General features: G+C 40.8%; 1 protein-coding gene across 1 annotated transcript; it reads left to right on the forward strand.

Annotated features, from left to right (window-relative positions):
- The first annotated feature begins 13,771 nt into the window (after nucleotides 1–13,771).
- LOC103535325 (contactin-6) lies at nucleotides 13,772–115,689 on the forward strand. The gene is made up of 22 exons (XM_008501372.2): nucleotides 13,772–13,826; nucleotides 33,802–33,928; nucleotides 40,202–40,377; nucleotides 56,479–56,574; nucleotides 62,893–63,096; nucleotides 65,320–65,422; nucleotides 72,526–72,710; nucleotides 75,278–75,414; nucleotides 78,792–78,921; nucleotides 79,817–79,967; nucleotides 94,742–94,869; nucleotides 100,541–100,716; nucleotides 101,059–101,176; nucleotides 102,013–102,171; nucleotides 102,257–102,406; nucleotides 105,818–105,888; nucleotides 109,055–109,289; nucleotides 109,627–109,742; nucleotides 111,058–111,244; nucleotides 113,788–113,900; nucleotides 114,812–114,980; nucleotides 115,589–115,689. Exons 1-22 carry the CDS (start codon nucleotides 13,772–13,774, stop codon nucleotides 115,687–115,689), a joined length of 3,087 nt encoding a protein of 1,028 aa, XP_008499594.2.
- Nucleotides 115,690–144,179: the final 28,490 nt, after the last annotated feature.

Below are 144,179 nucleotides of genomic sequence, written 5' to 3' on the forward strand. Positions count from 1 at the left end.
TCAGGGATAAAACCAGCCACACCAGTCACTGCAGATGTTCCAGCAACTTCACTGTGGTGGACTAGAAATGATCTGCAAGCTGACTTGGGGAAGGCCACAGAGTGTGTCCACCTGAAATCCTCAGGAATTCAGGCAGCATGAGGGCATTTTTCAGTCTCATGCCTGGAGAACAACCACAGCCTTAACTGTATTTTTAAGTTTATTTCTGCTTATTTTTATACATATTCTAGTGATTTTTATTTTTTTTAAGTAAGCTCCATGTCTGTATACACTGCTACAAACACCTTGTTACCTGTCACACCACTTAGACCATCTCATTTATTTGAAACAATACTGCAGCCCAGGCTATGAATTCATCAGCATCAGACTCTGATTATTGAGTGGGTAATTGCACAGGCTGAGGCCTGGAGATCAACTCTGGGCAAGGCACAGGCCAGCAGAGAGGATAAAATACAATGAGTGTGATTGCAGGGGAGGTGTTGGCTGTGGAGAGGTTGCATCCTGTGTAAATCACTGGGATAGGGCTCAGAAAGTACTGGTGCCATTGTTTCATCTGCCAAGGGGTGTGTAAAATACTACTAGGTGCAACTGTACAGCTACTATTGCCTTCTTCTGGGTAGAAAAATACAAATTAATACCAGTAGTAAGAGAGCTGTGTGTACCTCACCTCCCTGGTTTAGGGATCAGTAGTTTTTACTGCATGTTTCTGGGACAAACATGTATCTGCAGTGCTACTATAGACATATGTGTGTGTGTATCTCTAATTTCAGCCAAGCACAAAACATTACTATGAATCCTCTCAATAGCCCTTCTTTGGATGAACCAAAAAAACCTGGATGAACAAAAAAAGAGAAAGGAATTAAACCCCAAAACCCCACAGTCCTGGTGCATAGGCTGGAATTTCTATACAGCATGGGGAAGCACAGAAAAAAGCCAGACCTTGAATGGGAATATGTTATGAAACTGGTATGACTTTGGAGAGATGGATAGAATTCCTAGATTTGAGGGTTTACACAGGGGGGAATCACCAGGTAACACCTCAGCATCCCTGCCAGTTGTATTTCTGATGCTGCTTGCATTTTTTCCCATGTAATTACATGTGTCTGTCTAATTGCTGCCCCCGCCCAGCATGTCAGTTGTTGGCCACCCTTGGAAATAACATTTGGCCTTGGTGAAACACACTCTGTACCCATAAAAAAAATACCTGTGGTGCCACAAGTCCATGCAGTAAAAATCCTTGCCTCTTCCCTCCTTCTTGCTCTCCATCAAGCACTGACATCTCTCTGGTTTGAAGTGCTGCCTCATTGCTAACTCCCTGGGGAATCTGGAGCACAAAAGGTGAAGAGGAGATGGTTCAGCAGCCTCACCAGGGCATTGCCTTTCTCTCCCACAAAACTCTGCATTCCAGAAAGGAGATGATTCAGCAAAATGAAGAGCATGAGCTCTTGATTTCTCACCCACAGTTCCCCTGGTGCAGTGGGAACGTGGGAGCAGAGCTCTGGAGAAGTGCCCTGCAGCCACAGCCTGGTGGCAGGGGATGTCCCCTGGCTCTGGGTGACCCTCAGTGCCAAACCTCTGCCCAGAGCTGGTTTGACAAATTTTCTCCCTCATGTTCTGGGAAAAACAAGGGAAACTCTAGGCTGCTTCCAGGGATCCGACTGCATAGTCCAGAGGCAATGGTGGTTCTGCTTTCAAAGGAAGCTGTAATGGAGATTTCTGTTTCTCTTTTATTTCAGTGTTTTGGAGAAACAGTAATGTTTTGCTTTTGGGTAAAATTCAAATCAATGCAAACCTCATAGGCCAATAAAATTTTATAGATTGTTATCCAATATGTAATTTGTTACACAATATCTATGTGGCTTCTGTTTACTGAGTCATAAAGACTTGACTTTTTTTTAAGCTAGATTTTATGTGAGAAGGGCAAAAGGAGGAAGAACCTTTCATACCTATAGTGCCATAAACTAAATTACCCTTAACCTCAATCATTTATCACCCAGTGGCAGCCTAATGAGACCAAAATAAACAGAAACAAAGTGCCTGAAATTTTCTTTAAGGGACAACCTTAATTTACATCAGCACAGCCTTTTGCTTGTAGCTTCACAGGTTGGCCACAGGGATTTTACAGCGGATGCCATCAGGTGCTCTGAGTAATAACTGAAGAAAACTTATGAGGCCATAAAAGAGCCTTTTTCACCCCGGAATCACATATCACAAGGTGTGAGGGGAGATGTTATGGGATAGTTGCATACTTTATGTTTATTTTCTGGTAGTAACTTTCTGCTGGAGGTGACCAATCCAAGGGAGGGAAGGAGCTTTCATCTCTCCAGCAGATCTAGACAGGAGCCCGAGGGGGATTCAGGTACAGAGCAGCAGGGCTTCTGTGATTTGGAGCTAGAGGGATTCTTCATTCTCAGGAAGAACGATAGTTCCCATACTTGTGAAATACACTGTCATGCATTGTGCTTGCTACAAAGATGTTCTTTTTTTTCTAATGTAACATTTCTCTTCGCAATAGACATTGGCCTGGACACAACATTATTTTTGCCAGTGTAGTTTCAAAGAGAAGGAGCAGTACTTGAAAGTAATTTATTTTTTTTCTAATTTTTGAACCAGACACACAACTGTAAAAGAAGCTTTTACTCAGTAGCTACTGCTTGAACTATGAGTGCACTGACCTACAGATAGACACAGAGAGTATAAGCCTGTTTGCTGCAACACGTGATGGTATCATAAGCTAAGTGAAGATCCCAATCATTAGAAAGTCAATCCAAACAGCACTGAAGTCAGGAGGATGTTTCAGAATCAGACCTTGCATCCTGCTTCTTGTCTACATTAATTACTGTGTGATTTACCCTCCACACAGTGTAATTGTGGTTGATGTATTCTGATGTGCACAGAAACTCAACTATGTGCTGATGATCTTACAGACTGCTGAGGACTGATTCCCTTATTAAGGAAATAAAAGCCAAAGGTAGTGGATCCCTTCAGAACTAGTACTTGCTATTCCCCATAGCAAGGATGATGGATTTTTCTAAGAGGAGCAGACTAAGAGAGGAATATAATCAATCTATTTGTTGCTCTTAACCTCCAAGTGGTGAAAAATTTGATTTGTGTGACTGTGTAGTAACAACATTGTTTTATCCGTCAAGAAAAAAAAACAAATGGCCCATTATTTAGATCATCACCAGGAAATGGATGTTTTCAAGAATGAAATGCAGGTCCATCATCTGCTTCCCATCATCTAAACTCTTGCTGAACCTGTAACATATGGTGGTAGAGAAAACCCTGGCCTGGGAGAGAGGCTGAGTCAATGATCAGAGTGACATGAAGGGTAGCATTAGCAAAAGTTATTAGAGCCCCCAGGTGATTTATGAATGCAATCAAACATGGGGATGACAAGAAGTTGGGGAAGAGCTGCAGCATCCCAGGAAACAATTTGCATTATTAAGAGTGTAACTCCAGTGGAAGTATGATTAGCATACAGAACTGCAGACACTTCACTCCATGATCCCTCTCAATGGCTCTCCTGCAAAACAGGAAGCACATTTAAGCCCATTAGAGGCTGAACTCTATTTTGAGGCTTTACAAATGCAGCTTCAAGGAAATGCCTAGAAACTTATTGACAGAGCAGCTTTGGAGGTATGGGAGACTGGAAATGATACACGGTCATTTTTCTGCAATCATTGGGGTGGGGTTTGAGGTCCTGGAAAACATCAGATTGGGGTCATTCTGGCTTGCAGCTCCATAAATCTGTCCATGGATCCAAATGGCAAAGATACAACAAGCTCCAAGGCTGTCACTGGTTTATATGTTGGTATGAAAACTGAACTGGTCAGAACCTTCTCAGAACCTTCCCTCAAATTGGTACCATCTTTACAGTCTCCTGAGCCTTAGGAAAAGGATACAGAAAGGCTTCAAGTGGCAACATCCCTCTTTGTAAGGTTTGGATCTCAGTCCCATGGAAACACCAGAGAAGGAGGGATACAAACCTGGGCTTCTGACTGTTCAGCTTTCCCAGCCAAACTGCTCTTTCAAAAGAAAGAATCTTCAACTATTTAGTCCAAATCCAGCCAAACACCTAAATATGTATTTTAATGAGAGTGATCCTACACCTACAGCAGAGAATACACAGGAGCAAACACACTAATTAGTAACTTCAACTAAGGACCAACTGTTCTGCAAACCTGGCATTAACAGACCCTGAAGCAGAGAGCTTACAGTATTAAGAGCATTTACATTCAGTGTTTTCCTTGAGCAAATCCTTATGTTCCCCTTGATGTCCTCTGGCTAGAAACATCAGCAGTGTTAAATAGCCAGCAGCCACTTTTGAAGATAATTTGCCTCAGGCACCTTTACAAAATGTAGGGAAAATTCTGGTTGTTGACTTGTGTTATTTTTATTGATGTGGAAAATGTAAGCATGATTTCTTGTTAAGAAATGCACTCAAGAACTTATTGTGACAGACATTTTTTCATGTTCTAAATGTATTTGCAGTTGTTTTGGCTTCAAACAAAGGACAACAAGCTTTTGATAAAGGATAAGTGAATGATAAGGGGATAAGGAAATATCCCCTTTGTTACTGAAAGATGATTTTGATATTCTTAAGGTGTTGGAGTAGTTTACAACAAATAGTTTGATGGAGTTATGAAACCAGAGGAAGCATCTCCCTTTTATAGAATTATCAAAGTGCTTTTTGATTTGAGATCCTATAGAACCACATATGGTTGTGAGGGCTTAAAGAATTGCACGAGGATTATTATGTGCAGGTTGGATCATTCAGGCACTCAGGAGAGAATCTGAGAGCATTTTAAGTTGTTCCACCACTCTGCTACTATAGGTTTAGTTTATACTACAGAAAGTGCTTCCCCATAGAGCTGAGGACTGAAATGTGTTTATGTGTGCAGACATCACTATTAGGGTTCTGCTTAGCAGGGGATGTGCTCTCACCAGGTAGTGAGAGTTATTCAGAGATGCTGCAAGTTGGGATATTTGTATATTCAGGTAGAAAACAAAGCTGTGGAGCTGAGACCAGCCATGTAAATCTTGGGAGAAAATGTGGCCTTGGACTTTTCCCTTATTCCATCACTACAGCACTACAGATGTGTGGGGACTCAGAACACAGCAACTGTTTAAGCAGCACACAGAAATGCTTAGAATAGAAAATACAAGAGGATGAAAATGGAATGAGCAGCAGCAAACCATGCAGATGAATTCTCACCACCTTCCTTTAACTGACCAGACAGTCATACTCCAGACTTCAGGATTTTTCATTCTGGTAATTTCTCTTGTAGATTTGGGAATGCAATGCCTTGCTGCTCAGGAGTTCTGTTATGCTGAGGGATGTGCACAGTTCCCCAGCTCCTACTTATATTTTGGGGTACTTAATCAGCAGCAGCATTTGTGTAAGTGCTTTGCAAAGTAAGTGCTCCTCAAAATAGCCCTGAGTAAGATAGCAGTGTGTTTAATTCACTGCTATTTCTTTTTCCATATTACAACAGATCATTTAGCATTGTGCAATTTCCTCTCGATTATTCTCTGCAATTCCAACAACATTTTTTGGTGCATAAAGAGAGCCTAAATGAAGGTGCTGAGCAGCAGGGTATAAAAGAGGCTTCTTGGAGCATTGATGTTACAAGAAAACAGGTTAAAGTCCTATTAGCTTTCAATGTAGAGTCTAATAGACAAGAAAAAACAGAAATGAAAAGAGATTTCTGTCTCTAGGAAAAAAAAAAGCAATGCCAGTAATTTTTCTATCCAAAAACTCATGGCCCAGGTCCAATTCATGTATCCAAAGTCATGGCCAGGTTAGATGCAAACAATTTTCATGGACCTACACATTTTTTAATTGATATATTTTCAATAAGTACAGAAGTGCATCCTAAATATTATCTGACCCTGTATTAGAAACACCTAAATAAAGTCATAATTATCTTAAACCAGATAAACGTACAGGCTTTTCCATCCAAATATCTTTGGCCCTGATACCCAGCTGGTGTAAATTAGCATTTACACCATGAATCCAACCCATTCTATGTGTTGAAACCCAAGAACACCTCCAGAACAGTAAGTTCAAGTATTCTTTTCAGTGTATTAAGAAAAACATTCATAAATACTGATTACTATTCAAGATAACATTGTGCTTTCTCTAACATGCCCTGAATCTCTATAAATTGTCTGCTGCATATCCAGCAGATGGAAATGTACTGAGAGCTGCATGCATGGCTTGTTTGCAGTGCAAGAAAATTATCAGTTTTTAGCAAATCCTCTGCCATGTGCAAAGCAGGAGTCCAATAGCAATCCATGGAATAAAATGTATTCATGTTTCTCTCCATCTCTTCCTCCTACCCACTTGGTGAGACTTGATCAGCTCTACCTTCTGAATGAGTAAACAGCTCATCCATGAGTCGTAGAAAAGAGGCTGAATTGCAGAAATTCATTAATAAACAAAGGAAAATCAATTCATCTTAGACCTAGAATGACATCTTCATTTTCAAGCAACATGACCCAGTTGGGATATGTTGTGTGAGCTGACTCTGAAGTGACTTTGAAGGAACTTACAGGTTTCTCTGGAGTTCTTGGCAAAAAGACACACTTAACCATAGTTAGGAAAACAGATCAGTCTTGCTTTAAATGTATCAAATTGTTCTCTGAAATAAAAGTAACCTCTAGCTTTGTGCTTATATTTAGATCACATTAACCTGTGCTACTTCAGATATATTCAAATCCACAGCTCACGGCCACCTTTTCAAATTACCAACTTAAACAGAAAAAAGAAGTTGCACTGTGCTTTGAAGCATGATCATTTTCTAAAAATCAAAGCAGTGTAAAGGGACAAAATGGGGCTTTAATGAGAGACCTTCATTTGAGGTGTCACCCCAACACCTCCCACACAGACTCACATCCTTGCTCCATGAGTCCCAGAACCCTTACACCAGCCAGGGTTTATCATGAGTACAAAAGACTCCTCAAATTAAACCACCTTCTGTGCCTCTTAGAGCCCAGTGCACCACAATGAGGTTTTTTATCTTTTTTTTTAGCATACCTATCACTGCAAAGAGGAGAAATAGTACCTGACTTTATATGTAAAAATAAATAAATGTAAAGAGATAACAATTGAGATAATTTAATCACTATCTCTGTCTTCACTAGGTACATACACACAAAAACCAGTCTCTCTACACCTCCTAAGTTACAGGGAAACATTACCAGCCCTGTTGGTAGCTGAGCAATGGGAGTATGTGAAGCAAAATTTAGTATTTCCAATGAGACAGCCCTTTCAGAATGATTCCTGGCATTGCATAGTGTGTTTCAAATAAAAAAAAAAGCATCTCAAAGCACAAGTAAATGGTTCAAACGACAGGGTTCACATGAGATAACTGCACCTTCACTGTGCTTTCCCAAGGCTTGGTTAAACACCAGGGCTGTGACTGCATCACAACACTTATATTCATTACTACTTAAGTAGTTTACTGCTGAAAGACATTTTTATGCTGATTTGTCAACACCACACCACACTGGGGTTTATACCTTTCAGCCTTTATGTTTGGGTTAAATACAGCAAATTTTCTCGTTGCCTTTTTTCCCACTGGGACACAGTTACTGAAAGCTGTGAATGCCCAGACAAAGGTTTGGGCTGTTGCATTGGATCACTGGTGGGTTCAGACTGTTCTGGTGACAGTGTGGCACTCCCTGGCACTACCTCAGGGCACTGACTGCACACCCGGCACATGGGCCCTGTACTGATGGGGAAGGAGTCTTTCTGTCCCACCTTCAGTGCTGCTGTCCATGAAGCCAAAGCCATGGGGAAAAAAAAAAAGTGATTTTTAAGATAAGGAAATCCTTTTGTGCCTTGTTAGATGAAGGTGTCAGTCCTCAGGAGGACTCCTCAGCATGGGAAGATCAGCAAGTTCACCTGATGTAGGGATGGTGGAGTCTCTTTGCTTGGCAGCTTGCTCAACCCAAGCCTTTTGGCTTGCCCCAAGATGTCACAGGAGCACCAGAGTGACATTATTATTATTATTATTATTATTATTATTATTATTATTATTTATTATATTAAATAATTAATTATATTAAATTATTATTATTATTATTATTATTATTATTATTATTATTATTATTATTATTATTATATTAGAAGCCAGCTAGAGCTCTGATATCTGCTTATTTCAGTACTGCTCAGTCACCTTGGGGGGTGGTTTGGGTGAGGCCCCACCACAGACACCAGGATCCAGCTCCTTACTCCTCCCATGCCAGAAAGGTGCCTTAACGTGGGGAGTTTAGGAAACAAAAGCATCTCTAGTGTCACACCATCTCTGAGCCCCAGTGCCACCTGAAACACAAGGAACTCATAGGATTTAGGAAAATAGCTTGAAAATACAAGATTTAAACCCTCCCCAAAGGCTTCATGTATTCAGTTTGAATTGCAAATCAGCTACAATATTTCCTGTTTCTCTAGGAAAAGTAAGCAATAGCAACCATGAGTGACAAGCAAATGAAAATCCAAGCCCTTTTGTGAAGAAAAAAGGAAAAATGGGAGTAATCAGTATCAGAAACTTTAGTTAAATAACATGAGGTTCCTTCCTTCCTTGAAATATGGTTCAGTAATTTTGAATAAGCAGTAAGCACTACAACAGCATGGGTAAATATTGCTGGAGACTGTAAAACTGGTCACTTCTGCTTCAACTCTGGTAGTTACAAGTATTTTCTATTCATTCTGTTATGGATATCTGGAAAATAGTTTGAGAGCAGAAAGCACCTCAGGGATAAAAAAGTTTGAAAAGAAAAATGTAGCTGTATATCATTGGCATTCATGAGAAAATTCACATTAGATGCCTTCAAATCAGGTGCTCAGGAGACAATACAGAGATCAGGAGCAAGGGTGTGCCAAGAATGCAAGCTTAGCTGGGACAGACTCAGCTCCTTTCCTGGCAGATGAAGAATATGAAAGCATGTAAGGCCAAATTCAAAAGATAATATAGACATGTGGAAGGTGGTGGGAGGAAAGCTGAAGCTGCAGAATAACTAAAAAGGCTGTGCATGCACTCCCTGCATTGCAGCCTCTTATCTTCACATTTTAATTCCTGTTCTCCTCTGTGCATTCAACAGATCTCTTCCGAGAGATAGCTGCACCACTATATCAGCGCTGGAGTGAAGCTCCTCTGCCAGCACCACTGTGGAATTTAGCCCCAAATCCCTGTTGTTAAACACTGTTTCTTTCACTAGGTCAGAAAGTTGATATTTCTGCAAACAGAGCTACATTTTGCCATGGGTAAAAATGTCAATTTGCTTGAATTTAGCTAAGAGCAAAAATCTCATCATTTCTAGTGCCTGACAACTCTTACCTCTGAAAGATGTCACTTTGCCACCTGAAGTGACCCTTTCTTGCTTTTACAAAACTAACAGACAATTGTGGCAGAAATGCCATATTTTCATGAGACTCAGAAGTGCATTTTCTCCTCTGTCACAGTCCTGATCTTCTAAGTGTTTAATTACTCAAAAAATCAGCAGTTGAGGAAAGAACAGATCTTGTAAACGAAAGCCTAGGCACCAGGTTGAGCCTCAGCTGAATAAAGAACAAAATATTGGCAATTATGTAAATGCACTAAACATGTCAGACCATTTTAATTAATAAATGAATCTATAATGTATCTCCTTTTAAATTTCTTTGCAAAGGGAAAACAGCAAGACAACACCAAGCTTCAGACACAACAAAAAAACCCTTTCTCTCTACATGCCAAGTGCAAAGTCACCAAGTCAATACCTCTGCTCATATCCCACGTTCAAGCTGAGATTTTCAACATTCCAGCTACCCAGAAAGAAACAGACCCTATGAGGAGAGGCTGAGAGAGCTGGGGGTGTTGAGGCTGGAGAAGAGGAGGCTCAGGGGAGACCTCATCACTCTCTACAACTCCCTGAAAGGAGGTTGGAGCCATGGGGCGGTTGGGCTCTTTTGCCAGATGACTTTCAACAAGACAAGAGGGCAGGGTCTCAAGTTGTGCCAGGGGAGGTTTAGGTTGGATATTAGAAAGAATTTCTTTACGAAGAGGGTGATCAGGCATTGGAATGGGCTGCCCAGGGAAGTAGTGGATTCTCTGTGTCTGGAGATATTTCAAAAGAGACTGGATGTGGCACTCAGTGCCATGGTCTAGCAACCGCAATGGTGGTTCAAGAGTTGGACTCGATGATCTCTGAGGTCCCTTCCAACCCAGCCCATTCTATGATTCTATGAAACATTTCAAAAAAAGCAATACTTTTGTTCACTTCATTCCCCATGATATTCCCCAGAGTGTTTGCAAGGAGAAGTGGAGGCTGCACAGCCCATCTAGGCAGCAGCCAGAGCTCACCAGGATATTTCACCCACCTGTTTTCCACCCCAGTATTTCCAGATGTTTTCCCCATATATACCCCATATATATATATATATATATGGATATAAATATGTCACATTTGGATGCCTCAGGAATAGATATATTTCCTTCCCCCACTGATAAGAAGAAAAAATGACAGCTAGAAAATATCTGAGGATTGAGTCCTTTCCTATGGACTTGAATTCTCTAATGGGAAAATAACAAAAAATGATGCTGCCTACTTCTGTAACAAACAGATTTTCCTTTTTCATCTATCTATCTAGAGCGAGTGTTCAAACTGTGGCATAACAATTAGAATAAGTGATAGTGTTACATACAGAAAACAAAGACTATGATGGCACAATTTGTCTTGTTACATTTTGTGATTTAATGCCAGGCTGGGATTTCTAGTCTGAACCAGATTTTTTTCTTGCACTATAAATATTTCTGTTTTTTCATTTTTTCTTGATTTAGTTTGACAGTAAATAATCCCATGGAAGCTGCTGTTGGAAAGACATTGTAAAAATTATTAAGTGCCTGCTTGCCAGTTAGGACCTTGTGTTTGTCAGAGTAAAATAAGTAAAACAGTTGGGTTACTTAAAGGAAATATGTGTGTATATATTTACAATAATGCCACATCATCTGCAGTCTCAGAGCATCAGAACTGATGGATCAATACCTTCTCTGAAGAGAAAGAGTTTTGGGTCTATATTCTGGAGACTGGCAGCAGCAGGTACTTGTTTTTTGGTTTCAAAGGACTCAACAAGAGGAGAATAGAAATCAGGGAGTTTTGCAGACAGATCTGTGCTTGTAGGAATGGACAAGTGTTTTGGATAAGGATCTGGTCAGTTCATTGACTTTTGTTGGTGGTTTTTGTTGCTTGTAATATTCCTCTTGGAAAGGCATGTTAGAGGTTTTAGGTCCTTTTTCTTTTGTGGTATAATTGCATATTGCAACACTTCCACCTTTAAAAGAGCTCTCAGGTGATCTGCACAAAATAACTCAGATGCTGAAAGTGTGATGACCGGAAAAGGGGCAGGTTTGAGATGTTCTCTGTCTGTGTCAAGTGAAATAACTAGAGAAAAATTCACAGCAAATAAATGCAAACAGAAACACCAAGGAAAGACAGCTCGTGGGAATGTGCTGATTTCATTTTCATTACAGTAACTTCACCAGAAGAAGATAAACCACAGATACTGGTTGGTACCTACTGACACGTTCAGAGATGAACACTGGCTCCCTGCCAGCTCCTTGGCCACTCCATGGGCAGCTTGAGCCTCCCCCTCCGAGGTCTCACTGGACACAGGGGCCATTGTTGCCCAGGGAATGTTTCTGTAACCAACAGATCCCTCCTACTAACCCAGAGTTAGAAAAAAAGGTAAAACTGGGACAGAGAGGAAGACAGAGAGTCAAAGTCACAAAATGAATATAGGAGGAATTACCACGTGGTCTTAGTAAATAATTAAAATGTTATCTTACTTTTTGATCTAGAAAGATATATTCTGTTAATGACAAGGAAAAAATGTGAAGGCTTTTTATTTTTTCCCTTTTTCTTAAGTATCAGAGATGTGTACATCAGCTTCAAGAGAAATATTGACAAACAAGAGAAAGGGTGTGAAATAAATACGGTGCAATGCAATAAGGAAAAGTACAAGATCTATTTCTACATTTAAGGAGAAATAATCACTGCACACCTTCAGCATAGGCAAGCAGTTTCTAGAAGAGGTTACGAGTGGAACCTGAGCTGAATGGAAGCATGAAAAAAGCAGCTGTCCTCCTTTGGGAACGTGTAAATAGCAAATGGCTGTTGGTCATTGTTCTGCCTCAGCTGGAGACTGTGCCCAGCTCTGGGCAATGTGCTTGTAGAAAAATGTCAGCTGTGCTGAAATAACCCAGAAGAGACAAAAATGACAAGAGATGATCAAACACTGACTTAGGAAAAAGAAAATAGGAATCCTATAATATAAAATAGTTATATTCTTCACACATGCTAAAGGTATAGAGAGAAATGTCCGTGTCCCACTGGTAGTAGACAAATAAAAGCATTGATAGAGAAGAAATAATGTTGGTTAGACAAGATAGACAAGAATAAATGTTGGTTTTAAACCAACAATGTTGTCAAGGTTTCCTGGGGAAAGACTTACAGCCCCACAGGGCTTTGAAGCATGATAGGCAAATATTTACTGAGGATATTTCAGGTGCAGTTACTGCTGCTTGGGGCAGGACTGATGTATAAAGGTACCACCCAGCTCCTTTTTCTGTTTTGACAGAATTATCCAAACTCAGATTTCCTCTTTTTTAAATAGCTCAAGCCATTTATACTTTTAAATGATGGAGAAGTGCTTCAGTAGATCCCCAGATGTGTGTGAAGTGGGACCTCACAAAAAGTTAAAAGAAACTCTGCTTTTTCCACCCTTTATTTCCAAAACTTAGGAGTTTGTCAGGGTTTGATCATTCCCCACCTGAAATGGCAGCTGGCAGTGGTGCAGCAGGTTTATGTGTGTCCCCTGAGACCACCTCCAACTTTTAGGTGCATTTATGAAAACCTATGAAGAGAATTAAGTCCCTTCTAGAAACAGGATGATTTCTTACTTCTCAAAAAACCCCATCTCTCTGACTCCTATCAGCACTATGTTTCAGGGCAAGCCTGTATGATAACTTCTCACACAGGTATGAAAAACGAGAGAAGTGAGAAGAGAATACAGATCTGTAAATTGCATCATAAATGTAATTTCTCAGTGGAAAATTTTCAGCACTTAAAAGGTTTCAAATGACTTTATGATTTCGTAAACCCATTTTATTAAGTGATTTCTGGTTTCAGCTGTTTTATGAGCTGATTCCCAACAGTAAATTACCAATTTTCCCTTGGGAGAACAGGGCAAACAGATACTTTTTTTTCCTGCTTTAATTCGTTGTATGTTGACTGAGATGTCAAAGGAAATGAAAGCAAATTGTCATGTAGATCCTTACGGGTGAATATTTCACTTCTGAAGAATAAACCTTAATAGAATAAAGTTTGTTCAGAAGGGTCCATCTTTGAAAACTGACTTCCTTCCAACCCAACAACAGAAGGGCCAGGGGCAGATTTTGCTTTCTCACTCTTGTGCCACACAGAGTGGACAGATGAGTTTCAAACATCACAAATGTTTTTTCATTTCTCTCCTTTCCATCTTTGTGTCATCTGGGAATGATTTTTATGCTGGGATGATCCCATCCAGACCATTTGTTGCATTTTCTGAGTCTCCAAATGGTGCAGTAGAAGGTGATTTTACGTGGGGAAAATTGGGGTGCTTACTCTGAATCTGCACTTTAATTGCCCAATCTCTCTTCCTGTTTTTACAGCATATCAAGGTAGTCACAGGAAGAGACACTTTACTTTCCACTGATTGGATGGGAGGAATTTTTGACCTTGGAAAGTGGAGATGCTGTTGCTATGGAAACTAATAAGTCTGCTGCCATTCATGAGCTGCAGCACAGGTAAAATGTTCCACTATTAGTGTTTGTGATTGATAAATCCATATCAGTATCATAATTCTTCTAGAAAGGAGAAGCAATTACCAAAACTAACAGTACTTTTTCACATGAACAAGCAACTGTGGAGCTTTTCAGGAGGATGTGCTTTCATTTTAAGCAACACAAGGTGCTGCCTTTGAACCAGGAAAACAGGTTTCAAGATTGTAAGAAAGTAATCCAGGCTTTAAAAAATATTCTAAACTGCAATGTTGAGAAAAAAAAAAAGTACAATTGTTACTTGGCTAACAACATGCACATAAAAGCCATTTTTTAGCCACAGCATAACAAGCTCCCAAGCCAGCAAATGGAGCTGGATTGAAAACCAGAGCAGTTTAGTGAGTGCAATACCCATTGGTATAATGGGAGTGATGCATGGAAAGTTGAGGTTCTACACTTAATATCATGCCCTTCATATACCTCCATACTAGTAATGTGTATTTAAATCACATTTAAGTTAAAGACAAATAAAATAATTCATTTATGGAATCAAAAATTTCTCAGAGGAGAAATTGTGGCTGGAGGAAGCAGGAGTGCTTTCCTCTGTTCTATTTCTTGAGTATTCCTTGTGCTGGATTAAAATATCAACAGGTTGCTAACATATTGTAAGATAAAGTGTCTGGCAGGGCAGTGTTCAGAGTGAGGGTTTGGTATTCTCAGCTCATTCCTTTTTTGAACCTTTCTTCTAATTCAAAGCCTAGAACTCGACAATCCTGCTTCATAAAACCATATAAATGGGATTAACTCCTGTGATTCATTATGGACTCATCTGGAAAGAGACATAAAATAGTAACTGAACTCTTTGAGGTTATAATGAATTTGGGGATGAACTGACCCTTCACACTTGTCTGTGATAGAAACCATGACAACTGACTTTTGTCCCTAATTACTGTATTGAACTCTAAATAGCTGGGATGTTATTCATGTACTTAGGAGGAAATTGTATTAAAGTAACCTCAAATGATACTTAAATTAATTATGCAGTGCATGAGTCAGCAGCTGTTTGAGATGAAGAAACAGAGTGCAGACTTCAGTAGTGATAAAATGTGATTTAAATTCAACTGGACAATATTTTATCCAATAGATGCCAGCTAAAAATGTAAATCTGAGGATCAGACTCTCTGTAACACCAATACTATTCAGTTACAACCAACCAGCATGTTCAGAACTTCATATTGAAACATTTGAAGAGATTTCCAGGAAGCAGTCACTCCTTGAGCCCCAGCCATGCTGAACTCAACATCACAACCACCTTGCAGGACCCTCATTTTCCCTTTAATTGCCCCCCCTGCTGCCACAGCATCCATCAGCCCCCTTGGGAACTTCTCCCAGATCACTTCCTCCTCTACTCCCCTAAGAAATTGCACCAACCTTTTAGAGCAGATGATTCCCCTGTAATTCCTTGCTAGCTTGTTGTAGTTGTGAACTAGATGGTGATCCTGGAATATGAATCACCAGAGGAGCAATACAGCTTGGTGGCAGACAAGATATTTTTAAACCCATGTTTTGTATTTCCAAATCCAACCTTTTGCTTCACTTCTTCCCACAAAGCTTTCATTTTTTAGAACCTTTTTGTCATCTTTACCTTCCTTGCTAGTGGATCATCTTTTAATGAGACCTGTATCCTGGGCCAGCTGAGTTCAAAGCTACTAGGAGCTCACTTTTAAGTTAACATGTTCAGTTTTTTTCAAGGCTTAACAATAGATAAAAATTTAAATGTTCTGTATTCCCAGGCACCAAGAGTAGATCACAAGGGCACCTTTGTCCTGATCCTGCCATCAATTAAAAGAACAGCAAAAGCTCCCCCTGACTTCACTGAGATAACTTAATTTATACCTGGGTATAAATTAACTCCCCTGGTTTCAGTGGGGCTACAATCATTTTCCCTACGTGGCATTCTGAAATATGCTTGATGGTGACAGTCAAACCTGCAGTTAGGGGCAAAACTTCTTTGATTTATTATATGGATAGTTCCCATCAATTTAGGAGTAACAGAACTGAGTGGGAAAATTAGGAAGTAGTCACGATGCTGAGCAGAGCAGTCCTGGGGGCTGGGGCTTGAAAGGTAATTCAGGTTGTTAGATGACACTGGGCAATCGTTTCTTCCTTGTTCTATCAGATGTGTAGAGTGGAAATTATATTGACCTATAAATAAAATCTAAATCTAAGGATTAAATGTGCTGTAGAGCAAAGGTAGATTTTATTACCCTCCCTCCAAAAAAATGGTAATTCAATTACTCAAAAATCAAACTACCCTCTATATTGGAAAGATCATGGAAAGAGTAATATTCCCTTCAACTCTTATTTTACAGCAGTTTTTTTCTTGACTGAACAAGGGTCTGTGGGGTTTCGTTGCAAACATCTTAGGGAATAAAATAAAATAAAATAATGTATGCATGGGCAGTGACAGAAAGGGAATGGATTAGGGTTGTTTTTTTTCATAACCCATTGCTATTTAAATGAGATAATCTGATCTAAGCAGAGCACCAGAGGCAAAAAGGGTGATCAAGATAAACTCAGAGATCATGACTTTAAATTCTGTGTACTTGTTCTGAGCATAAATGACAACTATCTCCTAACACTGTTGTTGAGATTTAAACATTGCTTGATATTAATAATGTAGAGAAAGAGGACTCACTTTCTGGATTAAAGATCTAGACAGAATTTTGAGAAGCTGATATGAACAGTGAAGTGTCCAAATGACTAAAAAATGAAATAATTGTTTCTTCACACTAAAACTGTCTCAAGTTTTCCTCCTATGGCTACTCCTAGCTCGTTGCTCTTTCCTCTGGAGCTGTTGTTGCCAGCAATATGTATGGAGAGAGGAAGGGGTCTTAAGCACCCACCAGAGGCACCTCAGACTGCTGCTGGAACTGGGTGCCAGGCCAGGTTCTGTCTCATCCATCCATCTCACTGCTCTCTTCATTCTCTGTCAATAAGGATTTATGGTTTCTGTCCAATGCTGCAATGCAAACATGCTGATCACAAACAAACTGCAAAGGCCATGCTCTCACCCTTTTCTATCACTCAGTTGAGGAACACAGGATAAATACGAGTTGCAGATCTCAGGTGAGAAAAGAAACAGGCAGAGTTTGATTTTCCCAATGGCTGACAGAAGCACATGAAACTGGAGGGACCAATTTTACTGCAAATATTTGAGTTTCCCTGCTTCTTTCAATCCTCCAAGGCTCCTTACAGTTCAGGAGAAGGAGGAGAGTATTCTTCTCATTAATTCTGAAGTCTCTGTCTTCCTTTTGGACAGCTTACCCATATTTTCTGTGGCCTTCCCATTCCTAAAGGCATAATTCCTCTTTTATCTGATTCTTGGTGGCTTCTGCCCTTCAAATAAATACATGCAGCCTGCCAGAGAGAGATGGCCTTTGCAAATGTTCTTTGCTTTGCTGATGGTCTTGACCCCATCATGGGAGAAAATAGGTTTCCCAGGGTTAAAGATGAGGAAAAAGGAAAATGTCAGTTAAAACTATCAGTCTTGAAATTAGCTATAAACAATGTAAATACTAAAAGCCACACCAGCCAGTCTGGACCTTCATTTTGGAAACAAGGCAGTTGCTGTATTTTTATACAGTCCTTGGTTTATTGGCTTCAATCAAACTGAAGATGCAACTGCAACCTCCTGGGCTGTATTTTTGCCCATCATTTTGAAACTGCTAAATTACAGAGAGAACTTTCATGATGTAGAAGTGTCCTGACACTCCTTTGGGTCACAGCGTGATGAATATTGAATACATCACATCCCACACTCTGCCTGCAGTCTCTTGCAGATTTATTGTTAGCATAACAGCACCTTTAGGAATGGAACAAGCAGACCATATATTTTAAGACAAGTGACATCTTTGCTATTTCTAACAGCAAATTGTAGAGAGGAACTGGAAATGCTAAGGCTTCTCTGCACAAGCAGAGGCATTTGGAGACCCACTGATGAGTCAGAGAATGATAATAATTGGGTCTCCTTTGAACAACATGGAGTTCTCATGACTTTGGCAAAGAGTGACCCTGAAAGTTGGATTTCTGTAAATGACTTGCAATGATCTGGCAGGAGAGGATGGCTGGTAACACAAAGACCTTCTCAGGAGAGTGGAGACATTTAAAGGAAAACCTTTATACTCATTTTATGGTGTGCCATGTGCTTCAGCTCATTTCCCAACACCAGGGAACAACAAACCTAATTCAGTACAACTAAGGCAGCAAAAGAGAGCACTTAATGCCTTAAAGATGCAGATGTAGGAGAAAGAGCAGGGGCAGGCAGCCCTTCCCCTGCCATTTTAAAGGAAACTCAGTTTTTGTCTGTTGGCAAGATGCAGAAAGAGGGACTCAGAGTGCAGGTAGGGAGGATGGGCTAGGAAATCTTTCAGTTACTTTGATTTGCTGTTCTTAGAAAGACTTTCTAGCTATTTTGCTAACTGTACCACAGCTTTGCTCTCCTTCAAAGGCTGGTGGGATGCTCTAGGGGATACTGCACTGACTGCCTCTGGTGCTGGAGGAAAACACTGGCTTAGGGAATTATTTTCCTAATGGAACAAGCTGCTTCCCCAGCACCTGGAAGACTCTGGCAGTGGATGGTATGGGCAGAGAGAGTTGGGAGAGAAGGTGTCACCTGCACTCTCATCTTCCCTTGGTACCTCTTTTGCCTTCCCCTTACATGCAGTGGATCAATTGTCTGGGTCTGGCATGGGCCAGCAACAGCCCAGCTAAAAGGTTGTACTCCAGGAACTGCCACACACATCCTCAGATAAGAACCTGGGAGCTAAAACTCTTTGTAGTAGCAGGGAAAATATTATTTTCAAAAAAGATGTCAGAACATGTGCAAGAGTGAGGAAAAAAGCTTCACAAATAGGAAGGGAAAATAAGATGTTTTTCTAATCCACCACCCAGTTTTGCAGACATCACATTTAAAACATTTTATCCCATAATAGCCTTAAGTTGGAGATTGGTTGAGTAGCAGCCAGTGAGCTGCTCTGCCCCTGGTTGTTTCTGGGAGGGCTTACACAGGACTGGTTGCTCAGTATTTAATTTTAGGAACAATGAGCACTTTTTCTATTTCCTGTCTCTTATCAGAACCACAAACTGCTTCTACCTCAAGGGCAAGAAGCAGACAAAATAAGCCATTATGTGAGAAATGGGAATCTGTCCTCAGACCCAGGCAGCCTAAAGGACAGATCCTCTTGTGACAGAGAGGGCAGGTGCTCAGGAAGCCTTTCAGCAATTTCTGGCTCTACCACTTGCAGGTCACTTGAACAGGAGGATGTTCCAAAGCTCCATGGAGTTCAAGATAACTGTGTCCTTACTACTCAATTCAAAGAGGGATAAATTCACACCAGTTTGTGGTTTCAGCTGCTGTGATAATGAAGCATGAGAAGAAAGAAATGACAATGCAGCAGTGATATTAACTTCAATGAAGAACTAGCAACCTACCTCAGCAGTAATTAGCTGGTGTGACAGTGAGAAGGGCTCCACGTGGGTGCTTTTTGTCTCCTCAGATTGCCATGGCAGCCTCATCACATGCCTGGGAAAGGGAAGGACAAGGACAAAGCTCAGGACAAACCCACCTTGAAGCAGTTTTTAGTCTGGGTGGGCAACAAGAGTGAAACATTGCCACTGTCCCAGGTGTACCAGACCTGCTGGGTACAGGGAGTGATGATCATTTAAGGTTTCATTACATGGGCTAAGCTCACATTATAGAAAGTCTTCCTTATCATAATTAATTTCCAAGGAAAATGTCATTTTTGAGCTCACTGGAGTGCACTGACATGCAGTGAAAAAGAGGTTAGAGCTCAGATGTTTCTTTGAGGGTGCCCTTACAAATTTTAGGTTGCATTGATTTCCCTGTCAGAAAGATGTTATTTACACTTCCTGAAGTCAAGTGGAGCATGCTAAAATTCACAAAGTCATCACTGGTTTTATGTTTTGTGTGTCTCTTTTACAGTCAGAAAGGCCTAACACATTTCATACTGGTTTAAATAATTACTACTCTCTAATCTCTTCAGTTAACATCAATTTCTTTTCTATACTTTGAATTTTACATGGGCTTTTTTCTGTTTCATATCAAGTAATTTCATCTCTCTGTATGGAAGGCTTATTAACTTTATAAAATAGCATCCTGGTATTTTAGAAGTAATTCAATTTTTTTTTCTTCACTTTTTGTTTACAACAGCTTCAAAGATAATTCAATATTATTTCACTATCACTGCCAAGAAGTTGAAATGAGCAGGTGATGAAGCATTTAAAATATTTTGAGCAGTTTCTTTAGCCAGCAAGAGGATTGAAGTATTAAAAAGTTAAACTTAAGTTGGTACAATAATATATTAAAGAAATACTCTAATTAAAAAAAAAATTAAATCTGCTTTACTTAGAGGTGAAAACCCAGCTCCAATTTTCCAGTTTCCATGCTTTTTAATACTCCCATCCAGCAGAGCTGCACAGAGTGATGTGAAGAACCTCACCCACTAACTTTTAAGAGCTGAAACAATATCTGCTACTTCCACGTAATCACAGACTGATCATCCCTTCCATTGTTTGCAGAAGCTTGAAAATAAAATGTCTCTGGATATCGATTTGCTACTTCTTTTTCATTTAGCAACTATTGATCCCTGGTTATGTGTCTGTGTTTCTTGTTGAGCAGAAATTAACATTGAAAACTTCTTGGAATTCAATGCATTCATACCTACTTGACATTCCTGAGGAAAGCTTGCTACCATAATCACTGGAACTGGGGCTTTCAAAAAAAATCTGTTTCCCTTTTTCCTCCAGTCTCTTGGCAGAAAAAAAAAATAATAAAAAAAAAAATAGAGAAAATCTTTTGATTATGATGATTATTGTTGGCACTTGTCTGAGACAGAAAATGTGGTTGTCACAGAGTTTGAGCTCAGAGTCATTTCAAACCACACAGTATTATTTAGGCTGTGGTTGTGGTGCCCACATTACAAAAATAAACCTCTTAGGGATGTGAGGCATTTTTTCATGACTATCTGGAAGAGAAACTCTTGTGATTACCTCTAAAATTGCTTACTGGTGTGTGCATGGGAAGCCATCCCTGAGAGACATGCTGATCTGTAATTTGAGAGAAATATGGATGGATCACTCTACTGGGACTGTGTGTAGGGGTTGGGTGAATGAAAATGTCTGAGATAGAGATGAACTGAAGATATTACTTCTGTACCATCTGTAAAATTGTCTTCTCATTGGCCTTATTACACCTGATTCCTATACTTTTCCTAGTTTTGGTTCTATCTGCTCCAAATATAGTCTGAATCACAGACCAAGTACACATTTCCCAAGATGGTTCAGTCCTGAACCATCAAATAATAATGCAAATAGATTCTTTATCCTTACCCCATATTTGTTTTTTCATTAAATTTTAGAACTCCCCTTTTCCATTTTTTTTTCATTAAACTTTAGGGTTAGATTCTAAAAAAGAACCAAAATTCAAAGCTGTGTTTAACTCTCATGGAATTACAGTTCCAGGAGCTGGAGAAACAAACCCCTCACACCAACCATTCCAGGATTTATGTTAATAATTGCTCTAGCTGATGGCACAGTTATCACAATTAGCATCCAGAGATAAGACTTTCTGCTGCTGCTTCTGCAGGAGTTAAGAGGGGAATGAGGAAGAGGGCAACTTCTGAGTGTGGAGGTGAACTTCAGACACTCAGGAGATCTCCAGTCCCCTCCTCTGGGTCTCTGCTTCCCTCTATTTGTCCAAGGTCCAGCTGGAGGTGATAATCCTTGTCCTAGAAGGGCAACTTAAGGAGAAAGCTGTCTGAATTCCAACCATCTTTGCAGCAAGAGGTAAATTTACAGCTTTTAATCCCATTCTTTATGCCTTTATTTTTATGTTTGATTTTCTGGCTTTTAAAATTTTGACAGGAAGGTGTTTGGGGTTTTTTCCCCCTCCTGTGTAGCACAGTGCCATACAGGTATTTCATCTTTTGTTCAATATTAATATGTGCTTTATTGTCCTATTCTAATTACAATCTCATTATTAAAGGGCCACTCTGTTTTCCTCTGACAGATATTGCATCTCACTGTTAGTGGGTCTTGCTTATTGTTATTAATAATTTGTAGCAATCGAATTGGTATTAGAATATTACCCTGCTAAATCACTTTTGCTGCTAATTAAGGCCCTATCTGTGACATTGTTTAGCTGCAAACATCATGCTCTTGCTTTTCAGCTTGCTATAATTACCTGTAAGTCATTCATTTCTACTTAGGGAAGTCAGGTCTTTTAATCAAGCCTCCTGTGAGCTTTGCTGTGGTGGGAGCTGCCATTGGTAGGAATGAAAAGTTCTCAGTGGCAAACATATTTTTGTCCTGACAAATGCACCTTTCACTGCAGCCCAGGAAGTCCTTAGGAACAGAATAATTGTGCTTGATGGTTCCAAAGTAGGCACAAAAGGAGGGTTTTGATCAAAAAGTGAAAGATGACTGAAGCAAGGGAAGCCACTGAAGCTTTGAAATGTCTGCACTTCACAAAACATTTGTCCAGAAGATCAGATCTTGTCATGCTGTTTCTTGGGAGGATATTTTCTCTGAAAAAGCAACATCTCTCCATTCTTTACCTGGGAACATTACCCACTTTTGCTCCCCAGAAAACAGAAGATACAAAAAGGTCATTCTTGAGTCACTGATGTTGAAATTCAACATCAATGGCTGGGGGGCTCATTGGTGTAGTCTGAAGGGAGTATAACTCTCTTCAGGGACAGGACATCTGACTTATGCTTGCAAGTAACTTAGTTGTGGCTAAAAACTTAACAGGATCTGAAAAATAAACTGAAATTCATAGATTTTAAGGAAATGAAACCTAATTCAAGATTTTATGTCACAATTTGATATATGTAAAAGACTGCACTGTGCACATACACACCTAATTTATGGGGAAAAGTTGAGAAAAGGGCACTTTTGTCAGCTTGAAGTTGGACATTCAGTGGAAGTCAAAATAATAAAACAAGAATAAGTTATATTGCAGTGACATTTCACTAAAATGTCCCTATGCTTTTCAAGATAATAGAGAACTGAAAATAGTAGCACACAGAAAATGAGTGCATTATAACAAGACATGTTGTAAATACAGTTGGGCACAATTATGGGGGAGAGGAAACATGTGATACCCTACTTTCTTACCTTTAAAACTCTGCAGTCTAAACCTACCTAAATTAGAGCAGAATCTATCATTGATTATGTCATTCCCCAGAAATATGGCCTTCAGAGGGCTTGTCATAACTCTGCTGCTGAGACTACACAGCAGGCACAGGAAGTATCAGTCAAGATGATACAATTTTCCACCTACTACAAGTCAAGCAAATATGTTCTCAGCCTTTCCTGGAGATGGATGACACCAGCCTGTGATGTATGGACTCAAACAAAGCACTTCCTCATGGACCTTTAGTCTGCCTGGCCCCTGGTTTTGATCCAGGGCTTAACCCTTTGGAGAAGGACAGGTATTTAAATACCTCAATCCCACTGAAATCAGGGGATCAAGAGCCTGAATTCAAGTGACACCTGGCTTGTTGTCTTTACACCCTGAAATTCTTCTCCACCTCCATCACTTTTGATTATTATCTTGTAAATAATATCATCTTTACTTTATTTAATGGTTTGGGGGGGTTGCCTCTGCATTTTACTTTCTTTTGCCTTTGCACTTCTTAGATTTTCCTGCTTCCATTATCCCCATGATGAAAATCCTCTTTCCCAGCTGAAGTTCCCTGTGATGTGAAGCAGCTCCCACACCAACTGCACTCCTTGCTCTGGCACAGGATAGCATCAAGCCACTTCCCTCATTTCAAATCTGCTTCAGTTTGAATTTCACCACTGGCACAGATCAGGTGCCTAATCCAATTTCCCTCTATGCAGAGTCCTCTTGCAGCTCTTTCTGCACTTCTACTTTTCCCCTGAATAGTTGTCATTTAATGCCCTGTTATCTTAGATGGCACTCATTTAGTGGTTTATTAAGCAGTAATTTAACAGCCTGTTATTGGTTTCTAGTGTAGCTGGGGAAAATATGCACTCCCAAGTATGCAAGATTTCTGCAGAATTACAGCATTTTTGTGAGCTTTGGATTAGAGAAAAATTACCAAAAAGTAATACAGAGGAAATGTTTTCCCTGCATTTCATTATTGTCCCTGCACTAAAGCTCCCAGCAGGCTATTCAGAATGTAGATTATCTGATCTCTATTTCTGTTGCCAGCCCAAGCACTGAAATTGTACAAAATTGCTGAGAACTCCACTGACTGAGACAAACATAAGGAGGTCCTAAGCCTGGACTGAGTCCTTCTGCCTGCACTTGTGCTGTCTCTTTGAGGTTTCCAGGTGGGGAGAAGGCATAAGGCTTAGATTAGGGCTTCTTAACTTCTTAAAACCCATGGAGTTTAAATAAAATACTGGGCAAGGGTAGGGATCAAAGTATGCCCTAAGCATTAACTACAGTAGCATGAAGGGACCTGTGTAAATTTTGTCTGGAAAAAGTTTTGCAGAACAATTTGGATGATCACAAAGGCAAAGACTTGAGTTAAAATCCCAGCTTTTAAGATCTGGATGAAAATAGAGTTTTATTTTATGTATTAATAAAGTATTCCTGTTTCTTCAAATTGCCAGATAACAAATAACAGAAGCAGAGACAGAAGAAGCAGCTGAGAGGGTAATGGGATGCCAGCCAGCTACACTGGCACTGGGGATGGAGCAGGTACCAGAGCTGTGGGATTTTTGCTATCTGCTTCCCAAAAGAATTTCTCTTCCTGGGCTCCCTGTGGAAATGTATGCACAGGACACAAAGCTTACAAAACCTCCCCAGGAGGCACATCATCCCAGACTTTACAGGCTCTTCTCTGGAGTGAGTGCCTCAGGAAGAATTAACCAGAAGGAAAACTGTGTCTTAGATTCCTGTTTGTTAAAGCATAATATTGACATTATGTGAAACACTGACAGCAGAAGGGGGAAGGGGCTGCCTCAAAGCTAGAAGGGTCTCTCCCCCAGCCTGCTGACAGGGCCAGCAGCATTTCCACTTGATGTTCACCTGGCTCCCAGCACTGCCTGATGAACCTCCCCTTCCTCTCCCTGCTCCAAAGCAGAATTTCTCTGCAGTCCTAGCAGCCTGCTTTTCTTTTTTATTTATTTTTTTTTTTTCAGTTGGGTTTTGTTTTGCTATTTATGCTGTCATTTTTTTGAGAATAGACTGGATAAAGGTCATTTTTTACTTGAATGGAAAAGAACAGTAATTTGACAGGGAGACATTCCCAGCTTGCCATACACCAGAAATGTAGATATTAGTGCCTTTAAAACTGAGACTAGAGACAAAAATTGCCCAAGCAACTCAATTGCTAGCAGTTAACTTTCCTGAACATAAGCATTTACAGAGTTATGTTTGTGGCTTCTGCTAAATTTTAGGATGCCATTACTGAAAAGACTTCAACTTCGTTTATGTTTACTCAGAAAAAAAGATAATCAAGAAGATATTAAGTAGTCACAAAAGATATTGGCTTCAAACAGTGTCATTTGGCTGATCTATAGCTGCTTGCTTTGGCAATTTTATCCCAGAACATTAGCACTGATCATTTTTGCTGTGTTCCTAATTATTTCTGAAATATTGTACTGCTGCTCATGCTGAAATGCATAAGAGGCAACGTGGTGGGTTAGCTGGAAATACAAGGTTCTAACTGGTTTTTAATCAATGAGTGATAATGATAGCTTCTGGTTTGACTTTCACTGTTTAATTGCCACTAATAAAGCAAATCTTAGCTGATGACATTTAAGAGTTCAGTTTCATTTACCTCTGTTTATTCTATTTATTTTAAAAGTGCCTGGGAGCTCTCAGGGCTTGACACATCCCAGGATGTCAAAATAATATTAAGCAGATATTCTGAGGATGACACAGATGTGCAGGTGATGCTACACAAGAAAGTGCCTCCCACCCAAATTGCCAGACTGGTTTAAATTAAATGTACATCCAACTGACTACACAACATTTAGACAAAAGGAACAGAGATGGCATACAGCTTGCATATTATCTTGCAAATTCCTCTGCTTTATCCTACATGCAATGTCCAAAGCAGAGATGATTTTTCTGGTCAGGATGACACTATGAAGCAAAATCCTTTGGTCTAGAGTTGATAGTGCAATAAAATGTTCCTGATTTTTGGTCAAGAAAGACCATCTTTGAAGTTCCAAATATAGTTTCAACCTACTAAATGAAACTCAATACCATGATGACAAGCAGATGTAAATCAGTCAGTCAATACAATAAATATTTCAGTAATATCCTGCTTGATTAATCTAATTTAAATCAGGATCTGCCTTGGGTTTAAAACAGCATAAATATCTCTTGCATTCCTCTTCAGTTATATGTAAGAAAATAAAAACCCTTTTAATCTTGCCTGGTATGACATTGCCTTAATTGCTTAAGATGATTTATTTTCCAGGATTTTATTCCCAAGTTATTGATCACTTGAAAGCAAGAAGCAGGTGACAGCCTGAAATTTCTAGATTGGACCTTCCTGTGGATATTTGCCACAGCAGTAATCTGCTCTACAAAAAGAAATCCTCTCTCCATGTTTTTCCTATTATGTTCAAGATCATTGGTATTTCTAAGTGCTATTCCAGAATATAAACCTTTCTATCTACACACAAAATCATTTCTGATGTCATGTTCTTACAGCTACTTTCTGACTCCCTTTATTCTTGCCAGTTATTTAAGCTCTGGTGGGAAAAGCAAGCAGCTCTGAAACTGCCATTACGTTCCAGTAATTTCACGTAAATAAGCAACATTTAAATAACATGTAGAGAGAGCTTAAACATCCACCTGCAATTTAAGTCTCCTATAATGGTGATTGTATCTTGCTTTCTACAAGGTCTGGGACTCATAATACTCCAAAAAAAAACCCCAAATACTACTTCATGTTACAACACGTTTCCGATTGCACATAAATTGGAATTACAAAGTGCACCCTCTGGAAACAACAGAGGAATAGTTGTTTGCTTTAGTGTATTCAAATTATTTGCAAACTAGTCTTTTCCATCATTTCTTTTTCATTCCAGTGTGGCTGGATTTTTGCTGCTAGGTATCTGCCTGGAAATGAGGCAGCTGTCATCAATATCCAGTAGCTGTTGTACACTAAACTGGTGCAGCTTTCAAACACCAAATATTTAGTAAACCAATTATCATTTATTACAGAGCATGCAGCTGATAAAAATAGAAAGGCAGAGAGACTTTCTTAGCAGATCTTTTCTGTCTTTCCCTACAGTGTGTGTGTGCTGGCTTGTAAGGATGCACATATACCATCCACTTATGTAGACAGATAAGTGTTTGATAAATGTTACATAGCAGAGTGTTTCAGTCAGAAAGACAAGAAACTGGAGTATCAGTCACTTACACTTGGGTCCTTAGAGCTGATCCATTGTCACTGAAGTTTATGAAAGGCTCTCTCTGGCTTTAAAGCACTCTGCCTCATACTCTACATAAAAAAAAGAAAACAATTGATGAAGCATGAAACTGTATGTCCTGCCAGCTAGAAAAATGCTCTCCAAACTTTGCATTCATCATCACTGCATATTTTCTATATTGAAATCAAAGTCATGCTGGGGAAAAAAAAAAAAGAAAAAAAAAAAAAGAAAAAAAAAAAAAAAAAAGAAAAAAAAAAAAAAAGAAAACAAGTGTCCTAATAAATTTGGTTGTGTTTGATCAGTATTTTCCAGCAGATTCCTGAAGTCTTTCTGTCATGGGGCAGTAGGAGGGGTACAATGAAACAAGGTAAAGATTTGGGTCAAACTAAAGGGCTTGGTTGTCCCTGATACCCCTGCATGGAGGAGTAACACATCTGAGTCTGCCTTGAACCACTCAGTTCCTCCTAACATAGAAAAAGGGATAAAAGGGACAAAGCCATCTCTAAGATTCCTCCTGGAGGAAGGAGGTGATGGGGTGGCACAGAAGCAAGATGCCTCATGAACAGACTGAAATTAGTCCAAAATGGAGCTTAAAGGCTAGAAGAAATTTTCAAAAATGTCTTTTTTTTTTCCTATTTTGAGTATAAGCAGAACTGTGGCTTGCCATGTTGTTACAGGTTTATCCAAGTTACTTTTTCACTCTCTCCCTCTTTTTAGAGAGGATCTATCAATAGTTGCAATGGAGTTTTGGAGTCACCAAACAAAAACTGAGACCTGATCCACACTACGAGTGTGAAAAATTATCTGAGCTTAATTATTCAATCCCCACCCCCCTAAGAGAGCAAATCCCAGTTACACTTTGCCCAAAATAAAGTTAGAGAGAAACAAAGTGCTGAATTTATTTAACTGGCAGGATATTAAACGATAGAGCTGTTATCTTTTCCTGTATTGTAAATTATTGAATTAAGCTTTCAGTCAGTTTGGCAACAGTGCCAAATGAATATTACAACAGTACAATGCAGCAAACAGTATCTGTCATCAAGTCAGGGTCTCACTTATAACTGAAATTACAGTGAACAAAATGCAGTAGATTGGAAAAGGTTCATTATTATTTATTCCTCTTGCCTAGTAACAAAAAAAAAAAAACCCTAATGAAATTTCCCTGAGCAGAGGGCAGGTCAGAATTACTATAGATCAGAGAGACACATCCCTCTAACATCACTGGGATATTTGTCTCAGTAATTAGATGCCTGTTCCACAATAATTCTGGCTCTGAAGGACACAACCAAGCTCATGACACACAAGCAATCACCTGCACAAATGAAAAGCCTTTCTTTACCTTGTCTACATCTTGCACAGCAGCACAAGAGTCTTCAGAAAATCTCTCCATGAAGCCATTGAAGTCATGTGCAGTCAGTAATTCTAGCTAGCCACAGGTTTTTAATTTTTTTAAATAAAATATGTTATTAATAGAGCTCACACGTTGGTGTATTTATAGCCCCTGTAGCTATTCAGGCTATTGTAACTTTACACATGGCTCCACAATGAATTGTTCACAAATCTGAGCTCATCTGTGGCCAAAAGTGTAAATCATTTGATTTATGTAAATCATGAAGTGAAGCTCCACTGACTGCTACCCAGAACACACCAATGATGAGCAGTTTTCTTTCAATGCAGCTTGAACTTCTGGTCTGGAATCTTTAGGGAATGTCTTGGGTTTGTATCAAATGCAGTTAGCACCATGTAAATCTGAAGTAAGAGTTTGATTGCTATACTCAGTATGATATAATGAGAAATATCACACTTTGGCAATCTATCATTAATTATTTTACCATTAGACTCTTTGTATCTTTTAGACCAAAATGCAAATGGGTAATAAATTCACTGATCCTCAATTATATTCACAAAAAGTTAGCTCACACTGTGTGGAAGCAACACTGGTTCCCATAAAAGAACAGTTAAAAAATATCTGAAACATCAGCATATATATTGAACTGGAAAAGGCTCATCATGGAAGATCTAGGTCTTTTTTTGCATAAAGTTTCCTTAATTATTACACCTGTGATGTATTACACCATAATTTTAGGTGTCAGATTCTGGCAATCCCAATAGATTTTCATATTTGTAATTAAAGTAGTATTTTATACCTTTATTGCTTGTTTTCACACCCAAATACTTGAGGAAAATGTGCAGTTATTGTATAAACTGAGTGTGTTGCTTGCAACGTTAGCCTCAGATCACCCTCCTCACACAACCATGCAGGTTATGTTTAAATACTAGTGGAAAAATGGAATATTTCAGTCATTTTTCAACTATTAATATGTAAGGAAATGTCTTCATTGAAGATATTTAACCTTTTTGTGCTATTCACAAGGGCTGGAGGAGCCCTGACTATTCCAGCCTTGAAAGTTATATCTCCAAACTGAAATTCAGGTTCTGCAGGTGAGCCAGAGGTGGCTTCCAGGCATGGGAGGAAGGGACAGAGCAAGGCTTTAGCCCAGCTGCTGGGCACTGACAGCCTCACAGCTCTGCCTCCCTTCATCTGCTCACTCTTTTTCCCACCTGCAAGGAAGGGATGTTGCTGTCTGGCTGCATCCCAGCTGGAAGAGATGGACCCCTGAGTGTCATTCTTATAGGCAGCTTCACACACAAAACCTGGGCTTGAGCACCAAGATTGAACTCCTTGCTGAGAGCTTCTCTGACTTCAGCAGGGCCAGGACCTCTCCCTGAGTGCCTCCTTGTCTCCTGCCTTTCCCCCAGCATCAGAGTTCACCAAGTGTCTTTCTGAGTTTGGTGTCTGGTAACAAAGAAAATGTGGAATTTCACCACTACACCCCATTTGACATTTCCAATAGAAGCTGAAAGGAGCCCTGTGCCTCTGGACCTCTGTTTTGCAGTGTCTGAAGGGAGAAAACACATGAAAGCTGAAGGCCCTTTAGGAATATCTTCAGGGTTTCAAGTTGCTTCTGCCTGCTCCAACCTAGAACATTCCTTCCTGTCTCCCTCTCTCTGTGTGCAGCTCCTGCTTCACCCTGACTGAGAACTGAGTGTCAGAGAGAGGGAGAGGAGGGAAGCCTTCCTCCCTTTGGCCCTAGCACTGACAAGCTGAGCTCTTCATGCCTGCATGGCCCCTTTGCTGCTGCTTTTCCCACCTTCACTTTCAGTGTTAATATCTCCTTCCTCACCTGATGTGGGTTTCCACTTCCCTGTTTTACTTTACAGTCTCCTGTTAACAAGCAGTGTCTCATCCATTACCTCTTGTTCTGCATCTCTCATGCTCCTTTTAAAGTCCTTGAGCTACCTGATTCAGGCTTTTGATGAGGAAAATAATCATTTCGTTCTGCTTCTGATAAGATTCAATTGAAAGCCCCAACATTATTTGCAGGGAAAGACTTCACTGCATCTAAAAACCTGTGGGGCCAATAAGCTCCCCCTCTGCCAATTAAACTTTAACAACATCTTCAGCTGTGAAGAAAATAAAACAGATTGTGAAGTCATTGGGATTTGTCATACTTTTTCCTACTCATGCTGTCACTACAAGGAGGAAGTCTCTAACTCACCTGTCCCATTCTTTTTGCTAGAACTGACAGGTGTTTTACTATCAAGCTGATTTAAAAGAAGCCTCTTAATCAGGTGTCAGTTTTGGCCCATAAAGTCATATTAATGTTTTGGATCAGATATGAGGCTCTATCTAAGGCACATTAAGAAAGATTCATTAGAAACTCACTACCTCTGGAATTTACAGCCTTTCTGGAACTTAATAGCCTGGATAAATTCCTCCTTATCTGGTTTGCTTATGTGAATTATAGCAGTTTTGCATTTAGAAGCTTTTTAGAGTGGAGGTTTTCCCATCATTCTGGCCTCTTCATTCTTACTGCCTCCAGCAGGGAAACTGATTCACTCTGCACACATAGGTCCTGCCCCCTGCATGAGTCCAAGGGAGGCAACAGCAGCCTCTGGCACATCCATATCTCTGGAGAAATCATGGTGACTGGGATTGAATCTGGAGAAGGGAGGAGAAACCTATGGCCATTCTCTATGTGAAACCCAAAAGAATGCATTAGGAAATTAGAAATGACCAGCCTGACCTTTTCTGTAAATGAGAGATGGAGCCACAGCACCCCATTGGCTCTCAAAATGCACATTATTTCTGACAAATTGGGTGTTACTCTCTGTTGCAGATCAGGCAGGAAGAAAAGGATATTAAAGAGAAACCAGAATGATAGCAGGAAGCCACCTGCACTAAGATTCAGGGACAATGTTTGTGGTAGGGCCTGTGATGTGCCTACTGTAAAGGAGGTTTTTAGGGTACATGTGAACTCCTGTCCTTATTTGCCTCAGTAAGTGTTGTACTAAAGACACTGAAAGGGGACAAAAGAACTCGGATGTGTAAAAGTCTGCAAATGATAAATGAGTCTAAATTCCATTTAAAACTCATCACGAGAGTTTAATTCCAGATTTACCAAAATATTTGCATGCTTATCAGCTAAGCCAGACATTCCTACCAGAGTCAAAGGAACCCTTGTAGAAACATACAGTGAAAAAGGAAGTCTTCAAATTAATCAAGGGGCTAAAAATAGAGGAGTTGCAGAAAAAGAAACAAGGATTATTTAACCATATCCAGCCACCATCTCTAGGAGCCTTTCTGCCGTGCTCCTGATGGTTTGCTGAACAAATTATCTTTTTCTCTACTCCCCACAGTGAGGCAGACTAACCTGAGCAAGAGAAACAGATCTGGTTGATTCTGAAAGCATGAAAAAAGGGAAAAATTATTTGGGGTCTTAAGTCAATATTGGGACACACAGAGTCTTCCTAATCAGCAAGTTGGAACTGTAAGATATGAGTTAATTTATTTTTCCTACAGCTTCTTGCTTTTTGACTGTAGACTCCTGGAAAAATCAGAATATAAAGAATAAAAAAGCCCCAAAGAAACCATAAATTTAAGATCCAGAGAGAGGGAAGGGCTTCTCTTTAGGTATTTGAATAACCCTACCAAAAATAAACAGCAAGCTCCTACCGTGTCTTGAGTGTAGTTGAGTGACAGCTTCTTTCATTTGGTTTGCTTTGTGACTTCTGAGATTTTCACCTGTGCCCACTGGTTATGGGTAAGTCATCAACTACTTGGAGTCTACTCAAAGTTTACACACAGCCTGCAAAATTTAGCAGAACGAAGAAGTTCTAGAAATAGATATTTTTAATGTGATTTACTGCATTTTATGGTCTTTTATGTCACTTATCACAGATAATATTCAGACAAGTTTAAAATTTTGTGTTCAAACCACGAGCTCATCTCAGCTGTTCTACTAACCTGACTTATTTTGTATCTTACACTGAGAGGATGCATTTTTTCCTTCTAGTAGGGCCACTCTACTTCTTGATAAGATGAGATATTCTTAAGGTGAGACGTGTCTACCCAAAGACCTACTCTAGTATAAAAGAAATCAATCTTTTTCAAGAACTACTTTGAATCTTACACCAATTCTCTTGAAGTCTATTTCTCACAGGTACTACTCATGAAACCACAGTCTCAGCTGGGCTGGCTTTCAGAGTTTTCAAAGGATATCCAGTGAAAATCTGTGTAATCTCTATATTCACAGAGGATTCACAGTGTAACAGACACACAGAAATGGGCACCTCAATTAGGATCTGCAGAAAGCAGGGTGATTATCAGATGCCAGCCTTAAAAAGGCTTCTGGTCAAACATTTTCATTCGTTAATCATGCTAGAGTTTTGCTGGATGCTACCTTAGATCCACTGAAACAGAAAAGCCTGACTACATTCATCAGTAAAAAATCAATTCCACTCCAGGAAAGATGGGGTTGAGTTAAAAACATTTCAGATATGAAAAACTCAAAGCCCCCCCCTTGAAACCAGGCCAGCTAAAGTACACAAAAGTAAAATATCAAAAGGTGTGAAGGGTTAGAGAAGGATATGTCTGGTTGCCTTAGGCTGTGATGTGACCATTTCTACCCCATCACAAGCAAGAAAGGTCAAACACCAGAGGAAAGGCAAGCCCAGGACCTCTGTCCCACTCTGATGCCTGTCCTGAAGCTATTTTCTGGTCTGCTCAAGGTCCTCCCTCTCCCAAGGGCTGCAGTGAAACCTCAGTGTTGCTGAGGTTTGGCTGCCACCACTGAGCTGCCCATCTGTCAAGAGGTGCCATGAGGGTGACACCTTCACCTCACCAGAGAGGCAGAAGATCCAAACCCAGAAAGCCACAACTTCAACCCCTCCTGCTTTCTGTCATGACCTGGGGGAGAGGGGAGAGAATTAAGGGCTGGCCCACTGAGTTTCCAGAGGAGATATGTAAAGGAGCTTCAGTCTTCACTGGCACTTGCACAGTAAATCACCAGCACTTGGGATACAGGATTTTATTATCAATCAAGCTTGAAATATCTCCTCCTTAATAGCCAAATGTCTGGAGATGGATTCTCTGCTGAATGTAATAGCAGACCTTAACTTCTGACCAAAAGCAGAGGACACCAAAGGACACTTATGTGTAAGGACATGCTAAAGATGTCTCATCTTAAATGACTCTTCTTTTCTTTCACAGGGGAAGAAACCCTTCAAGGTCCTATTTTTATCCAAGAGCCATATGATATCACTTATTCCATGGGCTCAGCAAATCCAGAAATCCTCCTGAACTGTACAGCTAAAGGATACCCTCTCCCATACTACAGGTGAAGTCAAGTTTGGAAAAATATTGTCTGACTGTATTGTCTCACTGGGTTTGAGGTGTTTGAACACCTCGTACAGTGCCCAACACTCACAGCAAGAGTAGTCACGGGTATGGGAAAGTTAGGGAATGAATAAAAAAGATGTTTACTAGCATACTGTTAAGAAAATTAACACAGGAAAAGAAAGCTCATCATTGAAAATTGTCCCCAAAGTATCTTAAAACATAAAAATCACTTCTGAATCCACAGAACAGCTGTGAAAAAAGGAAATGCTGCTCATCTGTACTTGGCAAAACTTCCTGTACATCAATAAATCCTTGGAAAGCAAAAGAGCAGCATCCATACCCATTTCAAATTCTAACATTTCATATATATATATTTATAGTGTTAATTTAGAGAAACAGCAAGGCAGAGCTCTGCTCTGTAGCTTACAATACTCTGTAGACTCAATAAAACCTCAGTACACAGGATTGTTTGCTTATTCAGGAACTATGGACACATCATTTAAGTTGTGGCTTGTTGCACAAAGGATATGGGAACATGAGGTAAAGAAGAGGGAAAAGCTGGAGATCTAGGAAAAACTGACAGTGTGCCTTCTTTGGAAAAGAATGGCTAAAAATAATGGTCTGGGAACAGGAAAATTAAAAAAAAAAAAAGTCTTTCATGAAAGACATGAAAGAAAATTGTGTCCTACTGAGCATTTACACAGTATTTATTCAATAGCTTTTAATTGGTCACACCACAGTTTTCTTTGTAAAGTACCACTATTAGTTATTGACTTGGCTTTTGTACTTCATGTATTAATTTGTTTGCAAATATTGTGCCAGAAAAGGAACACTTCATCTCCTTTTCACAGCCTAAATGCTCTTCCTACGAATTAGGAATCCTCCCCCACTTCCCACCCCATTTGTTAGTCCTGGTTTTAACATGAACATCTCTGGTTCATGCCATGAAATTCAGGTCTATCCAGTTCCTCCATCCTTCTGCCTTACCATCTAACACAGGCAGCTTCTTCTGAGACCTGCAGACATTCCTGACTCTTTAACCCCAGCTCTGGGCTCCTGACATGCACAAAGAGCAGGCAGCAGGTTTTGTTAGGTAGAAGAGCTATGAAGTGTCCTCCCAGCAGACACCTGACATTCATATTTTCTCTTTGCACTGTAAGGATGTTTTGCAAAGCCTTGGTTAGACTATCAAGTCCAGATCAACATCTGGAGATAGATCCTGAACCCCCCAGGTCAACCTGAAGTTCTCACTGCTGCCATTACAACTTGGGAGTTCATCACCATCACTTGAAAGGTCTGGGGAGTCTTCAGAACTTTTCCTTGATTTCACTTAGAGCTGGTGCCAGTTTTATCACTTTAGGATTTATTTAAATATATTTAAAGTTCCAAAAATTTTAGATAAATCAAGCAGAGTATGAAATTTTCATCACATCCTTTGCTGAGTGATGGAAAAGAACTGCAGGTGTCACCGTAAGGTTTTTCTTTGATTCAGAAATAGAGATTCACTGCAAAAGGAATGAAGTTATTTACAGGATAATTACAGGATAATTTAATATTTACAGGTAATTTACAGGATAATTTTCTATTTAGCCCCTTTTACATAAATAAACAAACATGCTGATTTGTACATTCTCTTTAAAGTTTCCTAAAAGTGTTATTATGTATTTATGTATTTTCTAGACTCAAAGACAGCAATAACTTTTTCAAACTTTGTCTCAAAAGCCTGTGTGTCCAACAAGCACAATGTAAGAAAGGTACAGAACTGAGGCAGGCTATGGGATAAGGGATAAAAAATCAGAGACTGATTTCCTGTTGGACACTGTTGGAAGTGCAGAGAACACAGATCTGATTACAATGGAAACAAAAAGAGGGATGGAAGTATCTCTAAAATCAGCATGTGTTAGGAAATCTGTATCTTGATAAATACCATTTTAACTATTCTGCCTTTTTTAAATACAAAATCCTTTCTAATGAGGGGCACTACTTCAACTGTTTTCCTGTGTGATGTTGGCAGTAAATAAACTTAACCCTTCAAAATACACATAATTTGTCTACACTTAAGCATTTCTGTTATAGTTGATTGAGGGATAATCATCCACTAACTCAAATAATGAATTTTATCTCTTTTTTTTCTGCTTGATGTCTATCCATGAGCAATCACAGTTCTGCAGTTTCCTTCCATTAAGTAATTCAGCCTAGAGCAGTCAGACTTCCTCCACACTGAAAAAACCCCCAAACTAAATCAGAAAGGAGTCACCTGGAGCTTGCCAAGCAAGTGTTTTCAGCAGTGTTTTGACATTTCCTCTTTGGTCTCAGGTGCTTTGCTCTAAGCCATCACACTTTCTCTGAATTTACATCCTGCATCCAGTGTAATCACCTATTGTAGCACTTCCATACAAGTTTGAAGCTGAGGAGTTTGTTTTTCCCCCCCAGTAATCTTCACAGTGAGCTGTGACTTGCACAAATAAATAACAAATCCAAGGACAGCATAAGCACCATTCATTATAAAACTATCTGAATATTTCAGCATAACTTAAAGTGATGCAGTAAAGCAAGATAAAGAGATTCAAATTCAATCCAAATCAAAGTACCACAGAAGATAACTGTAACAGACAAATAAATTGAGGGGAACAGAAGCACAAAGTCTTCGATGATTGCAAATGACATAAAATGTGTTTATAATCGTTGCACAAAATTGTAGAATGATTCCCAGTAACCCCTGAAACATATTTCTCCTGTTCTTACCCTTGAAAAGCCAGTGACAGCCCTGTTATAGTGCACTTGTTCACAAAAATGCTGTCCCCTGACTCATTGCAGATTCTGCTGCAAAAGTGGGGTAGAATTAGAAATGCTTTCAACCTCTGTTGGCTTGTCCACAGTCAATAGTTTTTAAACTTGCTATTTTCTGCCTCTGTGGCAATCCTCTATACCAGGGGGGTTTGTAAGGTTTTTTTTTGCAATTACAGCAAGTCTCAGATGACTTGGCAGGACATTTCCATCTGAATGCTAATAACATAAGAAACATACAATGTAAGAAAGACTTAAAAAAATATCTATTTTTATAACAGCAGCAGACTGAAAAGATAATTCATAGAATTATGTATGCATCTATCCAGATAGAAAATCATCTGAATTAGGGAAAGGTATCTACAAGTAAGAGCTTCTATTTATAACAGCTTTGGCACAAAATCATAACACAGTCATCCATGCTTTGTAATACATTGACATTTTTATTTGTAGAGGTGGAGAAAGCATTCCAGGAACTTCTGATTGTCCTAAAAGTATCTTTCTTTAAAGCAAGTAAAAGATAATTGAAATATCTCATGAATTTATCAAAGATAAATGCACTTTGCTTAAGTGGAATCTTTTACTAATTCCTTAATTGCATCAACATTCACACACTGGTAGTTTCACTGGAATGGATACACCTTCACAATTCATTCCCCAAAAGAAGTCACATTTCATCTTCCTTTTCCTAAATAGTTTCTATAGGAAAATAGTCTTTTGCAGATCATTTTTCATAAAAATGGAACACATTCAATTAGAGCTCCTGAGACATTACATAGCACTGTATGGTACCTTATGGATGTGATTCTGTGAAACTTCCTGGTTAATTATCCACTTCTCACAAATCATAAGCTTGTGTCAAAAGTTATATTTTTTTCCTTACCCTATGACTCAGGGTGCAGGGAAAGGTGTCAGGAGAGTGGTACCAGTAAATACATAGCCCAGAATAAATTCTACTCAGAGGGGATAAGGGAAGCCTAAACAGCAGAGAAACCTTAAAACAGTTGCTTGTGCACAATGAAACCTACTGACATGTCTCCAGTAAGTCCTAAGAATATTTGTATTCTTCAAAGATCTCCAATATTTCAGCATTTATGTTTTATGTGTTTGTCTTCTTCAAAGATTTTGATTTAGATCACTCTGTTTTTTCCCTGTGAAAACATTCTAGAAATCCATAGTATTTTTCCACAATTCTTTTATGAGACAGCACCCTGAAGACACGTTGTATAATTTGCAGTTGCTCTGTAACCACACATGACTACATACTCATGTTCATTAATAAATTCTATTCCTTCACATTTATTTGCTCAGAGAGGAAGACTATTTGAGTAGTGAATCACAAGTATTGATTAAGTAGTATCAACAAGAGGAAGTCATCATATATTACAAGCTGATCCTCACACCAGTGACTTCCCTGCAGTGTACTTTACAAGGAAGTTCAAACCAGTGCCAGCACCAAAGATTTAACATAACCCAGGGGCTTGGAGGAATAGTGGTGTATGAGAGTTTTAGGACAAATTGGCAACAATCTGAGACAAGAGAGAAGAGACAACCCCTTGCTTGAGATCTTTAAATCAAGATGGGAAGGGGTCAACGAGAAAGCTGGGAAAGGACACTGGGTAGGACAATGGGTAATGGTTTAAATTACAAGAGAGGAGATTTAGATCAGATATTAGGAGGAAATTCCTTGCTTTGAGGGTGCTGAGCCCCTCAGGTTGCCCCCAGAAGCTGTGGCTGCCCCATCCCTGGCAGTGTTGAAGGTTGGATGGGGCTTGGAGCACCCTGGGCTATGGGAGGTGTCCCTGACCATGGCAGGGGAGTTGGAACTAAATGAGCTTTAAGGTTCTTCCAACCCAAACCAACCTGGGATTCTGTGGTAAGGGAGGGAGGACCCACACACATATATGCTGAAAGTCTTTACCTTAATGAAGAATTCTATACCTGCTGCTAGATTCTGAAAAAAAGTTGGATTCTGAAGCAAATGGAACACAGCATTTTTCTCTTTGAACTCGAAAAGCACACAGTTTCTTTTCTGTAAGTTTGAACTTATCAGTAGGATTTGAGAAGTCTGACATTCCAAGGAACTTATTAATTCAACACCAGAATGCAGCATATTTTTTTAAAAGCTTAGATTCTGAAACAATTGGTCCAGGATGCATTCCCTAGAATTGATGAAAAGCATTTTCCCATGGCTGCGTGAAGAAGTTTGACAAAGCATGTAGGTGGTCCCTGTGTTTTAAAAATAATTCTTTAAAATATTCCTGTGTGTTAGGCAGGATACTGCAGAATACATAAAGTCATTAAATCATACTCTATCACACGAATTCATTAATTTGCTTCCTTCAGTGATGTAAACATATTAATTAGGAGAAAGCCCACACCAGGAGATGAACCCCCGATCTATATGCAAAGTTTAATAATCATTGTACCATGGTGATTAGAATGATTATGGGGATACTGTGAAGAATTCATTTGCAGCAACTAAGCCAACAACTTTGCATTTGTTTTGAAAAACAATTACAGAGCTTAATTGGGAGCCATGTAATGATGACAGCAGTTATTTCAGTGATTGATTCTGAAATTAGAGGGAACTGGCAAACTAAATGCAAGAATATCCTATATTAAAAAACTGAAAGGTTTAGACAGCATGTACTGTATGTAAACCCTGAAAGATGGCAAAATCCTAACACTGATGCAGACTCTGTGTAGAAAAAGCTCATGGGTGGGCTAAGATTCTGTCCAACTTTGGGAAAAACAATAGCAAAAATACCCTCAAACATCAGCAAAAGCCTTGGCCAACTAAAACAGATAGCAAAGGAACAGGTCAGAGGTATGGAAAGCTCAAAAATCAACAGCAACTGGTAGGAAGAATTACTGATTCTCCACTGCTGGCTCTAAGTTTCTTAATGTTGATGCATTAATGAAAGGCAACAGCTCAAATAAATGATTTAATGTTACTAGAATTCATTCACAGAATTCAACTGATACCTTATTTTAATCAGTTATTCCTCATCTTTAAAAAAAAGTGCCCACTTGAAAGGTTTGAAACCTTCTCTGTCTGCTTTCCTCTGTTCTCTGAAGTGTAATCCTTCCTGATTTATATCTCCAAATCCTTTTTGTAACCAAATTTGTGACATGAGCTACCATTTGCATTACAAAACCCAAGGTGGCTGCAGTCAAGGTGGACACCATACTCCCAACTGGAGGGATAACTTGGGTTGTATGAGTAACTAAATAATTAATTTTTTTGGACACTTGGATGAATACTGGTGACTAGCATAAAAGCAGTAAAGATTTTTCAAAGAACAGAATTATTGATATCATTAAGATTAATATAAGAAGCAGTCTTGTGTGAAAAATGATATAATTTTGTGATATTTAACTTCATTTTTATCATTACAGCAATGCTACAGCACACTATTTAAGATAAATATGAATAGGCTCTGTAAATTATAAGCATAATTTGATTTTTTTCCCCTCAAAGGTGGAAGCAAAATGGCACAGATATTGATCTTACCATGAGTTATCACTACAGGTTGGTTGGAGGCAGCTTGGCAATCAATAACCCACATAAAAAACAGGATATTGGAACATACCAGTGTTTGGCCACAAATTCATTTGGAACAATTCTGAGCAGGAAGGCAAAGCTTCAATTTGCATGTAAGTTGGGAAGTCTGTATTTATTAGAACATTATTTTGTGATTAATTCTGTACATGAATTGCAATGCATTGGATAATATAATATAAAATATCATCAGTGATTCTGCTCCAAAGGTTTGGCTTATTTCAGCAGTGCTTGTTCTTCAAAACATTGTTTCTAGTAACTATTAATAACAAAACCAGACACCTGATGGCTGGTAGCCCTCAGAAACAAGAATAACTTTGAGAAAACTGAAAGGTCAAGAAAGATGAGTGCAATTATTTCCAGTTAATAAAGTATTTTCACTTTTTAGGACAATGCTGTCTTTTCTATATTGCAAGTAGTTACAACTGAGAAGGGGGAATGTTGCCGAAAGTTGAGCTATTTTCTATAGCCTAATGAAGCCTAATTCAATAAAAAACCAGTGTATCCCTAATTGCCACACTGACATTTTCTCACATAAACAGAATAAGAAACATTTTTCCTTACCCAGTGTGCAAAATGATGAGTAATGCTCTGAAATATTTTGTATTTCAGTGTGATTGGGAAGAGCATGTAAGCTGCCTTGAGAGGATTTAAATTTTATTTTAGTCTTTCTCCCCATTTCACTTCCTCACAACTTCATGATCTTTTTCACAATGTTTAGGGGTGGTGACCCAGTACCATTCATGCCCTGGGGGAGGGGAAACAACAGCAAAAAAAAAAAACAACCCAGATATTACTCTATTCCTTTTTCTTCACTCTAAAGGTCTGAGCTGTCTGTTCCTGGGGGAAAGCAATTGTTTTCAAACCTCATTAATAAAACATGTGTCTAAAGCCAACCTTGTATTGCTATTTCAGACACCAGCAAAGGTATTAATTATTAACCTTGTTCTATTTCTCATAGCAAATCGTGTGTCACAGGGGTTGTACAAAGGAGACATCAGAGGTCAGGATGGTTCACAGCCTCTCTTTCAGTAGAGCTGATCAAACACTGTATCACTAGTACCTCATTTAATAATGTTTTACCCTTAATTTCTCAAAGAGCTTTTGATTCCCCAGAGCTTGTCAAATAGAAACAAAAATTTTGATTCATTATTTTCCCATTTTTTGTTTAAAAAGCTCTCTGCAAGCAGCCTTCCTGCAAGGGAAATGATTCCCAGGCCTGGAGATCAAAAATTTTGAGTGAAAGGATGAATCCCCTTTTAGAAAGAAGCAAGAATGATGGCCACCTCCAAACTGTCTATGCAATCTGTAAATCCCCAGGGAGCCAGGATAGGTGAGAAATGGAGTTGGGAAAAGATCTGGAGAAAAGCAATACCCTCAAAGGCACACAGGGGATATAAAAATAATAATAAAAAAATAATAATTAAAAAAAAAAAAAAAGGGGACAGAAAGGGGGACTGGGGGAGAAAAGGGAAAACAGGAATACATTTGAAAGAAGGGAGGCTCTGGTGGTTGCTCAGTGAATCTGAGTATTTCATCTTTTTAGGGAAAATTGTAGCCCTGATTTAAATCCCTGGAAGCTCTTAGGTTTCCCAGTCAGTGCTGTCCCAGCACAAAGGGAATCACAGCAGCTTGGCTGTGCACAGCTCTCCTGGCCAGGGTTGCTTTGCACAGTATTAACTGCACTGCCTTCCTAGGGTTTTCTATGTTCCCTTTTACCTGACACCATCTCATAACCACATGGAAGACCAAAGTCAGCTCTGGAAAGCTGTCTTTGCAAGGAGAAGGGTGTGGAGAAAGCTGAAAGAATGGGATAAAGGAAAAGAAGTTTATAGGGAAAGCCTCACCAGAAAGGGAGAAAGAGGAGTCCTTCCTCAGGATGCTGGTCCAGGCTTCTCTCTGCATCCTGATGGTCCTCAGGGGAATGAAAGATGCTGGTTGGCTGAGAAGTGTCTCATCTTGAAGCTCTTGTTGGAAATGTGCTCTTTTGGAAGTTCACCTGATAGGGAAGAGAAAGGATACACCACAATGATGAAGCTTTCTTGATGAAACTGAGTTTACTAAAGATCTAAACCAGGCTGTGCACCTCCCAGCAGATGCAGGTGGCCCTGCAGAGCCCCCTGCCCATTCTCCCTCCTGATGCAGGGCAGAAGCCTGCACTCAGACACACAAACCCCAAAGAACTCACATGGGATTTCTGGACAGCCTGAGGCAAAGCTCATCCCAGTGCAATGCAGCTGATGCCACCTAAAAGCTCCAGGACCTTTTTTTTTTTTTTTCTTTTTTTTCTTTTTTTTCCAAGAAAATGGGCCCTGTCCATTGATTAAAATGTTTCCAGCTGCTAAAAACCACTTCTTCCATACTCAGTGCTGGTGAAGTGTTCCCTCTGAAGCACTGAACTCTCAAACAGCTCATGCCAACACGATGATCAAAATAGGATAAATACGAAGCAGATCCTTTACTTGAGCTTCATAACCCCCTCAAGACATTTCCCCAAGTTCCTGTGGGCAGCAGGTCACACAAAGTCAGGTCTCATTTGTCCACAGCAGCAGACCAAGCCACAGCTCCCATCCTGCTTTAATTCTCTTAACAGCAAGCAGGTAATGGCAGATAGATCTCATATGCAGCAAGCACACTACTTTTTCTTTAGCAGTGAGAGACATTTACATCCTTTCCCACATAAAAGGGAGAGGACAGACAAATTGAAGGTTGTCACTGACATCAGCAAACACAAACATACAGGAAAATGCTTCAACTAAGCAGCATCACTGTGAAAATAGGAGTTTTCACTTGTCTTACAATAGAACAGAAACCACAGTAGATGGAGAATGCCATAATGACCTGATGAGAATTGTGGAACAAATTACCCTGAAACAGTTATTTCACAGTTAACATTTTCTTATTTCTTATTTTCCTGCTGCCATCCAATTTACTTCTTTTGTTTCAACTAATACTTCAGGATACAGCTTAGAACCCAGGCAGGCAAGCATGTTGATATTGTGACATTTTCATTCAATACCTAACAAAATGGGACTCCTCCTTTGACTGGACTGCCTGGCAGAGTATTTCAATCAGTGAGATAAATAATTGAATCAAGACTATTCTCTAAGTAAAAGGGTTTATAAATGTTTTTAATACAAGGTAATCAACTCTGAGTCTCAATTAATGATACCTCTGGAAACCTATTGTACAGCTCCACTTTATATATGAAAAATATTTTTTTCCTCTGTTGCAGATAGTGAGCTCCCTGAGTAGCAAAATAAATGTAGGATGAGATTAGAAATATGCCTTCAGATTCAGCTGGAGTCCCATGCTTATCCTCTATTAAAAACAGAGCTGTCAAATGAAAGCTGTGGGAGAAATATTGTTCAGAAGGAAGTGGCATGGATTATTAAAGGTACAGGCTGAAAATGAGACAGCAACAGAGAGAGCGAGCAGAGTAAGAGCACATCCACACAGTACTGGGTACACAGGATGGGAATCCTCTGCTGCTCCTACTTCCCACTGGAAGTCTGTTTTGTCATGAAGGTAGCAGAAAGCTCCCAATAAATCCTCTGCATCTCTCACAGCACTTTTTGAAAAGCTAACGTGTGTTCTGCAAGAGCTGGAGCTGTTGGTCTGGATCTTCAGCCTGGTTAAAAGGCAGCAGGGTCAGTTTGTGCAGCCAGAGCCTGCCCCAGGAGCAGGGGTCCTCATGCAAGTCTGAGCCTTGAGCTCTGCTCCCCAATCCCAACCCATCCCCATGTGCTGCTTTCTCCTCTGCCCAGCTCTAAATTCAGCTCTGACATCCAACCCAGGTCATGCTTCAGCTCGACACAAAGGGAAGGTCAAAGACAATTCTGTGGGAATTCACCTTTGCTGACTACACCAGGTGGTCAGCCTGAAGGAAGAGATGAAGGGGACACAGAAGGTTTTCCTTCAGTTTTTAGAAAACTCTGTTCCCAAACCCAACTGAAGATGCTCGTGCAGAAGCCTCCCAGGTGTCACAGGTTTTGCTGTGTCCACAGCAGAGCAGAAACCTCTGATGATGCTGCTGGTCCAGATCTGCCACCAGCACAGCCACCTCCCAGGCACAGCAAAAACACAGCAGCTCCTGAGCCAGGGAGAGGAGGATCACAGTCAGGTTCAAAACTCCCAAAAACCCCAAACCCCAACTTTTGAAGAAGTAATTTGATCAATAAAACTGGAGCTCCTTCTGTGCTGCCACAATACCTTCATATGTTATCTTAATGAGGTGCTTTGCAAAAATCTATTTTTATTAATGAAGAGCATCCAAATTGCATTTTGTGCCTTTAAAAAGAGAAGCAAAAAAATCTGATATAGAGAACTTCTTCAATATGGCTTCAGCCAGAACTCTATTCCAGGCACAAGGGAATTTGTTTTAATTATTTCATCAGTTTTGAGTAAAAGTAACTGTATGTAAACAACTGCTCTTGAGGGACATCCCCAGAACTATCTGCAGTAAAACAGTCTGTCCAGGTCTGTTACTAATCCTTTTAGTGTTCATACATGTCTATAAAGGAGCCATTAGGAGGATAGGTAGGAGAAACATGAAATGCAGCTAAACAAACTAGAAAAGCAAAGTTCTTCAGCATGAAAAAGAATCTTTATTCTAAGTGAACTAAGTCATAACTATTCAGGGTGTAAACCCCAGGAAATTCAGTACTAACTGAACACATCTAGTTGTCTGGGGATTTGAAATGAGATTCTCAGTCAGATGGTTCCACCATTGGTGACAGACAGACCTGGGGTTGCAGCTTTCTCAGATCTAAGACCCCTGTTATTAATCATCAATTCTGAGGAAAAAATAGCAACAAACTAAACTGATGAATAGGATTGGTCATTTTGTCCTGAATCACAGAGAAGGGCACACAGTGAGGACATTAGACCGTGTATTTGTTTGCCCCCCATTGTTACAGACCAAGGAAGGATTTTAGCATTTTGGGGCTGTAACAGTATTCTCAAAGGGGTCTCAAGGCCATTTTTCAAAGAGAAAATCATAGCAGGGTTTTTGCTTGGTGCTTATTCTCAGTAGCATTTCATTTCATACACACATACCACCTCCACTTGGCCAGTGAGGAGCTTGGTGCTCAGAGCAGCATGGAGCAGAGTGATGGTGCTGGAGCACTTGGAATGAAATCTGCAGCTCCCAGGTGCTCTCACGTGAGTTTTGTCAGATAGAGAGAAGAGAACACAGCACAGTTTTGCTGAAATAACAAATTAGAGGCAATAATTCCTTATAAAATAATAGTCCCTCCTTGGCATTTAACTGTTTCAGGGGTAATACATTAAAAGCAATTACATCTGTTTAGTCTTTGCTGGATCATGCCAGGCTGAGCACTTGCAAAGCCCTGGCAGAGTGAGTGTCTGGGAGATGCTCAGCTAGCATGAAAGCCCACTTTTCATTTGATTACTTCAGCATGTTATTTACCTCTGACTGCACACAAATTACACAAACATCACAAAGCAATCCAGCCTGCCTCAAATTGTCATAACCCTTTTTACTTGGGGTATCTGCTTTGAGACAGAAAATGGGAAAATCAATACACCCAGATCAGATAGTCTGAATTCACAAAGGCTGGACGTGCATGAATTTTAGTCTAAATGGCACATGGGCTTCTGGACTGCTTGGATTGTGGTCCTGTGTGTGTCCAGAAATCCCCCTGTAACAATTGTATTTGATTAAAAGTTGTACTAGATGTTGTAACTACCACCTTGAGTAAAGCTCTCTGGGTCTTTTAACTGATTGTTAATTCATCACAGCACACAAGGGCTGGCATACTGATCAGCCTGTCTAGCAGATTGCACTGGAAGAATGAACACTGCAACTCTTTTATTTTTTTTTCCAAAGGAGTCATATGCTTCTCAATTTAGCCTTCATTAGGCACTCAGGGGTGGGCAGCTGATAACTGAAGAGGAAAGAGGAGGAAGAGCTCAGCTTTCCAGAGGTAGAAGCAGGTCAAAGATACATCCCTACATTTACTACATTCACCTGAAAAGCAGGGACATTTTAGGTGAAGTCATAGCTTGCCTCTATTTCCATCATTTATAACCTACAAACACAAAGTACTGCATCCAGCCTAGCTCCCTGTTTTAAAAGAGCTTCCTTATGTATAATGGAGAAACCTATCTCCTCTTGGAGATCTGTGGAGAATCAGATCTCCACCAGTGTCCTTGAAAGCCTCTGCTCAGCCACTCTGACAACTGTGGCAACACCTCACCATCTGCTGCTTCCCATCAGCAGGTGAGAAAAAAAATGCAACGTGCAGTGGCACCGTTCCCTTGCAGACTGATCCTGTTGTCTGGAGGATGGAAATATTCCTGTCACCCCCCCCTGACATTACTAAAGAGTCTTAAAGCTCAAAATTGGACTTTTGGACTTGTAACCACAGTTAAAGAACCCATTATAGCTACACAGCAGTTCCTACCTTTCAGAGCAAACTTCTGAATAGAATGAGTTAAAGAAATATATCAAGAATTCAGGTTATTACTTGGGAATAAAGCCCAAGTTTGTCAAAACTCTGCCTGGAGTAAAAAGAAACTGAACTTTCATTTATCAACTCTGATTGCTATGGACACCTTGTGCCAATGCTCCAACACTCTGCAGCAGCTCCCCATGGTGGGAGTCTACATCAAGGTCTCTGCTTCATGGACACTCTCATGGAGCAGACCCAGCAGGTTCAAGAATTTTATTTCTTTTTTTTTACATTTCTTCAAAATACCTCCGCACAAAGTTAGGAAAGACCTGGTGAGAACTTGATGTGTGTTGCTGTAAGGGGTCCATACACTGCTGGGAGCACTGTGGGGCACTGTGTTTCCTTCCAGGCTCCCTTGAGCAGAGTGTTTGCAGGGAACAGCCCAAACATCCAAAATGCTGCAAGACCTCACTACCTTCAGCTCATCCTTCTGTATCTCTGTTGGGATTCCCAGAATTTATTTCTTGGCAGGAGTCTGTGTACACCCAGGCAAGGAGTGCACAAGGAAAAGCAGGAGCCATCAACCTCCCCTCACCAGCAGTGAAGCAGGAAGCCTCCAAGGGCTGCACCCTCTGGCTGACAGGACAAGGCAGGGTGATAATAACATTTCTATTTTAAAGCTCAGGGACTACAAGAATAGATCATGGAAATACTCAGACATTCCCTGAGACAGAGAGAACAGCTTGAAAGCTGAAAGCCAGAAGATATGGTTATGTCTACCTAACAAAAGGGTTTTCCTTTCTCCATCGTTCCCTAAAGGTTTGAGTCCATCTAATGTCCAAGGACACCAAGTGCAGTCATGATCTCTTCTCTCTTGTTAAACCCATGATCTGGAGCTGCTGAAGCAACATTCCTCCTTTATTTGATGTTGCAGCAAACAGAGCAGCATAAGAAATCAAAATTGCATTTATTTTTTCTCCCTCAAGTGATTTTAAACATCTCTCTCAGGGTATCTAACCACTGTGCTGTACCAGGACACTGTGTTAAAGCTGGTTTATTCCATTAGTTTAGTTGCTTAAACTTTTATTTAAAAAGAAGGTAAATTTTGCTCCTTTATCTCTGAAATGGAGGCATACGTTACAGAGATGCTGTAAGAAGCCATACAGGCAGGGAGCTGGTCAGATAAAGTATTAATAAAGAATGCATAAATATCTGAAGATTATCTTTTAGTTATATATTACTTACTATTATAGTTCCTATGAAGCTCTTTATTCTAAATCAGCCCATTACAAGCTGTATTGGAAAAGCAATATATGTGATTGAGATAGGGTAGGTTACAAAGCATCTACAGGTTCCAGAGCTACTAGATTCTGATGGATAAACTTTCATATTTTTTAAGGATAAAACCAACCTATATTTGCAGCCTGGGTGATATTCTTTTTATCTGCTCTACTTTCATTGCAGACAATATGACATAGCATCCAATAAATTACAGAATGAAATCTCCATAAAGTCCACATCAGCAACTTCATTCTTTGCTATGACCAAAAAAAGTTACACGTGGAGGCTTGCAAGGAGAAAAGCAAACCTGAATTAAATTCTTTGGAATAAATGACTGGCTTTTTAATAATGAAATTAACTGTTTATTTTACAGTGAAGGTTGATTCAGGGCAACACAAAGCTTTTAAAGTACAAGGTAAACTTCTCTAATTCTGTAGCTGGTGTTCAAAAAGGTGAAGAGTCTGTGTCAGTAGAACTTTCCACAGAGAGAAGGAATAAGGCCACAGGTATTATTTTCCCCACCTGGTACAGGGAACTTACCAAACTATAAAGCCTCATTTCTAAGTGCTACTGAAAGAACAACTAACAACATACAGCCCCCAAAAAATCCCTCTTAGAAGACTCCCATTCAAAAATCCTTCACATCCATCACTCAGGTAAATCTTGAAAATCCCATTGGAAGGAAATCTTCACTGGCTTTGCAGAGGAATGAGCAAGATAAAAGAGTGGTGTCTGGGCACAGCCCAAAGTTCTTCTTTAAGAAGCAGTTCTGTGCTAGATCAAGATCTCCAAAGGGCTGGGCAGGAATTCTGGAAAGGGCTGAAATATGCATGGACACACTTGCTGCACACTTTGAGGGGTGCATGAGTGCCCTCCCTTCCTTGCCAATTTTTAATTGCATGGATTATTAATACACAGATTATTAGATTGCTGGTAGAAGCTTTCTAAAAAGAAATTAATAGCATGAAGTGGGACTGTGGGGTGTTCAACAGGAGGTACCCAGCAGGACACAGACATTCCCTGCAGAACATGGAGGATGCTCCATGCTGCTGGCAAAATCAAGGTCCCAGAGAAGGGGCAAATTCCCAACACATCACACCCTGGGAAGGCAGCTCTCTGGGCAGAGAGAAATGAAAGAAATCAGTTTGGGATAGGACTTAACAGCCCTGCCAAGAGGCAGTTTGACACAGGAGGCCAGGGCCATCTCTGGTGTAAGTCATCCAAGCTGGAGTAGCTCTGGCAGGGATAAATCTGGCCCAGGAGAAAAGAAAAATAAAAATCTGGTTTTAAGAGCACTCCAATCTGGAGAAAACTCATGCAGACGGCAAAGTGACGGGCTCCGTGATGACAGGTGACAAATGAACTCTGCTGTGACAAGTGAGAAAACTGTTGGAGAATATAAAATATTAAAAATATATTTTCTAGGTCCCCCCTCCCTTTGAGAGGGTCAGATCCTCCAATATGCCTCTGGCCTGCAGATGGGATTTAGAGCAAGAGCCCTAAGGCTGCATCAGCACTTACTGCCTGGTGTGAGTCCTCTGTTTGGTTCAGAAGAAAGCTTTAATATTTTATGCTGCTAATGTTATAAAAAGGGAAAAAACCAACAAAAAACCAGATGTATACCAGCACCTCATGGCATAAATAAAAACTCAAGGCAGCTAAGGATTCACCCCCCCTGTCACTCTCCCTGCTCAATTTAATTGTGACCTTCCATTTTTTCCTCTAGAGAAGCTTGATATTACTTTCTAAAGGGCATTTTCACTCTTTAATTGAAAAAGACAATCAGGCTGTGGCAGAAATTATTGTTCCCCACCTTGAAAATTAGTGCCTGGATTGGCTATTCATACCATTTAAGCTGAATTGAAGACCCGGGGCCCATGTGCATCCTAATGTGTAAATTACAGTTCCTCTGCCCTTAGAAGCCTCAAAGCAATTTAACTAAATAAAGCAGCACTGATGAAGGTCCTTGGTTGATTATGCAGCTTTGGAGAAGGACAAGACCCAGTGATTGTGCTTTTCCCTCTCAGGTTGCCAGACTGATCCATCAGGGCAGGGCTTGGGGGCCAGAGCAGCAGCAGGGCTCTCCTGGTGACCTTCAAGTGGAGCTAGAACAAAAGTGAGAATTACAGCTGATTTTTCACCAGTGAAAGGAGACACTCAGATACTGCCCAGCCTCATCCTGGCTTAAGCAGCTTCACCACAGCCCCTCTGATGTTACAACAGTGACAAAGCAGAGAAGTTGTGCTTCAAACAGGGAAGGAGCAGAAGAGCTCAGGAGGTGTTTAGTGGAAAAAGTAAATATTTAAAAATCAGGAAATGGGAAATGCTAAGCAGCTTTCAGAGACCTTAATTAGAGATAACACCACTCTTAATCTCAGAATTGAATTCATAGAAAATCAATTAGAACATTTAAAAAAAATTGAGATGAGATGGTAAAGGGAAAAGATTCATGTATTGACACTATTCTCAAGACAAAGGAGCTGTCAGAGGGTTTGTTTTGCAAGTTTACTGCAGCTCCAGAAACTGAAAGAAGAGTTTACTCTCCAGAGAATGCTGTAGGAAGAGATTAGATGTTTCTTTGGGAAATATTTGGAGAAAGAGATATTTGCAGGTATCCAAGCTGCAAGAGGTTGGTACTAGTTGGTACTAGTGTCCTTTCCAAGGCAATTCAGCAAAACAATCCTGAGGAAAGAGCCATGGCTGGATGTGCAGTAAGTCTTCTGGAGTGGTCTGTATAGATTTGTGGTCTGCCACAAACTTTTGGCTCCAGTCTGTAGAGCTAAAAACATTTTAAACCAACAAAAGTTTGGGAGTTCCTGTATGCAAAAGAAAGAAAAAGACAACAAAAAACCCCACCAAAACCTGAAGTATGTGACCTCTCAGAATGAGATAACTGAAAAGATCCCATAAATTCCAGTTTTTCTATCCTCAGCTCTAACAGACCTGATTTCTCCACATCAGGCACTGAATTCAGATGCACACTTAGCAATGAGCCCCCTCATCCATTACAGTCAGACAAGTGGAGGTAATTAATTGGCAGCTCATAACACAGGTGTTACAAATGCTTAGAGCAAATCATAGCCATCAGCTTTTTTTAAAAAAAACTCCTGGAGTTGTAATTTTTATCCTGTTTCCCTGCATGAGAATTTCTGTTGTGATACATCAATCCAGTAACACCAACCATGTTCCAATATATCACAGCCATTAAGAGAAACAGGAGAAACTGGAACAGATGTGATATATCACAATTTGACACAGCCACATGGAAATGTGAAAAGTTTTATTGATTTGTCCCCAGGAACACAGCTCATTTGTAAAGTGCTCCTACTACTTATGCCTTCACACTTATTGCACATCTCAATGACAAGTAATTACAACTGTAATATCTGGGATTATGTTATTAAAAACATTTACAAAAAAAATCAAAAGTTCAGGAAAGCATGAAATTATATTAATTCAGATTAACTGTTAGTAATTATGCAAGGTGATATATTGGACTTTAATTGTCTGTAACAATTTCATATATTAAGATTGCCTACTTTTCTTGTTTGCCATCTGGTAATACAGAAATGTCCTAGGCTTGTTCTTAACATGGATTGGTCTGGAAGGGCTACACCTATCCCTGAGCAGCTCAAGGAATCTCAAACTTGTGACTGAGAGACTGAAATGAATGAGTTGCTACTTGTGGTTTTTGTTCCTACCAGGCATCCTTAAGAAGCAGTTCAGTAATCCCAGGAAAACTGACCATGCCTTCGTGCATTTGGTTGGGAAAGCCAAACCTTAACACTTAACAAACCTTAACAGATACTTATATTAAAAGGTGATGAATAGAAGGTGCATGTTCATGACACAACCAGCAGTTATGTCAGTGCTGAGCTTTAAAACACTAAAGGAAAAATACTGTGTGACTGAAACCACTGGTTGGCCTGTTACCACAAGTCCTGAGGCAGAAAGTATTTCTGTATAGCAGTCACAGTTGTCCCCCAAGTAAACACCCCACCCCTCCATGGGATTTGGCTTCTCTCCCCTCAATGGCAACTCTGTGCTCACCAAGGTAACATCATCCTCATCCCACAACACTTTTCTTCCCCTCTTCTTTTTATTTTAATCAACTGTCTACACTGAAGACCTGCAGAACCATGCCCTTTGTGACATAAATCAGAATAATCCTCTCCATCCCAGTACAACATGATTGACTTAGATGAGCTGCAGCACTCTGGCCCATCCCTTCTTCCTTCCCACTCCTCCCTCCATACCTGCTGAGGAGCTGCAAGCATCCTTCACCTCCAGTATTCCCAGTTCCCCCAGAGAAAGCCCTGTCATCTCATTCAGCTCCCCCAAAACACCCTCTTTTGCTTGCTCTGAGCACAAACCTTTCTTGCTTAGCTTTGCAAATGCTCCCAGCTGAAGATGATGTTGCCACACACAGCTGAGTCCCAGGTACTTCCACCCTTCCCTGGGAAGAATCCCTTGTTCACCTGTACGTTTTGCTCAGCCTAGCTGACCTCATTGTCACATCCAACTGAGGAACTGAGCTATACCAACATGCACAGTGCTGGAGAAAAGTTGCTTTTTTGTTGCTGCTGTTAAAAGTCACAGCTGAAAGCAATGCAGTGTGAGGGAACTCGTTGTTCACAAAGTGAGATAAATACAGACAAAGGATGGAAGGAATTATGTAGGAACTAGGTGATAATTTATTTATAGATCTCTGCAGAAAGGCTGAAGTTAGCAAATATACCATCTGTTAAATAGTCAGACTGTTCCTAAGTGCATATTAGCAATCTTAAAGTGTGCCAAACACCTGATCTTAGCAATCTTATTTGATACTCTTTTGACAAGCAACATTATTTTTTATTGGATTATGTCATGTTATGTTATAAAGCTATACTAGGTAACAGTAACCAGGAGAACAGAGTGATTCTGTTCTCTTGGTGTAAATGCCTGCTCAGGGCAAAGAGAATTTTGAGGAGTGGCCAGATTTTCAGAATAATAACAGAGAAGAATATTAAAAAATTATACTATTTTCAGGGTGTGTTTCTTGGGTTTTCTAATAATATATATTTGACACATTTTAGATTGCCATAAATAATTTTAAAATATACACACCCTCTGTGTGGGTAGGGGGAAAACTGGATGAAAAAATTGGGGAGGCAAAACAACTGTTTTCAGCAAGGAGAAACATTCCTGATGGGACTTTCAACAAGACAAGAGGGCAGGGTCTTAAGTTGTGCCAGGGGAAATTTAGGTTAAATATTAGAAAGAATTTCTTTCTGGAGAGGGTGATCAGGCATTGGAATGGGCTGCCCAGGGAAGTAGTGGATTCTCCATCCCTGGAGATATTCAAAAAGAGCCTGGATGTGGCACTCAGTGCCATGGTCTAGCAACCGCAACGGTGGTAAAAGGGTTGGACTCGATGATCTCTGAGTTCCCTTCCAACCCAGCCAATTCTATGATTCTATGATTCTATGATTCACCTCATTCCTCTGATTACCACCCTGGGCTACATAGTCAAGAGAGGCATTTTTATAACTCACTGAATCCCATCTGAATGAGGACTCATTTTACAGGAGATGCTACCTCCCTGGAAAGAGGGTCCCATAAAGATGACAACAGAAGACAGACTCCCCTAATGAGTTATTTTCCCTCATTTTGCTGTGTCTTGTGCTGACTCCTTGTTACAGACAGAGACACTCAAAAAATGAATTTTGTACAATTATGTACCAAACCCAACTCCAGATAAGAAAAACGATGAGAGGTGAGGTTGCTAAAAGACTTTGTCTGCTGAAAACCTGAGTCAAACACTGGAAGGGACTGTCTAGAGAAACTGTCTGTCTCTAGAGGTCTTTAAAAATAGGCTGAAAAAGTGTCTGTTAGGAAGAAAACAGCACGTTTGAACTTGTCATGGGCCATAGGAATGGATTTGATGACCATTGGTGTGTCTCCTTATCTACTTATTTATACCAGTGATTCACAAGTAAGCACAATGGGACGAAAATCTCTTCAGCACTGGGAAAAGCTGAGCTGCTTGGTAGAACTAAACTATAAACATGCTACAAAAGGTATCCTGGATGTGGCTTTTGACACTCAAGGGTGAAAAGTGGAGATGGAAAAGGCCAAGTGCATTTTTTCCCCACATGTAATCAAATTATTATTATTTATTTAAAAAAAAAAAAAAGTGGATCCCAGAAGAGATCTTGCACTACTACTTTTTGATATGCACATCAGTGGTTGCCATGGTTTTGATGAAGAAACAGACAGGTGATAGAGCTTCTAAAATTAGACTCAAAATGGTGCCATGACATAGTGTCATTAAACCAAAAACTGCTACCAGCAATTTATTACTTTCCAAAATCTATTCCAATTTCAGAGGAAAATATTACAGAGTTAATTTTCAATTGTCATGAAAACATTTTGCTACTGCTGCACTCCTCTTGCTCTCCCCCCCCTCTCCCCTGATTCCTCAGAAATCTTGTAACAAGTGAAATTTTGCTCTCAACAAAAAATATGCCTTGTTTACCATAGTAGAAAGCACTGGAAACCACCAGTTAGACTACATATATTTTCCATACTGCCCAATAATTATGGCTTTGTTTAAAACTCCTTTTTTGTAGAGAAATTGCATCATCTGCATTGTGTTAGCATCTCAAGAAAAGTGACAGAAAAGGGAAATGACCATTTTTTAGTGACTGAATCCTAAAAGAAGAGAATGTTTTGCACTGTTCCAATATTTTTTACTATTTAACATAATAAATAGGAAAATCTGAGGGTCTTTTTTTCCCAACACAAAACCTCAGGGCACTAACCCAAGCAAATCTTCATTATGATGTCTCAGCAGCCTTTGTGTGCTGGCCTCTTCCTTCTCAGAAAACATTTAACCCACAGGAAAGAAAAGAAAAAGAAAGCTGATAAATTCCCTTAGGCTGAGTGGTAAATATATAAATCTACATATTTGGAGATTAGACCAGTGAGGATCTTGTAAGCCTGAATCCAAACTCCGGTTAGTCATACTACAAAAGTTTGCTTTTCCAGTAAGTATTTCAGGACAGAATAAAGTTAAACAAAACTTTTTTAGCATTTTCTGTCTTTTTTTTTTTTTTTTTTTTTTTTTTTTTTTTTTTTTTTTTCTTCTTTTTTTTTTTTTTTTTTGTCCCCCTGGACTACCCAGACTGCGAGGGCAGAGATTTAGTCAGAAGGCAATTAAAAGAACATCAGAGTTTAAAAGACTTTCCCAGTGTATTGACAGGTAGCATCTATTGTGGCTGTGACAGTGCATGGAGGTGCTACCACTGCCTAATTCAATTCAGTCACCTCTGAGCAGACAATGTCTTCATAGGAGACCAATATACAGGAGATGAAGAGAAGGAAAGAAAAATTAAGTGTGTAAAGTTCAACTGAGGGGGAGAAAATTGATATATTGACATAAAATAGCTGAGGCTGTAGAGGTAGTAATCATTATTGCTCTGACCAAGGAGAACTCTTTCTCCCTATTGAACTCTGGATCAGGCAGTTGTTCAGCTGATGGAAAAATGGAACAATTGTTGAAAACAAGAGTCTGCAGCAAGGTAAATAAAATAAGCTTCAGGCAAGCAGCATACAACACTATGGAATAAAGATTTTTAAGGGGCAGCTGATATTTATAATATTAAATACATGTGTTTCAAGCAATCATTTCCCAAAGTACTCTGACAGAGGTAATGAGTCTTCTCATTAGGATGAGAACCAGATCAAAAAGCAGTAATTTTTAACAGTCATGTTTTGCAATTGGATTATTTAAAGAGATGAGAATGGCAACACTTCCACATCCCACTGAAAGATGAGAAAGCAGAGGAGATTGAGTCATGTTAGAAACAGTAAAAAATAATTAATAGCCCTAAAAATCACCTGTGGGAGATAGGCACCTATGTTTATACAGGAGACTTTCCCAAACCATCACATGATTTCCTACTCCTACTTTCAAAGCAGGGTTAAAGTTTGAGTCAATTACAAGAGATCCCTTTCCTGCAGCCACCTTTAGGACAGAACAGGCTCATTAAAAAGACAACATACTTCTATGATCATTTAAACACACACTCTGTGGGAGCCTGATGATGTGTAATTATCACTTGTATATACAGAAAAGCACACCTGCTTTTTATTTCTATAAAAAAAGTAAACAACACAAAATGGGTTTTATTTTCCCTCCTCATGCAGATTAAGATGCTAGTACATTACAAAAAGTGCTGCTAGGAAAAGGCATGGGATAATACACTAGCTTTGCTATTAGGAATTGTAAATACAAACTCACAGGGCTAGAGCAGTGCTTTCTGAATGTGTATTTCATGACCAGACCAAGTTGGACAAGTTACTTTGTCACACAGTGTGGCAATTCACCTCTTGAGACCACATTCCTGAAGACATGAACGTGTCCTTGAGTTACAAAAGCACTGCAAAAGTTGAGCTCCAGGTAGGTATAAATCTCACAGCTAATAACTGGGTCTTGTTTTCTCCTTCTCTCTCAAGATCTTGAAAACTTTGAAACAAAACCAAGAAGCACAGTGTCAGTCAGAGAAGGACAAGGAGTGGTTCTGCTCTGTGGTCCTCCACCACATCACGGAGGTATGATGGACGCTCCTACCTTGTGTGCAGCCTCAACACCAACAGCTACACCCCAGGAGACAGAGTCTGGGCCATTCCCTGCTTGAGCACTGCTGGAATTTGTGTGTGCATGGCTTTAAGTCTACAGCAAATCTGGGTTTCACACTTCTAAGGGGCCTGGTTTTATTATTCTGTGGCTCCTTGAGGGACCAGAACATGTCACTGCTCTTGGATGGGACATAAGCAACAAAAGGATGAAGGTCTAAAGGTCTGTCTCCTGGCAGGACTGGTTATCTCAGCTCCTTCCCTCACATGGGATGGCAGAAGGGCAACCAAGAACAACTCTTTCTGTTTAACCCCCCCCTCAGGTTTGAGTGAATTAATTCTTTTGCCTTTTAGTGCTGGCTACCTCAGTGCTATAAATTGAATCTGAATTTTATACATTAGATTTGAAATGAAAATTTTTCTTTTGGCCTTGAATACCTGATTCTATCCTTACTGATAACAATAAAAATCACTGAAAAATTTAGATGGAAGGGAGCAGTAATGTCTCTAATCAAAGGAGGTCTGGCTGGATCAGCTTCCCAATAATTTGCAATGCTTCAATTTTAAAAAATAAAGAGTGTTCTGGGGAACTGATTGCTAAGGAAGTGATTTGGGGGTGCCCTGCACCTGTTGCCATTGCCTACTACTGCTTGCTAAGCAAAAGGCTGGTTTTGAGGTGTTCCTTTCTGAATAAGATAGAGTCCAGGTGACAAGCAATGAACCAGTAATGCATTTAGCAGAACCTTTGAGACTTTTCATCTAAGCAAACCCTAAACATGGAGGACAATTTTCTTTTTTCTCCATTTTGTAGGCACATTTCCACCTCCACCACGAGGATTTACAGAATACAAAAGCCTGAACATTTATGTGCACTAGTGCTGTCATTTTCTCTTGACACTTTTTTGTACCCACCAGAAGGTCTTAATTTTTTCTCCCCAGCATTGACTCCTGCAAGTTTTGAGCCCCATGCATTCCCAAATCTCCTCCAGAGATGTTAGAACCCTGATCAAAACTGTTTCAGAGCTTGTAGTCTGGATTGAGGACTATGGTTTGCTAACAGAACAAGTTTAAGATGACTAGAAATCTTACCCTGGAAAGGAAAATGTGTATTAAAAAGGGGAAATAATAGTATAGTTATCAAATCACCTTGTTCTACTCAAAGAATCAGCAGTTTTCAGATGGGTCATGTCCTGCTTTAAGCAGGAGTGACCAAGACATTGACAGCCACAGCTTTCTGTCTGCTAAGGCAAACATCCTGCTCTCAGCAATGTTTCTTCAATTCTCCTGAAGGAAACAGAGTTACAAGACAAATTCCCAGGAGAAGGTAAATAGTGATCTATAAAAAGGATGCAGTATATCAGAGATGCAGAGAAACCCATCAATCAATTTAAAGCCTGCAAGTCCTGAACAGAAAGCAAATGTCAGTTTACTTGGTGTTTACAGCCATAAGAAAGTATATAATCAAGGAAATGAAGTGAAACCTGCTCCTTAAGGGCAGAAAAGGCTTGAAAGAGTTCTTGAAATGTACCAGTAGGACAGGAAGACAGCACATCCATCCTTGAGTCAGAAAGCTATATATTTTCCTCTTGCTATAGGGTAAAATTTGACAAATAGGAACGCGTAGAAGAAAAAAATCAGAACAAATAAATAGTTAACAAGTGAGTTGACTCCAGATTAATTGAACTGACAAAATGGTATCCATGAACAAAGCATTTGCCACAGTATATCTTAAGCTGGAGATGTGAGCTGTTGGCCAATAGGCCCCCAAAAATACATTATGTGAAATAAGAAGCCTCAAGAGAACAGCAACTGAGATCTTTTGTCATCCATAAATACTGTATTTGTGATCCACAAATTATATGCCATGGGGATGAAGTACACAGTATGAACTATAATAAGTTGTGTACTACCTCAAGATGCTTAGGAAGTTGTTTTTCTGCAAAAAGGTTGTATATTTAGCTCTTTTTTTTTTAATTGAAACCCCTGCCTCCAACTCAGTACTTACAAGAGAAGAGATTAGAGCTCCCATTGTTTGTGTTCTGTACAGCTCTTTGAATGTCCCACAACTAGTCAGATATGAAGGACTTGTAGAAGATATACCAGCAGGAAAAGAGTTGCTTTTTACTATGATATTAACAGGTAAAAGTATACACTAGAAAGCCAAACTTCTCTTGGAATTTTCTGTGCATCTTAGTAGATACCACCTAAACCAGACCTTTTATCAGAATGCACATTTGCAGGGAAACTGAGGCTCACTGGGTAGAAAACACTGATTCTGCTTTTACCCATTCACTACGGGGAGTGAAGAGGAAGACGCTCTGCTGGTTACTGGTTTGGTTTTCTTTGACTTGAAGGAAAACTGAAAACCTCTGTACATCAGTTATTTGAAGCAGCAATCATTAATATAATTATTTTTGGGAAGGATGGACTAGCTAAAGCCTCCTACCTGCCTGCTAACCTAGAAAGCCTACACCTGCTTTGTCCAGCCACAGAAGAGAGAGAACAGCCTAAGAAAGCAAACACTTCTTATTATTTGTTCTCCCCACATAAGATGGAGAAGCAGGAATAGGTAGATAGCACTATTCCTCAATAAATATTTCTTCTTCTCATGTTATCTAAAGAAATGGTTCAGTTCTCTTTCTACTTCTCACTACAGGGACCAACACATTGTCAGGCTTATCTAGCCCTATACTACAAAACCTCTGAAGTTAAATTTGCTGCTAGCTTCACAGGACAGCAAGTTCCACAGCTATCATTTGATTACTCAGCTCTTTGGTACATGTTGTAAACATTTTTCCACAAATGTATTTAAAACACTTAAAGCTGCAGTGAAATTCAACTTAGTTTTCTGAAAGGAGCAGCTATGCTACTGTTTGTTTTGTACACGTGCTCCTTAACTGAAAGCATACAGATAACCCAGCTTTGTTTGTACACAAAGAAATAAAAATTAACTCACTCTAATAGATTAAAGAGATCATCTTAGGCAGCCAAGTGATAAGAAATAAGAAAAAAGTTCAGAATGCTGCTCCAGCAGCTCTCACCTCAGCTTTCCACCTTAAACTAGCTCTCAGATAAGAGCTTAGAGTCACTTTCGAGGTTATACAGAACACTTTTAACACTAAAAGAGAATATGTTCTCTATTGCTCTGAGCACTTTCAGCAAAAGCAAACACAAAAAAACCCAAACCACACATTTTAAAGACACAGCTTATATTTTATATCAAGCAAGGTATTAAAAGCTCACAACTACTATTAAAGAAAAAAACCTTAGTCCATAATTTGCTAGCCCAAGTTCCCTGAGCCAGTCATGTCCCCAGCTACCCCCTCCTTGCCTATTTATGCACCAGCAGCTCTCCAGCCTCAGCTATTGTTATTTATGAGTCTCATTAACAAACCTTATAAAATTCAGGATGTGCCTTCCCTCTGCTTGTTAGTGAGGCTTGGGAGCAGGGGTGGGAAGGTAAGCTGTATTTCCTTCTCTGTGAAATGGCTCTTCTCTAGTGCAGATACGTTAGGTCAGCTCTTTTCTCCCTCTGCAACCAATATGCAGTGTTATTATTTTTTTATTTAATGTAAATATAGTGTTTTATGTAGAGATAGGAAGCAGGGAAAAGGAAGGAAGTTTGAAGAAGCTTTGATTTCTCTAGCTGCATATATGAGATTGACCTGCCTATGATTAAGAAGCTGCTGCCTAAATGGTAATACTTGACATAAGACTGTGGGGTGGACTGTTATTCGTTTATTTTCTTAGAAGTGAAGTCTGATATAAAGCTTGTTTCCTTCCAGCTGGCTCCCTGCAGAGCTTTAAGGAAGTTCCTAATCTTGTTAGAAGCAGCAGGGTCTTTCGTGCATTTGCATTTACTTGTGCACGAGAGCTGCCAGGGTTTGAAGCTGGGATGCTGAGTCTATAGACTTTCCTCTGTCCTGACATTGCTGTACTGAGGCTGTTAAAAGAAGAAACAAAAATAAGACACCAATGATGAAGTAGAAGTCCTGTGAATCTGCACGTGGGGAATATGCCAAATCCTCAGGCAACATAAGAGGAGAGAAGGAGGTGCACGTGAAAGCAGCAGATAGGAAAAGGGGAATGTGGAGAGGAGGGGATGAGACTGCCTTATTCAAAAGGGTATTTGACTTCTGCCTTAGGGTGTTTCTGCATTTTATATTAAAGAGCTACCTGATAAAATGCATCATCTCCAAGTGATGGTGTGAAGTGTATCTCCCTTTATAAAGCCAGCTGCCTTAGTTTCTCTCCCTCTTTCTCAATGCTTTAACCCTTTCCTGCCAGCTCTGGCAGAAGGAGCAGAAGTCCCTTCCCTGGGAGCAGCCTGTAGCTGTTTTCCTGCAGCATGAGTGGTATTGATTGGAATCTGGTTGGGCTGAGGGAAGCACTGAAATGTTTTATTCCCTAGCCTAGAACATCAGGAGTGATTGTCAGCTTGTTCTTTCCCAGCTGTTCTCTGAAAGAGCATGGTCACAGCTGACTGTCACAGGCAATGCTCTCCTGCCTGCCCAAGTTTAGGACTTGCCTGGCTGGAAGGTGAGAGGGAGCTAACCTACTCTGGGGAGCCCCAGGGATGAGGAGGAAGAGTGACACCATGCACTTGCCTGCACTAGAATATAAAAAAAAACCAGACAAACAGGACAGCCAATGACTGGCTCTCTTGTTCTGATGAATTAATCCAGACTGCCCTCATGAAGAATGCCTGTGTATCATAACACTGGTTCTTTACAGCCCCTAACTTGCAGGTTGGAGAACTTCTGAAAAATGAGTGATTTTGGTCTGTTTGTCCAGTCATTCAACTTGGTGTCTGTGCCAGAACCCCCAGTCTGTATATAGACTATGTCTCTGGAAGACACCCCAGGTCACACCTACATCACTTCTAGTTAGCTATAGTCTGATCCTATCTGTGGAAAACCATCCCCCCCCTCCAGCTTTTCTTCTGTAAGGAGTTGCTTTAACCAAGTGCCTCAAAGTTCATGGGCATGCAAACATGAAAAGATGTTGCTTTTATCTAGTGTGTATGCACATGTCCATGTATGTTGGTCTAAACTGTTTTGGGATTTGTTTCATCTTTTTGCTGTACCTCACAAAAGAAGTTTAGCATTAAGCTGTAGTAAAGCAGAGCATATTGCAGGATTTAGCCAAGTATAGAAAGTGTCATTGATTGCTCCCTGGAGATACATCATTTTTAATGAGAGTCCTAAAATGTTAGAAGATTATAACTTAAAACTCCACAAAACTACTGGAGTTTGCAGACTTATTACCATAGTGTACCCACGTTGTAACTGAGGAGAGGGGAAGAAACATAAATAATCTTTTTCAAATGGGATTGTTGATGGGGGGAATGTGTAAAAATGAAGCTGTTGGCAGAACACAGTTAGCTTATGAATTATACATTTAATTAAGGAAAGCTAAACTGGTAGATTTTAAAACTGCTGATTTACAGTGTCTTTTTAAAGACAGAATTTTAGTCCTGCTGCTGGGTGTTGGCAGTGCTGTAGAGCAGCCACAGTGTGGGGTTGGCAGTAGATGTGGGATGTCCCCTGCTGAGCACACTGGGTTACAAGCACTGAACCTGCTCCCTGTGGTACATGGCCTGGCCAAAAGCCCTTCCAAAAAGCAAGGTCCTTGGGTGGCAAGCCTAGATAGAGATCTGCCCAATGCTAGTCAATTAAATTAGTTTGGAGTTGCCTATAGACTGACATCACTGAGGTATGCACTGTGAATTGATGTATGGCTAAAGATGGCAGAAAAGACTTCAGAAGTTGGAACAGGGCAAAAAGCACACAGCAAGTGTATCTATGGAAGATAAGAATGATCCTATGTGCAATAGGAACAAAAATTAAATATCTGAAATACTGATATGCTGCTGAGCTCCCCCTTCATAAGAGGCTCATGCTAAAGCTCCATGTTACCAGCTTCATTTTTCCATATTCAGAGTGAAGGAAGGAGCTGTCAACTCTGAGGAGCAATTTGCCTTCTGAACATCCAGAGAACAAATGTTATAAATAGAAATTATTAACTAAAACAGTTCTCTCATGGCATTGCAGCACTGCCATGCCTGCTTAAAAATAGGCTAAGCAAGAAAGCAAAAGTAGCAGGAGACAAAAACTTCTGTGACCTTCTGACTTGGTTTGAAGTGAGTTTAAAGCTAAAGCAATGCTGATCTTGCCTTTGCTAATTTGTGACTGGCCCTGTAACAGGCTCATTCTTTCACCTGGCAATATTGCACTCATGGGAAGCAGATTATCCTGGAAAGGATGCATCATGTGTGTATTTGTTGTTTTCTAGGCTTGTCCTATACGTGGATCTTCAACAATAACACCTTACATGTCCAGGATGACAAACGCCGCTTTGTTTCACAAGAAACAGGGAACCTGTACATTGCCAAGGTGGAGCCATCAGACGTGGGCAGCTACACCTGCCTTGTCACCAACCCTGCAGCAGAACAAAGTGTGCAGGGGCCACCCACTCCTCTCACCCTCCGTGCTGATGGTAAGGTATCTGGGCATGCTTGGATGAAGAATGCAGCACAATTCTATCTGGTTCATCCAGATAGAATCCTGGGTCCTGGCCTGGATCAGGAACAGCGTGGCCAGCAGGTCCAGGGAAGGGATTCTGCCCCTGTACTCAGCCCTGGTGAGGCCACAGCTTGAGTCCTGTGTCCAGTTCTGGGCCCCTCAGCTCAGGAAGGAGATTGAGGTGCTGGAGCAGGTCCAAAGGAGGCAACTGGGCTGGTGAAGGGATTCGAGCACAGATCCTATGAGGAGAGGCTGAGGGAGCTGGGGATGTTGAGGCTGGAGAAGAGGAGGCTCAGGGGAGACCTCATCACTCTCTACAACTCCCTGAAAGGAGGTTGGAGCCAGGGGGGGTTGGGCTCTTTTCCCAGGCAACTCTCAGCAAGACAAGAGGGCAGGGTCTCAAGCTGTGCCAGGGGAGGTTTAGGTTGGATATTAGAAAGAATTTCTTTATGGAGAGGGTGATCAGGCATTGGAATGGGCTGCCCAGGGAAGTAGTGGATTCTCCATCCCTGGAGATACTTAAAAAGAGACTGGATGTGGCACTCAGTGCCATGGGCTGGGAACTGCAGCAGTAGTGGATCAAGGGTTGGACTTGATGATCTCTAAGGTCCCTTCCAACCCAGCCAATTCTATGATTCTATGATCCACAGTTACTGGAAATTGATGCCAGCATGCATCCTCAGGGGGGAAAAAGCACCCAGTAAAACTTTATGCTGTGGGGTGTGATCTCACAGCTTCTGCTGGTTTGAAATGAGAGTTGAACTGTCAAGACAGGGATGGTAAGGCACACATGCAAAGCAAGCAGTGCTCAGAATCACTGAAAAACAGCAGGAGAATGTCAAATGGTGCCTTAATTTTTTTCATTTTGTGGAGGTTTGCATCTGGCAGAGCTTTCTAAATTTATAATCCAGGTATAGATCAAATTTCAGATCTAGAAAGCTGTTTCAAAAGGAGTCATTGAGGCAAGAAACTCACTCACACATATAACAAATACTGTTCTGACAACACTTCTAATTAAATGTTCAGAGTGAGAAATATACTCCGGAAATCTTTACACAGAGGTTGTTTGGTTTGATCATCTAAATTTCACTACACTTGTACTGTTTGCAAAGGCAGTGGTGACAATCAGTAACAAAAGTTTGTAGAAAGTTTCATTTCAAGGATAAATAAAATTCAACTGCACTATAGAATAATACTTCCTCTGCTTTGTAACATAATCAGATGACCCAAAACAAAGGTATAGTTCTGCAGCTCAGAAGTCAATAATTAGATATAAACTGGGCTGAATGCCTAGGAGTTTTTACATTTTCTTCCCTTTATTCACTTTGCTTGATTCCTTTTCTCAGACCCATTCTATCTGCCTCTTTTTATCTTCTCCCATTCACTTTGGGATTGGGGTCCAAAACAGGCACCCCTAAGGCAATGGTGCAAATTGTGTAATATCAACCATATCCCTTTTAAATCTAAAATAGGGATTAGTTCCTTTTCTGCATGGAATCTGGGCAAAGACACTGTGCAGAAAAATATCTGATTCTTATTCATCAGTACTGTTTCAATGAGTTACACTGGAAGATGTGTGAACATTTAAGAAGTTCAGCTAATAGTTCAGCTTGCTGAAGCAATCCCAAACCTGCTGCAAAATTAAGTGCCCTAAATTGATAATGGATTATCTGTGGTTTCAGATGTTCAGCCAGAGTTTCAAACATGATGACTGCATCTAATTCCATCAGCCCTTCTCGAGCCTGAAGCTCACATTTTCAAGTTTTATGTAATATTTTTAGAGAAGTTTTTTAGTGTTTTACAAATATTTTGGACACAGAGTCCTGTAATTCTCTCTTGCACCCAGAATCTATTCAGTATCCTGTGAAATTACCAATTTCAAGGCATTGACAGGAGGTATGAACCCTAAATTATCTGAAAACTTCAATGCACAACATACTTCCACATGCAGAACTTGTCTAAGGCCACACTCTGCAGCTCCTGAATGCACAGGTTGTGAAGATTTCACATAAGCTTTCAGCGCAGCCTTGAATTTCACCCAGGAGGCTGAGTCTGCTGCACAGACCTCATGTGTTGGTTGCCATGGGTGGAACAGAAGGCTTTAACATTATTAATGCCACCTTTTTACACTGAAATTCTGTTGTACTAGACAGGTCTGAGGCTCAACTGGAGTGCTAGCTGTTTTGATGTTCAACAGGTGTGATGGGGGAGTATGAACCAAAGATTGAAGTACGTTTTCCAGAAACAACATATGCAGAGAAAGGCTCATCTGTTAGACTGGAATGCTTTGCCCTTGGAAAGTAAGATTTTTTTTGTCTTTTATTAAAGTGTGGGTCCTAACACTGCCCTACAGTGTGAGTTGATGGTTCTTTCTAATTCGCACAGAAGGTTGGGGTTGTTTTTTTTTTGGCCAGAATGTAAATTTGTAAAACTTCCTGGTTTTAACATCATCTTGGTTTGATTGCTTCTGTGCAACGTGTTCCCAAGGAAATCAGAAAGAAAATTATGCTGTAACTGAAACTCACTTGGTTGCAGCTTGAAGCAGGGAAGGGAAAGGATGGGGCAGGGGGAGGGAAAACCAGAGCAAAGACTTTATTCCATGAGAGTAGTTTTAACTCTAAGGTAAGTCCTGACTTCAGGTTACAACATTCAGTGTAACTCCATGTTTGCATCTGATCAGCACCTAAAAGTAATGTTTTTTTCAAAGCATCATTGTTAAGAAGGAAACCTGGGGAAACAGGCTGTACTTCAAGGGCACATAGGCTGTCTACAGTGGATCCAATAGACTGACATGGGTCTTGGCACCTTCTTCCCCAAAGTGCTGCTGAGGAGGCCTGGGAAGCCCTAGCAGCAGCCTGTCCTGCTAAAATCAGTAAGGCTTGGGGTAGCCTTTATTTTTCCTCATCTGAGTCCACTGTTTTATTTGTTTACAGAAGTAGGAGTGCACTCAAACAGCAAGAGATGCTCTGTATTCAAAGAGCAGATGGTTAACTGAATAAGTGTAACCAGCCTACTCAATCTAGTCTTTCCAATGAGCATTTATTTTCCCTGGAAAAGCTAAAATAACCTTCGATTGTTGACCTCTATTTAGTTTAAGTTCACTTTGACAATCTGTTTTAAGGCTGTAAGCTTTTAAAGTGTTTAGAGCTTTCCCAGAGGTTAAAAGCCTGACTTGCAGACAGCAGAAATTAATCAAATGTTCCTCTGGAAGCTACAGTGGGAAGTAGAAAAAAATAAAAGAAATAAAAAGTTAATAAGACAGGAAATGCCCTCCTTTTCAGATGAGATTTTTATATAAACTAATCTTAGGGCTAATTTTTATTTAAGAATGAAAAATATTTCTACAGAGCAGTATTCAAAGGCATATGCTTTTTTTTTTTTATTGCCCCAAAACGAGAAGCAGACTGAAACACCCCTGCTTAAAGCTGATTTTCCTTTCTAAATACTGTCAAGCTACTTCTCTTTAAATACCTCCTTAATTGTGTGTGAGTCAGTGCAGTCTTTACATTTCAAGTTGTCATTTCATATTTCCATCTGTTGCATGGAGAGCATTTGACAATGATGTATTGACTGCAGAAAAGCATTTAAAAAACAGAGTAAATGATCTGCACAAACCAGTGCTCTCTTACTGAAGGGGTAAAGAGGGGTTATGCTAATGTGCCACAGAGGTTTCACCATTCTAAGAACATCTTGAGGACAGGAAGAGGTAGATGGAAAGGACAGAGTGATCATGAAATACTTCAGCAAGCACAGTACTGCTTATGTTGTGCTTAGAAAATGGAATGGCTGCTTAATACAGGTTTTCTTCTACAGGACTGCAGCTGTAACCAGTGCTGCCATACTTGCCTGGTTTTATTCTGTGTAAATATGAGTGATCTGGGGGCAGAAATCAATTTTTCAGTTTTTTCATATCATACTGTTAATGTGCATCTAGTCTCGTGTATGTGAGAGGTGCTGTTTGTGAGTAAAGGCTCCTTAGTGGCATCGCTGAAGAATTTCTTGTCTCTAGATTTTCTTTTTGATGGATTGAGACTCATACAGAACTGAACTGTTTTCAGTCTGCTTTTTTCTTTCTGAACAGAGCCTTGAACCACACTTTCACTAATGTGTCCATCAGTGAAAAAGCTTTCTTTCAGAGCTGGTGTTTATAGGTGAATAAAGCAAGAGAAACAGATTGCAGGTGAAATACTCTTAACTTGCTAGAGAAGGCCAGATTTCTAAAGGTATGTAAGTGATTAGTGGTATTGTTAAAAGCTCAGAGTTTCCTACCTCCAGCTGTTTACAATTGTAGTTAGGTACACATAAATGCAGCAGTGTGACCATCTGCACCTTTAGATGCCTAAATTCCACTAAAACTCTAGCCTCTACTATTTTCTGTTTATGTTAAAATCAATTCTGTTCAACGTTTGTTGAGCTATGCCTCTGATCTACTGCAGGCACTAACAGTTATTATCTCTCTTGGATTTCAGAACTGCTTTCCCATTATCCATAATTTTCTATATTCATACTGTTAGTCCACTGGTTCAGACAATGCTGTCAGCTGCTCCCACCTCTGTGCTATGAATAACAGAAATCTTTCCCATCGAAGGCAGATTACAGGCAACCTGCTGGGGTTTTGGTTTCCAAAAGTCTTAAAATGAAAGTACTTTCATGGTATTTAGAGAAATAGCATCTCTTCTCTACACAGAACAGCAAATCATACCTATTGGAGCTTGCTCAAAAAGCACTTCCACATTTAAAAGGCTGAGTACAAGAGGCCAGACATGGGGCTGAGTTTTTCTAAGATGCTTTTTTACCTGGGGGAACTCAAAGCCACCTAAGCAGTGCTCCGCCCAGGCTCTGGGACACCCCAAGGCAGGTTTATTCTGTGTAGCTCTAAGTTCTGTTTTTGCATTTCACATGAAAATACCCTGACTGACTCACAAATGGTCTTCTAATCCAGACATAAATTCCTGTTTATTTTGAGGAAAATATAAGGGGGTTAAAGAGTCACTGTTTATGCCTGGGAGGACACAAAGGCATCAGCCAGGTCTTGACTCTGAATGCCATTCTGTTCAGACGATGAACAGAAGATAAGACCTTGAAAAGTAAAGGAAGTTTAAAGGAAATACAGTTGGGTAACAAGGGATATAAATAGCAGGCAGTTATCTGATGGTTGGCATGGGGAATCTAAACAGGCAAAAATACACACCTTACACTTAATTCTTTAGGAGAGAGAAAACAGATATGAAAAAGTAGCTTGACTCTTTCAAATACTGCAGCCTGTGGCAATTTAATAGAAGAGATGAGGCTCTGTATTCTGCACTAATATTCATTGTGCTGACAGTATTAATACTATGCCAGTATTAAAAGCCATGTTTTGGGTCAAGCTGTATTAATCATGCCATATATCTAAATTATTGCTCACTGTCTGTGAGGGGATCGAGTACCATGGTAAGAGTTATGTTCAATGGAGCTATTGTGCTTCTTTCTCTAGATTTCTTCTAAAATAACTTTTTTGTTCCTCAAATAAGAATAATTTCTGGAATAAAAATAAGCACAGTAGTGTCCATGTCTGCACACATTTATTAAACATTTTTTTAAAAATAACCTGGTCAGAATGGCTGCAGATGGGCTATTGCCAGCTGAGGTTGCACAAAGCATGTGTGAGTAACAGAAACCAGAGTTTCTCTCAACCCAAAATGGGAGGATCTAGCATATTCCTGCAAATTTATTCAGGGAAGGGTTTTTCTAGAGGCTGTTAGTATAAGCAGATAATCACACAGCTACAAGGGGGTCCTAAATAACCATCATTGCTAAACTTCCATAAAAAATGCCAGGCTTCACTTCATTATTTGGCTATTCTGGTGTATTCCCAAGGAGTTTATGTAGGAGGCTGTAAAAGGATGAATTATGGGATTTTAAAAATCATATGTATATGAATGACTGCTGCCACCACAAGTGAAGTTTGCTATTTTCAGCCCACATTCTGGAGAGAGCTGATGCCTTAAGATTTGTACTTTAAGGGATGAGCAGGCAGCTCTGGAAGATCCTCTCCTACATTAGTTGAGTGGCTTGTGACCACAGGAGAATGAGAGACAACACCAGGTTTCACAAGCTTTGCTGTTTCCCAAGTACTACATCAGGATGATTAGAAACCTGAGTGCTTTAATTATAATACCCCTTGGATCCTCATTCTTCCTTGTGTCAGCAGTTGATGCAGACACCATAGCAGCTTGCAAGCCTCAGCTTTGTCTCATTTGTTTAACTAGGCATGGTCTTCATTACCAAAGCTTTAGATTTAATGTTATTGTGAAGTGCCCTCAGATGCATAGGAGAAAAGATGAGGCACAGATGCAATGCATCATCTGGTTGCTGAGGCTTTGCTGCAGAAAGGTGGAACCTTCATCTCAGTGTGGGCTGTGATGCTGCAGACAAATTAATTCCATGTTCAGGGTGACAAGACTTGTCGCCAACCCAAAAATATTTTCCATTGCCTTTTCTTTCTGAGTTAACTTATGGTTTTGTGATTCTGCTGTCTGTATGGTAGAATATAAATTAAATTAGAACTCCTAGATTCTCTGAAGGTTTCAAATAAACTGCAGATTTATGATCAGAGACACTCATATTTATGCACTGTTTTCTTATTTACTCAGGTGAAAGCAAGACTTTGTGAAGCTTAATAAATTTGAAAGTGTGCTCATTGTTTCTTTATATATTCCAAAACTTTGTAGCCCTAAGAAGTTATATTTTAATCTGGTTATTGGTAGTGACTTTAATTCAAAAGGCTCACCAGTTGCAGTGGTCTGTAGCCATGTCAGATATTGGCCTTCAACATAATGCCAAGATAATCCTTCAAAAATACACAAAGCAATATTTATTTAACTAAGGTTTGCAAACATTTACCTACATCTAAAGGATGTTTTCACTTCTAAAAGCATCATCTTGTAAAATAGATTACAAGAAGCAATTTAAAGCAAATTTTAAATTCAGGGGCTTTTACCTTGAGAGTGTTTGATGTGACTTAAGAGATTTGGCTATAAAAGTGCACACTAACACCAGAAGGTGAAACCAGCCAAAAAAACCCTGCCTTCACTGGAGTCCAGTGACTGAAGATGCTGGAAAACCTTTGCTAATGGGGACTCAGCAAAGTCAGTGAAGAAATCCAGATCTTCTCAAGCTGCTGTGCTAACAAAGGTCCTTGCTATGGCTGATGGCTCACAGCTTGGCTACAGATCCTCCTCCAGTCTGCTCACTTAACACAGAGCTCAGGCTGATGAGGAGCTGCTGTCCTGACAAGTGAATTCCCTCTGCTGATAAAACTAGGCCACTCAGTGCAAGACTCCCTGGCAGGAGAACAAAGTGCTGTTAACTATTTATTGTGGTTACACGTTTAAATGCAGCCAAGTTGATGAACCATGCTCTGAGGCTTTCGTGTCCTCCTGCTCCAGCTAACATTGGAGGGAGTGCCTTTCATATGCTCTTGTGTTTGGCCAGAAAGGAGGTGAGTTTGCCTTGAAACATCCCCAAGGATGTCATTATAAGGATGTGGTGTGGAAAAGGAAAACAGGACAGCGACTTCAGCTCAAAGCTTGGTAAACTTGACTTGACAAGTTGACAGAAGGGGCCTTTTTCCACAGAGCCCTGCCTCTGGCCTTGGTGTCAGTGCAGACTTTCCTCATGAATAGTCAGTACTAAGAAAGCAAATGGCTAATAGAATAGGAAATATTTAAATGTAGCACCTTCAGGTGGCAGAGCATGAGTGAACGCATCTAATTGTTGTATTCCTTCTCCCATATGGCTGCTAAGTTTCCTTTAATCTCTTTTACCAAACAAATAATTCAGAAGAGATGCCTTTAAAGTAAGTAGTTAAATGCTTCTGGCATTCAAGGCACTGCACGCTTCTGTTAGACAGTAGCAGTTCACCCACTGCTTAATATGCAGCAGCACTTTGAAAGCCAGCCACGCTCTCCTTCGTGTTGTCAACAGTCTGTATCAATCTACTACAAGACTGCAAAATACCTCTGGCTGTTTTCCTGCCTAGAGCACAGCAGTTGTTGGACAGACCAATTCTGCACCAGAGCTGCAGTTCTCTTAACTAAAAGCACCTCAGTTTACAGGAAGTTCTGCATAAATTTCACGCAAGGTTTGTGGAGGAGAGAACACCTTTTCACAGACCAACTGGTGCACTTGGGAAAAATCCAAGCCCTTTCCAAGTGCCTCGTAAGGATCAGCACTAAGTTTGTGCCTGAAGTGGGTGCTGGTATCCTAGTGAAGGGCAATTAATAAAGGTGGTGATGACAACTACTGTTGTTCAAAAACATTTTGGAATTTAAACAACTCACATGGGTCTTGAACCCAAATGACAAATAGAGTAATAAGATTTCAGTTTTCAAGGTGTGAGCACTTCGAGGCTCTGCTAAAAAGGAATAAATACTTTGTAAGTCAGCACTGCCGGGCAGAGACCTTGGGGACTGGCAAACAAGGGCAATGTGCACTTTGAATTTCCATGAAAGGAAAGTTTTCAAGTTCATTACTGAGTGCTGTTGATGTTGCTTCCAATGGAACACTCAACCTTTAGCCAAAGCCTTTGTATAAAGCTGTTCAAAAGGTACTTGCTTAGGGAAAGCAGCTTACTTTAGTTTGCAGGAGCAGAAAAAGCAACTGTGAAATCCAAGGCTATTAATAGTTCAAAGTGTTTTGGTGGCATAATAGATCATGAAAGTCAGGCTTGTCTGATTGGTGATATTACCAGAAACCTAAGTAGTATTTATAGCCACCTTCATGCTTCAAATTTTTAATCATTCAGAATAAATTGATCCAAATGAAAACTACGTTTCGAAAACATGAAACAAGAAATACTGGGTTTTGTCTTTATTTCCATTCACCCTCACTGCCTCATGATTTCAATTTCCTTGCTCAATTGTTTGTTCTCCTCTACCTTTGCTCCCATTTTTTTTTAAATACCTATATTTATTGATACTTTTATGTCTTGCAAATTCTTCTCCAATTCCCCATTTTGAGGTATGAAAATGCCTATAATGCTCCATGGAATTTGTTTGCTCTGAAAGTCAGTTAATAGTTCAGTGCTTCTATAGTGTACTTATTTGGGCTTCCAAAGTAATTCCTTTAGAGACACCGTGTTTAAAAGCAGGTTTGAGCCCTAATAGTTACTGTGAGGAAAAGCCCAATTGGCCTAAGAAGCAATCATAGAATTGATTGAGGATTTCATCTCACAATTGGACTTGTGCATCTAAACAAACCAGACAGGTTACAAAATCTCAGAGCTATGAACCTCTGCATGTCATGCGTAGAAACAGAATTTTTTTTTTTAATATTCTTACTCTCATGAAAGGATTTCACATTCTCTTTTCTCTACCACAATGAATGTTCTCATTTTCTCTAATGAAATATTATTATTTAGTCCTGTCCCTAGTATTAGTTGGAAGAGGTCTGATGGAAACTCATTGGCAAAGAAAATTGAACAAAACAAAACCAAAGGAGTTCTTGAAATCCCAGATGTTCAGCAAGAAGATGAAGGCTCTTATGAGTGCATTGCAGGAAACATTCGAGGAAGAAACATTGCAAGAGGTCAATTATTTGTCTATGGTAAGCAGATTGACTAATTTCTTCACTTTTTTTTTTTTATTTTTTTAGAGTATGATGGTGCTCAGATCTGTTTGGTAGATTAAGTCTATTAGCCTCTTACTAGAGATGTGAAGTGTAGTTCAGGTTAAGCTGATTAAAAAATGATTGGAGATCTGCAGTGACCTTCACTGAATCACATCCCCAGCAAATAAAGATATTTTGCATTAAAGCTCAGATTGAAAATGTGGGCTGTGCCATGATGAAGTTGTAAAGGTTAATGCAAGGCAGAAGAAAAATCCCTGGTACGTTTACATGAAACAATAAGGGCAGGCAAAAAGATTTACTTGCAATAGCTCACAGCAGCATAAAACTGTATTGCCCCAGCTGCAGATCAGGGAAGGATTCATGAGGTTTTGGTTCATGTGAGCATAAGATTATTTCACCTCCTGTTCTAGCTGAACTGTATTGCTCCATAAACAGAGAAGGGCAAAGCAAGGGAAACCCATTTCACTGCCTCTCCCCTCCTTATCTAAACGTAGAGAGTAATATTTCTGTGAAACTGTTCTGCTTTTCCACATACATGAATTTCCTGTGACAGAGCTCACACCTGAGGTGTGACCCTCACAGCCAAGGTGAATTATGTGCTCTTCAGCCCCATTGTTAATGCTCAGGGAAAGAAACATATTTTGATGTAAGAAGTGAGGTCCTTTCTTTACATCATAAACCTCTCAAAAGAGGAGGAAAAACAAAACAAAAAACAGTATGAATAAAATAAAAGACAGACTGAGCCCACAATTAACATCTGCTGAGATGATCCTGGTAAGTATTTTTACTTATAGTAAAACTCTCTTCTATGGAAGAGATGCAGACTTTGCTGATAAGCTACCAGTCTCCTGGAGCCATGGCTAAGATCAGATATATGCCAGGAACAGAGCAGGCGCTGCTGTTTTGAATATTTAATTATTTTTTGCTTTTAGGGGGTTATTTTCGTTCTCATTGCTCACTTAATTTTTGCAGAACATCAATCAAGCAGTTAATTAAAATTAAGTTCCGTAGATTTACCTGGACATGATTGATAGCAGCACAGGCAATTACCAAATTATGATCAATTAATACAGTCTGAAATAATGCACTTATTATATGTGCTTTGTAAATGAACTAGTATCTGCTCATGGTGAAATACATAAACAACACTCATGAAGCTTCTGCAGCATTTTCACTCTGCAGGCTCCAGGAAATTGGGTTTTTTTCCTGGACACTGCTGCTTTCTGTGTGATGCCTGTTGTTTGATACCCACACCTTTGTGTGTGAGCTGTGTCTTAGGCTCTGAAAGCAATAAGAAAATAATATATTCATTACAATTACTTCAAGCATGGTGAGCTGTATCTGAGGTGCTTTCCCATCATGGGAAGCCTCTCATTGGCGCTGTATTAATCTAGTGTTGGACAACCTCAAAGCATTTTGTTGGGGCAGTCATGAGCTACCCACTGGGTCATATTTTGTAGGCAGGAGACATTTCACCAGCTTGTTCTTCTGCTCTCAAAGGGTAACGAATCTCTTCCTAGAATACAGCTAGGAACTAGATGTATATGCATATAAGTCCTTTATAGATGTATGGAGACTACAGTTCTCCACACCAAAGTGACCCACAGGGCTGGCTGGCAGGCAGGAATGCATTGTTATACACCTTTAGTTAAGAATTCCTAAGTTTCCCCTCAGAGTTCTTTTTTGAAAGATGACCCACACGGTGCACGCACACAACCACAAATAGGAAAACATATCCCGCTCAGAGGTACCTAGAAAAATCAAATCACCCAAAAGGGGGGGTGAGAGTGATCTCAGGGATGTATCCAGAAGAATAACTCGCACCAAGAGGCGGCTGTTCCCCGGGGGTGCCGTCCCACAGCCATGAGGAGCGCTCCGCACCGCGCTCCCTGTCCTCTGAGGAGAACTGCGCTCCCTCCGCTCTGAGGAGAATCGCGCTCCGCATGTACGGCCGCTTCCTATTGGTTGTAATCGCGGCTTCGCCTGAGCCGAGCTTCCCCATTGGCTGCCGGATCTGTCCGTTGACCTGCTGTCCCACCCCCTTTTTCCCGCCTCTGGGGTGGGCGCGCGGGGGTGTGTACGTGCGGGAGGCGGCGGTGTGAGGGCTGCGGTGCCTCATGAGGGCTCCTGAGGCGGCTCTGCTCACCTCGTCTCTGGCCTTGGTCTTTCCCGAAATGAGGCGGGTGTTGCTTGTTCTCCCAAGCTTTCCTATTTCCTTACGTGTATAAACCATCCCGTCAGACTGCCACAAGGTCCATCCTGCTCCCCTCAGCCCCGCCGTGCGTGGCAGGATGTTTGCAGAGCTCGTGGTTTGTTTCTCTGCAAATGCTGCTTTTGTGGATTTTATGTCCCTGTGCCACGGGTGGTCAGAAGTTGATATTCTATCTCATAATTGCTTGTGAATTGTGTTCATCTTGTACATTACAAAGAACCCACAGCCCCATCCCATCCACTCAGATATGTGTGTGAAACAGAAGGGTGATAACAACAGTGATTTTTGTTATTTTTCTCCTGCTTAAAATGGTTTTGTGTATTCTTTTCAGCACTACTGGAATGGGATAAAAAAATCCAAAATGCCTTTCTGTCTCTCTATGACAGCTTAGTTTGGGAATGCAAGGCTAAAGGGAAACCAAGCCCTTCCTACAGCTGGTTAAAGAATGGCCAGGCACTCACATCAGAGGTAAGGGTCCTCTCATCTAGGTTGCTTTTTACTCATCTTGTCTTTGTTTTAGTCATGACATTCATTTTACAGCACACTATCTTCTTTCAGAAATACGATGAAAGCTTAACCTACCAAAAGAAGCATAATAGCAGCAACTCTTTGTAACACAAAACCTTTGTTCCTGAAGTTCATCTTGAAACTCTGTGGCATGGCCAGTTTGTACTCACAGATACAGATACAGATTGTACATATGTACATACAGATGTACATACAGTTACAGATACACCCAATTTCTTCATGTATTTATCTTTCAGAGCAATTGATTGCAACGAGATATGGCCGTGGGTATGGTTTAGTTTAAGAAAAAAAAAAAAAAATTACAGTTAGGGAAACAAGGGGCTGTCCAGAAACACAAGATAGATTTGTAGATAGAATCTGCAATTTGGGAAGCTGTAAGGATGCCAACTGACTGACTGTGGAAGAGCATTCAGTCAGGGCTGACACAGCAAAGTGATCAGCAAGTGAGCTTCCACTTCTGTTTCTGTTTGCAACCCACAGGCTGGATGGACTTTTGGTCTTGGGCAATATGGTTATTCTTATGCTATGTTAATCCTTTAAATAAATTGATCAGTCAGCTGTGAAGATCAGCTGATATTGAGGTTAAGGCTTTTCTAGCACTATTTAGAGGAATAATTGAAGAAAGAGAAGGATACAAAGTTCTAAGGGAAAGGTGAATAAGAGGGAAAACCCACCTACAGGAAAAAGAAGGACCAAATGGAAAGAAAAGTGGAAGTAAATTGGAACTCAAGCATTTAAGAAACCCAATCAGATACTTACATAAACAGGTCCTTGAGACCCCTGCTTTGTCTCTTTCCATGCAATATAATTATACTGTTGTGGTGACCAAGCTGGCCAAGCTCTGGCACATCAGTTGGTGACCTCATGGAGAGTGAGTTTCATGGCAAAAGAGACTCCTTGCTGCATTTGCATTCTGCTGAGGCCAAGATTTCCTTTTTCTTAAGCATCTCTTCAGCACTGTTGGGCATAAAATGGTATGGCTGAGCTGTAATGCATTCTTACTTGACTGGAAAAAACAGTGCTGTGAATAATTTCTGTCTTGCAAGAAGAGATACAAAGTCATTTCTCAAACATATGGGGCAAATTAGCACCTGCTGGGTTGCAGTAGCAGCACTTGCTTGACTTAGAAGCACTTATTTGAAGCAATTGGAGGGGGGTCCAATCTTCCATATGATTTTCAGTTGGATTAGTACTGAACAGCTCAACTACCATCTGAGAAGGCTCTCCAGAATCTACTTGGATTGCAATTTTTCTGAACCTGATCGTTCTACTCATTGTCACCTCTTTCTAAGCGAGATTATCGGGTTTCCCTCTCTTCAAAGGCAGCACTATTTAGAATGTCACTTTTCAATTGCATGGTTTCAATAAAAAAGAATAAAATACTCTACAGACACATTTTCAACGAACATTTTCACAGTACTTACAGTGTACTGTAAATGGAATACTTCAGGCAACAAAATGCTGAGTGTTATTGCTCAATGGACAAAATGGATAGTTTGGAGGTGAAAGTACAAGGGAGGTGTAATAAAATATTCAGTCTGTCACAGCACCCTCCTTGTTGGAAATATCACAAGAAGAATACCTTCCAGACACTTTCCACCTCGGGGCTGATTCTGAGGATATTGTCTGCTCTTTGTCAAATCTTTCACCCTCACCACCACACCACAATGCTGGTCATCCCTGCATTGTTCCTGCTTGTGTACATGGTGTGCTTTGTTCTTCTCTTTGTCTGTGTAGCTCAACAGAGGCACCAGAGAAAGGGTGGAGAATTCAGCAACTGTGTGAAACACAAGTGTTGCTTCAGAAGGGGCTTTTATATTTAAAGGCTCTTTGTAAAAATAGAATGTATTGAGAGGATAGCAAACAGCCTGGAGGTACAACTAAGTATGCAAAGATATCTGTAGTGAGAGCCTCAAAGAAAAAAATAAAAAATTAACAGTGGGTAAGTAATGTAATGCTGTTAATTAGTTTGCAATACACCAGCCATACAACCACAGGCTGTGCTCTCATTTCCAAGCTAAACAAGGTTGGGCTGGGTCAGTTCTTGGCTGGAAGATCTCCAAGGAAGAGCCAGAGTATTAGGAAACAGAGCCTCATAGCATCTTCCCTCTGCAAGCACCTTAAAGATAAATCCCTGCAGCAGGCTGGGCAACTGGCTCATCCCTGGCAACTCAGCAAGTCAGGTTCTGTGTGTTCAGCAGCTCACAAAGCCATTTCAGGTGCTTGTAGGTGTTCAGCAAAAACTGTGCTGCATACTCCAGTGGTGTGCTCCCATTACTGCTGCAGAGGAAAGGAGCAGCATAATAAGATCTGTTGTTTCAAACTTGCATGTGGTGATGGAATTTATATTCCCTGTTGTGAATTTCCTCCATGCTGATCTGCTCTGAGGAACACGTCCTCTTCTCCTTCTCACTGTTACACTTTGCAGTGGAGATATTATCATCTCAGGAAGCTAGTAATTGTAAAAACACAAAATACTTATCTCTAAGTTATGCTCGTAGCATGAAACAGGCTTTCCTCTATTTACCAAAATAGAACAAATAAAACTACTTTTTTTTTTTTTCATCGAAACCTAAACTCTGGTCCAAATTTCCCTACTGTGCAGTTTCCCCTATTTCAGCAGAATTGCAGTGAAAAAACTGAGTGTGCACAGAAATTGAAGCCATGAGGAGGTTGCTCTCCCTCTGATCTGCACAGCTGCCTGTGGCTTCCCAACAGGAATGTGAGAACCTTGGCTTCCAGTAGAGCTTTTCAGTGGATCATTATCTGTGACTTGTGATCTGATGACACTTGGAATTTTTTCCATAATTTGAGCACCTCTGTCTCCTGTGGAGCTTTTCTGATCATCTTAGGTTATCATCACCAGATTCATCTTAACCAGCTGAGGGGGGTGGGCCATGGTGCTACTCCTCCAGAGCTGTATGGAAGATGCTCCAGGCTCCCAGTGTGGAGCAGCTGTACCTGCCCTGTAGTAGCTACTCCTGTGCCTGCCTCAGGGTGAAGCATCCCCACAGGTTCACAGTCCAGCAGTGCAGAGAAAGATGCCACAGCTGGAACATCTGGGCAAACCTCCTCAAGGCAATGGCAACATGTGCCTGGAGTTTTCAAAAAGTCTGAAGAGCTAAAAGGTCTGAAAACATAACCATCATATAATCGAGGTGTATGCCATGTTTCTGATGTATTCATTCACACTGCTCGCAAAAAAAGAACATTTCTGACTCAGAATTATCATCAGGTGCACCAGAAAACTTTGGGATTGTACCATCATCAGATCTCTCACTGGTTTTTTGCTTGTTTGGGTTTTTTTCTTTTATCAGGAGAGAATTCAAATTGCAAATGGGACTCTTATCATCCCTGTGCTGAATATGTCAGACTCTGGCCTCTATCAGTGTGTGGCAGAAAACAAGTACAACACTATTTATGCCAGTGCTGAGTTGCGGGTGATAGGTGAGTAAATGCCACTAAAAAAACAGGCACTGAGTATAACAGGGCCCTCATTATAAAACCCCTGAAATTAGATGTGGAGGAAAATCCTAATTCCTTGTGGGGTCTTTTCTTTATTGCACACACATTACAATATGAGTGCTGCTTCTTGCTTAGTACTATGAGTTATTAATAGGGACTCTGCAGTTTTAAAAAATCAGTCTCAGAAAGTGGGAGAGATCATTTTAGCTATAAACAAAGAGCATATGGCAAACGTGTAGATAAAAACAAATAATATGTACATAAAAGCAAATAATCTCATTAAGGATTACCATAGACACACATAAAATTGTGGGGGTTTTATGTACTATAGTGTTTGTACTGATACCCAAATACAAAGTTTGTTTAACAGCCAAATAGTAGGGAACCCAGTTAAACACAGACTTGAAGAGAACCAACCTGTTGTACAGGTCCTGTGTTTTCTCCTTCTCCAAGAGTGAATTATCTCATACATTACTGGACAGACCTTTCCACATGAGCAGAAAGCCATTGAAAATCTGTGCTTGTAGCTGGGGGCTCAGAACTCTGCAGGTGAATCCACATGGCTGGGATCAGCAGCATGATGTTTATCCTGCTGACGTGGCTCTGCTAAAGAGCCCCTTTCTTCATTGAGAAAGTGACAGCATTGACAGTTTCTAGGTAGCCAGTTTAGAAATAGCATAAATAAGATGCAATTAATTGCATCCCTTGGTGCTTAGGTGCATTTTTCATGTTTGTTATTGCTACTTTTGCAGAAACCTCAAAAGCAAAGTAATTATGAGATTCACCTGTGTCACCTGAAGAACTTAGGAAATTTGTTTAGTAACTTGTCTGCTGCATACTGCCCTGTTCTTCTTTCTTCTCACTTCTCTATCTTTAGCTGCAGCACCCGATTTTTCCAAAAATCCTGTGAAAAAACTGTCTGTCATTCAAGTTGGGGGTGCAGTTACTCTTGGCTGTAACCCCAGCGCTTCTCCCCGGGCGGTCATTAGCTGGAGGAAGGGCTCAGAAGTTCTGCGCCAGAGCAAAAGGTACAGTCAGAAACCAGCTGCTGGACTGGTGGGTGTTCTCTGGTTGAATATCACCATTTAAAGGCAGCTGGGTTTGGATTACTTTTGACAGGGAAACTTTGATGCCAGAGGCCTGCTTGTCTTTAGCATGGCCACACAGTTCTGCAGATGTAAGATGGTTGAGAACAAAGCCCGAGCGAACGCAGGCGGGTAGTTGTGTGATCCATACGTTTGCCTTCATCAGCAGTTAATTCACTCTCAGAGCTGACTGTTTACCACACACCAAGCCTCAGTGAATCAGCTTCGTGCAGGAGACATCAGCAGAGGCTTCAGGGAAGCATAATATACCCCCAGGCTGCAGCATAATTGCTTTGCAGCTGTACAGGTTGTACAATAACCCACAGCTAAATCAGCCTTCATATTCTCTGTCTCTTCTGTTTAGGCGGGGTTTAGCCACTGGACCAGTGAACTGGTACACTCCCTCCCCAGCTGCTATGGGGTTGCATGGTCTTTACTGATGTTTTGTCTGTTGATGTCTCAGACCATCTACATTACCACATGCTGACGTCAATTAAATGATAAAGCATTAAAATCAAAGCAATTGACTGGCTTAAGTTGTGAGTAGTGTACACATTACACAGCTCTGATGATATTTCCATGTACAAATGCAGATGGATTAAAGAAGCAGCAGAGTCTAAGAACTGTAATTGTTCTGAGAGTGTCTTTCAATCCACAAATAGAGCAGCAACATTGTTTTATCACATCATTGTTTTCAAAGACTGAAAACAGAAATTCAGAAAGCCTGGAAATTGACCACCAGGTTTTTACACACAGGACCAGTTGTCCAAGGAGGTTATTTGGGTTGCATAAGACTTAATTAGAAAGCATTAAAACGTCATTATGAAACTGACACAAATATTCCCCCATCCCATCCTGCTGTTAGGTACAACACAGGGGAAAGTAAATTGATAAAATACATGGGAAGGAAAGTGCAAATCTGAGAAGTACTTCACCCAGGTACCCACAATGAAACAGAAAAATTTTGATAAGCAATCCATGTCCCAGGGCACAGAGAACTTTACAATGATTTCCCCCCTCCCTTTCACTCATGGCAGTTTCAGTTTCTGTTTAACTGCTAAACTGATGACGAAGAACATTTTTCTAACTTGTGTTCAGTCAAATCTTTCTGTTCATTTTGGTCGTGTGGTCTATTCAAGGAAAATGCCTGCTCATTCCTGTTAGCCTGTCCCTACAGGAGGTATAAAAGTTGCTCAGTGTATGGTTTGCCACAAGAAATCTCTGAATTTTCTGACATTGAGAGCAGGAACAAGGACAGCACTGTTAAAACTTTCAATTTAAACTCTTGAATTAAGCCTAGATCTTGAGGTTGTACTATCCTGATATTCCCCATCTGATTTGCTCATAAAAAAATATTTACACACTGCATGCAGTATTTACATGTGCTTCTGTATTAATTTACTAACAATAATTATAAGCACACTGTACTTTTGGAGCATCCCAGAAGGCCTTCTGCTGCTTAGCAGGAGTAAACAAAAGGAGGAGGATTTACAGTGAGGCAAAGGGAGAGAGTGCTTAAACTCTCCATGTGCAAAACATTATTACAGTGTCTGCTGGTGCAAAGTAGAATTTATGAGGCTTTTTTATTATTAAATTGCAAAGTAACTAAGGCCAAGGTTTTAAGGAAAAGGAAGGAACTCATTTGTGCAGTATTTTGCTGGAGATTTCATGACAGCAAATGGAATAATGTTTTTCTGTGGCTGTAACTGAAGTACATAGCTAATTAAATACTAAAATTGTATTTGTGTTTGCTCATAAAAAAGGGGTCTGCTCTGCCTTTTTATGTATGATTAAACCCTGACATGTTACAAACAGGTTAACTATTTTAACCAAAGCTTTCCATATTTCTGCTCCCATTTTATTGGGCAACATTTATAATCTCTCTGGACTACTTCACTTGCTTTTGGTCTGGAATAAATACTGAAATAAAGGGAAGCAGCAATCCCTTACAGTTCTGACAGCAAATGGACACTTTGTTAAGTCAGATCATATAGATTCTTTAGGATGATCTGGACAACTTAATCTTTTGTTATAGAAATAATGCAACTAAACCTATTCCCCCCTAAGAGAAAGGATATTCTTTCATTTTCACTTTCTTCCTCTCACTCGTGAGAATAGTTTATTCCTGATACTCGTGCATGCAGGATCTCTGCTCTCCCTGATCATCTCAGCTTAACATAAAAACTTTATATTGATGTTAGCTTGTGAGTATGTAAAGAGAAGTGTGCTAATAGGGAAGAGCTAATTAGTAGACTTCCCATATTACTACCCAGACTGTTTCCTCCAGCCCCACTTGTTTCTCCATCTTCTCTGCAGCTCAGAGATCTTCAACAGCTTGTGTGCTCTGAGTTGTGTAGAATACTTCATTTCATTTGAAGCATACACATAAGTCCTTCCAAAAATTTCCAAATCCATTAAGTTTTTACTCTAGATGGTAGAACAAAGCCTTGAACATACCTAGGTAGAACAAAGCCTTGAACATACCTAGTCCAGTGTCCTCTCTGCACTGAATATTCTTTCAAAACTTTCAGAAACAGCAGAATTCCAGCCTCCTTCATGTGACTCACCCCCTGAGAAGTGGGATCTATCTTTGGTTCATGCTGCTGGCCACCTTAGAGAGGGCATTCAAGGTTATCAGCTGCAGGAATCAAAAAAGAAATGCCACTGTTGGCTAATCCTAGCTCTTTTTACCTGCTCCCTCTTCACTCAGCTTCTCTGGATCATGGAGCATTAGAGCTTTGGGTTTTCTTTTGGACAAGGAACCTCCTCCTTTGGATGAAAGTCCTGAGAAATGGACTTTGTGGAGCAGCATCACTTTTCCAGTGAGCAACTGTTTGAAAAGATTCTGTTTGCCCTTTGCTGAGTGCAGAGTCTTCCTGGCATTCACTGTGGATTTTAGCTCAATGTAGAAATGAAATGCAGCAAAGGAAAAAAGAAAAAAAAAAAAAAGCTTTGTGCTCTGAACTCCCACCCTGTGGAGTTTGACATGAGCTGTTTTCATGTATGTTGTATATTCTCAGTTAGTGCAATGGGAGTTTCCTTCATCTCACTTCTAGCATTTCATGTGGCCACTGAGGAAAACTGGAGAAGAAGGAGTAGAAGGGAACAATTCATGTATTAAATATAGCAATTTTGCAAGTCTAGACACTGATCTCATCACAAATGTATGTCTTGTTATCTCCTTCAGTGGATTCAGGATCAGGAGCCTCGTGGAAAACATTTTATAAAAATTCGTTTTGATTTAAGCATTTAATGAATGGGGATTGGAACCCCTTTTGCTTTACCAGAGAGAGGTGCTATTCCCTCACCATGAGCTGAGGATCCCCAAACACTGTAGTGAATGTGTATAAACATATGTGATTCACTCCACTCAGAATTTAAATGAGGATAGCTGAGGGAAAACTGAGAAATGAGGTAGGCTGAGAGAATGCATTAGTCACATACAGCACTTCCCATGCATTAATAATCAGTAATAAGCAAATATTCATCATTTAAATCCTTTTCTGGGGACTGGACAAGCAGCATGTTTAGGGGTCAATAAAATATGTCCAATACTTGTTGGCTCCTAGGCTTACTTGTAGGACACAATTCAGCCCCATCTCTGTGAAAGTTGATAATTGATTCTCTGCCAGACCAAAAAAAAAAAAAAAAGAGCAAGCAGCTCTGTGTTGTAAATCCTCTCCCGTGCCACACTTGGTTTGGGTGTTTTGCACTCAAGTTATTGCCAGTTCTCAAAGGAACCATGGGGGAATGAGTGAGCAGCAAAATGAAAAGCTGTCTTTCAGCAACTTGATGCAGAGGAAACTGAGCAGGTGTTGTGACTGGAGACTTCTAACACCACGGGGGGTGGGAGGGAGAGGAAAATTCTCTGGTAATTGCTGAGGTCTGCCCCTTGGAGCCTCCAATTCCAGAGGATCCTCCTGTTCCCGTGTGCAATGCAAGGACTCAGCAGGTTTCATTAACCAAGGGGTTGATCTGCTCACATTTCTGTGCTGCATCTGAATTGCTCTGGCTGTCTCCTGGGCAGGACTGTTTTGTGCAGCTGTCTGAGCACTCCCAGCCACCATCTGCTTCTGCCTCTCTGCTGCTGCTCCACTGTTTAAAGGCTGAGTCCAAACCTGTGAACATTTTAAGACATTTGGGGAAAAAATTTTGTCTTGTTACTGCAGCTGGATTTAGGGAAAGAGAGAGTTAAAAAAATAAAGGCAATTAATTGGTAAACAAGAGAACTCCTCCATCCACTGATGAAATACAACATACAAAACATACTGTACTGGGAAATAGCATTTCAGCTTGAACCAATTTGAGAAGAAATGTGTCAGGGCAGTTCAACAAATTTCAATGAAACATTTCAATTACCAGAATGTCAACACTGTTTCTTTAGCTTCTACTGAAACCTTCCAGAATATCCATTATCTTAAAAAAAAAAAAAAAAAAAAATCTGGACAAGGAATCAAGACAAAATGGACTGAAAAATTCCAAAATTTGCACTGCTCTGCTACCAAAGGGGGAGGCTGATCTCACTTCACTTTCATTGAGCTGAAGTCAACACGCAGTCTAAGGGAGTCATTGCTTTTTCTTGGCAGGCCCCTCCATTTCCCAGTGAGATGTTTAACTCTTACATGAGTTATGAAACCTCTCCACAGTGCCTGAACAGAACCTGTATTGCAGTCAGGCCCCAGGAGCAGCACTAGCAAAGAGCAACTTTGTTTGTCATGCTGCTTAGTGCCACGCTGCTTCATGCACCCACTGCCTGCAGAGAGAGGTAGCACAGGCATTTGTATGCTGGTAGCAAGCACATTTTCTCCTGCTATTCCAGCACTAACCATTCTATTCCCAGCTTTCTACAGCAATGTGTCCAGGTGAATAGCAATGGGATATTAATATTACTATTATTTTATTTCCTAAGTCTGGTTTTTGCAGCCTGGATTAAGTGTATCTCTGATTTTATCCTTCTTGCTTTTCTACCACAAGAAGCTCTGCATAGCTTTGATGATATGTCTTAACCTTTCTGTCTTATCAGTGTCTCTGAGCTTGTAAAGAAGTTCATTTCCTATTTTAGTTTTTAAATAGAGCACTTGAAGTGTGGGCATCAGCAATCAGAGCAATCCCAGACATCTTCGACACCATTGCTGTAAGTCAACATGAATACAAATTAAGCTTATCTCTTGATGAAATTCTGATTTTGCTTTGGGAACCAATGGAATTGATTCCACATCTGCTAAATTTGATTAATCACTTGAGTTCCATTCCTTGCTAACAATTAGATTGTCAGAAATCAAAGGTGGGGATTTATCTGCCTGCTTTCAGTGCCTGGTCTGAACCTGCATATTAAGACATAAAAACTGCAAAACCTGAGACTGCTGTAGAGATTTGCTTTGGGTTTTTCATCTCTCAGGCCACACCACTACTACATATTCAGTGCTAACCAGACAAAGCCTGGTAGTACACCTTACCCAGGGGAATGCTGAGAGCTGCAAGGACTGCTCTGTGTTCTAGCTACAAATGCCTTACATTCAGATTACAACTGCCTCAGTGTCTACATGAGAGGGAGCAGAGAAGAGAGCATTACAGAAGACTAGTGGAAGCATCTATAATACACTTAATATTTATTTGCTAACAGTTGGGGTATTTTTCTGTTTTGAGTGTTGGTTGTAAGCTTAAGTGTGCAAGCAGCTGTTCGTGCTTCCTTTTGTCATTGAATGCAGGAGGAACTCAAAACATTGCAGGACTCACTGGAGAGTGAGTACAGGTGAGCAGAAACGTTTGGTGATCCACCAAAAGGAATGATATTAGAATACAAAAAGTTTTACAGACAATGAGTTGCTATAAAGTGCCTCAGCCTGACCTGAAGTACCTTCAGTCTTCCTTTCTCTGTGTTCTCCAGTTATTTCTGTCTTCTCCCCCAGGCTGAGAGTGAGGGCAGGGGAAGCAGATGAACCCAAGATGAGGAGGGGGATAGAAGGAGAAAGAAGAACGACCGCAGTTGAGGGGAAGAAAAAGACAATGTTTTATTTTTCTTCTTAATCTTATTTTGCTTTGTTTTTCCTCTTTTATCTCTCTCTGTCATCTTTCCATTTGAAGTCAACCCACTGGGGTGTAATGAGAAGGCAGAAAGGGACCCCCATTGCTACTTGACCCAACAAAAGGCTGGCAGGCAGCAGACTGTGAACATTAAGGCAGTGGAAGGCATAAGAAAAAGATTTTTCTCCTTTCTTTTCCTCTCTCCTTCGAGAGTTCCATAATGGGGCGAGCCAATAAACCTAATTTCATCATGTATTACTGACTACTTAATGCAATAGTGTTTAGCACATCAGATAGTGTGAGCATCAAGCAAGCAAATGAACCATATGTTCTGACACGTGAGGAGGAATGACAACCTGCGTGCTGCTGGGTTCAGTACAAATTCCCTTCTCTCTGACACCTCTCTAATACAATTTTAAATTGCTCAGCCCCTGGGAGCCTTGGTAAGGTGAGACCTGAGGGGCTGTCCTGAACACTGATGTGACCCAAGCAATCTGTCACTCCTCTGTGTCCTATGGAGCAAACCCCAGTGAATGTCCCAGACGACTTTCAACAAGACAAGAGGGCAGGGTCTCAAGTTGTGCCAGGGGAGGTTTAGGTTGGAGATTAGAAAGAATTTCTTTCTGGAGAGGGTGATCAGGCATTGGAATGGGCTGCCCAGGGAAGTAGTGGATTCTCCGTGTCTGGAGATCTTTCCAAAGAGCCTGGATGTGGCACTGAGTGCCATGGGCTGGGAACTGCAGCAGGAGTGGATCAAGGGTTGGACTTGATGATCTCTGAGGTCCCTTCCAACCCAGCCCATTCTATGATTCTATGATTCTATGAATGTCAGTGCTGTGCCCTCTCTCTCTCAGTTCCCATTCCATCCCTGTTTCATGCACGTATTCCGACTGACGTTCAGGATTTGATCCAAAGGCAGCTAATCTCATTGGAGTTTTTCCACTGACTTCAGCAGGCTGTGAATCAAGGTCCCTAATTAGGAGGTCTGCACAAAAAAATAATGAGAGAATGCAACCTTCTGTGCTTCTCTTCTAGTCCAAGTTGTACTGCCATGCACATCATTACCATTGCACTATTCTGGGGTGTATTGCCATGGCATAAAAAAATACTAGCATGGGATGAAAAACAGCCTGCACAAACAGCAAATAAAAGATAATTACTGATCTTGAAAGGTTTTCAACCTAAAAGTAACATTAGAGATAACAGTTTGGGTTATTTTGGGGAGATGATGTAAAAAGGAGCAATAAGATACCCACTGGGGTGACAGGCACAGGGAGTGCTGCCAGTCATGCTGTAGGCATGATGAACAAAGAGTCTTCTAGGGAGGAGTTCCTTGGATCATTGTGGACATGAAGTGTTGTGTGAGCAAAAGAGGAGAAAAAGCACCTTGAAAATGTGGCCTGGCCAACATGAAGGGTTTGTAGGAGGATACTAACACCTTTGGTTCAGCCATGGGATTTTACTATAAAGAAAAGCTGTTATTTTCATAACTTTCTATCAGAACTAAAAATCTGTTCAAGTTTTCCAGGAAAGGAAGATTCCAATTACACACAAGAGGTAGAATATTACATGTTAAAAAGACAAAGTTTTCTGAGCTCAGTGGCATTTTGAGCAATCTTGTGGGGCTAAGGCTTCAGTGAACACCCATATGTTCCTCATCATAATCACTCAAATGAAGCAGAAATTCAGTAGTCCAGTGGGGATTGCCCCAGGGTTTCCCACAAACTAATGGGCAGCCCAACCAGCTCCTCAGGAGAAGAAAATAGGGATTTCAGTCCTGTTTTTTTCATTTCCTAGAGACTATTTACCTGAGTTAGGAATTTTGAATTATTCATTCCCAAATCCCTTTCCTGGATTGATTGTTAAAAATTAATCAGTCCAACATGAGAAAAATCCCTCCTGCAAGAGCATCTCCAGCACTGTGTCCCTGTTATGCCTCTGGGTGCACATGGCTGTGCTGTCCAGGGTTCCTGAAAGCAAGCCAGCACCACGCTGTGTGCCTGGTGTCACTTACATGTTGTATATACAGAATACTTTAAGTTTAACACCAGGTTTTATTGTACATTTATTTTTGAAATATGTTCTGACAAGCAGATAGGGAAAAAGATTCCTGTAAGTGAATTGAACTCCCACACAGAGGGTAATTCAGGGCCTTATGTACAGTTTAAATTCTACTTAAGTCCCACATTAAGGGTTTTTGTTTTACATCTGGAGTGAATTTAGTTGTAGGAATGACTATGTCTGAGCTCCTAATAATGTCTGAATCATCAAAATAATGATTAATGGTGTGATTAGGTTGAATAGCAGCAGTGTGGGCAAACCATCTTCTACTAAAGGAACTATTTTCTGCTGTAGCAGAGTGGGAAAGATTTCACAAAAACAGCACAACTCGTTGGCAAATAGCAAAAATTGGCAACCTTTAGCTTTGGCAATTCACCTCCTTTTCTACCTGGATTCTCACCACAGAATTTCTCAAAATTCTGCTTCCTGATTCTTTCCTTCTCTGTGTATTGCTTATCCCCATCCTCAGGGTTGTTTCTTTATTTTGGTTCATCACTAAGCTGGTTGGTTGGCAGGATTTTCTTTCCCTTACACATAGAGGTGCTGTTGCCCAGTGCTGCCTGGCTGCAAGTTTTGAGACATATTACTGCAATAGATTTAGACACATGTCTGCAGACATGGTATTTTTGTCTCTTTTTTCTTTGATCATCAGCTAAGACCATCTGCCTCGTATTTAATACTTGAGTATGTTCAAAGCAGGGCAAAACAGCTTTTGCTATTTTATGTTAAAAGGAGTACCATCCCCTGAAAATACTGTATTTTGTCTGGAAGCTTTATGATGGAGCATAAGTCACTTCAGATCTCTGTATATATTTACATAAAATAAATATTTGTGGTCCCAAATTGCAGAGATTCTATGCAAAAATAATGTTCCTTTTTTAGGAACTGAGAGGGAATTTAGGCAATAGGAAAGAATGATTTTCCTTTCTAAGATATTAGAACAAGACTATTTGGCTAGATGGTGTCATTCTGTGTTGATCCAAATAGTTAACAGACAGTTTAATGCTGTTTATTTTATTTCCAATTAATTGTCAGTCAACTCTGAAGCTCGTTTATATCAGCATGCAGATAAGGAAAATCTTCTTTTAAGCGTAGTTTATTAAATGGCAGTACTATTAGCATAGAAATTAAGTTCAGAATAGGATAAACAGGTACAAAGTTCATTACCATATAATGCAGACAGTCAGAGCTCAGATGGGACTCGCTGGGACCTTTTCCCAAATACCAGAGCTGTCATCAGGAGGTACAATTCATTCACTCAGTCAAACTTGACTCACATTTACATTTACATAAATCACTAGCAATTCAGAGTCACTTGAGAGCTGTGCTCATCCTTCTGTCCCTCCCTTACTTCCCTTTGTGTTTTTTTTTAATTCAGCCTCTCCTGTGCTTCTCAGTCTTTCTGGAATGAGGGAAGTCAGTCCTTGTCTCAGTGTCTGCAGGAATTTATAAACAATATATCTTTTCATAGCCCATGAAAGCAAGAGTGGTTTTTGCTCTTGAGCAGCAAAGTGAGACTGAGAAGACATGGTTTCAAATAGGATTTCTCAGATAATAAAAATTACTTTCCCCCTGATTTCATCAGATTCAGTACACTCCCTTTTTATCTGTGCAGTGCTGTGATGATGACTTCAATGACATTATGAGGTGTCAGACACTTGATGTTAGACAGGAGAAAAGAATGAATCTTTACATTAGGTATCAGGGTTACATTCTTGAGAGGAATTATTTTATCCCCTTGAAGAGACAGCCACCCTTCTGGCAGTGCTGAAACCTGCAGGAATAGGCTTGATTCACCCCCAGTTTTGCACCAGTTCAGCTCAACCAATTTTGATGGGGATTTCAAAGAAATTTGTTGTTTTCACTTAATGCAGTTCACATCCATGAATTAAAATCTCTCTCCAACAGCCTGGCTGAACAATACAGAAATGCGCAGAAGTTACCTCTGCTGTGCTTTAAAATCTAATGAGTTGACACCTCTTTCTTTTCTCAGATTTTGTTTTTCTATCAGCCTTGTTAAATACATGTTATTCTTTCATGCTCCTAAGATCAAAGCAAATAGCCATCAACAATCTTTTGTTCACATGAGACAACACTTTCAGAGATGGTTTGTTTGGCCTGGTTAATTAAAAGCTGTACCTATAATCCCAGCTTGGTTTCTCAAGTTCTTTACTTAAAAAGTATGTGTGACAATTTTAATGAGCTCTCACTTCTTCCCAGTCTTCTGGAGAAACACTACAAACTCCTCTTTATGAGCAGTACTCAAAAAAGTTTTAGGAGCTCTTGGGCTTTCTGCATATAATGTTTATCTTGAACAGAGTCACTCAGAGAGGACAAGGATGTGGATCAATCCCATGGAAAGAGTAGATTAAAACCAAACAAAACTTGCACAAGGCTTAAATAAACCAGGGAAAACTTCTCACAAACTGTTGCAAGGTCTGCAGAGGCTCAAAGGGTTTTGGATTAATTCCTGAAGAGAGATTTAATCCTAGGTAGAACAGAGGGGATTGAAACCCTGGGTTACAGGTCACTTGGTGCTGGGAATGCCTGTGGTACCTCTGCTGCATCCTCCCCCTGCCCTTCCCTCTGCCACGGGCATCCTGCAGCTGGAAATGAGCTCAGCATGGCCCTGAAGGGGCCTTAGGAGCTGTCTTATGTTCCTGTGATCCACAAAAAGTGAACTGCATCCAACATGCCCATCTTTTTGTTGGGTAAGTTCCCAGGTTTGTTACATGTAGAATGATATTTCTGGTTTTTTCTGCTCAGATGTGTGCAGGAACTTTGTATGGATTCATATAACTGAATTTCCATCTCTTCCTCATAGCAACTTTGCTTAATTGAGCTATTTACCCAGAGGTAGCACCTGTGTAATTCAGGCAGGAACAGAGGCATCAAGACAAGAATTGAAGCATTTTGTAAGTCAGAATTCAAGTTTAGAGTCAGGCTTAAGCTGAAGCAGTCCCTTGCTGCACTGGGGCTTTATGAGCAGCTGTGTCCTGAGTAGTTCGTTTCATTCTTCCTTCTCCTCCTTCTTCCACAGGGATGTTTTTATCAGAGCTGCTGCACATCCTGGTTTTTGTCCCTCAACAGGCACTCATTTACTTATTGAGGGAAGTCCAGGTTATTTTCTGGCAAAATATTCTACTTATGTTATATTGGAGAAGTTAAACCTCCTGTCTTGTCACAGGACTTAGGATTGCCTTGTCTTCTGATGCAGACGCTAAGAATTATTATCTATAACCTTCACACAGCCTAAAAGGTTGTGAAAAGTAACTGTTCTCAGCACACAGCTGAGACCTGTGTTTCACACCTTCTTTTAAAATCATTTGTTGGAGCTTGATCCACAGCCCTTTAAAGGAAATATTCCCATTACCTTTGGAATCACAGTCCCATTATTTACAAGACAAATGGCAGAGCATAAAGTGCAGCCCCTCTGAACCCACCCATGGCAGAAAGTCGTGGCTCTGAGGAAGTTTATGGCAATTTTGCTGTTCATGGCAACTGGGTCTGTATTTCACATTGCTTTTCTTTCTGCCCTTGCATTTGAAATGCATCATCTTCACTTTCTGCTGTGCTCTGCTTTCTCATCCCTCTCCCAACACAGACCTCAGTACAGCTGGAAATTACTCACTTTTTATTTTTTTCCTTTAATTCCCTTCCTCACTAACTAATTATTTTGGAGTCCTTTGTGTTTTTACATATATTTTCCCTGAGTATCTTATTTACTGCTAGCTCCCTAATTGTCTTTAGGTAGCATGACCTGTGTTTCAAACCACTCTGAAGCTTTTATTAGCTCATGGTTCCTCCTTGCTAAGCTCTGTTTTGATCCACTGGAAGAGCCATTCCATCCTCAGCCTGCCCAGACATTGGAATGTTGCTTCAGAACAGCATTTCTTCAGAGCAAACATTATCTCATCACTTCTTGAGTGGGTTCAAACCCCTCTTAGTGGATAAATCAGGAAGCTGGGAATTATTCAGGTCTCAATTCTTAATAAGGAATACAGGAAAAAAAACACCACATACAACAAACATCTTAGCAGGACGTGTCTGAACTTCAGAAATCCACTGGGGGCTAAACATAGAGCCTGTGCATTCAAAGATTCTCCCTTTTTTTACACTGTATTTTTACAAACTGTTTTTTTTCCTGTGTATTTATCCACACTGGCAGCTTTTGAGGACTGGAGTTATCTTTTTCTTCCCCCTCATGCCCACTTCTGGATTCCAGTTTGTACCTGGAGCTTTTAGGTGCAATTGCAGTAACAATACCAGAGCATCAATATTTGATGGTGGGAAAGACACGAAGGTGGCTTCTTATAACTTCTTATTAAGGTATTCAATTTATGAGTATTTGCTGATTTGAACTTGAATCTCTCTTGGTTCTGTTTGATGAAGCCACCATATGCTCACTAACCACTCAACTGAATCAATTATTTTATCACCAGCAGTTCCTAATGAGGGAGTTTTCTTGTAGCTGGTGCAAACCAATGTGAAGAAATGCATCATTAATGCAAAGAAAATTGCAGAGGCAGAAGTGGAATGCTTGCATATGTTTCTTCCCCTTTAAGCCTGCCTTTGAAATATTGTCCTTGGGTGTGTTCCTACCCTGAGAGGGGCAGGCACCCAGAGGCTCTGGTTTTGGTGCAGAGCATCCTGCAACTATCAGAAAGGCTCCATCCCTGCTTATTCATCTTTCCTTATCTGAGAGATGTCATTTAGTTGACACATCATTATATTGAAGAGAAGAACTTGTTGCTTCATGTTTTGCCCCTCTCCAGTTTCATATGATGGATTACTAAACCTGAACTTATTTTCTCATAGCACTACAAATTGATTGAAAAAAAACCCCCAAACCAAACCTGCTGCAGTACCTGGTGATTATTGCCAAGGAAACAAAGATTTTTCATTCAAGTCTCCAGAGCCCAGGGACAGAGTGCCTGCCACCACAGGGACTTCTCAGCTCTTCCCATTCCTAAATCCAGCCCTGTGTTGCTCAGGAGCTGAGCTGGCAGCAGGGAAAGGTCAGACAAGAGTGGGAAACATGGTGTTGGGGGGATGTAAGCAAGAAGACCTCCAACCATCCAAGTCTGGCACTTCCCTACAGCAGTTGAGAGGCTGGGAGTGTGCAGCAGGAAGCAGAACAAGATCTGATGTGTGTTGTGCACAGAGCTACAAGTGTATAAATACCAGAGTGGGATGCAGAAGGACTTGAAGATATTTTTTTGTGTGTTTAATGGTTGTGATATGTTTAATGGCTATGATGCCAGCTTCAACTGCTGCTCTTGTTATTGTTGGGTTCCTTTAATAATTCATTACATCGTCCAATCTGATGTTGTTAGTAATAAATATTAAACACCCACGTTGTGATGCATGAATTAGATATTTTCTTTTTATAAAAGGATTCCTGTGTTAGATTTAAGTGACAATTAAGAGGAATTTTAAAAAAAATAAAAATGCAAGTGCTTCTGTGAGTGCTGGAATGAATGAAGCCTGATCTCCTGTGGATTTGTGACTTCCAGATGGAAGAAAGTGTGGTATTTGGGGGAAGCTGTTCCTGGTTCTGGGATGCCTTCTAAGGACTGTGCTCTTGCAGTGCCTTACTGGCAAGAAGGGCTGCACACAGACACTAACCCCATTTTAAAGAAAGTTTCAAGAACTTCATGCCCTGGAGCCTACTGTCCTCCTTCTAAACTTCTAAAGAAAAAAAAGGTGCAGAACTTTATCATCTACCAAGTCCAACAGGTGGATGAGAGAACTGGCACAAAACTAACAAAACATTATAGGATAATATTATTTTCTGTCCAAAAGTTCATCACTTCCTTAATCCAGCATTTTGAAACTCTCTGCCTATGACACAGATGTGTTCTGTTCACTTGTGAAGAAAATCCCAAAATCCTCAAGTGCTGTCCTTGTATGTAAAAGCAGGAAGGTGCCAGGCATGCAGTGAAAGCTTGGCTAAGGAACACAGACACTGCTGTCTGTCCTGCCTGACATCCTAAAGCATCTCATTGACATCAAGAACCATCTGAACAGGCTTAGGAATGAGTTTTGTCCATAAGACCCAGGAGTGGTCCTGAAATTACTATTAAATGCAATTTACCCAATACTCTGCAAACTCAGGTAAACAACATAGTGATTAATAAGGGGATCTGAAGGCCCTGTGAGAAAGCAATGTGTTTGATTTGCCTCCTTGGCTTGTGAGATGGCATTTCAGCCTCTCAGCAAGTCTGCTAATATCTTTTAATAATCCTGACAAAATTGCCCAGTCAGCTGGGCTCAGACACAACATTTGTGTGGCACAGGAGCATTGGGATCTCAAAAGGGCCCCCAAGGTAAAATACAGCCCAGGGTAACAAGTTGCATCTTCCTTTTTTCTCTTGAGACTCTAAATTTTGCTGCAAGAAAGTCAGCCAGATAAATCAGTGGTTCCTCCAGTCTGTCAACAGCCAATTCCTAATGCAGAAATCAATAATCAGCAGAGGTAAAAGTTGTTTGAGAGATCTTCAGCTCACTGTAGAAGACAGAAATCATAATGAAAGCATTTAAATATTACAAGTAGCATTGCATTTCTACCACAGGTTCTGTAACAGAAGGGTTTGTTCCTTGGTTTTCATTTGTTTATTTTTTCTCCCCAGAGTCATCTTACTGGAGGATGGCAGTCTGAGACTCTCCAACATCACCAAAGCAGATGCTGGGGTGTACACTTGTATAGCAACAAATCAGTTTGGAGTGGCCAGAAATTCTGGGAGCCTGATTGTGAAAGGTACTTCAGTATTTTCTTCTGTGCTTGGTGAATATTAGAAGCTGTGAGCTTCCCTTTAATTGGAGTGCCCAAGTCTGTGCCAATCTCAGTGAATATTGACAGATTTTTACTTACAGTTTAAAGCTGAAACTTAGCTCTCCACTGCCTGCAGCAAAGAAAACCTCATAACTGCACCACTTTGATGATCAATTTGTTTATCAGGGAAGGCTCCCAAGATCCCCACAGAAACAGTAACATTAATAAGGGTATTGGCACTGCAGTGCCATTGAGGCATTGCAGGTTTAGGCTGCACTTCTGCAGGTGCTGGGCAACCAGAGTTTGAAACAACACCAAGGCTTGGATGAGTTTATTCAGCTCATTTACAATTTATCTCACACCCGAGACTGCAGAAGAGACTTGAAAGCTGGGTTGCCAAAAAGAAATAAGATGTTAGGAAGTAAGCTGCAAATCAGGTGTGTCTGTGTCCTTGCATGCTGCATGCACTGCATCCCTGCAGGTGCTGAAACCAACCCCTCCTCAGCCTCCCAGCTGCTGTGTGCTGCCTCCTCAAGTCACCCCAAAACAAAGCACATCAAGCAAAAACTCCTCTTTGGCCCTTCACAGGACTTTGGATTCTGAATATTAAAATGTCACCCTCCACAACCCTTCTAATTCCTGCATTAATAATAAAAGAAGGGATCCAGCAGGGCATCTTCCAGGCTTTCAGACTATTTTGTTTGTTCTAAATTAATTTTTTACTTACTTCTTCTTATGTTAGGTTTTGGTGTAAATAAACCTTTACAACTGTTAACTACAGGCCAATGTGTAAACAGATCTTTTCCTGAGGGGAGAAAGAGGAACATCCTCTTCTCACATTGCCATTATTTTCTTCTCCATTATGTATATGAGATAAAATATTAATTCTCTCCTTAAAAAGAAAGTGATTTCCTTCTTTGAGAGTCATCAGTGTGAACTTGTCCCATCAGGATCATTATAAGAAGCCAAATTTTACATCCTCTAACACAAAATGACTGATGGGATCTGATGAGATGTGTTCCAAGTTGTACTAAAAGTCTTTGTATTTGTTGATTTTAAATGAGAACGAGTTAAAAAGTGGAACTTCTGAGATTATAGCAAGCATATAAATCAGTTTTGAAAAATGTCTAGTAATAATAATGTGTGCAGTTACAAGAAGAGCACGTTATTAAATGTAATTTGTAACTTTCTTTTTCCTTAATATTCTTGGTTTCAATGACTCAGGGTGGTTACTTCAGCCTGCAGGCTTGACCTCCTCCCTAACCTCCTGCAGCTGGCAAAATTCTTTTTGATTCTCATCATCTGAAAGAGCAATTAGCAGGGATGCAGTGCAACTGGGACAGTGTTACAGCACAGCTAGCAATGAATAAACCAAGAACTTTAGGGTTTATGAAACTGACTTCATTAAGGTAATACACCATTCCACATACCACATAGATACATCCTAATGGAGCAATATGGGAAAATGGCATTAAAAGATGAAAAAAAAATTTGTTTGGCATTTATGAAGTTTATTAAAACACTGAGTAACAACATAGTATAAAAATTATCTTGTTTGCAGGGAACATTTGTTTTTGTTTCCCCTCTGGAGAAGTTTTGGCTGTTCAATTATAGGCCTCATTGCTTCAGCATTATTTTCAACTGAAATGTCAGAACTTGGAAAAGCATATCTAATGTGCAAATTAAGTTTATTGCTGCTCATTGAGTTGTTTATTCTTCGTGTGAGAAGTCTTTATTATACCTCCAGCGCTCACAACATCTTATCTATTTTCTCCTCTGGAATGGGATTTGCCATATAATGCATGTCTGCAGTTGCTAAGCAAGATGGATAGATAATGGAGAACCAAGAGCTTTTAAGAAGCTTTTAGAAGTATTTGAGGTGGAAGTCTAAAGACAACCCCATAAAAGAAGAAGAAAATATCAGACAAGTGAACCACTTTACTGCAGTGGTATCTTTGGATATGAGCAGGCTAGAACTAGAGATAAAAGAGGATGATAATACCATGATTAAATGGATTATTTTTGCTTGCACTGCTAGAAAACCACACCTTACACACAGACCCAGTGTAATTCACAAAAGGACAGTTTTCAGAATTGATTTGGTGGAGGTAAATCTGTTCATGCCAGTAAGAAAGCAGACTGCATATAATACTGACAGCACACAGCTATTGAGATTTGGTGTGTTACAAGAAAGAGCCTTTATGTTCTGATATTCCAAAATGCCAGCTCACTGGAGGGTTCCATGGAATCCATCTTTTCCAAAATATTTATCTTTTCCCAAGTGAGCCATTCCAATGGTTTTAACAGAGAAATGATTGCTGGAAGTTTTATTCCTTGTAATAATATTGTAAAACAGGACTGCAGATACCTTCTTTCTGATCTGGTTTGAGGGTGATCAAATAACGACAGAAGAAATTACATGAGAGATCTAATGAGGCAACCATGATATTATTGGAAACTCCTGATGAAGTTTCAGACAAACCCCAGCCACTTTAATTATGATGATCTGGAGCTAATGGCCCCTTCCTGTACAGTAGACAACTGGCTTTGATAGAGGCTTCAAGACTGTCCAAAACAAAGGACACTGTTTTACATTTGTATTCTGTGGGGTTTAGAATGTATCCCTTGAATCTCATTACAAATTCTCTGCAATCCTTTTTGTATCATTCTTGCTTAGTCTTCCTTCGACCTTTCCGTAGAACTAAATTGATTTTATTTATAGTATTTTACTTATTTATAGAATGCTGTAATTGTACACAGTGCATTGCAGGAGAGTTGAAATGCACCAGTCCTGGTGAGCATCCGTGCAGTGCAGAGGAGCAGGAGTTACCAAATGAGGTGGATGAAGTCTTGGGGCAGCAGAGGTGCCCTGGGTCTCCTGCAGGGCAGAAATGTTAAGGAGCAATTTGAAGGACAAGGGAGTATCTGACACATGGAAAATTCAGCAGTGGCACAAAGTTTTATTAATGCTGAATGAACTAAAGCAGCAAAGGTGAATTACATCCCTGGGACAAGTGCCTTGGTTGACAGTTTAGCAGGATACCCCAATCAAAGGGTATCTTGTGGCTGTCATCAAAGCAGTGCAGCACAGATACACCCAGGTCAGCTTTAAGCAATAGAGAGGAAATACCAGCAGCAGTTTATACCTGGCAGCAAGGAGCTCAGGCTCTGAGGTCTGACTGGGAGTGCTGAGAAGCCTGGACCCTGCACCCACTGCTTCCTCAGCTCCAGACTCTGACCTTGCCCATGGAAAGCTCATGAGCCTTGGTAGGGCCAGGCCTCTCCATGCCCACAGCCTGCAGGAGACAGAGCTGCAGAGGTGACCCTGGAGTCATTTCAGTTCCACCTCCTGGTTCTCCAAACTCCCACACACAGGTCAGACCCCAGGGCTACATGAGGGGAGGCACAGCCCAGGCTGATTTGCCTGACCCTTTGAGACTTTCTTGTAAATCAGGCCCAACTTTTTGCATCTTTTCTGAGAGCAGACATGTAGAGACACCTCTCCTGCACAGCTCAGCAGTGAGCAGACAGAACCCAAGTGGAATTTGGGATAAAGGGTGCTGTAAACATTCAGAGCAACATAGAATTTCCACCTGGAGGTTGATTGTGATATTCAGAGGAAGACTTTGCTGCTTTCATGTCACACTTGGCTTGCTTTAAAAGCTCAGAGTAGGGATGCACAAGGTTTATAGGTTTAAGGAAGGAAAGTCTTACAGGGTGACTTTGAAGGAAGAGATAACAAGTTTGGAGGACCATTATCAGGCCAGAAGATCACATCTCTCCACTTGCTAGTGGCAAAGAGAAATTCCAGCTATCGTGAAAAGAACTTTCCAATTTTTAATGTATACCAGTGTATTTCCTTTTTTTCCTTTTTTTAACATATGCAGCATAAAAGTAATAGAATATACAAGTAATAGAATTTCTCTCCTCTTTCAGAGTGCTATTCATGCAGTTCTATTTCCGTTCTGAGAATAAGATACACAGCAGAAAAAGCAGGAAAAGAAAACTTTGTGAGGGTTCTCTGTAGTTCCCAGATACTTTTCAACATTATTCAGGATTATTCTATTAAGGTTACCTGTACTTCACAATGGAATTACTTCATTTGAGATTTATGGACACAAGTTCTTTGCCAGCATGTGCTGGAATCAGTGGAGTTGTGCCAACAAAGAATATGGCCCTCAAATCATCTGGAATTTATTGCATCTGACACACTGCTTCCAGGGAGAGGAAATTTCTGTAACCTAATGATTGAGTATCTTCAAGACAGTCACCTGAGGCCTTCACATCTCTGCAGTCCTTGACTTCAGACAGACTGATGGAACTGCCACACTGATAGTTTTGCATAGCTGTGAAGAGCAGTCAGAGTACACAGAGAATTCTGAGAAAGTGGGTGCCAGGTCTGAGCTCTAACAGTGAGAACCTCTGCCACGCTCATAATTATATAAAAAAAGCCCAATTTGTCTATACCAATAAAAATCAGGGAAGTTGTTTTCCTTGGAAAATGTTACCTGATGCCTGCAGCAGTTAAATCACTGAAACTAGTGAGAAATAGTGTTATTTTAAAAGGCTGGCAGAAGGTGCAACATTCTACCTTGTTTCCACCTGCCTGAACAGTCTCACCCAGTGCAGCTCAGGTGCTGGGAAGGAGCCCTTTGAGTTTCAGGCTGTGTTGGTACCCACAGAGTAATCAGTTACTGCACAAAGATGTGTCTGAAGCTGAGGGGTTGGATGCCCCATCAGACATCAGCCCTTCAGATCCAAGTACAAGCAAAACCCTGAGGATTCACACACGTTTCTTACACATGGGGTTAAAGCAGACTAAACACTGAACTGATAGAGCTCGTGCAAATTTTCTTCTCCTCTCATGTTATTTTCAGAACATATTAATATTATTGAATAGATTCTGCTCTCATTTTATTCATATGCCTCTAAAATCTCACCATTTTATAACACTTTCATGCACAAAAGCTTCATTCAAGGGAATTGCTTACAACAAAGTGGCTGTTATCTCTAATCTATCTGCCAGTCATATCAACAGAAGTGAAGCCACATAAACCCATTTCTTTCCCCTTCAGTGAGCTATTACTTCCCTTAAGAAGAGCCACAAGTTTGTGCAAGGGGTTAAAAAAGATTACATAAATAGTTTTGCTGTCTGTGGAGAGATCTTTGAAGCTGTGCAGTAAACTACCACGAGCATTAATATAGATTAAGGATCTCAAAGTCTAAAGCAAGCAGATGAACAGCAATTTTTGCTTTTGCTGCAGTTTCTTATAAGGAGAGATTTTCAAGTCTAAAGAACCGTGGTCGTATTTTTAACAGGCTCAATAATGCAGTCTGCACTTTTTGAGCTGAAATCTTATCTAGTGGGCTTTACAAAGCAATGTAAGAATAATTTAGCACAGTGCCCCTGACATCTGCTCCCTCCCAGAACATGCAGTGTGCTCCTATTGATACTGCAAAAGTAACAAGGCTACACACAGGTAAGAGTGCTCTGAAATCATCACCCTATCAGACATCATTTTCTTTATTACAGAACATTTGGGCCAATTTTAAATCACTTTGCAAATGTTCCCAAACTAATTCAGAATCTACTATTCCAATACACATTTTAATAAACAGGGTTTGGTTGGGTTTTGGGTTTTTTTTGTCTCCACAGAGAGGACTGTAATTACAGTTCCACCTTCTAATATGGATGTAACAGTTGGAGAAAGCATTGTCCTCCCATGCCAGGTTTCTCATGACCCTTCTGTGGCTGTGGTGTTCACGTGGTCACTCAATGGCAGCAGAATTGATTTTAATGGAGGGATGCCTCATTTTGAGAGAATTGGAAGAGTAAGTTTCTGAAACTCCTCAGTGCTTAATGAAACTTATTTGCCACAGCCTTTGGACGACACTAATATTTATCATAATGCTTCCATCACTATTTATATGCATGGCAAATCACTGTTTCTTTACAAGGGCTGCAGCAATTTATTTTTCTTTCTTAAATTTCATGAAGGCGCCTGAGTTATTTGCGAAGCCATAATAAAAATGTCCACATGAAAGAAACTGATGATAGCTATGAATATTTTAATTTAAAAGCTGACTTTTTTTATTAATATTGAGCAATTTATAAAAATGTCCAGTATGGAAAGCATGTTGTGAGTGATTAGTTTACTTTCTTTGTATCTCCAGGAATCTATTGGGGATTTGATGATAAGAAATATTCAGCTACATCATTCTGGGAAATATGTGTGCATGGTACAAACAACTTTGGACAGTCAATCTGCAGCAGTAGATATAATTGTAAGAGGTATGTCTGTTGAATGTAGACACATATATCTTCTGGAGGAATTAGAAATTCTTAACATCAGCTGTTGTTTAAATGATTCCCAGAATATCAATAGTGAAATGCTACATCTCTTGTACCTTTGGCCCCAAAATTGGATTGAGATGCTGGGCAGCATTATCCTGGTGTGCAGCTGACCCAGGAGAGCTGCACAGCTCTGCCACGGCCTCTTCAGAAAATAAACTTTTGTGGCCACACAGGTCAACGTGGCAGGGCACAGGGACAGCAGGCTGCTGTCACTGCCTCCTTGCTGGGCTTGTCTGGGTCACTGTGCAGGCTGGGAAAAAAAAACAAGAAGCCTGGTTCCTTTCCACTGTTTGGAGATATTACTAAAAATTATTTCCTATGGCCAACTAATTAATGCTTTTGCTGCCAGCAGCAAGAGAAATGCTGGGATGGGAGCAGGAGCTGTAAACCCTAGCAGAAATCTGTGTAATGCACCATCTTGCATTCTTTCTAAACCTCAGTTATGATTAAATTCAAGAGGAATTCTGAAGAGGTTGGATAGTTCAAGAAAAGGCACACTGGGTATCTTTCTTTGTTAGACTGAAAAAAAACCCAACATCATTCCCTTATTCATATCAGTGGTATAAAAACATTTATTTTCCTAATCAAAACCCCTCATTAATTAGAAAGATGTGGCACAGGCATGAAGCCATCATTTAGAGATTTGCTGCCTGTGTGAAACTGCAGCTTCCTGAATAATTCCACTGACTGGAGAAAGCAAGAGTTGCCCAGCCCAACCCAGTGATGAATCTTTGATTCCTACAACCTTAATCTTAAAATGCTAATTGTATCAGGCCCCCCAGGTCCACCAGAAGATGTGAAAGTTGAACACATTTCTAGCACTACTGCTGTGTTATCCTGGAAGTCTGGAATAGATAACAACAGTCCAGTCCAGATCTACAGTGTTCAGATGAGGACTCCTTTCTCAGTGGGATGGCAGGCGGTTGCAACAGGTGAGCAATGTGTCCTCTGTTTTTTGCATCTGCTATTAAACACTCCAAAACCACATCATCACTGACATGTTTGTTTTGCCTTTAGACCCTGAGGTCATTAATGGCAGGACTCACAAGGCAACAGTGGTTGAATTAAGCCCTTGGGTGGAGTGTGAGTTCCGTGTGGTTGCCAGCAACAGTGTTGGAATTGGGGAGCCCAGCAGACCATCAGCTCTCCTGAAAACTAAAGCAGCAGGTAAGTCTCTGCTTTCTGGCTGTTTTTTTCCACACAGGCTCGTGGCCAGCTCCCAGCAGTGAGAACTTCACTGCAGCAGAGCCACTTCTTCCTGCAGGGTTACTACTCCCAGACCCTTTGACATCTGTGGAGCTGTGGCTCCATGCCAGCAGACAGACCTACAGAGCCTTTACAAGGGTTGCTTGGACATGACTGAGGTACCACGTGCTTTTGCTCTCTGCTTTGGAGATGGCTTGGACCAGCAATAAAGGCTGGAGCCTTTATTATGCTTTATGCTTCCTCCCTTTGATATGTCCCAAAATATATCTAATCCCCATGCCTGAACACAAGCTTTCATTCAAGCAATTGGGGACCAGCATTTGTTTTCTTCCAATTATAACCTTGTTTATCCTCTGCTCAGGGACTTGCAGAGAGGATGCTAAAGCTCTGAGGCCCAGCCTGGCACCAGCCTCTAATGCCTTTGCTGCAGAGCCTCTTTGATATCTGAGCATCAGGAGGGACAGGAGGAAATAAATTGCAGCATCCAGAGCCCAGTGAAACTAATAGCTTCCACTGACTCTGGGACAGGATCCTTGCTGTCTGTCTGTCTGACCTTTACACATTTATCTTCTGGGACTGGGAACCTCCCAGGGAGAAGGCTCATTCTTGGCTGACCGACACTGTCAGTCCTTTCACCTCCTCAGTTTGGTGCAATTTATTTGAAGCTTAAACCTTTGCTTTGTTTCATGTTTCTCCCAGACCCCTGCTTATCATCTCTCTCCCTCCTATAAAAATCAGTATTTCGAGGATGGGAAGCAGTTAAAATTGGAAGCAGCTTCTACAATCCACTTTCCCTTCTCTGTTTGTCTCATTTGCCAAGCTTTGAAATCTGTCACCCTGCATTTCAGGACAGAACTCAAAATACAGTACTGTACATCAGACAGCGGGAAATGCAGATATCCTTAGAAAGGCAGCCCATTTGTTACTCAGAATACCTACAGTATTTGTCCCAAGGCAGAACTACTTCAAAATTTATTAAATCAGTACATTTAAATGTAGTAAGTTCTTTTTTCTATTGTTGAAGCAAAACTGAGTATGCATGCCAGGAAAAAAACCTATTTGATAATTAGAACATCAATTCTGATAGATTTTGCAAGATTTCCAGGTGACCCCTTCCTCCCACAAGGAATAAGGGGCAATGGGAAAAGGGAAGGCTACTGGAGGCAGGAAAAGGCTGATTTTCTACATTTCCCAACAGAACATCCAAGATGTGTTCTCCGTGACATGATTAATCATGAAGTCAAAACCAGGCTTAAGAAGGTCATTCTTGCTGTAGCCACCACAGGGCTTTGTAAAGTCTGATACTCAAAACCACCTAGACAGTCAGTAAAAGCTTTCATCTGCTAAAGCATCTTTTTATTAGAGGGATTCACAAGATTGGGGCTAAAAAAAACCCAAAAAATGTATATTTAATTGCATTATTTATCATGGCAACAGCACAAGAACATTGTTTCCTTCCCGTGTAGTGCTATCTGAAGCTTAACAAAAGGAACAGAAAGACCCACTTGAGGTTGTATTTGCTGAACCCCTCCACTGCTGTAAATCATTCTGTCTGAAAACATTGCAGTAAGAGAAGTAACAGCTGATCTTTGTTTTTTAAATCAGAATAGGAAACTGGGAACAGTAGGACAGTGTGTGGAGAGCAAACTGCTGGCCATGAAAGGGTGAACTTGAACTTCCCTCTGGTAATAGCTGTTTTGCCAGCTGAAATCAGAGCATTAGAAAATTTGTGGATGCAAATGAGCCACTGTTCATTTCATTAAAATGGAGCTGAGAATTAATTGAGCCTCTGTTGGTGTACTCAGCTGTAAATTTTTGTCTGTTTCTCAACTATGACCCAGTTGAGGCTCTGCTGAGCAGTAGTACAAATTTTTTCTCCATGCAAATGTAGTAAGTACTGAGCACATTTAACACATGAACTAATTGAGCATCAACTGGTTCATGGAACAGTGAAATAGGAGGCTTGAAAGTCTGCTGTGGTGCTTTGTGTTTTTGTTTTTCCTTTAATGCAGTTCTTTCCAGTCTTAGATTATTTTCCTTTGATGGGCACAAAGACATTGATTGTGAGAGACAAAATTGAATACCTATGCTAAACTCTCCAAAGAGCCTGTCTGTTTGCACTTGCACTCACTTTTCTGACTGCACAACAAAATTATCCTGAAGTTTCTGCATATCTAGAGAGGATGAAATCAGATAAAGATTTCTGTGTGACCTTGAATCTAGAAGTGATACTGGGTTCACATAAACTTATCTGAACTTTCAGGGTTATTTATTGCCTCTGTTGGCTCTACTAAAGCTAGGCTAATGCTGGATGAAAGAGCTGGTGAAGGGCAGACAGAGATGGCAAAATTTACCAAAATCTCTGAAAAACCTTGTGGGATTTAACTGTCCATCTGGTTCTGATTCTGCTCCCAACCCTGTCTCAACACATCCAATTTTACACCAGTGAGAGCTGGATGAAGGGAACAACAAAACAATCTTGACATTCCTCAAAACAGTACCAAGGGTTTGGAAATGGTGAAGAGTACAAATGCCCTCTTCTAGGGGGCTTCTGTCTCAGTTCTGTCCTCGTTCTGATTCTTCTCCAGCAGTTGGAAAGGAACATGGTGTCAGCCCTGCAAGTAGTGACCTGGGCAATAAGAACAAGGCTGGGCTGTCTGAATTCCATCTCTCACAAACCAGCTCCCCCCAGCTGTCAGCATTTATGAGGTGGGAATGGTGATGAGAGGCAAGAAATGCCAGTATTTTCCCTGCCTCTCTACCAAGAGCCATTTGAGTGATGAGAAGCCCCTTCAGCTTGGAACACCAGCACATTGCTTGACCTGTACCTGTGGTGCCACACACCAGCAGCAGCACTGGGGAAACAAAGCTCTAATCCATGAAGTTTTGAACACTTGGAGTGCTGGGAGATGAAATAAAGCAAATTAAGAGTTTTGAGTTTCCAAAGAAAAGCATGCAGCCAATTAAAAAAAATTAATATATTGCTCCAACATCGTGTTTACGGAACAAATGGATAATTAGTAAATCAGTAGTGTTGCAGCTACAGTCTGAATGGAACATCATTTTGCCAATTAGTTGATGAGGCATAATAATGTCAGATACTTGATGCTACTAGCTTCTTTAATTAATTTTTTGAACCAAGGTACTCATGTATCAAATACATCTGTGGCTTCAGCCTTCTGAACTTGAAAATGTGTAAACATCCTTTCAGCTCATTTTAAAATGTGCTGTTACCTGGCTTAGTCCCTGTTCAGAGTGTTGGGAAGGCAGGAGAGCTGCAGGGGAGCTGGGACAAGCTGTCAGCATCCAGCTGACAAGAGCCCTGGGAGGAGCAGTGGGGAGCTGGGAGCACCAATGTCTTCTCTCCTGCAGTTCCTGTTGTGGCACCAACAAACATCAGTGGAGGAGGAGGGAGCCGCTCGGAGCTGGTCATCACCTGGGAGGTAATTGTTAGCTCAATTAACCTAAGCTGGCTAATGGGGAAAAAATCCACGGGTGAAGTGACAGCCCTGCTGAAATCCACAGGCTCTTGTTCACTGGCTTTGGCTGAGCCTGGATTTCACCCTACATCTGGAGAGCAAACAGCCTGTAAGATATACAGCAAGTTTTCTGTGTTATAGTGAACAATTTATAAAAATAAACAGTTTAAGAGGCATGTTATAAAGATGTTTAGAAGTCTGTATAACCCTCTTATCTCCATTGTACAGGAGGTGCTTAACACACTAATCTGCTTGGCCGTTTTCTGCATTAACATTTTTCATACTTTTGTTTACATGTTTTTCATTCTGGAACACTGTGCTGACAAGACATATCCTATTATGTGTTAAAGGAGATGAGCCCTTTAATTCTCCAGCACTCCAGTGAGGGGAGAGAGTGTACATTTTCAGAACAGCTAATGCTGCAGCAGAAGTTGCAATGGGTGAGCACAGGGCACTGCAGAGAGCAGAAAGCAGTGAGGGAAGGAACCCTCCTTCTCCAGGCACCCAGCAACCTCCCCACAGCCCCAGGGCTGAAGGCAGGAAGTTATCTTGCACAGCCTGGGCAGGGATGGAGCAGGTGCCCCAGCCCCTATGGAAAAACTCCCCAAAACATAGCTCCCATCTTCTTGGGTTTTTCACTGAAAAGAAGTTTGGAAGTTCGTGGGACTCACTTAAGTCTTTCCTCTGGTTTTGAGGACATCAGAGCAATGTAGGAGCTACCCCATAGCATCAGCAGCAGGGGCCCTGCAGCCTTGCAATGCACTTTACAGTCAGGTGTGGCTGTCTCAGAGGCTGCACAGGTGACATCTCTATAGCACTGTTTAGGCTCTGCACAGCAGACCTCTGTTTAGGTCTAAATTTGGGACAGGGTATTCCAAAAATCATGGAATCACTTTGTAAGTTGTGGGGAAAAAAGCCCCAAACCTAGAGACTTTTAGAATCATAGAATCATAGAATGGGCTGGGTTGGAAGAGACCTCAGAGATCATCAAGTCCAACCCTTGATCCACCGTTGCAGTTACTAGACCATGGCACTCAGTGCCACATCCAGGCTCTTTTGAAATATCTCCAGACACGGAGAATCCACTACTTCCCTGGGCAGCCCATTCCAATGCCTGATCACTCTCTCTGTAAAGAAATTCTTTCTCATCTCCAACCTAAACCTCCCCTGGCACAACTTGAGACCCTGCCCTCTTGTCTTGCTGAGAGTTGCCTGGGAAAAGAGCCCAACCCCCCCCTGGCTCCAACCTCCTTTCAGGGAGTTGTAGAGAGTGATGAGGTCTCCCCTGAGCCTCCTCTTCTCCAGCCTCAACACCCCCAGCTCCCTCAGCCTCTCCTCATAGGATCTGTGCTCCAGTCCCTTGACCAGCCCAGTTGCCTCCTTTGGACCTGCTCCAGAACCTCAATCTCCTTACTGAACTGATGGAACCAGAACTGGACACAGTAGCTCAGCTTAAGCAAGGAAAGAAGTCTGCTGTTTCCTTTGGCTTCATTCTTTTCCTAAAGAAATCAGCAAGCTCATGTATACAGTTTGGAGGAAAAGAAGAGGGAGTAAAGTAAACAAAAAATTCTGTAATTCATCAGCTGAATTACCTGTATTCTCCTGCATGCTAAAACCCATGCCATTTAACCAGCCTTTTGGGGGAGGAAGGGAAGGGATAGGAAAAAAATTAGGTCAAAGAAAAAAATCCCCACTTAGAGAAATACCACTGCCAGTGCTGCCCCCTCTCCATGCTCTAAATAGAGTGAAACTTCACTTGTACTGAACTACATTTTCCTCCACATGCACCTTTCACTGTTCTGTTTCATCTTCTCCTCTACTGATCCACTCTTGGGGAGCATAAGAACATGAAAATTGAAAACAACCTGAGAGACCTCAATCAAATTATCCTGTAGGACTTCATAGTGTGTCCTGAAAAACAGTCAGAGGGAATACTAATTATGCCAAGCTAACAACACTGAGCACCACTCTCCAGCTCTCTGTGATGAACTCACTAAACATCTTGATTAAATCTGAGGTCAGAGGAGCCTCAAAAATAAATTAAATGGTCTAGAAAGTAGCTTGAACTCTTATAAATCCTCAGTGCACCTCATCACTCACACTTAACTCTCTCAGGACAGGATAAGAGATAGAAGGAGGGATGTCGAGGAATTAATGTTTGAAAAACACTAAAGGAAAGAATTCTTTGTGATATATGCCAGGCTAGGGTTATTATTAGAATTAGGAGGAATTAATGAAGAAAATAATAAAATAAGAGCCCTGAAAGCTTCTGATGTAATTCCTGATTCTTTTTCCTTCATTTTCTCACACCATTTTTTCATCTATTTGCACCATTTTTTTCCTGGCTGCTTTTCTATGCACTTTACTTTGATTCCAGCATCTAAAATAAATGAGGTTTTGCTGAGGAACACTTCCTTCCTCCATGTACTACTCATCTTTCCTTGTTTCATAAATGCTGTCTTGTTTAGAGAAGGAAGTGGAGAAGTATTTTTATCAAAAAAAAAAAAAAAAAAAAAAAAGAAACAGAAAAGTATGTGCTGGATACAATGTCAATATAATTGTTTGTTCAATCTGAGTCATTAATAGATGTCTTGACATGAGATTTTATTAGTAGAAACAGTAATTTTGCCCTGTTGACTTGCAGTAGCATTACTGCACCAAAGAAACCTAAAGATGAGTGTGCTTGTGCTGAAAAAAATAACTCCTGCATTCACATGCAGGCTATCACATAGCAGATACACACTTCTGTGCATGCATTTGCTCCTTGCCCAACTCATTTTTTCCTATAAAAATACTTTCTTTAAAATTACCATTTCTCTATCCCTTGGGGAAAAACAAATCAGCTACAACCTGCACTGATTTGAATGCTTTTAATTTTGAAAACTTCATGCCTAAGAGAGGGTAACTTTAATGGAGCTGATCAGATCTTTTGTTTGTAAATTGATTGCCTCGATAGATTTATTATTTTGATTTTTATTTCAATATCACATTGACTGATGGAGCAAACATTATCTTCTCTAAGGCACAGTCAGCTAAATCAATACCTCTAAAATATACTCAGAGAATGAAGATTCAATTAAAAGAGTGTATACTTGCAAATGCTTATTGACTGACTGCCTTGTCACTACAGCCAGTTCCAGAAGAACTACAAAATGGGGAAGGTTTTGGCTACATCATTATGTTTCGTCCTCTTGGCTCAACAACCTGGACCAAAGCAGTGGTGGCTTCAGTAGAAGTGAGCAAATATGTTTACAGGAATGAAAGCATTACACCTCTCTCTCCCTTTGAAGTGAAAGTTGGTGTCTACAACAACGAAGGAGAAGGGACCCTGAGCTCCATATCCATCGTCTACTCAGGAGAAGATGGTAATGGCTGTTGCTCTTGGTAGTAAAGCCTGTGTAGCATCAGTAGGTCCCAGCTTACCAAAGGTTTCCTTTGGGATAGCTATAACGCTGAGGGTTTCATTCACAGATTTATATTAAGGATATTAAGGAGCCTGCTCAAAGCTGCTCACTGAAGAACGAGAAGAGACACGAGGGGAGAAAGATTATAAATAAGCAAAGGGCAGTTTTTCAGAACTGTTTTAAGTAGACAGCATGTTTATTTGTCCCCAAGGGACAACCTGAGAATATCCCTCAGTTCCTGGAAGTAACTCTTGGTCCCCCATGTGTCCCCTCAGCTGTGTTTTCTCCCACCCCACAGAGCCACAGATTGCACCAGCGGGGACGTCGGCTCAGAGCGTTTCGGCAGCGGAGGTGGAGGTGTCCTGGCAGCCCATAGCATGGAACAGGCACACGGGCAGGGTGCTGGGCTATGAGGTGAGGCAGCTGGGGGCTGACACCTTCCAGATGTCCCTTTCCTGGCCACATTTGTATTCTGGTTCCTGCTCAACACCCACTGGAGCTCTCTGGCTCTCATTAGCAACATTTCACCCGAGATAATCAGCGGCGTTTACAGAGCGGAGCTGAAGCTCTGTCCCAGACTTTGCAATGTAAATTAAAATCTCAAGGTTAATCACTTGTGATGGCTCCTGGAACAGGGCTGGTGCTTAATTGCACAAAGCAAAGCTGATCCTCCCTCCTCTCACACAGCTGTAATGCTGTCTGAGCATCCTGGGGTGGGTCCCTGATAGTTTGGGGGCATGCACATGACCCAGAGCATTGCTTACAGAAGACACCAGGATAAATGCACCTCATTGCTACCCAAAGGCTTTTGCCTTCTCACTGCTCTGAGATTCACAGACTCATGTAGGCTGGAAAAAGCCTTTAAGGTCATCAAGTGCAACCACTAACCCAGCACTGCAAATGCCACCACTAAACTGTGTCCCTCAGCACCAGATCCACGTCTGCAGTAACTCCAGCACTGCCCTTGGCAGCCTGTCCCAGTACCTGGAAACCAGAACTTGTTCCTAATATCCAACCTAAACCTCCCCTAGCACAACTCAAGGCTCTTTTCAGTGACCACCTGCTCATTTGCTAATAACTGACGAGTGCTTGGGGTTTTTTTTAATTGTTTTATCACTCCAAATGTATAAATTGAGGTAATATGCACAGTACACAAACCTTCCTAGAAAAACTGCTCACTGAAAAGAAAAACCAAGGTGTAAATATCTGTTGAGGAATCAAAACTAGAGTCAGGATAATAAAAATAATAAAAAAGCTCTTAGATGACTGAGATAAGTGTTTCCTTTTATCTTTTAAAGGTCTTTTTCCAAAATGTATTCAAACCATAAAACCAAACAAGCTTTTAAAATTTCTCACCTTATCTAAAGTTTCCTTTTGGATATCTATAAAGTTAAGGGTTTGATTTACTTCCTTAATTGCTATTATTGCTATTAATATATAAATATAATATATATATTTATTATTATTAATTATATAAGTAAATATTAATATATAAATATATTTAATATATATTAAATAGCAATATTAATAATACTGCTATTAATAGCCTCTGAAAATTTATTTCTTCTCGCTAAATATGAATGTTTGATTTTATTTCTTGCTAGTTCTGCATGCAAAATACCCTTGAGGATTTCCTTGAAATCCTCATTGTCAGCATGTCTGTTTCCCACTCAAATCCCTAACTGAGGGAACACCAGTGCATTGCCTGTCCTTTGCTCACACTTTCCAGGTTTTATATTGGACTGATGATCCCAAGGAGAGCACAGCTGGTAAAGTCAGAGTCAATGGGAATGTAACAGCCAAAAATGTCACAGGACTCAAAGCTAACACCGTGTATTTTGCAACAGTTCGAGCTTACAACACGGCAGGGACAGGGCCCTCCAGCACCCCAGTAAATGTCACCACAAAAAAATCACGTGAGTATTCACTTTTGTACAACAAATGTTCCAAACTCCCAAGTGTGCTGGTGACATTTCAGCTTGCTGTGACCCATCTCTGCTAAATGTTGCAATATCAAAGAAAACTGGCTACCAAATTTCTTCATAAAACGAAGCAACGAAATCGATGAGTATCTCCAGAAGGTATTTCTTTATGACTCAGACAGGATTCTTCTCACAGGCAGTTTCTTAATGGAAAATAGACTCATCTCTGGAAATAATTCTCTATATTTGTATGTGCATATGTATGAAAGACAAGTTAAAGACAAGGCAGTCAAGTGACAAGTCATATAAAGAACAAATTCACTTTTGTTTTACATTGACTTCATCTTCTGTCAAGTTCAGGATTGTGCTAATGGTTCATTTAAAAATTAAAGTCAAAATAACCCTTTTAATATTTAAAAACAGATATTAAAATTTTAAGCTCTAGTCTCTGAAAGATGCAAGCACTTTCAAGATGAGGAGAGGTAATATGTCAAGAGAATATAAACAATGTGCATCTGCAGCAGGACCTTTAGCTTCAAGGTAATAGCTCTGTCTTCCATCAGCCAGGGTTCCTACAATCTTCTGTGCATGCCATTACTGTGGAGACAAAGCAAAACTAAAATGGTCCTTCTGCCAAAGAGGTGCAATTCTGATTGAAATGTACTTATTGGAGATCAATTTAAGGTCTAAGTTGATATCCTGGTTTAAGTGAAAAACTACTTAGGAAAGTGGAAATTATATCCCTCCATGAAGATGCTGCTCCATTAGGAGCTCTTTGGAAGCTCAGCTCTTCTGCTTCCTGACTTCTATGTCATGGGTTTCAGAAGTTTCTTTGCTTTTTCTTTTCCTTGATAAACACACACATCAGCAGATGTTGGAAATAGAGATATTAGAAATACTTTGCAATAGTAAAGCTCAGCTTAGTACAGCAACAAAGCCAAGTGGTTCCTAAAACATGGGAGTAACCTCATTAACTTAATGAACTTCACCACATACTTGGGATTTCTATTATTCTCAGTGGTGATTACAGTGTTGATTACAAGAAATCAGTTGAGGAAATGATCTGCTAATCTTAGATCTGAAGAACTCTTTGCAGGGATTTTATTTGTGGATGATACTGTGGATGTCATTGTCATCAGCTCTTCTGGTCCCTGGCTTTATAGCAAAACCAGATTAATTTGGGTTTGAAAATCATCCTGTCTTGGTTTTTCAGCCCAAAAGCTGTGAACTAAGATGGTTTGAGGTGCTGTGCTAAAAAAATCTTTGGCCAAGGTAATATTCACCCCTTTCTGAGTGCTTCCAAGACTTCTCAGAGTACACAGCTAATGAAGTATTTGACATCCTTTGCCTCTTGTGAGTTTTCTGTTGTCAAAATCCTTATATAAATATTTGCTGAATGTAACAAGGACATTTCCATCCATATCTAAGTAAATTTACAGTTTTAGGTATGTGAATGTATCTAAAAGCCTTCAAAAGGAAAATGACTCTTTTGCCCAGCACTGACAGTATGGCTCATGGAAGAGTAAGTGCTGATATTCACCTGGGTGGGCCACAAACACCTCCTTTCCCTCCTGCTGGGATGCATTAAACATCTCCACAGTCATGAAGCAGTTAGGTATGAAACTCAGGCACCCTTAATTTATTTTCTCCTTGTGAAATGAAAGAAATTGCCAAGTATTACCAAACCAGCAGTACCTTCCAAGCTGCAGACATCACTCCTCCCTACATAGGAAGTGTAGGGAGAAAAGAAGGATTGCAGAAGTTAAACATTTTAAAGTCTGGGGTACTCACAACGTGATTCACCAAGTGAATCTCTCCTCCTTTTTCTTAATTCTGCTCAAGTCCTTATTTCCTCTAACATCTGCAGTGCATCCTCCCAGGCAGGGTCCAGGGGGACACACCACGGAGAAGGAGAGAATGTGTTGCTCTGCACCTGGGATGCAGTTCAAAGGCACAGTTTCAGCTCCACATGTTCACACAGGATTCAATTTCAGTCACTTGTAGGCAAATTTTCAAAGTCCTGGCACTCAGGCATTAAAAGCCTTTGAAAAGCTACTCTCAGCCTATTGTGCTGAGAATTTATAAAATTCTACAATGTTTCATGATGGATCACATGGAGACTTTAATGTGGAGTTCTTTGGAACCTGTCCTCATGGCTGATGAAAATCTTTTGTATTTTCTTCTTAGCTTTTTCTGAAATTCACAGAGCAAAACATTCTCTAGGACATTAAAATACAGATAGGAAGAAGACAGTACTCAAACAAAATCTATCAAATTTAACTTGAGCTGTCAGACACTGCCAGGTTTTTCCTAATTTCGAAAATGAACTCTCACAGCAAGTGGCTTTGTGCTATGAATAGAACTTCATTCTGACTAACACAAGAGTCATGATGGCCTGGAAAATATTTTTCACTCTTTTTAGATTCAAGTCATCCATGTATTTGCTACCTCCATGTCAGCAGCTCATTCAATTATGCCATGCAAATGAATATTCAGTTGGACCTTGTGATTCTCATAACCTTGTTTTATTTTTAAAGCACCAAGTCAACCCCCAGCAAACATTGCCTGGAAGCTGACAAATTCCAAAATCTGCTTGAACTGGGAGCATGTCAAAACAATGGAAAACGAATCAGAGGTGCTGGGCTACAAAGTAAGTAATTTCTTTGTCTCACGAATTAGACATGTTGGGTATAATGGAGGTACAAATAGTTTATTCATTGGAAAACAGCAACTTTCCTGGAGTTCATGGGATGGTTGTCTGAGATTTTTACAAAGGGAAGAATAGCTGAGTTCATTCTGAGCAGGACCTCTTTGTCCTGATAGATATTTTCTGTTCCCATCACCAGATCTTGCCCCCTTTCCCTTGTCATCTTACTTATTCTTGCATCCTTTGGGGGGAAGGAGTTTCCCAAGAAATAAAAAGTGCTGAGTGGCAGCAGGAGCTGGGTCTGTCGTGTTCAGCTGCAGAACTCTGCTTCCTGAGTGGAACCCCAGCTGCTGCAATCCAAATTTCTGTCCTTTCTTGAAGTCTTTAGAAAGATACTGCAGTGCAAAGTCCTGAGTTTTCATTAGTAGGTGGTAGTTAGACACAGAAATCAATGTGAATTCTTCTGTTTGGATATAAATGCTCACCACAAACAGGGAACATTTAAAAAATCCTCCTCACTATCACCTCAGCTCCTGAAGTGCCTAATGAATTGTGGGTATAAAGGGTAATAAAGGGTGTGAAGGGTGTTACAGATTTGAGTCATGTTTAAAGGTGTGTCTAACTTTACAGAAGAGCATAAATGTGTTGGAGAAGGATTTCATAACCCTGGTTTTAAAGTGAGCCTCAGTTCTAGCAGACAAAGGCTCTCTTGAAGGTAAAGCCTGCTGTGGTCTCCATCACAAAATCCTGCAGAATACATTTCTATGTTTTGAATTAAGTTGAATACTCTGCAGGATGCTGACAGTGCACTGAAAAGTTTGGGACATGACAGAAGATATTCTCAGCCCCCCCCAAAGAAATTAAAACTTAAAAACCCCATGATACTTCTTGGTTTCTAATCCCTTTTCACTTAGATTTTGTATAGACAAAACAGACACAGCAAAGCACAGATACTGGAGACAAACAACACTTCAGCTGAACTTCTGGTACCGTTTGAAGAAGATTATCTCATAGAAATAAGAACAGTCAGTGATGGTGGGGATGGCAGCAGCAGTGAGGAAATCAGGATTCCCAAAATATCAAGTATGTGAGATTTGATTTTCTTTTCTCTGAATGTTGTTGTTTTCATAAGAAATCTGTGTGCCTTTAAGCAGTAACAGAGCTCCCATTGCATGGGGGTTAAGTCACCAGTACTTCCACATTCATTAGGTGGAAAAGTATTTAGCACAACTCCTAGATAAGACCTTTTTTTAATGGAGGTCTCCATCTGCCCTGGTCTGTCATGCCCAGGGAAGGACAGAGAAATAAGATTTTATGCTGAAGTCAAAGCTGAAACTCTCACATAGAATGTGGCTCTTCATCTGAGCTGCTGCTGGGACACAGAACCTCAGCCCTGCTCCAGGTCCAGCCTGTGGTCTCATAAATATCTTATGAATAATAAATACCTTATTAGTCATGCAAAACAGAGCATAGTTGTGCAACAAATTAGCCCAAACCTTCCCAGAAGTGGATATTCCCAGGGAGGGTGGGAAGCTGATTCAAAACCATACTCTGTGGTATTGCTGCTACAACTTAAAAAACAGATACATACAAGCAACATTTGGGGATAAGGTTTCATCTTAAAAATAGTAAAAAACTGTCTCTGACACAAATTTTTTGTCAGAAAATTTTGTGTGTTTCCATTTTTACAGGTTTGAGTTCTGGAGAGCTAAAATTGTCCCAAAGAGTAAACCACGTATTGACATCTGTGCTCCTGCTATTGAGTGCTGCTCTTATGTACATTTTTCCTTGATGATTAAAGTGATGCTCAGCCTTGGACTTTTCAAAATAAACCATGATTAGGTTTTATCTTGATACTTGACCACTCCCAGCATTCCTGAATAGAAAAACCAGTGGGAATGGGGGAGGGAGACAGAAGTGATCTCCTGTTAAGAAAACATTAAGTATCAGTATTACACTGATTTTTAAAAATAAGCTTTGAAATTAATGGATAAATGTGTATGCTTTAATTAAATGGAGTAATGCCAAACACAATTTGAGACTGTAAGGAGTGAGATCTCAAGGGTTTTACAAGCAGTTCCTGAAAGCCCAGTGTGATGGGGTGTGAACCAGGAAAGACCCGTGCCAAGATGTTATACTGGAGAGAAAAAGATCCATGCAATTGCCTGTGATGTGGACATTATTTATCTCACGTTCTTCAATGTCACCTGTAAAAAAAACCCAACCCACTTTCAATTAAATAAAAGCTATTTGTTTACTTTTGCACTTGTTTGTATCACAGGGAGTGTCCTACAATGCATTATGTAAAGTGTTCTGTACTATTTTCTTCAGAAAGGAGAAACTTCAACAAAAGGAATCAAATGTATCAACCCAAAGCCCCTTGGGTGCCACAGAAAGACTCAATGGCATCAGAAAGCCTCAAACCAGACCTGAATGAGACATTACCTTTTGACAAATGCTTTACAGACTCTCAAATACATTTGAAAGGACTTGTTCATTCACAGATTATTCTGATCAACAAAACTGGCAGAGGTGCTGAATACCTTTTTTGAAGGGAGGTTGAAGTTTAGCTGTCTTCAAGCAGGTTCAGTTGCTCTCTCACCTGGTGTTGCTGCTCTTTGCTGTAGCTTGAACGTGTAGACTCATCTTTGGGCTGGGGATGAAGGCAAATGGGAAGAACATTGATTTTCATCATCTTGAAATATAAATAAAAGCATCTAATTAAGCCCTTCAATCTATTGAGGTATTATAATGACAAATTAAACACCAGAGTGAGCATGGCTTTCATGAGGTACAGCTCAAACGTGAAGTCACATTCATGCCAGCTTTAACAACATTGGATAAATGATACTTTTTGTCTCACATCATTACTGAGGGACCTTTTCTTCCTTCCCACTTTACCCTGAAGTACATTTTCTTTTCACTGCTGTCAAATATCTGTTGTGTCTTCTTTCTAAGCATCTATAACTACAAACAAATCACACATCCACTGGAGTGGGTGACTCCACTCACCCTGGCATAAAAACAAATCCTCTGGGATTTCTACAGAGATGCTAATCAGAAGAGCTGATTGGAAGAGGTTTAAGAAAGCTTTCAAGAGTACAGTTTGGAAAGAAATGGATATGGTATTTTACAAATCTTGATAATACACCCTAATGAAGCAGAAACTTTTTTCTTTGCAGGGAAGCTCAGCAGTGACTGATTCCTTTGGATTGACTGTTATTTTTTTTATGCATCCCTGAGGTCCATCCCAGGTACTTTTCCCACTCCAGAAGATACTTTTCAAAGTCAGGCTCTTTATGCCTCCAGTGTTTAACCTCATCATATCTGTAGTCCAGTTTGGTCATTCCCAGAGGAGCAGCTCTTTTCAAAGCAAGGGACAACTGGGGAAGAGCAGTAACAGGGCTGAAGCTGTTCCCTTGGTGAATGGAGTACACATGGGTTGCAGTGTGACTGTTCTGCCTTGGGTGCAGAACTTCTGAGCAGTCCTCAGGAGAATATCTGTAAATATAGAGACAATGACAGCTCCTCCATCCTCCCCACCCTCACACTCAAGCAGCTTTCCTTCTTTTGGCTCCCCACTTCTTTTTTGGTGTTTCACTAGAACCACCCGATGTCTGAGCTGCCCAAAGCAGTGAAAATCCAGCTCTCTTTTTGATGTGAAAATGTTCTGAAAGCACCTGATGCTGAAATAGAGAGGTCAGATGACTGACATCTTCCATTAGGAGAAAAAAAAAAGGTCAAAAATAGTTTTGTCACTCCAGGAAGGAATTTGAAGGAAGAATTTGAAAATAGGAACAGTATAAATCCCCTAAAACTAGAAGTTGGAATGGAAAAAGTAAATCAGAAAACTCTGCAGTGCTCCTGATTTTTACCAACTCAGAAGCTGAAGTTAAAATCCCACTTCAAGGTGCCCAGTGCAGGGAACACAGAGCTCAGTGTTACCAGATTTTAGAGGCATCAGATCAAATCACAAACCAGACTAAGTTTTCAAATAGCTGCAAGAGTAATACCTATTTCATTTTAATAACCTAAGCAAAGTACCCAAAAATGAATAAGAGTCACAGTCAGAGGTTTTCATTTTAAATTTAACACATCAACAAAATATTTCTCCATGAAAAAAGCAATTTTGAGTCTACCCAAATGTTTCAGTTCACTCTAAACACAATGTTTCTTTGTGATTTAGGAGCATTTAAACTTTTTTTAATGCCTTCTCCCTACTTTATAGGGCAATATTTGAATATGAATGCCAAGAAACTAAATGAAATAGTCCATGTGTGCTATTGTACCAGCCACTAAATCAACATTATCCTGAAGTGCAGAAACACCCTGTGTCTTCCCCAGGTTGTTGGAATGCTGCCCTGGTGACGACACCGAGCACTAAATCACACTTACATCTCCATGGGCTGTAAAAATGGAAAAAGATTTTATTAATATCTGACTGTACTGCAGTCACAGAGAATTCTCCCCAGTGATTTGCAGAACCTGTGTGGAAGAGAGAATTCATCTGCTCAGAGAGGTTTTGGGACACACTGCTGTGGGCTGGTGTCTGGGGATCTCCCTCCAGCCCTCCTGAGATGTTTGTATTCTCAGGACCCACATTTCCAACTCCTCCTTGAGCAAAAACTACAGCACAACTTCACCTGCTCTGAAGCCCTTCCAGCCTTGGTATTTCCAAGGTCCCCCACAATTTCCCTCAAAGTTCCAGAGAGCTGCTGCATCTCAGTGCTCTGGAACATTGGGTTTCATGTGCCTGTGAAGGTGCAGCCACCATACAGCCTTTGGGTCACCATGGATTGAGTCCCAGAATCCCAGACTGGTTTGGGTTGGAAAGGACCTTAAAACTCATTTAGTTCCACCCCCCTGCCATGGTCAGGGACACCTCCCACAGCCCAGGGAGCTCCAAGCCCCATCCAACCTTCAACACTGCCAGGGATGGGGCAGCCACAGCTTCTGGGGGCAACCTGAGGGGCTCAGCACCCTCACACCAAAGAATTTCTTCCCAGTGTCCAACCTGAATCTCCCCTCTTCCAGTCTGAAGCCATTACCCCTTATCCTGTTTCTCCATGCCCTTGTAAAATGTCCCTCCATAGCTGCTCTGTAGCCCCTTCAGGTCCTGGAGGTGACAATTCCAGCAGCAGACTACTGGAGAAGGAGGATGAGCTCTTCCAAGCACAGGTACTGTGGAACACACATCACCTCTGCATTCTTTATGCCAAAAAGTGGTCCAGCCTCCCTCAGCCATGGAGCTGAGAGAAGATCCATGTGCTGCCTCTGTCACTGAGGGTGACCTGATGGAGAGCTGCCACTATGGGACACTTACAGGCTGAGGGGGTAAAAGAATGTGTTCAGAAATGAGCTAAACACCTACACAAGGTTGAGAGATGTGGGATGCATTAAATGCCCATCTTCATCTTCAGAGTGTATGACAGGATTTGGCATTTTTCTTTCCTCCACCACCATCTAATCCAAAAACTGTGGGGGAGGGAGGATCAGGGCTATTAAATTAGTTAGGATGAAATCTTTCTTGGAGAAACTTCCCATGAAGAAAAGGTCAGCTGGACATTTTGACAGCACGGTACAATAAGGGCCTCTAAATGGCTTCAATCATTCAAACTCTTTTTTTAAAAAACTTCTATCAGTTCATGGCACTTAGTGCATGAAAATCTACATCATGCCTGACGTAGCAATTAAAATGTCATATTAATAATACTGCTATGTATCAGTTCTTTACTTAACTCACTCTATACATGCCAATATATTTTACTACTAAAAAATGGCTGCAACTATTTCCCATCCTTAGAGAATGAACTGGAAACATTCTGAAGCAAAAAGGATAGTAGAAGACCCTCATAATATGCAAGTTTTTCACAAGATACTTCCAAGTCTCTAGAATTTCTTGAGTAAATACAGCTCTGTCTATGGGATGGGAGATGGCCCAGGGTTACCCAGGCTCTGGCTAGGACATGGCCAAGCATGGCTCTGGTTTCTGCTGTGCCCCAGCCTGCTCAGCAAAGCTCCACTGAGCATTATCTCAAGGACAAAATGTCCCATCAGCCCACACACCCCCCTCTGCACACCCATTCACCCCAATGCCACATCCACCATCCTGGCTGCCATCACCTCCTAACAATTCCCAGTTCCACAACACCTGCAGACAGACCCAGGGTGAAAAACCCAACCCAAATTTCCAGGGGTTCTATTCCTGTTGGACTCCTGCTGCTCATTTCCCAGCCATTCCCAGGGGGATGGAGCTGGAGCAGAGGGACAAGCCCCTGTGCCAGCCCAATCTCCTTAGGTAGACCCCAGAGTATTCCTTAAAAGCAAATTGTGCTCTCTGCTGTGGCCTTGCAGGGGGCTGCTGTTGTGGCAAGAGGTACAGTTTTAAAAGTTAAGATACTTAGGGTCAGGGTTTTATAAAAATGGAGGTGCTTAGAGGAGCAAAACCTCCTCCAGCTAGTGGGGCTGTGGGAGAAGCAGATCCCAGCTCACCTTCCCCTTGCTGTTCATCACACCAGGCCAGAAATCCCCTGTTCCTGGCAGGCTTGAGCTTGGGGAATACTTCCTGGAGCTCTCCTTGAAGCAGACTTGGGCTTGTGAGGGTGTGGGAGCCCTGCTGGTGTGATTTAATTACATTATTCTGCAGCCCTTCCAGCCCAGAGGTTTTAAAGAGAAACAGCACAAATCTTTCATGTGTCCCACTGCCTTTAGTAGATTTAAAGTCTGTGCAGTTTGAGTGGGTTTGAAATTTATTTGGAAGCCTTCTTATCCTGGTACAATTTATCCACAGAGATCAGCAGTTTACATCCTATTGATTAATGTGGTTATTGATTTATTCTGTGATTGTACTGGCCAGGCAGATGCAGTCCTGGGAAGTGCTGTTTTCCAGGAGTGATTGACTTCTTTCTTTATTGACTAAAATGAGCTGATAAAAATCATCCACTGCCTGAACCAGGAGGGTTTTTGGGATTCTTTTTTTGTTTGTTTGTTTGGGGGTTTTGTATTTTTTTGTTTTTGTTTTGTTTTGTTTTGGGGGAGTGTTTTTTGTTTGGTTTGGTTTGGTTTGGTTTTTTATTGTATTTCTGCTTCTAGCAGAGAAAAGTAGGAGCCAAATGCTGATGTAGAGAAGAGGGAAGAAATTAGAAGGTTAAACCTGCCAGTGGTTAGAAGGTTTAAACCCTGGCTGGGTTAAATCCAGCCCACAGTCTTAGTGAGGTAAGAAGCTGGTATGGTGAGAAGACAGGGCTCTGAATCCTGAAGAAGAGAAGGAACTCAAACTGAGGAAATGATCCCATGGCCCTGCAAGATTTGAGTGGTTACACCACATGGGCTCCAGCTCTTCCTCTGGTGGAGATGTCCTCAAGGCCACTTTGGAACAAGCACCTGGGTCACCCCACCAGATCCACCCCACCACCCATGCAAAGGCTCCCCACTACTTCTTTTTCTTTTTTTTTTTTTTTTTTTTTTTAATTAGGAGCTTGGAAAACTGAATTAACTTCAAAGGCAGATATTCTCAGGGGTAAATTCTTTCTACTTCGAGATTCTATCCCACAGAATTTCTAAAAAATTGGAAAAAAAAAAGCCCACTCCACACCTAACAGCAAAAGCAAACCTGTACATCAAATACCAAAACTTCTTTTAAGTTCCCACTGAGTATTCAGTGCTGCTTTTATCAGGACAAATTTCAAATGGAATTAATGCTCCTGTACAAACCTGCACAGGAGCCATAACAGAGCAGGGGGGAAAACTATCCACACAAAGCCAGATGAAGAACTATAGAAATAAATAATATAAGCAAAAAGAGACAACTTTGTCTCAAACTTGGTGGTGAAAGACACAGCATGAATTCTGACAGTCCCTCTACCCCCACACCAACTGCCAAAGTTGATTTTAAATGAGCCCTTGGAGCCAGGAGCCACTTCAAATGATGGTGTGCTGATATAGCTAAAATACAGCAAACACACAGAAACATCAGTGGGACAGATCAATTGTTAGAGCCCTAGGAAAGAGAAGAATAGTCAGGTGGGCAGATGCAGAAAAGTTCTGCTCTAGCTGGCAGTTTTCCCTGCTTATTTAAAAAGAAAAAAAAAAAAAAAAAAAAGGATTAAAAAAAATAGGAAAGCAATGATGAGCTCTGAACATCCAGAAATTTGGCAGGTCAATTATTATTTGATTTTATGAGCTTCTCAGAAGAAACACCACTATACTGAGCAGGGCTTCAGAACAACACTTCTGCTTTCTGAAGGTCAGGAGAGGGGCAGAGGAACCTCATGGCTCTTGTCCCCTTGACACGATGCTCCTCACCCCACTTCTCTGACTCTAAGGCTCCTATGAAAGAGGCCCCTTCCCTGAATTCTGCTGGAATTGGAGCTAAGTTAAAATATCCCCCTCACTTGCCCACACAATGCCAGCTGGCAGCATTTGTGTTAAAGCTGGTTGGAAACTGTTCTGTGGAACAGGCTCCCATCAGCAAACACTTTCTGCAGAGCAAAACATCCCCAGGAACATGCTGATTCTGGGGGTTTGCAGGAGAGATGTTTTCCAGTGGCTCAGAATTAAACTGAGCACTTCTATTTGATGTCTCTGGCTCTCTGGCATTATTTTCTGATGCCTGCACTGTTTTGCTTCACAGGAACATTGTGCTTAGCAGTTCCTTTAGGCTTAGGATGAGGCATGGATCTGGTTTACCAAATCTCCAGCCTGGAAAGATGGGCACAAGCACAGGCACATCCTGCTGAACCTCACAGAAGAAAGTAGTAACATTTCTCCAGCACAACTGTGAGTAAAGAGGACTTAACTAATGGGTTCCCAAAGAGTAGTGCAGAAGGAATTTTGGGGCCATTCTACTTTTTTTTCTCATTTGTAGTGGGAAGAAATTTCAGACTTGCCTAGAGGGTGGAACATCTTTACTCTGATTTCATGTAACCCGTTCTGCATGAGGTTTACAAATCAGGATTGCAGGATTTGTTTTTCTAGATATATATTATTTTTTCTAATACATTTGTCTGTATGCCTTCTCTAGTGAAATATGTGAAATAAAAGCATTATAGACTGAGAAACAGCTTTTACAGAGAAGGTCCATAAACACCTACAGTGTTCCAGTCCAGAGCCACTCTTCAACAGAGAGATCCTCCCAGGCTACTGAGTCACACAAATTGTTTAACAATTTCTCCTGAAGTCTAAATAATAAAAGAATCCTTGTGCTCCCAGGGTAATACACACACAACCCTCTCCCTGTATCTATCCCAATCACCTGCTAGCAGAGATACCCTGCTCTGTGCTGGCTGTATTGGCTGGCAAAAGACAGAAGTTTATTCCACAAAATAATTATTTAATGCAGAGAATACTTTGCTTTGATGGATTTACATTGGCTTTCATTCTTTCCCCCAGGATGATTTTCTATCCCCAAGTGATAAACCAGCAGCTCCCAAAATCACCACAGGCTGGGATGCTCCAGCAGTGGGTGCTGCACATGGGGCTTGGGTGACTCCTTCCAGCTGCACCCACCCACCCTTGGGCACACTGAGAACAGGGTAAATTAAATTAGAAATGAGAGTTAGTAACTAAGGTGAGCTATTTATATATATATGTGTGTGTGTGATAAATATATATGTGTGATATATATTTATATATATAAGGAGAATAGCTGTAAGCAGAGCTGTGTGACAAGAAGAGTAACCTGATTTTTTATTTTCCCTCTCTCCCTGAGCAGGAAAATCACCAGAGTGGTTCTGCAATAGTGGGCAGTGTCCAGGCCTGTAATAATTTGTCTAATTTAGCTCTGGCACTCCACTCTTAAGTGGGAGCTCCTGAGCATTTCTCTGCATTAGAGGCTGCATGTGTCTTCCCATTCCCCCCCTGGTTTCCAGCAGATTTCCTCTATAAACACACCCTGCTATAAATACATCCCTGGCTCTTCCACTTATTACCTGTTCTGAGGAAATAAAATGGTAACAGGCTTTGCACTGTTAAAAAAAAACCAGCTTCAGGACACTACTGAAAGGCACCCATGAAATAAAACCACAGCTGTCATTTGTCATACAATTTGATTCTTTTTTTAAACAAAAAGAAAAATTAAAGACATAAACTATAATACTGCTGGGACATGCCTTGGCATTTAATAAAATTAAACAGCCCAGGCCTAGTGATGCCATCAGTGTTTAATCACTACAATACCCAGCGTGTAGTCAGGTTCCAGCAGCACTCCTGGGATCAGGATGCTCCCTGCTCATCCAGGAGCCTCTCCCAGCCCAGCAGGCACAGGCTGAGGGATCTCTGAGGATGGAAATTTGGGAAACACATCATATCCTCCTTTGTCAGAGCTACTGGGGTTTTATGACATTTCTTTTGAGGTCTAAGCACACTGAAACACCCACATGTTTTTCCACTCAGTTTTCTTTCAAGCAATTTGCTGGTAACCAAACAACTGCCAGGAAGTCACTGAGACTCTCAGACAGAAGTGTGGATGTCTTCATGTTTGTAAAGAGCTGTCAAAAATACAGGTCCCTGTTGGGGCTGTGAAGAAATGAGGTTTTGGTGCTCTTTTAGGTTTATTTATTTGCACTTTCTTTATGATTAGGAATAAAACCTAAAAATTCAGAATTTTTTAGCAGAGGGTTTTCTTGCTTTAATTTTACCTAGTGCTTTACCATAATCTTTTGTATTTAGATAGTGCAAGTCAGACTTACTTAACAAAACCTGATTTTAAAAAGAAAAACAGGAGCAATTCTGCAGTTGGATACTAAACCATGGGGTTTGTTGTTGGGGTTTTTTTTTATGTTCCATCAGTAACACATTTTCTTCTGCTTCATTCTTGTGTTACAACTCTATTTTTGCAGGCCCTGCCAAATCCTCCTCACCAGATTTTTCCTAGCTCTGTGTACCCCAAAGCTATTTAAGCCCAAAGAGGCAGCAAAACGCCCTGGGTGTTACTCTGCAGCTGGGCTTGGCCCCAACAGGAGCTCAGGGTGCTGGGAGGGTGGGAGGAGACTCAGCCACCCCTCTCCAAAACAACATTTGTTCTGTCAGCAGCACTTTGGCTCCTTACCCTGAGTTTTTGTTTCTACCCTCAACATGACAACTGTTGGGTGGAAATAATTTTAAATTAGGGAATGAAATTACCAAAACAGATTTAGAAAAATATCCACAAATATCTCCTGCGGATTTTTTTTTTTATTCTGTTGATGTTCTGCAGAGATTAATGTATGAGGAGTGATTAATTCAAGCCTCACGTTGCAGATGATCTCTCAGGCCTAGCAGCATCCACACACAGTCAATATTTTGCAAATATTTTGATTAATAAACCTTTATAGAGCCCACTGCAAGTTAGCAGATTTAAATTGATGCTTGCACTATTCAGAGAGCATACTGATTTTCCCTGCATGGTTCCCTGGATTCGTTAGTCCAAAGAAAACAAAATAAATGCTGGAGAATTAAAAACTTTTTCCCCTCACCAGAGAAACACCTTGAGGTATAAAAAAAATCTTGATATCCCTCTGACATCATCCTCCTCAAGGGTCTGGCTGGGGAGGAAGAGAGCCCTGGAGGATCCAGAGGGGTAGGGCAGATTTCTCTGCAAGCTCCCAGGCTAAAAAATGTCCCTCTTAGATGCTGAAGAGTAAGTTTGTTCTAGCCTTGCTATTTGCTTTGACTTTTGTTTAATGCCACAAGAACAGAGTGATTCTTCCCTGGTTTGTAAGGGCTTTCCAGTGACCTTTGAGCAGGAAGGGCCTGGTGGAGCAGAGATGGGCTGAGCTCACCATGGGGGCTTGGTGTGAGGAGCCAGGGTACCAACCCCATCTCCACCAGGTTGGAAAAATTTAAAAACCCAACTGCTGTTGGGTGCAGTTCTCAGAGCTGTGTTTGGATAAACACCACTGTGCTCTGGCTGAAGCTGGAAAACTCCTTCAGTAATGGATTTGGTTGGAGTGAGTCAAGGGACAAGTCTAGCAACCGCAACGGTGGTTCAAGGGTTGGACTCGATGATCTCTGAGGTCCCTTCCAACCCAGCCAATTCTATGATGCTATGATTCTATGACAAGTGGAAGTCTTGTGGGATGCTTTTAAAAGGGGAGACCCCAAGCAGTGGGGCTCTCTGCCAATATCATTTAAGGAAAAAAAATCCCACACCACAGTATTTGAAAAGCAGTGCTGGCTTCTGAGCCACAACAGGCTCAGACACTGGAAACCACTTTTTCTCACAGCTCCATCAATGCCTCCCACAGCCTCTAATCCTCTTCACCATCTGCCTTCATTGTTTCAGTCCCCTCATGCCCTCCTCAGGACTGCACCTTGTGCCTGCACCTACAGATCCACAGGAGCCCTAAGGCTGGGACAGGGCAGTGCCAGCAGCTCAGGGGGTTCTCATCAACCACCTCACCAAGCCTGACATTTTTTATGACTAAAAGAAGGGTTTGGCAACTGCTCCCCTTCACACAGACTGGAGCTAGGCTGTCACATCCAGTGACTTTTCTAAGGTTTTACCTTTCATAAGGGCAGCTAGTGACAGGACAAGGGGTGGTGGCTTTAAACTGGAAGTGGGTAGGTTTAGGTAAAACATTAGGAAGAAATTCTTTGGTGTGAGGGTGCTGAGCCCCTCAGGTTGCCCCTAGAAGCTGTGGCTGCCCCATCCCTGGCAGTGTTGAAGGTTGGATGGGGCTTGGAGCTCCCTGGGCTGTGGGAGGTGTCCCTGACCACGGCAGGGAGTTGGAACTAAATGAGCTTTTAGGTCCCTTCCAACCCCCACCAGTCTGGGATTCTGGGATTCGGGATCATAGGTACACATCAGGCACCATAATTTTATGTTTAATGCATCCCCAAAATAATGAAGTGCACTCAGGCTCCAGTGCCACTTCAAAAAGTGTAATTTTATTCCTAAAGAAGTCACTGAAAAAGCACCCAAGTGCCAGATAGAAAGCTCAGTATCATTTTTTTAAACAGTAATGCAGTATATTAATGTGAAAAAGTTGGACCCCATCATTATAACTCTTCCAGCAGATATTACCATTATGTATATCCCCCATTTTTACTGATTCTGTATTCAGCATACCAGGACCATTAATTCAGATTTAGTCTGCAATTGAATAAGCCAGATTGCTTAAGAAAATAAACATCTCTATTACTTTTTATAGTGTTGAAATTAATTTACAGTTCCAGATTGCGATAACTAAAATTGAGAATTAAAACTATACTTGCTACATGAGATTTCCCAGAGATTAGCATTCACGAGGCTGTAAAAATATTAACTACTTTAAATAATGCTTGCAATATTTCTAGGGTTATAAAGCATCTTCCCTTAGCTCGTTTTAATTTATTTAGCATCTATCTCTTTAAGCCTTCCTTTTAGGATATTCACACCACTGGAAGATTAGCTTGAGATTATTGCATTAAGAAAAATGTTATTTACAAGGATGGCATGTAATACAAGATGTATTTCCAGGGGCTTTGCAAGGCTTGGAAATAAAAATTTTAACGATGTTTTTAAGGGCTCTCTGGTTGCTTTTGTGCTGCAAGAAAAGTCGAAGTTGAGTAGAATTTCAGAGGCAGAATGGCATCAAGACAACAGTGGAGTAGATAAAAACTTTATAGTAGAAGGGAAACTCAATAAAAACACAGAAAAAAAGACAATCTGATTTCTGGATTAATCTCTGAGAAACACAGGAGAGAGAGACAGAAGAGTTGTGGAGCAACAATCTTCACATGAAGCCAGTGGGACCCATCAGATGTTTCTCTGGTACTGAACTCAGGGCCTCATTTCAGGGGTGCATGGGGGAGATGTGCTGCCTGCCCCATCCCCACTGCATTCCGCTTCCACCTCCCCTGAAGGAGCCTGCTTATTGCTGGGTGAATTTTTTTTAATGAAAAAATCACCATTGCTAAGCAAAATGGGCAATAGTTGTGCAGCTGTGGGGCTTTTGGAGCCTCCAGCAGGTCCCCAAGTCCTGAATCCTGCCTGGCACAAATACACTTCTGGAAACGAATGAAAGGCTGAGCTCCTGATACAGGTGGGTGATACAAGCAGATGAAGCTTAAAGAAAACCTTCACATTTCATAAGAAAATTGGGTGAGTGGAACATGGTGTCACTGTAGGATTAGGTTCTCAGTTGACAACATCTGCTCTAGTATGTTCTTTGTAGAAAGAGGAAAATAGGATTGAAATTTGAATCCATAAATTGAACAAGAAGCAGATCAAGCAGATTCAGAGATAGCAAGGTGAGATATTTCCTTCTAGGGCTTGATCAAGCCTTGCCTGGGTTTGGTATTTACTGATTTAATGAAGTATCTGCTTAATTGCATCTGTCTGCAGGAAGCTCAGAAGTGAAGAACCATGTGAAGAACCAAGTCTCGATTTGGCTGATCTAGACTTTTGCTGCATTGTTTAGACATTAATTTTGACTTGAGTGGCACAGATGCAGTAACTGGAAGGATATTTGCTTGGGAGAGCTTTTAAGTAAAGCTTTCAAAGTGCTGTTAGGAGAGTGATGGTAAATAATTTTGCAGATCTCCTCCAATAACAATGTTTGTAAAAATGTTCATCACTCGGCCATCCTTCCATGTAGATAAAATTTCCTTTGGGTACCTCTGGAGAAGAAATCACCATCCCAAAGGCTTTTACTTTGCTTACACTGCTACTAATTTTTATTATCTCAAAGTGGAAGGTTTTGTAGAAGGGATTTTAGGACGACAGTGTCTCAAGCTGAGATTTCAACAGCAGAGTTCATACTCTGAGACCACAGAAATAGCATGGCTTTAAGTTCTAATTTAAAAAAAAAAAAAAAAAAAGACAGAAAATATACTGTTCTTAATACTAAAGAGTAGAACCCAAATGCCTGAGTGTCATTTTATGAAAATTGCCCTTACATCATGAGTGAGTCTCCAGTGTTCCACGGCTGTGCCTTTGCAATAATGGTTTCAAATGGAAACATTTATTTTTCCCCAGTTTTTTAGTAGCTACAGAGGAAGCAGGGGGCTAATTACCAATACTGAGCTGCAAGGGTCAGATCGAGAGGAAAAAATGAAACTAAATGTTTCAGAAAATAGGTGAAGGATCCTGCTGTGGCAAATTTGGATGATTTAGCCTAGTGCTGTGGGGGTTTTTTGCCTGCAATCTATAAGTTAAAGTAAGTCAGTGCTTTTAGAGTATTGAGCTGGAACTAGCAACAGCACGTAAAGAGACACAATCAGAACTGGATAAAATGAGTTATGAAAAGACTGAAGGGCTATTTTCCCATTAAAAAACAATACATGTTTCAGTTTAATTCTGTATAAAATCAGAAGCTGGGAATATGGTAAATATGCACAATGGAGACATGGTTCAGGTATCCAGCAGCAGGGATACACCTTCAATTCCTATAGCTCTTTTATTGCAGGTGGGATGTCTGCTTGAAGAGAAGCATCTAAAATAGGTCATTGAAAGAGGAAAGGGCTGAGATTAAAAATTATTTTCTTAGTAAGACCTTTCCTAAGATCCTGGCAGGGGAAACTATGTGGGACTTTTACGACTCTTTTGAAGAGGGCCCCATTGTCACATTATTGTCTGGTACAAAGGGCAAAATAAATTAAAAAAAAAAAAAAAAAAAAAAAAAAAAAGCCCTTTTGGTGAGTCAGAGATTAGTTAGCCCTTGGCCTTGAAAAACAAACTAAAAGCAGCATGGAGCTGGTGGAGCAGACTCATGAGTCCCAGCCCACCCCGTGCTGTTTCCCAGCACTGCAGCTGGTGGGGATGTAAATCCTCAATATCTGATGGGATCAATTTTGACAGAACCCCGAGCAGTGACAGAAGAGCAGCAGAGCTGCTGCAGGACATCTGAAGTCCTGCTTGTCCCCCATGTGTGACACAGCCCTCTAGGAGTGCAGGAGCAAATGGCATTTGGCTCCAACTCAGGCCCTCAGCCTGCCAAAGTGCACTGAAGCCACTGGCACACAGAAAACTTGCCAGAAATGTCTGGATATTGCTTTAATTTTGCCATCCAGATGAAAGCTTTAGGAGCCTTAAAGAGTGGTTTGGGCTGGAGGGGACCTTAAAGCTCATTTAGTCCCAATCCTCCTGCCATGGTCAGGGACACCTCCCACAGCCCAGGATGCTCCAAGCCCCATCCAACCTTCACCACTGCCAGGGATGGGGCAGCCACAGCTTCTCTGGGAGAGACTTTCCAAAATTAAACTGTCAAGACCATGCAGGAACACCCTCCTTCCTCCTCGCCAGGGAACTGTGTTTTGCCATGGGTGTCATAGCAAGATCTGTTTAACCAGACACCAGAAAGCAATGGGCAATTACCGAGTGGTGTTGGTGATGTAAATCAGATTAAAGAGCCACTCAAATCAGCAAACTTCAAGCAAATACAGAAGTGAGGGAAATCAGCCCACTGCAACCTGGGTTATTTTTTTTTTCCTCCTTTCGTCTCCCCAGTAAATACTGAGTAAAAGGTCCCCTTCATTATGGTCTCTCTCACTGCAGTCACAGAGAGGCAGGCACAAAGAAGTTCTCCGAAGAAATAAAGAAGTTGAGAAAATCATTTTATTGCCTGACAGAAGGGGAGGCTGCCTTAATTTTGTTGTCACTGGGAGACTAAATGTATAAGGACAGCTGCTGTGCTCAAGCAACAATGCAATCAGTTAATGCTTTCAGCAGGGAGACATTAGCTGCTTCTCCCTCCTGCCAGGCAGGGAGAAACAAAGTTTACCAAAAAAAGAGAAAAAGAGGAAACTTTTAGACATTTTCTTCTTCCTTTTTTTTTTTTTTCCCCTGTGCTCTTTTTAGCAGAAGGACAAGGACTGCACTGGAGCAGGGAATGCTTTCCAGGATCTCCCTCTTTCTGCATCCTGTTGGTCCTGTTCTGATGCGTACGTTGGCCATGGCACATTTTTGGACACCACTATTAAGGAGCATACAGCAAAGAAAAGACAGATTATCATCAAAGCTACTTTTCCTGTTGACCAAAAAAAGATCAAACAGTAAAATGTTGAATAAGGTACAAAATGAAGCCATGAAACCAGAAAAAAAGTTTGCCCTACATAGTGATGAAATTAGCATAAACAAAATGAAGACATTTGCTATTTTTATATTACCAATTTGAAGAGAAGGTAAAGCAAAGCAAGCAAGAAACTAAAACTACATGTAAACTCTACGACGTGTTTTCACCTTAGAGCTGTAATTATGAAGGCTTCTTCTAAAGGAAAAACCTTCAGTGCCTACATATGTTCTACCTTTAAAAAGTTTTGATGTGATAAAAAGAAGAATCAAAGGAGTTTTATCTGCAGGCATTTCATGACGAATTAGAACAAGCACAACAGGACAAGAGGAGAAAGGAAGAGGGGAAAGCAAAGAGAGAAAAGGGAAGAGATGAAACCCAGTCATGTTAGGCACAGCCACCAGTCCATTTCAGATTAGGGACACAGAGTCATGGAAACTTAAAGGACAGAGAAAAATGTTGATTTTGTAACTCTAATGCTCTCAGGCCATCACCAGCTGAAAAGAAAGAATTTTTGTTAAGTTGCTGTAAGCTCCGATCTTGATCTTATTCTTCATTATTCATAAATGTTGAAAGTTTAAATATTTCATATAGATGAGATTAAAAGATTGTGAGAGAAACTGAGTAATCTCCCCAGACTTTGGAAAGCACAGAGACCAAACCCAACCAAAAAGGAAACGAATGCTGAAACTACATTGATGATTAAATCCCTTATTTATAACATTTGTCTTAATTTCAAAGATTTATTGAAAAGGGATTTAAAGGAGATGAATTAATCTTAAAAAATGACAGACTAATCCTTTCTTTGGGACTAGTGATTATGTGAAGGTGTATTGAGAACAGCAGAGAGAACACTGGGCACTCCTGCTGGACAGATTCTACAGTTCAGTTTAGACATTAATCTGCAAAAGTGGATTAAGAGAATCTGATGGTTAGACATTTTCACCAGGGTTTTATTCAGTCTGGGGAGCAACATCTACAAAGAATACACTGATGTTGTATAGCTCACAGAAACCACCGGGGAAGGGAGCTGGAAAACAGACCACAAGTCATGTGGAAAAGATTAAACATTGCTATAAAGTAATCTAATTAGTCGTATTCTTTGTTCTTCTCGGGACATCTTCTGAACTGGCTGGTTTATTCTTTTTTTACTCCCTTTGCCCCCACAGAAAGGGCTCCAAAAGATGGCTGGGAGCACACCAGGGAAGGTCAACATGCAGATCAAATGAAGCCAGATATAATGAGACTCATCTTTGAAACCTCTTGCTAATTAAAAGACAGAAATCTGAGCCTGGTCATGTTTCTAGTCAAAACAAAGAAAGTTTTGCAGTCATTCCAACGGCAACCAGATCAGGTTTCTGATAATATTGATCAAACATCAAATGGAAGAGGGCAAGATGGTAACTAGAAGAGTCAGAGTTAGCAGTGAGGACACCAAGCAGGAACATGCTCTTTGGATACTGGTGTGCTGATACCATCAATTAACAAGCTTACCAAGGATGATCTTTGGAAATGTACAGTTCATAAATTGCTGTTATGATCATCACAGTAAATTTCTTCATGTTTGTCACAGGTGCTTCATGCCACTATTGCCTTTGAGTGCCTTTATTCCAGAGGAGGTCTGGCTTGATCCAGGCTGCTAGACAGGAGGTGCAGAGGAGCACAGATCTTGTGTGCAGGCTGGAGAAGATTGGATTAGAGAGGGCTAAAATGAGCTGTCAAACGCTTTCATTTAAGCATTCTGGAGAGGATTCCAAAGTCATTGAGACCTAAATACACTAGGAATTAAAATGGAGCTAGATGAAGGCACAAATAAATGAAATTGAGAGACTGTCTTAACGCCAAGCTTGAGGTTGTAGAGAATATAACAACACAGACTATTTTTTCTTTTAAATCAGGAAAATATGTCAAAAAAAGAGAAAGAAAATCAACTATGACCAAGCAGAAAATACAGTCACTTACTGTGAACAGCAGATATTAGATCTGAAGGAAAAATAATCTATACAATTCTCTTTTCTTCTGAATAAAGCTGACACACCATTTTGTCTGATAATCTGCTTTCCCGTGATGCAACTGTGTTCTAAATTAGAGAATATAATCACTTCATCCTGGCTGGAATTATTGTGTCATATTGCTGTGAATGGTTCAGGGGGTCCCACCGATCAGGGCAGTGTAAGCATGTCAATAGGAAGTGAAAGGCTATCAATCTATTTTAATTAATCAAAGCTTTTTCTTATTTTTGTGAGTTCAATATGATGTAGTAACTGGAGATGATGTTCCAAGCAGAAATTATGGAAGAGACCTCTTGCAGGCAGTTTTTGAAGTCTCTCCTTGTTGTAGGTAACGTTTTGCAGTGGATAAATAAAATGGGCATTTTTCAATAAACGTGTAGCCTTTTTTGGTTTTGTTTTGTTTTGTTTTTTTTAGTATTTCTCTCCAAAAGCAGAGCTGAAAGCAGCATCAGACTCCCAAGCAAAGAGTCTTTTTGTTCCCTTTTAAAGGCTGAGGGATTCCTCGCAAAGGAGACAGCAAAATGCCCTTCCTGCCGCCTTCTGTTCCAGAAACGCTGTTTGGAAACGTTGTTTAGATGCTCAGAAAGATGCTCTAGGAAGTCTCATGGATGTTATCAGGCATTTTCACCACCTTCGAATGACAAAAAACCACCCTCAAAACCTAAGGATGACGAAGGACTCTTCCGGGCTCAGTACCGGTCCCTGAAGTGGCTCCTGTGGTGAGCTCCGCCTCCCGCCTCACCTCTGGGCCAGCCCCCGGATGGCTGTGTCTCTGCCGCTAACAAATTCCAGCCAAGGGAAAAACTGCAAAAAATAAAATCCCTGCAGGGCAGAGGAGCCGGTTCGGGTTGTTTTGTGATGTTTTTGGGGTTTTTTTGGTGGGGGGAAGTGAGAGCAATGCCAGAGCAGAGAGACCAAGGAAGGAGGGGGCCAAGCGGGTGCTCCCTCACATCCTGAGGTGAAATGGCGGTCTGGCCGCACGCAGCCCCTGAGGAGAAAAACCACGGACGGGCAGCCGTGGATCTGCACGGATTCTGTGGAGGATCTGTGAAGGATCAAGGAAGGGCAGACATCAGCCTGCAGCCGGCCCCAGGGCAATCTGCTCCTGAGGGACTCATGGGTGGCGCAGGAGTTCCTGAAGGACTCAGCCATGGGAGGAATCCTCCCCCTGAGGGAGAGGAAACGGCAGAAGCAAAGCGCGGGAAAGGGATCCCAGAGCCCGGATGTTAGCGCCTCAGCCCCTCAGCGGCTGAGGGAGCGGAGAGGGGGAGGAAGCAGTGCGGGACCGGGGAGAAGAGCGCGGTGGGGATCTGGCCGTGTTCTTTCTTCCTTCTGTTCTGGAAGATCAAATTAATTTTTTGTTCTCCTCAAGTCGAGTCTGTCTGGCTTGCCCAGGACCATAACTAGGTAAAATCCCCCCTCTCGTTGGATTCAGGGCCCTTAAGGTTTTCTCCTCCCTGCCGGGCAGAGGGGTGAGTGCTGAGGTGTGTTTGTTACCACTTGGGCCTGAGACACAACAAGTGTTAAAACTGAGGAGAAAATAACCAAAGCAACACGTTTCCACTGTTTTCCTTAAACATTTTAAGCTTGGGTGAACTTTCCTATAGAGCTTTTGTTTCTTCTTTTTTTTCAAATGCCTTGAGTAGCACCTTTCATAGAGAGCTGATAAAGTTTGAGAGGTTTAACCATTATATTCTGCCTTTAACCTTAAAATTTTGCTGGCATGAACTGCATCCAGGTCCAGTTCTGAAATGCAGCTAAGGTTGATTTCAGCAGGTGTTGCAGCAAATCTTCATTTCTTCAGAGATTATTTAAATGTTTGGCAATTTCCATCTCAGCCCTTCTGTCTGCAAAGCAACAACGAGCCTTTTTCTTCTTTCAAATAAAGAGCAAAAGAATATACAAATGAGAAGATTTGCCAACTTCGGTTTCTCTTCTCTGTGGTTCTTTGAAATTACTTCCCTTGAACATCCATCTTTGGAAAAGCAGATGACTTTAGACAACCCTTAGAACTCCACAGAGGCATCTGTAAAATGTTTTCTCCCAGACAATCAAAGGCAGGAGACTTCTGTTTCTCAAACCCTATGATAAATAAAGAACTCTTGACTAAAAATGTAGCTATATAAACATGGGAATCACGGTAAACTCTTGTCATCTTATAGAAAGTTGCACTTGACTTAACTGTTTGGGAAGACTTTCAGGGCGGACTTCAAAGTCTTGTTTGTTTTCCCAGATTCACCAGAAAAAAAGGCTCTGAGGGGAGCTGGATGGCTGCTGACACCCAGTGCTGTGATAACTGTCCCAGTAAAGTGAATGGGTCACCCACTGGTGAGTCCAGATACCTGTCAGCCTTAAAGCAGAAGCTAGATTTTGGTTTTAGATTGGAAGTATTTGGGGACATCCCACCCTCCATTAGTGTTCACTGGCACTGCTAAAGAGATGACCTCAAAATGCCTTTAAAAATGTTTTCTAGCAAAAGATTTTGAGGGGGTCTGCACCACGTCATATATGAGAAAATGAGGAGGTAGAAAACAAGCAGGTTCCTAAATTCCTAAGCCTACCTCAGCCAGACCCCTAGAGGGGACACTTCAGAGGACTGTTCTCTGTCTTCAGAGGTGAATTCAAATTACTTGTAGATTTACGTTGATTTGTTTATCCCTCACCCTTGGTAAGAAGCCTTGCCCTGCATTAAAAACTAAATGAATGCTACTTAAAGTTTAGCCTTATTGATTTGCATTTAATACGGGACAGTAAATTAAATTTATGCTAATATGATACATATATTCTTCCCTGAACCATTAAAGGGGAGGTGGGGCTACACAGTGCAATAGTTTAAATAATTACAGCTGTCACTCACAATTATCAAACTGCTGTGCTGATCAGAGTTCTTAAAATCTTGGATATGAGATCCTTGAAGTTCCCCAGGAGCAGCTTGGGATGTTGGAAGAAGTGAAAAGTAGAATCTTTGTGTTTTAATGGTTTTGACAGGTTTACATTTTTTTCATGCTTTCCAAAAAAAGGTGTGCCATGGAACTAGAAATGCCAGAATATTGCTTTTGGTTTAGTTCCTTCCTCCTGTACATAACATCTCATAAAACCCCACCTGAACACCCAGTAGCAATGCTTCTCTGTCATCACCAGGACTGGCTCTGTGTTATCTATATACATCCAAATATACACTAATACATGTGTGTGCATAAATATATATATATATGTATGTAAAAATATAAAATCAAGTGACCTAGAACTGAAGTATTGTACAGCACATGCCTGGAGAGTATCTAGTTCACTTGTATCTTCACTCAAATTCAGTTAAAGAATGAATAATTGTTGGTATGAATAAAATAGTGTCTCTAGTCTAGGTGGCATTATCTTTAAAATATGGCGTGACAGATCCTTTGAAATGTAAAGGTATGACCAAGTTATTAAGCTTTTTTTCTTTTTTTTTTTTTGCCTCCCAGTATTTTTAGTCCATGGTTCCTTTTGATTTCCAGCACTGAAGTAACAATACAGACAGAACAATAGAGGCCACAGGAGAGAACAGACAAAAATCAGGTCTCAGACTGTACACAGACAGCTCCTCTGGTTCAGAGTTCATCAGTCCAAGCCAGTGACCTCTAGAGAGTGACAGGCAGGGATATCTGCATCCCAGCTCCTCCATCCCATGCCCTGCAGGGAGGATGAGTCTTTGTGATGAAAATTTCTGGGATGAATGAGACTCACTCAGCTCGACTCTCAGACTAAACTCCTTGTGCCTTGGAGCTGAGCTGCAGAATTAGATTTCTGCAGCACTTTGTACCATTATGGGAATGCCTGAAGCTTCAGAGGCAGCAAGGGACTGGGATTGGAAAGGGGAGCAACACCATCTCAGAATTCCCACCTCTGAAGCTGGTGCCTCTGCTCTAATGATGGTCTGGGTAGCCAAAAGCAGCTTTAAAGCCCAACTTTTAGTCTGATCCCTTCAGGGGTAATGGGCTAATGCAAAAGGAAGGAATATCCAGAAATGGAAATGAGTAGATACTGATGAGGAAGGCTGAACAAGGGGCTGCAGAACACCACTGGGTGATGCAGACCTTCAGTACCACTGAAAAAAAAAAATCCCGGTGCCTTAAAAGATACATTGGAGTTCTGGAGCAGAAAGAGGAAGTAATAAGGTATCTGGCTATAATATCACAGATTTTGTTACATTTTAATCAAGTCTCTGAACTCCACAGGGTACATATTTTGCATGTCAGCTCTCTAAATTGCATCTAAATCTTTGTTCTGTGACATTTAGCATCACTCTGCTTTAGCAAAGGTTGCTGCTTTTTTTTCCCAATGCCTTTCTGACCTGTCTTTAAAGCCAGCACTCCCATCAGTCTCAGCTGACATACAGAAAATAGGGACATATTGACTTTTACAAGAGGTGACACAACATGAATAGCTGAAAACCTGGCACTGGGTTTTCCATATGAAAGGAAGTGTCAACAAAACAGACAGAAGTCCCCAGCTTCATCCACTTAATGAATCACCATTGTCCGTGTACATGCATAGATTCACTGCTCTCCCATCTCCTGAGAGAAATGGATGAACTTTAATACTAAAAAATTAATCCTTTTAAACCAAAATTTTGACTTTTGTAAACATGAAAGATGATTTCTTAAAAATGCAAAGGAATGAGGTTAATTGCTTTGAGTTGTGTGCTCCACTAGAAAGGGAAAGTTGAGGTGAAGGAATATGATAACTTGCCTTTAGTTGAAGACTCAACACAATGTTCCTTAGTGTTTCAAAAAGCCATTTATTATACTCCTTCTCCCACCTTCCTAGGAGCACAGGATAACTGAGGCTAGATAGGACCTCACGAAGTTTCTAGCCCAACCTTGGGCTCAAGGAAGGTCAACTAAGAGCTCAGATGAGATTACCCCACACCTGTTCACAAAAAAGACACCTTTTTTTACCCCTATTGCCACCCACCCACCTTTCTCTTACTCAGGTGCACTCTGGATTAGTCCATGCCCAGGGACAACATGGCCAGCCCCAAATCCTGTTTAGGTAAAGGTGTTCTGTGAGCTCTGGAGTGGTCCCACACTCCTCTGCTGGGATCATCCCATGCCCAGCAGGTTACCCACCCAAAGGGTGGAAGGGTAAATCAAATGGCTGATTGGGACAGACTAAAACTTTCAGTTTACAAATCATGGTGAAAACTTGCAGAAGTGTCCTGATCACACAGCACAGAAACAAAACGTTTCTAGAAAGGCTTCTTTCCCATTTTTCAGCTGCTTTCTAGTCCCTTAGAGCCACCCAGTGCTGTCATACACCAAACAAATCCATTGCAAGAACACTAATTGACTCTGGCTGATTAACAACTGACAACTGCTCAGCAGTGCACTCAACAGAAAACCTGAGCTGGCTCCACAATTCCTAGTGCTAAAATCTACCAGAACTGGCATTAAGGAGAATTTCTTTGCTGGCAGGTCCCGTGCAGAGGTCTGCTTCTCTGCAGATGAGGGAAACCACAGCCTCTGGTGAGGAACAGCTCCTTTTTATGGCACATCTGGCCTCTGAGAACAGAGGTTTCCTGTGGAGCTTGTGGATGAATTTTCCTACCAACACACATTCTTCCAGTAGCTGATACTTGCCACGCCATATGCATGTTATTTCCTTTCAAGAGTTATCATGCATAGAATAATTTATTATTGTATGGAAATGCTGTAATGAAATAAGAGTTGCCTCAATGCCCTAAAGCTGTAGGGTCATTTAAATGCAACTGTCAGATGAAATGAAAAGCTACACACTCCTTATAAAACTGCAAGACTTGTTAGATTAACATTTCAGTCTTCTGAACTGAGTAAGTAGATCTGAGAAATAAATCCAATATAGAAAATTGGATGTTGAGAACTGCAGAGTTGAGTATTTATGAAATGTCATTCCCCCCTTAGAAATCCATACAGTTGGGAGCTGAATGTTTACTTTCCTCTCCCACTCAAGAGGGTGGGTGTGACCCCAAGTACAGCAGAGCTGTGTGAGAGTGGGAACACAAAGCTTTGGGACAGTTCTGTGCTGTGCCACCCTTGCACTGTAGGGACAGCACCCAGGGCTCAGGCAAACAATGTCACCCCAATAGCTGTGTCTGCAAACACCCTTTCTGTCCTGTCTCCTCCTGGAAGGAGGGTGACCCACTCCTCCTGCAGGTCACTGGTGACAACCATTGTGGCTGCACACCCCCCCGGGCAATGCCAAGGAGACAGAGGGAAGGGGAGGGCATCTCACCACTAAACACCATTAGCTCTTTTCAGCTCTCCTATCACAATGCTCTTTTATCTGCTCCTTTGTTTTCAGCACAGGGGACAGACAGGGATAGCATTTGGCCCTCAGAAGTTATCACCCAAACTAGGTTTGGTCATTTATCTGCCTTCCAACTGTAATGAGCCACATTAGTTAAAACTGTGACATAAAAGGTAGAAAGGAACCCTCAATATCAACCTGTCTATTACCCTTTTGATCAGCCTGGCCCTCTAGGCTCATTGGCATGGATTTATTTTCTAGAAAATCAATAGCAAAGTCACATATCCTGAAAAGGGAGCTTTTCCTTTTGTGTGGAGCACCAGGCTGCAAGATGCAAAGGAGCTGGAGCCACCTCTGAGTGCTTCCACATCTTCAGCCCCCACTGTGGCTTCCAGGTGGCCCCAGTAGAGATGTGACAACTAAAAGAAGAATGTTAACTGGTTAATATTTGAAGGCTTGTTTAATATTTTAGACAGTAAAATTCTTCCTGTCACTAAAGCCAATATTGAAGTAGGATGGAAACTGCCTGCCAGGATGGCAGTCCCTGCTGTCCTCCCATTCCATTCTTCTCCAGGCTCATTATAGAGCCAGCATCAGAGTCCATTTCACTTTTCCACTCACAATCTATGGGAAAAATATAAATTTGAAAATGAGTATGTACAGTTTTTTCTTTGCAAACTGTTCACAACCTTGTAATTCAGTTACCTTAAGAGTCTGTGGTAATGCTTCTAAGTCTCTGGGCTCACTAATTGATGAGAAAAGTCAAAAAATTCATGAAAGAAAACTGATCTTAGTAGCTTGAGATGGCCAATTCAGTTATCTGTGTGTGCTTAAATGTAGCCAGATTAATTCAGCTTCTGCAGTTAAGTGCAGTTGCTTAGTTCTGCTTCTTGAGCTCCACACAGGATGACAGTTATCTCTGAACAACTCAGTTTTAATTTTACTCTCCTCTTATGGACATTTTTAACCATTTCACACATCAGGAAAGATACTGGACCAAAATTTTGGAAGCACTAACATGTCCACAGCTTTACTTTCTCTGATTATCCAAGCAGTGACCAAGTCACCGTTTCGCTTGACTTTAAAAAAAAATTAAAAAAAAAAAATCTTTTGCCAGTTCTGTTGCATGAGCCCAAAATCACCTAAAATGCTGGTTTCCCCCTACCATTATTGTTCAACAGAAGCCTAACTTGCAACCTTAATGTCTATATAAATGCAAAATGGGAACAGCAGCAAGTGTTTTCATGTTAATAAACAAATACAGAAGACAAGATCAATTAGTCAAAATGATGTGACTCATTTGTCATTTACACAGCACTGCAGAGGAACTGATCCACCCAGGGATTCTGTTCAACATCAGAGAGTTTGGGTTTGTTCTACTCACAGTTCTTGAAAAGACACTTTTAAAATCAAACAACTCCACAATCTATGCATCCACTAAGCCCTGTTGGAAAAAATCAAGAAAAGGTTGCTCACTGCCTCCTGGATGTATTTTCTTACATCTGAAATAGCTGCATTTGTCATCCTCACATTGTCCAGATCCCCATGAGTGAAATACCAAATGGTCCTTCAGTGATCCTCCTCTGTCTGATCTCTCTGGTACCTATAGAAGAAGAAAAGCAATGAAAATAGAAACCCTGACATGGAGGGTGAACAGCAGTGGATATTCAGGTGTCTTAACTAGACTGCATTCTCAACAGTATGATCCAGTACAGTTTGGTCTAATGAGTCTATGTCAACCAGCAAAACATCTCTTTGGTTGCCTCCCTGATACCTGCAGGAAAATCAGGTACCACAATGTCCTTTTTTCAGTTGCTCAGGCAAGCTGTTCATTTGTCTTCAAGTAACAAACCTGAGATCCAGCCTCTTTCAGCCTTAATGTATCCACTTGTGCTCCTTTCCAGGAGTGGCTGTGTGAGATGAAATTGATGTGATTATTTTCAAAGTGGACAAATTCTTTCTGAACCCTTCCTGTTCTTTCCAAAAAAACCCAGCAAGCCAGTCATCTGGCTCACCTCCAGACTAACCCTTTGGTGTCAGCTCATCATACCCATCTGGAGCTGGTTCCTTTAGCTCCTCCAACTTCACTTCTTCCTAAAAGAGGAGCAGAAGCAAGCTGTTTAACTCCATAAACAGATACACAAGGGATGATGGCTTGGTCTAAGTGATATGACTCACTTGTCATTAACACAGTCCCACAGAGATGCTCATCCACCCAAAGGTTTTACCCATCACCTGTGTATTAATTTAATTTAATCTGCTGAGCATCAAATCTCTGACCTCCAAGCACTGCTCTAAATCAGGGACTCGAGGTGCTCCAGCCAGCAGCAGCCACACTGATTTTACAAAAAGATGAGTTTTGAACTTAAACTAATGAAGCAGGGAAAGAGCAAGAGCAGGATCAGGAGGTTTGGGCTGGTGGTATACAAACTTTGACATGAGAACAAACTCATTTGTCAGGGTGCAGGGCAGCACAGCCACAAGCTTCACAAAGCACCTTGGCAAAACTCTCCCAGTTGTCCTCTATATGAGTGGAACAGTGAGGGGAAATGGTGGGCTTGCATTCATAGTATTTATGTTGGTTTGATTTTTTATTATTCTTGGGAAATGAACCTGTTTTTTCCATCCTACCAAACTGTAGAGTCCAAGCACATCCATTTTCATTTTCTATTCTCTCTCCCTAGAGGAAGAACAGAAATTTCATTTTCTAAAAATGAGGACTTTTATGTGCTGGAAAATATGACCTTTTTTTTTTTTTTTTTTTTCCTTTTTTTCTTTTTCCAGGAAATCTTTGTGAACACCCTAAATCCTGCAAAAAATATTAAATGCAGAGAATCCCCATGTCCATGGATTTCTCTTGCCTCAGGCTCTCACTCTGACATGTCATTAAAACACAGAATCACAACCTGGCTTGCACAGGAACCTCAGCATCTAGCAAACCAGTCCCTCAAAGCCTGGAAGATAAATGCCATTCACCCAGAGGCTCCCAGCTAATTGAGAGCCTGCATATGTAAATGTGCTGCAGGTCAAGGGAGAGGGGGTTTGCTTGGAAACCAAGTCCTCCAAAGTTTCCAAAGCTTTCCTGGAAACCCAAGCAGATAGCCATCTTTCTGTGGGACCTCAGGGCTGTTGTCATCCTCTGGTGGCAGATGACAATGACTTTCCAGTAGCCATGGGGAGGGTTTATTTTTATGAGGCTGCAAGGTGCTAATTGGGAAAGGGTGGTGTGTAAGAGGCATTACTCACTCTCTGTAGGATATCTGTTACCTTTTCTTACATCCATATGGATTAACTATTTTTATCATACCAGCAGCAAGATGACAAAGGCACACAAATCACAAGGCTAAGCTTTAAGGTGCATCATGAGATGGCTCTCTCAGAATATATCTCAACCTAGAGGTGCCTGGATGTGTTTTAAGATTCCTTTAAGTATGGTATCACCTATATTCCCCTATATATATTTACAGGACTCTTTCCCACCTTTTTTAATTCACTTATTCAAACAATACAGCCCTGAGTGAGGGACTCTCTGGAGCCTTCACCATGGCTGTGTGTCCACCTGCCTTTCTGGCAGAGAGACATCACAATCCCAGAGGGATTGACCAGCTCCTGGGTATTGCTGGGATCATCAGGCACTCAGGCAGGATCCACTACAAGTGTTTAAACTACACCAGGTCTGGGCAGAGTCCTAGTGAGCAGCTCCTAAGGGTGAGCTTTACCAGTACTCATGGGCAGACATGTGCTGTCTCACACTAGGTAGGACTATTTAAATTTGCTCATCTGAAACTCCTTAGAAATAAACCCCACAGTCCTGTTACTCTGAAGGAGTTAAGAGAGAATCTCATGCTGGTGTTTACAGACTGAAGGAGGAGCAGAAAATAATTATAGACTGCAGCCTGACTAAGGGCATTATATAATAAGGAAAAGACATTTCTACAGAACATCTTATTACTAATCCAACAAAAAAAGGACATGATTGATAGAGAAAATTTAAAAGGCCAGAAAATACTTTAGGAAGATGGTAGGAAAAAAAAAATAACAAACAAGTGAAAAATCAATGCACTGAAATGTCCTCTGTTCCACTTCTTTTATGCTCTCGAAACAGCTCAAGCAAGGTTCTCTTGCTTTGACATCTAGAATGGAGATGACAGCAAACAAGGCAGAAGCTACAATACTCTTTGGGACCCACCTTGAGTTACAGCACTAATAAAAAAAAATCATTTTGACTCTCTCCCTAGCAACACACTTGCCAACCACATTGAGCCATTAACTGCATAATTGTTCAACCACCACAACCTATTTTACTGGCTTTGAGACTATCAAAGGAAGAATAAGGAACCCTGCTAACAGCATCATATAGTATTATTTTAATTAAACAGGAAGGAGAAAAAAAAACATAGCTGAAAGCACACAGAGTAGGCTGTGGGGATGATATTTGTTGTGATTATTCCTATTCCCCCTTTAGTCATTGGTGTCTGGATTGGTATTCCAGGTACACGTTCTTGTCAGAGAAATTCCTGACCTTATCTAACAGAGTTTTAACCTCTTCCCTGATAACACAGAGATGTTTTCTAGGGTCAGACAATTTGTGAATAAAGAAGAAATGATCAATTGGCAATTTGGACAGGATTAGACATTCTGCTACTATATAGTGGGCAACGTCGCCTAGGGGAAGGGAAAAAAAAAATCCACAACAAACTCTGTGGTACAAAGAAGATAATGAGATTGTTATCCATTATAGTAACATTTTTGCATCCCTTTAATACAATCAAATTAATTTAGCCAGGTTTGGAAAAGCTCTGCTGGCTGCGGGAAGCCAGGGCTTTGTGATTAAACCAAGAAATGCAGAAATGAGTTATGTCCTCAGGCTTGTTAGACGTTCACTTTGTAGCCCTGGAGTAACCTCTGCAGTCCAGAACCCATGAGCAGGGCTTCCTTCCATGGGGAGAAGCACAGGGAATTATCCTAAAAGAACCTTCTTGTCCCAGGTTCCTTGTACAAAAATATGAGAGCAGAGAGGCTACAGCTCCATGTTG

The sequence above is a fragment of the Calypte anna genome, chromosome 12 (genome assembly GCF_003957555.1).
Source record: "Calypte anna isolate BGI_N300 chromosome 12, bCalAnn1_v1.p, whole genome shotgun sequence".
NCBI lineage: Eukaryota > Metazoa > Chordata > Aves > Apodiformes > Trochilidae > Calypte > Calypte anna.

Excerpts from the sequence above, each read along its gene's own strand:
- LOC103535325 (XM_008501372.2), top strand. The coding sequence starts at position 13,772 with ATGCTGTTGCTATGGAAACTAATAAGTCTGCTGCCATTCATGAGCTGC. Across the intron at positions 79,968-94,741 it reads GTTCTGCGCCAGAGCAAAAG|AGTCATCTTACTGGAGGATG; the intron begins GTACAGTCAGAA and ends TTTTCTCCCCAG. Across the intron at positions 109,290-109,626 it reads CGTCTACTCAGGAGAAGATG|AGCCACAGATTGCACCAGCG; the intron begins GTAATGGCTGTT and ends CCCACCCCACAG.